General features: G+C 36.1%; 1 pseudogene; it reads left to right on the plus strand.

Annotated features, from left to right (window-relative positions):
• The first annotated feature begins 4844 nt into the window (after positions 1-4844).
• On the plus strand, positions 4845-105439 carry LOC127671747 (vomeronasal type-2 receptor 116-like; annotated as a pseudogene).
• Positions 105440-144179: the final 38740 nt, after the last annotated feature.

Raw genomic sequence — 144179 nt, forward strand, 5'->3', positions numbered from 1 at the left:
TATTTCATTAAGGGGATCATTTTTATACTCATTAAAGACATTGGTCATCCTCATGAGGTGATATTTTAGGTCTGAATCTTGTTCGTCATGTGTGCTTGGGTATCCAGGGTAGGAGAACAGTGATATGATAATGCCAAATAACATTGACTTCTGTTGGTTATGCTCTTGCATTTTTCTTTCACCACCTGGTCATTTCTGATATTAACTTGCCTGGGCCCGCAGACTGGACCAGGACACTTTTCAGCCAGGCAGTGCTGTTTCTGCTTAGGTCTGGCCTTCTGTAGCCATGCTTAGTGCAACCATCATGCATCCCCATGCCTCTGATTAGTGCAGACCTCTTGAAAGCCAGGTTTAATTTGGGGTCTGTGGTAGACATATTGATCTGCCATGGTTTCAATTGAAGGTGCAACTGTAAGGACAACATGGCTCATGAAGAGCTTCATAGATACCACAGGTTCTGGTCTCTGGGGGGGGGGTGTACAAAATGGCGTGGGTATTCAGGAGAAGTCTGAACTATGCTTGTAGATATGGAAGACCACCTGTTAGACAGGTAGCATGTTAGATATGGGAGGTACACCCTGCTTCCTTAAGTTCAGACTGTAGAAGTCCTTCAGTGGTAAAATTTTATAGAATATTGAAATTCTTTTTGGCATTCCATGTTAGTATGGTTCGGTATATAGGGCAATGAAGCATGGAATAAAATATAGGACACTGTATTATAAGCTGAGTTTTATGATTTAAATGTTCTAAGGGTACAACTTGGAAGAATTGTCATCTGCAAGATTGCACGGCTATGTATTTTAAGTGTTCTGAAGTAATATTTCATGTCAATTATGATGCATTATGTTAAAAATCCTATTTATAAGTAGCTATATCTAGTTTCATTAGATTAAATTGAAGTTTGTACATAAATCATGGTAATTATAATATACTGAGATGTTCTTTTTAGTGAAGAAAGTGAAGTTAGGTTTATTGGTGCCTGAATGTACAATGGACATCACATTCCCTTTCAAATATCTGTGGTTAATCAATAAGATATTCGCTATTGAATATCCCATTTGTAAAGATGAAGTCTTTCCATCCATGTATACTGATGAGTGCAAATACTTAAAACTTATTCAATGCTTTAAATAAATCATATTTCTGTGCCATATCAAACCTTGTTTCAAGTGATTGAAGAATGAAAGATTAGTTTGTATTAATTGGAGACAAACAGAACAAGAAGGTTTTATGAATAAATTATATCAAACATTTAATGAAAATACAACACCAATATTTTGAACATTATTCTATGAAATGGACATGGGATAGAGGCTATCTCATGTTCCACATAGCACAACATGGAATCAGATATCTGATTCCTTCCTTTCCAATTTGTATCCCTTTGACCTCCTTATGTTGTCTAATTGCTCTAGCTAGGACTTCAAGAACTATATTGAAAAGATATGGAGAGAGGAGGCAGCCTTGTCTAGTCCCTGATTTTAGTGGGATTGCTTCAAGTTTCTCTCCATTTAGTTTGATGCTGGCTACCGGTTTGCTGTATATTGCATTTACTATCTTTAGATATAGGCCTTGAATTCCTGTTCTTTCCAAGACTTTTAGCATGAAAGGATGCTGAATTTTGTCAAATGACTTTTCAGCATCTAATTAAATGATCATGTGGTTTTTTTCTTTGAGTTTGTTTATGTAGTGGATTGCATTGATGGATTTCCTTATATTGAACCATCCCTGCATCCCTGGAATGAAGCCCACTTGATCCTGGTGGATGATCATTTTGATGTGTTCTTGGATTCGGTGGGCAAGAATTTTGAGTATTTTTCATCGATATTCACAAGGGAAATTGGCCTGAAATTCTCTTTCTTAGTTGGATCTTTGTGTGGTTTTGGTATCAGCGTAATTGTAGCTTCATAGAAGGAGTTGGGTAGTGTTCCTTCTGTTTCTATTTGGTGGAATAGTTTGAAGAGTATTGGTGTTAAGTCTTCTTTGAAGGTCTGATAGAATTCTGCACTGAAGTCATCTGGTCCTGTGCTTTTTTTGGTTGGAAGGCTTTCTATGATGCCTTCTATTTCTTTAGGGGTTATGGGTCTGTTTAGATGATCTATTTGATCCTTGTTTAATTTTGGTATTTGGTATCTGTCTAAGAAGTTGTCCATTTCCTCCAGATTCTCCAGTTGTGTTGAGTACAGGCTTTTGTAGTAGGATCTGATGATTTTTTGAATTTCCTTAGTTTCTGTTGTAATATCTCCCTTTTCATTTCTAATTTTGTTAATTTGGATACTTTCTCTGTGCCCTTTGGTTAGTCTGGCTAAGGGTTTATCTATCTTGTTGATTTTATCAAAGAACCAGCTCCTGGTTTTTTTTAATTCTTTTTATGGTTCTCTTGGTTTCTACTTGATTGATTTCAGCTGTGAGTTTGATGATTTCCTGTCTTCTTCTCCTCCTGGGTGAATTAGCTTCCTTTTGTTCCAGGGCTTCCAGTTGTTCAGTTAATCTTCTAGTGCATGCTGTCTCGAATTTCTTTTTGGAGGCACTCAAAGCTATGAATTTTCCCCTTAGCACTGCTTTCATTGTGTCCCATAGATTTGTCTATGTTGTGCCTTCAATTTCGTTAAATTATAAAAAAATATTTGATTTCTTTCTTTATTTCTTCCTTTACCAAGTTATCATTGAGTAGAGTATTGTTCAGTTTCCATGTATATGTGGGTTTTCTGTTGTTTTTATCGTTATTAAATACCACTTTTACTCCATAGTGATCTGATAGGAGGCATGGGATTATTTCAATCTTCTTATATTTGTTGAGGTCTGTCTTGTGACCAACTATATGATCGATTTTGGAGAAGGTACCATGAGGTACTGAGGAAAAGGTATATTCTTTTGCATTGGGATGAAAAGTTCTATATATATCTGTTAAATCCAATTGGATTCCAAAAGAAATGAATGAACGATAAACTGAACAGAAGCTAAGAAATATTTTGTGAGACATAGAAGAACATTTTATTTTACATGCACATACAGCACTGTAGGGTATATCATAAAATTGCAATGCAAAGGTATAACTTAAAGGAAAAAGAAAAAACAACAAAGTCTCCCTTGATAATCAGGAAGGATACAGTTGTGTTTGGTGTGCCTTCTTTACACCATGCCAATAATATGGGCTTAAGGCAGAAAGAAATAAGAATCAAGAAATTATTTGTTTTCCAAGTATATGGAAGATTTCTCCGTAGAAAACAAGATGGAGTCTCACAAGTCAGTCTTGGCAAAAGCAAATTCAAGTTTATTGAAGGACCTTTAAGTTTGACCTGTAGCCTGGCTATAATGAGCATGATATGGATACTTTCAAATGCTCATGTGCACCCATTTACTTCCAAAAGACTGCCACAGGCCAGGATGCCATTTCCATAGTAGTCACAGAGTAGAGCCATCCTCCACACACATTCCCAATTCATTTGACATGGTATTACGAACCAATATACAACAGGTATAGAATATCACAATATCAAGGCTCACAATTTTCAGAATCTTCAGGTCTGCAAAAGTACTGAAAAATATTCAAATTGACAAAGTCATAATTCAACCAAACTATGAAACAAAATTTTATTCATACTAACTAAGATGGCACACTCAACTTCATAGCAAGATTTTATTATAAGCCTATGACATAGCAACCATTCAAAAATGGAGATAAAGATTCCACTTAATTCAGTGTGTATAGTATGGGCTTAAAATACTGTACTTCAAAAAATATAAATCAAATTCAATGCTCAATCTGTGTCATTCATTGCAATAAAATCAAGTTATATAAATTAGCGTAACAGAAATACATCTGTGTTGTTGCAATGTCATCCATGACAGGACTGTTTCAAAATAAACACCAAGTAGCCATGGATGAAAAATATAAGGTATATACTAACATTAGCAAGACAATTCTCTCTCAGACATGACATGTCAATTTTTTTCATTTCTTTGAGAAAAATGTATGAAATTGCTCTCAAGCTTCTTAATGAGGTGTGAATAGACATCAACAATGAAATGTTTCATCAAATGACACTGACTGCCAGGAAATGATTATCAGCCAAGACATCAGCATAATAATTCAGTGAATGTCTGCACAAGTACTGATATTGAACAGGATGGGTATGGAATTTTTATAATCCAGGCAGTTTTAGATTTAGAATAATGACATGCTGTCCAGATAATAGGAAACACAATAAGTTTGAAGATATTTTGTAAAAACCAGTAGCATACAATAGTATATAAACAACAGAGAGAACGTTCAATTCCTGGTCCAATATTTTATGTGAGCTTGCACTTCCCTACACTAGACAGTGGAAGACATAATGTCCCATGATTCTCATAAAAGTGTGAATGATATGGAACTTTAATGACCTTCTAAATTCTTGTCTATGGAAGTTCTGTTGAAATTTATTGTGTTCGTACATATGGCTGTTGACATATATTCTGGAACAAGCTGTCCTTGGGAATTATGCCATGCATATGAATGAAATCATAGCACCTGAGGATGGACAAAATGATCTCCAAAACATGTTTTCAGAAATACGAATGACATCATGGCACCTGAGGATGGAGTACGTGATCTCCAAAACATGTTTTCAGAAATGTTTTGATCAAAAGTTTTCGGACCTCAGATGTAGAAATTGAGGCCAGATTTTACTCAGTGTATCCAGGGAGAATGACATAGGATGAATGGAAAGCTACAGTGAATATAATTAAGTGGATCTCCAGACAGCAGCAGCCTTAAAACAGACAATTAGTTGTAAATGTCTGTGTGATGTTTGTCTGCATAAGAAACGTATTTCACAACTGCTCCATCAGAGAGCCTAGACATGAAGAAGCTGTGTGCTTTCACTACTTAATTTTTACTCCTGAAGTTTTCTCTCATTTTGTGCTGTTTGACAGAACCCATTTGCTTTTAGAGGATAAAGAATATTGAACAGAATGATGTAGGTTTGAAAAATGATTGTGGTTTTTACCTTTGGACAATCGAGGGACATATTGAAGAGAATTTATATAATAAAATTATTGATTTTAGGTAAGTCATTAACTTTATTTACTGCAACAATGTGTTAAATTAGAAACATTTAACTGTGTACAAAAACTGTGTGGTTCTGTCCTGTTCCTCCCCCTATAACTTTAGAAACTGCTGAAAATTAACTATTACACCAAAAATTATTTAACAGTTTCAAATGTGTCATTTCTTAGTTTAGCTTTAATATATTGTGCTCCATTCTCAATGATGGAAAATGAGTATTGATTCTCTCTTTTGAGTTTTTGTTGATAGCATATATTGAAAGCTGTTTCTTCATCTGCCATGAATTCACAATTCCTTTCCTTTTTAAGAGTTCATTTTGAAGAGACTGCATCAGTGCCTATATTAAATTGCCTGCCAGTGATTCCTCTAGGTGCATACATATAAATGCCTTCATAAATGGTTATCTAACTTGGGTCTCTAACAGTTGGGCATATATTATTTCATTGAAATATTTGTGTATGTGTTGCTCTACTATACATGCTTATAAGTACAACATTATATACATATTTGTGAAAATACATATACTTTGCATTATAAAATAGTTCTTAAATGAGGCCCTCATTCATGAGGCTTATTTAAAGAAATTTATTTAAAAATTTAGCATGTCTCTTAGTGTAATCTTTACTGCAAATGAAATTTTAAGTTTCAACTATCTCCCTTAATCATCACTATGCCTTGTTTTAGAATACCAGCAAGATGTTTTGAGTTTTATCTGGTAATGTTTTTTGCTACTGAGGAGATCAACGAGAATCCTTACCTTTTACCCAATATGACTTTGATGTTCACCATCACTGTTGGTTCTATTCAAGATACATTGGGACTTCTGGATAGTCTATATTCACAACCAAACAATAGCATGTATTTTACTAATTACGTCTGTGCAAACTATAAACTTTGTGATGTACAGTTTACTGGACCATCATGGAAAACATCTGCTAAACTGGCATTTCATTCTTGGTCACCAAATGTAAGAATGTGTTACCCTGAATGAGTCAACAACATTAAATTCCATTTAAAAATGTCAACAAGAAAACATTGACAGCATGCATTTATGAGTGTCCTACTTCTCTCTCTTTCTCTCTCTCTCTCTCTCTCTCTCTCTCTCTCTCTCTCTCTATATATATATATATATATATATATATATATATATATATATATATCTGTGTCACACACACATACTGCATGTATAAATATAGTGATATATATCACTATATATATATATATATATATATATATATATATATATATCACTGGACATTTATTTATACACACACACACACACACACTAAGGAATTAAACAATCAAATCACATATGTACTGGATAAACAGGCAAAAACTGTGTTCAAGGAAATTGAGACTTGTCAGAAATAGTTTAGAGTCTAAAAGAAAGAAAATATATGCTATTTATAATATAATCACACTATCCTCAATAGGAGATTGGAATGGTAAAGAACATTATTTATATATAATTCCAAATATACTAATAATCATATTCTTCATGTGGATGTATCATCCTCTCATCTAAACTCTACGTTTTCTTTGGACCATTTAGTCCTAACCTAAGTGACCATGACCAGTTTCCTGATGTCCATCAGATAGCCAGCAAAGACACACATTTACTCCATGGCATGGTCTCCATGATGCTTCATTTCAGATGGACTTGGATAGGACTGGTCATGTCAGATGATGACCAGGGCATTCAGTTCTTTCAGATATAATAGAAGAAATGCAAATGTATGGGATCTGTTTAGCTTTTGTGAATGTGAGCCCAGAAACCATGCAGATATACATGACAAAGGCTCTTATATGTGATAAACTATGACATCTTCAGAAAAGGTTGTTATCATTTATGGTGAAAGGAACTCCACTTTAGAAGTCAGCTTTAGAAGATGGGAATATTTAGGTGCTCAGAGAATCTGGATCACAACTTCGCAATGGGATGTTATCACAAATAAAAAGAAATTCAACCTGGATTTCTTCCATGGGACTGTCACTTTTGCACACCACAGCGGTGAGATGCCTAAATTTAGGAATTTTGTGCAAACTATGGACACTGACAAATACCCAGTAAACATTTCTGAGTCTATGCTGGTGTGGAATTATTTTAATTGTTCAATCCCTAAGAACAGAAAGAAAATGGAACATTTTAAATTCAACAACACATTGGAATGGACAGCACTGCACAAATATGACATGGCCCTGAAAGAAGAAGATTACAATTTGTACAATGCTGTGTATGCTGTGGCCCACACCTAGCATGAACTCATTCTTCAACAAGTAGAGTCTCAAAATCCAGAAGAATTCAAAGGAATATTTACTGACTGTGAGAAGGTCAAGTTTCTGACATTTCATTATGCTTAGATATATCAATTTGATCTTTTAAATGGACCCAGAGACACACATGTACATTTGTTATGAATTAGTCTCTCAGTGGAAAGATTTTTACACTGCAAAACTCCCTAATTGTTTTTTCACATGGATGAATATCATGCACAAGGGAAACATTTGATAGGAAACAATATTTTTTTATGATATTCCTGAGTTTCGTGAAAACATGTCTCAACATTTCATCAAACAATTTCAAAAGTTAAAAAAGGAGCTGATAGTTTTAATATAAAAGCTTTAAGTAATGACTAGACTAGAATAATTTTCTAAAGAGTACATTTTCAAGAATCAGTACATGTGCTGTAACTAATAGTTACTCATTTAAATTAACAATGATTAACAAAATCACAAATGATTAAGACTATATATGTTATTAAGTTTCATTTTATCTCATATTTTTTATTGTCTATAAATGAGAGACCGAAAGACATTCTTTATTTTCACACACATTCAGAATTCCCCTTCATTTGTACACATGTGGCTACATTTACAAAAATGTATATTTTTGACTAACATGAACACGTGCACACACACCATGTTACTTGATATATGCTAATCATTTTTCTAGCACATTCTACCATCAAACATGGAATATTATATAAATTTGTAGTATCGATGGAGGATATTTTATTTTACTACACGAGAATACTTCAATATAGCTCTTTGTTAACGTCCTTAAGGAATTAGCGGAAATTCTCAATTTTGCTTTTCCTGTGTGATACCCATATGTAAGCATCTAATGGTGCATCTCATTTAGATGTCTTCCGTGCTGAAGACCAGGGTGTTTACTAACCCTGTTGAAGAACTGGCGAATCATAGGGAAAATCAGTGTGCAGAATATGATAATTTCATCATTTGGAATTTTCCACAAGGCTTTGGATTTAAAGTGAAATTAGGAAGCTATTTTCCTTGCTTCCCACAGATGCAACAACTTCACATATATGAAGATTTGGAGTGGACAACAGGAGGAACTCCAGTGCGTATACCACAAATTTTAAATGTTTTCAAGATATCTATATTTTTAAATATGAGGCACTGAAATAATATTTCTGTGGTTAGGATCAATTGCTACTCTTTCAGAAGGCCATGCTCACCAAAATCTGGTACCTCTCAACTCCATGTAAATCTCATCATAGCAATCAAAGGCCTCTGAATTCCATGTTCAGTTGCACCCATAGGCCTATTCACCACACACTACAGGTGTGTGTGTGTGTGTGTGTGTGTGTGTATAAAATGAAAAATTTTAACTATATGTATAACATGGAATTTTCTTATTTTGTGAGAACATATTTATAGCCTAATTAAGCATTGCATGTGTTCATTAACAGAAATCTTTCTCTAGATTCAAGGTATATATACACATATATGTATATGTATATATATATATATATATATATATATATATATATATATATATATATATAATTGGTTATTTTATTTACTTACACTTCACATGTTATCCCACTATGCCACTTACTAGAGTCCCTTCTTCTGTGGGGGATTGACTTATCTGGCATCACTGGGAGGAGAGCCCCTTGGTCCTGAGAAGGCTCAATGCCCCACTATAGGGAAATGCTAGAGTGATGAGGCAGGAGGCTCATAAATGCAGGGGAAGGGGTTAAGGAATAAGAGATTCAAGTTTTTTTTTAAACTTCATTAATTTTAAGACAGTCTTAAACAACACTTCCTATTCATCAAACTACTTTTGCTTGACTTACCCTACCTTCTTTCTCCATACACCTCAGTATTCTGATTTTTTTATTTGTAAATCATGGGAGAAAACTGATTCATCCTTTTGGATGAATCAGTTTAGGAAGGAAATGTTTTTAATTGCTATATCCTGAAAGTTAAATATATAATATTACATGATGTAGAAAATACTGTGTGACTTCAGGGAAATACAAAATATTAATGTGCCTGAAATTGTTAAGAAATATTGGTTAACAGAGGAATATTTACAGCCTTATCTGTTAATGTCCCATATATCAATTTATGGGTCATTATACATATTATGTATAAATGAACTACACAAACACAAACACACACATGTACACACTCTTTCTCTTATAAACACACATATTATATATTATTTATATATTGTCTCAGGTTCCCTCCTGCTTGTGTAGTGTGCCATGTACTGCTGGATTTAGGAAAATTCATCAGAACGAGACAGCAGACTGTTGCTTTGATTGTGTTCAGTGCCCAAAAAATGAGGTTTCCAATGAAACATGTACATGCTTGCATGCAGAAAGAAATGCTGATTTTGAATCGTTCTCTTTTCAAACTATAACTATTATATGGCCTACATGGAAAATGAAGTTCTACAATCTCCGTTTTTCAGAATTTAATCAATTACATAATGTGAACTTCTTTTGGACCTAGCAAGTAACTTGCAGTATCTTCCACAAACAATCCATTTCTCTCACAATATGTTGGTTGCTGATTTTATACTATGCAGAAAACTTTTAGGAGGACATGCAGTGTGCCAGTTTTTAAAGACAAAACTATGAGCATAGAGCTTCAAGAATGAAAATATTCCTTTAGAGGCTGGGCAGTGTTGGCACACGTTTGTAATCCCAGCACTCTGGGAATCAGAGGCAGGCAGATTTCAGAGTTCGAGGCCAGCCTGGTTTACTGAGTGAGTCCTAGGACAGCCAGGGCTACACAGAGAAACCCTGTGTCTGAAAAACCAAATCCAAAAAACCAAATCCAAAAAACCAAAAAAAAAAAAAAAAAAAAAAAAAAGAAAGAAAGAAAAAGAAAATATTCCTTTAGGCAATCATTACTTGCAAGAGTAATTGTATGTTCTTGTTCCTAGGTAGAGATACAGACATATGGCACAACCCAAAAAGCAAAGTACCTAATGCATTTTATCAACTGAGATCAATAATTTTATGTGCACACTACCCTTGTCTGTGAATAGTGATTTTATGGTTTGAAGAATTGAAAAATCTGAGATCACGCATATTATTATTTATCATATTTTTATTATATTTTGTTTAATGTATAATTTTTTCAATTCCATTCCTTATCATGGTGTTTTGTTTCAACACAAAACGCAGGTAAATACAGAGCAATATTAAGTGAGTGGTCCCTGCAGCAAGAAGGAATAGATGAGATTTTCAATACCAAATTATTTTTTGATATATCATCTGAATACTACAAATACACAATTATTAACTAAATAATTATTATATCTTATGAGGTTTTATTGTTGTTTTTTGCCATCAGATATGGAACAATGTGTGAGGTGTCCAGATGATAAGTATGCCAACTTGGAGCAAACCCACTGCCTCCAAAGAGCTATGTCATTTCTGGCTTATGAAGATCCATTGTGGATAGCTCTATGCTCCACAAATCTGTTCTTCTCAGCCATCACAATTCTAGTACTCTTCACTTTTGTGAAGTACAAGGATACGCCTATTGTGAAGGCAAATAGTCTCATTCTCAGCTACATCCTGCTCATCTCACTAGTCTTCTGTTTTCTCTGCTCATTGCTCTTTTTTGGACATCCCAACCAGGCCACCTGCATCCTGCAGCAGACCACATTTGGAGTATTTTTCACAGTGGCTGTTTCTGCAGTGTTGGCCAAAACATTAACTGTGGTCAAGGCTTTCAAGCTCACTACTCCAGGGAGAAGGATGAGAGGGATGCTGACATGGGGGGCACCTAACTTGGTCATTCCCATTTGTACCCTGATCCAACTTGTTCTCTGTGGCATCTGGTTGGCAACATCTCCTCCCTTTATTGACAGAGATATACAATCTGAGCATGGGAAGATTGTCATTATTTGCAACAAAGGCTCAGTCATTGCCGTCCATGTCGTCCTAGGATATTTGGGTTCCTTGGCTCTGGGAAGCTTCACTGTGGCTTTCCTGGCTAGGAACCTTCCTGACAGATTCAATGAAGCCAAGTTCCTAACTTTCATCATGCTGGTGTTCTGCAGTGTCTGGGTAACTTTCCTCCCTGTCACCATAGCACCAGGGGGAAGATCATGGTGGTTATGGAGATCTTCTCCATCTTGGCTTCTAGTGCAGGGTTACTAGTTGTATCTTTGTCCCCAAATGTTATGTTATTTTAGTTAGACCAGATTCAAATATTACACATAAGTACAAAAGTAAATTGCTTCATTGAAACTTTCATAGAATGAAAATGTTAGATGATACTCAACAGATTTTTTTCTTTGTATTAATCAAAGTAGAATTTAATCAGTTAAAAAATTAAGTAATAAACAAATTTGAACTTGCAAATAGGACAGCACTGGTCACTGTGATACCAGTTAACGAAGTATGGTGGAACATGGTTTCATTCATAAGTACTCAATCCTGAAGATATTGAGAACTAGGAATGTCTATTGAGGAGTGATTCCCATTGTTTTTACCTGTGGTTTTGGATGTAAGCAATGTAATTAATTAAGCATTAATATAAGGTGACGGTACTGACTGTGAACTCTAGATATTCTTGGAGTTATACGTAAGAAGACTGCAGAGAACAATGACATGAAGCCAGTAATCAACACTATTCCACATGCATTCATCGAATGCCTACATACAATTTCATGTCTTGGCTACATTCAATATACTGTGACCCAGGTACATGAGAAAATAAACAATTTTTGCACATGTTTCTTTTCAATCATGGTGTTTGTACAGCAACAGCATCTAAGACATCACCTAAATGGTAAATTGCCTCCATTGAGATTTAGAATATCATAGATTCCTGATGCAATAAATGACACTTATCTGAAAAGAAAAAGAAGAGTGAATGTTAGTAGATTGTAAAGCACAGTGACACTATTGCATGTGAGAGCACAGAATCGCTGGACTTTGGAATAGCTTTACAATGAACTAGGAAGATATTAAGAATATCAAATAACCTACAATGAAGGGAACATTTTATGAAGAGGACAATGAGATTCAGGTTGGGGTTGCAATATTATTCTCTGTAAATTCATGGGAAAAGACACAATTTTATTATGAAATGAAAGTGCTTCATTAAGTGAGAAAATCCACTAATGAAAATGTCTCACACAAAACCTTTACCACAATAAGGTCATTGAATTTGATGGACACATAAATCACTCTAGATGAAGGGTGTCATCATACATTTTATAAAAGTACGAGTACTGAAGATTACATCCAATTAATATTACACACACAAACATGCATATACAAACACATCCACATTATTATCTCTTTACATCAGGTGATAAAGGTCAGTATCATTTTTCTCCTAACGTACTGTTTGCTGCATTATCTTTTAAATATTATTTAGTAGTTTATTTTTGACATTGTCATTTAATTTCTTTTTGTTTACATTTCCTGTCTCCAAAACACTCTTTGTACCACTCCCTGCACTCCTAAACGCACATGGCCTCTTATCTCATTTATTCTTCCTGAATGCGTATATTTTTGCATACACATTTTTATTTTGAACTATAAATTCAAGAGAATGTAAAATTGCATTTATTTCTTGTTCTGATAAAGTCACATAACACTAAATTCACTCTTAATAACATTCTGCTATACATAAATATCAGGGTCTTGATGACCCAACATCAGAGAGCTTTCCTTCTGTAGATGATAGAAACAAATACAAATACAAATACCCTCAGACAGACAATTTTTAGAATGTGAAAGAATTTGGAACATACATTCACAAATGAGATGACTCCATAAACTCCCTTCCTCAGGACTCAGTAAACACTGTGGAAGGATTGGTAGTAGTGTTATCCATGCCAGAGGGGATGGAGAACACCCACCATGGAAAACAGGACTTCTAAAACAAGAAAGAGAGATGCACATATGAAATTACAGAGAATGTGGCAGCATGCACAGGGCCTGTATGGTTCTGTTCAAAATAGGGTCTCAGTATTGAGAGGGGAATGGAACTGCACCCCCATTCCAATTTAGTTGATAGTAATTTACAAAAATAAATATTAATTGTTTTTATAATATAAAATGCTTTACGAAATGAAAGATGACACTATACATTAGCATCTACCCCAAGAAGTTGTTGGGGATACCATCCTATATGTAGAAACCATTTTTCCAGAAACATGATGGCCACCAGATAAATGAAAAAAAAATGAGACATTAAAATTCATGTCCAAATTATCAATGATTAAACAAACTTGCTTTCCTGTATGATTTAGAAGAATTCCTTTTGTGATTGTAAATTTTTGTTTAGGATTGGACTACCAAAATCACATTTAAAAGGAAAAAAAATAATTGTCACAGAAAATGTGGCCATGCTTAATTGAAGAAGCAAAACACACATGTGAAATTTTATCCCTACAGACTCCTGATGCTTCCCTCTAAGTAGTCAGCAATCAGTCTGACATTAAAATAGCTGTTACTAGGGAGAATAAAATCTCATCATATAATACAGTATTATTGAAGTGCTATCACAGGGATGATTTTTCTCAAATGCCATCTTTTGCTTTCTTTAAGTCTGCAGCTTATTTGGTCTTATTTAACATTTTAGTTGGTATTGCGATGCAACACTCTTGCATTTACCACAGATGCCTTGTCTTTGCCATTTTTTTCTATTTTCTCTCAGTTACCATTACTTTACCTGCTTGTTCTGTTGCAGTCATCAGAAAGATATTATTTTAATATAATGGAGAAATGGAGACAATTATTATTTTATCATTATTATTTTATTATTTTTATTATTTAATTATTATTTTATTCTCTTTTTATTATTGTCATTTTAATTATTATCATTATTTTACTATTATTGTCATTTAAATTATTAGTTTATTAATGTCATTTTAATTGTTATTATTTTTACTTATTATTATTGCCATTTTAATTATTTTTCATTTAAATTATTATTATATTATTTTATTATTACTTTTATTATTATTAATTATTGGCATTTAAATTATGATATTATTATTTTCACTTGAATTATTATTATTATATTATCATTATTTACTACTGTTGGCTTATTATTATCATTATATTTTTCCTTTTTATTAACCATTTTTTAAGTTTACATCTCATATGATCACCTACTTCCCTCTTTCCCCTTCACACACTCCCCATCCCATCCCCCTCACGTCTGTCTCCACCCACCCACCCACACCTGCCTCACTGGTCTAGCACTACCCTACACTGGGGCATTGAGCCCCACAAGACCTAGGCCTCCTCTCCCACTGATGCCAGATAAGGCCATCCTCTGCTACATATGCAGCTGGAGCCCTGGGTCCCTCCCTGTGCACTCTTTGGTTAGTGGTTTAGTCCCTGGATGCTCTGTCTGGTCTGGTTAGTTGATATTGCTCATCCTATTGTGTTGCAATCCGCTTCAGCTCCTTCAGTCCTTCCCCTGACTCTTCTGCCTGCTTAGTGTACTATTCATCCATGGGGTGTTTTTGAGGCAGTTCTCTATCAAATAAATGCTACTTACTGTCACTATCGCTAAGCTTGGTAAGTCCTTTACATCACAAATTCTACTCTTCTACATCTCAGTTTAATATGGCAGTGCTCCCCAATATACTGTCATTTTAACAGTTCTACAAAATTAACTGCAGGAGGAACTTACTCCTACATGGTCAGTGCTGAGGGCAGAACTTGTATAAGAATCAAGGGAAACTAGGGCAGTCCATGTTTGTCATCCTGCCCATGACATTTCTCAAAGCAAGTCCCTGGTTCAAATGTTTGGAGCAGATTCCGCCCTGGTAGTGAAGTTATTCAGAGGTTACCACCTGATGTACCAAATAAGGAGCACCACAAGGAAACTCAGAGGTGGCCACATCTGGCTACTTATGACTGATGCTTCTCATACAGCCCTAGGGAAGACCCACAACTACATCTCCAGTGCTCATCCACATTCTCCTCATTATGGGCAGAGACCTGTGCTCAACATGTCTCAAAACCAGAACTTACTTGAGGTTACCACACAGCACCGAAGAGCAGCACTCAAAGCAGGACACAGAAAATCATTCAGGCCTGTTACTCCAAAACAAACTTCATCATGACACCAGGAAGAACCCTCCTCTTAGTCTGACTGGCAGGTCTGCCTGGTGTCCTTGACTGGCCAGTGAGTCTTACCCCTCCTCAAGGTTAGAGTATGCTTCCAGTGCTGGGCCAGACCTTTCATATATTTCAGGTCAGGTTTGCAAGTCCATAGAATTTGTTTCTGTCCTCCAAGATCCCCATCCGTCTGTACTCCCACACAGCACTGGAGGACACACCATTGCATCTGAGGGTGTTCAGCTGCTTTCCACTCCTCCCCTTTGTGGGCATGGATCATGCTTTCATCATGACCTGTCTTCATAGCTTGCTTGAGAATTCCCTACAGCAAATCCCCTTCTTCTTCCTAAAATCAAGGAGGATAACCTGTTACTTGACTTGCATGGGTTATATAAAGCTGGCACATCAGTGGAATGATTCCTAGGCTATTAAAATTAAAGAGGGATTTTAGGAATCACGTGTTTTGAAATGCAAGTTCATACAAGTCCTTTCCATGATATGATAGGCATGAAACAACTCCGGGAGAAAACCAGGAAACAGATGACATTGTGGAACACTATTGCTAATCAGCACATCTTTCTCAATGGCAAGATGGGGAAAAATTACACAGTAGTGTTAGCACAGATTCTCTAGATCAACAGATCTCAAAGAGTGGGTGAATTTTTATGTGTATGTAGAAATAAGATTTATTAAAATGTCCCAAAGACAGTTGTCCTCTTCTTCAAATAATGGCTGTCTGTCAAGGGAAACTTAAAATTCTAGGACTTATCTTCTGGGGAAAAGGAGCTGCAATTCTCCTGAGCTCAGCATGAAAACAGAATACAAAACTCCTATTTCCTAAAGTTGCTCTTTAAAGTTAATATCTTGGGCACCTTTCCCCTTGTGGGTCAGATTGATACCTCTACTGCACCTGAGGAATGGGCTATGCAAGCTATTCACCTTGATTACAGGAAGAGGAAGGCTGTGCTGTGAAGAAAGCACAGGTCTGAATTTAGGTCCTGTAAGGTGCAGGGTCATTGCTCACAAGGGGAGGAGCTTAGTAGCCTGAGCTGGAAGAGTGGGCCTTCCCCAAGGCCTGGGTGGTGTGAGAGTCCTCTTGCAAGGAAGGAACAAATGCTAAGGGATTGAAAACCACTCCTATGTTCTGGAAAAAAGTTTGGCCCTGAACTAGAAGCACACTTTAACCTTGAAGAGTGGTAAGGCTTACTGGCCAATCCAGACCTCCAGGAAGACTTGTCATTCAAAGAAAGAGGCGGGATATTCCGCGTACCTTTCTTCAAGTTCCCTGTGGCTGTGCAAGCCAGGATAGTTCATTATATCCTGCTCTGAGCGCTGCTGTTCAATGCTGTGCTGTGTGGGGACCTCAGAGAAGCTCTGAAATCAAGAAATGGTAAGCACAAGATATCTGCCCACAGTGGGGAGGTAGCTGAGCAGTGGGTGCTGGGGTGGAGGGGCCTACCAGGGTTGGGTGGGAAATATCAGCTAGATGTATTTGTGAGGTTTCTAGTGGTGCTTCTTACGTGCTAAATCAGTCAGTGACCTCTAAATATCTTCCCTATCAAGGGTGAATCTTCCAAAATCATTTGGACCATTGGTTTGCTTTTAGAAATATCATGGCTGCTTTCTTTTTATTCTGCAGCACGTTACCAAAACATTTTGTGTTTTACACTATACACTGATAGGGCTGATATGAATCTTATAGGTCTATTTTAACATGTGACTGGTGTTTGTTTTCTTTTGTTTTGTTTGCACTATTCCTATTTCTTTACATGTATAGTGTTTGAATATTGCATGGCATGGGGACTTTTTTTTTTTTGTTTCAATCTATTTGATATTTTGGATGCTTCGTGTACCTTAATAGGAATCTTTGTCTTTAGTTTAGAAATTATTCATTTATAATTTCATTAAAACTATTTTCTTGACCTTTGAGCTGATATTCTTCTTCTATTACAGTCAATTGTAGTATTTGCTTTTGGTTTGTTGCAGTGTTCCTAGTTATTTAGTGCCAGGAAACTTTTAGACTCCAAGTAATTTTTGACCAATAAGTACAGTTATTCTATTTATCTTCCTTTCCCTGTTCGGTGTGTGAATCTTGCCTTTGTAGTGGTCAATGTGCAGGCAATTTCAATGGCCTGCACTCCAAAACTTAGCACCAGCTTAAATCATTACCTGCCTCCATCAACTGCTGTTGTCAGATGTGCTTTATATACATGGAGCACTAGCTTCAGCTGCTCTCTATATTTGTTCCCTGTTTCTGTTCTCTACACACACAACCTGTATAGTCTTTCTCTACTCTCATCACACTCTTTCTGCTCCCTGTGTGTGTTCCAGTCTGCAGGTCCTCTTGTGTACCTCTATCCCTTCCCAAGTTCTCACTCCTGTCCTTTCCACAAAACATCCTCTATTGTACCAGATCTCTTGCATGCTTTAATTTTTGAGGATCTGCTGTGACAGGATACCTTGGATTACTTGGTGACATATTTCCCTGACTTATCTTCATCATGCTCCAATGCTGATGTATAAGTACCTGGGTTTGTGGTGATAATAGGTCTAGATACTGATCTCTGGGTTTGTCTTGTTTGGGTGGTAATTTTATTCCTGAATTACTGTTGCTGTCTGAATTTTCACTGGATATTGGCTATGTGTCGCCCCTTTTACTTACCTGTTTTGTGGATATGTTCAAAACAGAATGCTTGCTCATGTTGAAAGCTGGAAGAAATGACAGGCAGGAAGATACGATCTTAGCAATCCACCAGGAGACATAGTTAGGGAAGAGGGTAAGCTGTCGCTGGTGTTTGTACAGTGCTAGGGACAACTTTGTAAAATGCATGTGAGATAAATAGTGTGGCAAATTTTATGGAAAGCCTTCTGTGTCTCGTGGCAGGCATGACATGTGGTTGAGCAAGAAGTGTACATTCCTGTGTACTAGAAGAGAAAAGTGTATCCTGTACCGTTGTATGTCAGAAAGATATTACTTGCTTTCTGATTTTAAAAGTTTGACCTTCTATATATTGCCTTGAGTGTCAGAAGACACTTTAGACATTTGAGCTGTATAGGCACTCCTGCAGACTATTAGGATCACTGTAGACTGAATACAGGATGAACATAGGCCTATAGTATCCAAGGTCAGAATGAAGTTGATTGGGTCCCCTGGGTATCCCCACAACGTGGGGATTCACGTTTCTGCTGGGTTAAGTGCATCCTCTCACACTGAGGCCAGGCAATGTAGTCTACTTAAAGTAACAGATACCAAAGGTAGGCAGCAGCATTAGGGACAGACCCTGTCCTAGGTGTTGGAGGATCCTCATGAAGACTAATCTGAAATTCTGGTAGCTATGTGCTAGGGGTCTTAGTCCAGCCTGTGTCTGCTATTTGCTTGGTGGCCCAGTCTCTCTGTCTCCCCATGGCTAACGATTTCTTGAATCTGCTAGACTACATGTGGAGTTCCTACCACCTTCAAGGCCTTCTATCCTTCCCCAACCATTCCTTAAGTGTCTCCAAGGTCCATCCCTTGTTTCACTGTGGTTCTCTGCATCTATTTCAGTCAGCTGCTGGGTGAAGCCTCTCATTGGACACTTATGAAAGTCTCCTGTCTGGGAGCATAACATTGTATCCATAATAATGTTAAAGATTGGAGATTGCCCATAAGGTGTGTCTCCAGTTGGGCGAGTTTTCATTGGGCATTCCCTCATTCTGTGCTCCAGGTGTGCCCCTGCTTTTCTTTTAGATGGGACAAATTTTGTTCTGTGTGTCTACTGTGCTGTAATTGAAACTGATCCTTCAGGTTTCTTCTCATGTTCCATACAGTCAATATTTGAAATCTGTCCCTAAATCACATAAGATGCTTTAGCCCCATTTGCATTTAATGTTAATCAATTTTAGAAGCCTGGTGGTTTAATTTTTTATTTAGTTCCTTTGTTTTTGTTTTCAAGATAAAATATCTCTGTGAAATCCTTCCTGTCCTGATACTCGGTATAGGAACGACATAAGCCACCTGACACGGTTTTGTACAATAGGAATATGCTTTTGTGCAACTTTTAATCCTCATGTTTCACTTTGAAATTTGGACAAATAGATAGGTTATATTCTATTTCTCAAGTTGATATATGTTCATTACATCAATACTACCTGAGGCTTCAGAGTCCTTGGATTCCAGGTGTATGATGTACTCCCTCATACTTGTGATTGTTCTGAAATGTTTGAATAGAGAGTATTTTGCTTATGTGTATGAATATGAATATCATATATCTCTTCTTTACTGTTGTCATAAGGTGGCGTCAGAACTCTTGATCTTGAAGTAATGAATAGATGTTGGTCCCTATGCTTATGTGAGAAATTGATGAACACAATGTGGAAGACAGCTAGAGCTTTCCACTGCTGAGCTCTCTCTCCGGCCCTACATTGCTTATCTATGACCAACATTTATATTACTATATTTTCATCTGTACATTTGTAACTGTTTAAGCATTCATTCCCTTTTAGCAAAAATTTATTAATGTTATAGTTTAAACTGTTGCACTTCATGTTTCTACAAGATGAATACAGATATGAAGTAAATGTATAATACTTTGTGGTAAATTTTAGTAAATAACTGTGACTTCTCTATATTTTGGTTTCCTTGGTTGATTTTTGTAGGGGTTGAGGATCTTAATATATAACATTTGCTCCCCTAGAACGCGTTACTTAGGCCATGTCAGCATCCAGCTTTATGACATATACCCGCATGCACCTCTGTGATCGAAGAAATGGGCAAATATACCCAGTTTGCCCATCACTTTTGTACTTAGTATTTGTTCATACAATTTTCAGATGTGTGAGCAGTATTTTGGAAGTTTTCCATGCATTTCTCTCTCAATTGGCATTTCTCTGCATGGCTATATACTATTCAAAGTGTTCAAAAGCAACACAGATGAATCTTATAATTGATGTTCCTTCTAAAACGACAGAGTGATTGTAAATTCTGAGTCATAATAAAAGTGGAGCAAGTACCAATTTTGTTTTATTTTGTTTTGTTTTTTTATTTTTCAAGACAGGGTTTCTCTGTATAGCCCTGGCTCTCCTGGAACTTACTCTGTAGACCAGGCTGGCCTCGAACTCAGGAATCCACCTGCCTCTGCCTCCCAAGTGCTGAGATTACAGGTGTGTGCCACCACCGCCTGGCGCAAGTGCCAAAATTATATGAATATATGTTCGAGGAAGCATGTATTTCCTTTACATTGACGTTAATATCATGCTTTGTGTTGTACACATGTATGGGATATTTAGGATGCAGTGACTTTGGATGATGTGCATGTGAACTTCACTGAGGAAGAGTGGAATTTGCTGGATCATTCTCAGAAGAATCTCTACAAAGATTCTTTGATGAAATGATGTTGGAAACATACTTGAACCTCAATGCTATAAGTAAGACTGTTACTTTTTTCTAAAGGTAACAAATGATTATTGGTTATTGATGATCTTCTATTATTTTAATTGTGAATAATGAAGATTGAGCTGAATATTCAGTTTCACTAAATTTTCACCTTAAATTTAATGGTGAATTCACAGTGCCATGAATTTTTCCTAATTTTCAATTGTATATCATTCATTTTCTGTTACTGTGTTTTAGGCTATAACTGGGAAGACAATCATCTTGAAGAACATTTTCACAGAAGTAGCAGACATGAAAGTAATATTCGTGTGGAAGCTGATACAAACTTACCTCTGAGGTATTTTTTGTATCATTTGGAATCTCCAATGAAAAGCAAGAGTGTGAAATAACAATCCTTTAAGTGTAGTTGTGATTATAATATTCTTACAAAAGCATCTACCTCAAGATCCGATATCTGATTTGTGTATCCATTTGATAAGTAGCTGCGTCAGAGCTGTGCTGTGGACCTGCCAATCTGTATAGTCTCATAGTACTTAGATATTGCATACTGAATAGTGATAAATTTATATCCTAAACATTCAAGTAAGCAAAGAGTCCCTAGTAAAAGTGGTGATACTCATATTCTTGTAGAAATATGGTTAAGTTTTGTGAGATGTCATTTTATGAGAATCAAGAATGTTGTTGTGGAGAAACATTAATATATATTGCACATGTTATGAACAAAAATTCAAACAGTGTTAAAGCAATGTGTAAATCTTGCATTTGTCATTCTTTTTTGAAAAATTAGGTATATTATGTGTCCCAAATGATAAAAACTATATGAGCATAGCGATATTGAAAGAAGCAACATAAAATTTTTGTTCTTAAACAATGAGAATATATGTAGTATTCTGTCTTTGATAGACATTTGCAATTAATTGGTTTTCTACATTTATGGTGAATATCTCCAAACTAATAGTGTAGAAAAACTTAATGGGTACTAGGAATTTGGAAATAGTTCTGTGTGTCATGGTCCACAGTCAAATGTGTTATAACTCACACTACAGTTAAAATTATGAAAGCAGTCAGTGTTATAAAGATAAGAGTTGTTCAAACTTTCTTCAGATAGCTGAAATACATCATATAAAAATCCCACATAAAAAGAATTTGTTATAAGTATGAGCCATATAATTCACATTGATTACATGATTGATCAGAGTAATGAATGTGGTACAGATTTCACATTTTCTAATTATCTTTGCAGGCATGCAAGAAGTCATAGTGGAGAGAAACCCTATGAATGTAATCAATGTGGGAAAGCATTTGTGCAGCACAGTACTTTCCAATACCATAAAATAACAAATACTAGAGAGAAACTTTATGAATATAATCAATGTGGTAAAGCCTTTTCGTATCACAGAAATCTCCAAAGTCATAAAAGAACACACACTGGAGAGAAACCTTATGAATGTAATCAATGTGGTAAAGCCTTTGCAAGACCCAGTCATCTCCAAATTTATAAAAGAACACATACTGGAGAGAAACCATATGAATGTAATCAATGTGGTAAAGCCTTTGCAGGTCACAGTGTTCTCCAAAGACATAAACGGACACATACTGGAGAAAAACCTTATGAATGTAACGAATGTGGTAAAGCCTTTACAAGAGCCAGTCATCTCCAAATTCATAAAAGAACACATACTGGAGAGAAACCTTATGAATGTTATCAATGTGGTAAAGCCTTTTCAACACCCAGTAATCTCCAATATCATAAAAGAACACATACTGGAGAGAAACCATATGAATGTAGTCAATGTGGTAAAGCCTTTGCAGGTCACAGTGTTCTCAAAAGACATAAAACAGACACATACTGGAGAGAAACCTTACGAATGTAATCAATGTTTTAAAGCCTTTTCATGTCAAAGTAATCTCCAAAGACATAAAAGAACCCATACTTGAGAGAAATCTTACGAATGTAATCAATATGGTAAAACCATTGCAACACACAATCCTCTCCACTCTGATCAAAGAGCACATACCAGACAGAAATCTTATTAGTGTAATAAATGTGGTAAAGTATATTCAAAAGGGAGAAGTCTTCAAATTTTCTGTGCTGGAAAGAAACCTACTGAATATAATCATGAATTAAGTGAGAATCCAGCACATATCATCCTAATATGATAGACATATGTGCTTGGGACTATTTCCACTCTGGAGATGGTTCTCTTGATGCCTTGTCAAAGAAGGTTGCTGCCTTTTACCCTTGTCTGAAGAGTTTCCTTGAGGTTATATGAAAGAGATTTACATTAATTGCCTTGACAATGTAAGTCATGAAAATCACCACATAGAATTTGCCCTTACAGTTTTTAACAAGCATAGTAAACTAAGAAATGAAAAATTCAAAGCATAAGTTTTAAAATGCAAGGTATCATCAGGAAGTTGGAGAAAGCTAAATCCTGTGATCAAGGACATTCAATGGTGTTAAAGAAATAGTTGCATTAAGGCAAGATTCCATCCAGCTAAACATATGGATTTGCAGTTGTATGAATGTGAACTGTATCATGTTGGTAATTATTATTGCCTGGTTATTGTTTTCATGTGGAGATATGAAGATACACGTATGTGTCAAACTGAGAAGGGGTAGAGCCGGATTGCTATTCTGGGTTTTCAATTTAAGATCAAAATGGAAGAGCTTAGGTCCAGGCATGGTGTTGCATGACTTTTATCACAGAGTTCAGGAGATAGATTCCTGGAGATCTCTGAACTCAAGGTTAATGTACTGAGCACTTTCTAGGACTGCCAAGCTTAGGCAGTGCAGTTTTTGAAAAATAGAATGTGGGTGATAATGTAATGGAAGTGGCCATGTTTCAGCCACATCAAATAGCAGAACTCAGCAGCTTTGTCTATGTGGCTCTGTATTTAGAGGCAAGAATAGAAGGGAATAGTGAGACAATTAATGCTGGATAGCTGTATTTCAAGAATTAGAGGAGATGGAGAAGAAATCAGCATCACTGAGGTTAAATCTTCTGGATAGTGTTTTCTGAGTGAAAAATAGGGTGTGTTTTAGAGATAGTCAAGTTTGGACCTACTAGTGCAGCTGCACTTGTTCATGTATAAGAATCACACAAGAGGTACTGACTTTGAATTCATGAAGTTGTTATGCAGAGCAGCTGAGTCTTGGAATCATTGAGCGATAATAGGGAGCCTGTAAGTTAAGCATATTTGCAGCAGGAGAACCCTGCACCCTGAAGATGCAAGTACCAAGGGATGACAGCAACAACAGCAGGAGCAGAAGAGTGGTGTCAAACAGACCCAAGAGTGATAGAGAGGGCAGAGCTGGAAGAGTGACCCAGTCTCTTTAGAGGACCAGAGATGATCATGTGTGGATCCCAGACATTGAAACAAGAAGCTGTGATATTGAAATTACCTTGGAGTCAGAGACCAAGATTTTGAGATGTTAGAACTGTGTGTTACCTTCTCAGGAAAACTGCTTTAAGGGAATAAAACCACTCAAAGTGAAACAATTGTGCTTCAGTAAACAATACAGAAAGGTGTTGTAGTTGAGAAGAATGCTTTGACATCAGACCTGGACTTGCAGTGTTTAGAGATTGTTCGGCTGGCTTTTGATCTTTTTTAGGTACAGGATTTCCTCACAATGACATTTAGAAATGGTAAAGTGTATCCTGTTTATATGATGACATATTATATGGTTTTTGTTTTTGAAAATAATATGTGATTACTATTACATTATTGGATTAATCTCAGAAAAGACTTTGAACTTTGGACTCTTAATGTTCTTGAGACTGCTATAGAGGATGGTGACTTTTGAAGTAGGAGCTCACAGATTCTGCATGTTTAAGTGATCCCTCTACACTCGTGTGTTTTAACAATCATACGGGGGCCAGGCAGTGGAATGTGGTAGTTTAAATATGCTAAGGTAAGTGAGTGGCATTATGAGATTTTTGTGGCCTTGTTGGAGGAAGTGCATCACTGTGGGGTGGGCTTTGAAATTCCTACCAGTAATGAAGAGATTCCCCCATATTAGATCCCTGGAAGACAGTCTCTTCCTAGCTGCTGCTGGATAAAGATGCAGAACTCTCAGCTTCTTTTACAGCATCAAGACTGTCTGCATTCCTGCTATGATGAAAATGGAATAAACCTCTCAAACTATAAGCCAGCCCCAATTAAACTTTTGCTTTTATAGGAGTTGCCTTTTTCATGATGACTTTTCATAGCAATGGACACGATAAGACAGAAATATCGTGTGTTCTTTTAATGTGGTCAAGACTTTGCACTATTCCGTAGTCTTCATTTTCATGAAAGAATATGTGTTAGAGAGAAACATTATGGATGTGTTCAGTATAATGAAGCCTTTGTGCACCTCTATAGTCTTCATCATTATGAAACTATTAATACTGGAGAGAAATTCGATGCAATTTAGCAATGTGGTCAAGCCTTTACATTATGGGAACCACTGAGTTCCAACACAATTCAAACATCAGGACAATGCAAATGATAAGAAGCCTTTGTAGTCAAATCGTTACTGATTAATGCTTCCTTGAATATATTAAGAAGCTTATCTGTATCACCCCATTCTGTCCCCACCCCAAGCCAGAATCTGATATATATTTTAAACCTTAAAACCACAGACATTCTTGCTAAGTTACAGCTATATTTCCCACAAATCTGGATTTTCCTCTGTTGTTACTCTACATGAAATGATACAGAAGGTGGGTTTTATGGTTTAGCCTATCACAACTATTGGTTCTTTTAAAGTTAGGAACAGGCATTTTATTTTGAGGAATAAAACAGGGAAAGCAGAATTATGATTAGGAACAGTCATTATGTTTCAGGGAATAAAAAAAATCATGAAAGCTTGCCAGATATTGTTAAGTATGCAGGTTCACTATATCCTGGGACTTGAACTTAGTTTCAATTTATGATTAAATGTACATCAGCAACAAAAAGGCAGTCCTTAGAGCAAGTTTTTTTCCCCTTGTTCCCAACATTTGTATATCATAGTCATCTTTGAATATGTAATATAACACATACTGAAGAGAAATCTTATAAATATAATAATGTGATACAACATTTTCGCAACTGTTATCTATGAATGCACAAAAATACTTCACAGACAGAATGATATGAATATGCCATTTGGTAAAGAAAGCCTTTGCACGTAGTAAACTCTTTAACATGCAATTAATATATTAAATCATTTGTATATCACTGTAGTCTTTGAGAACATTCAAGAATACTAAAAGTAATCTGTGACTAAAAAGCAGTTCTCAGCCAACACACCTTTATTGAGTTACTCAATGTTATATATTATGTAGAAAAAATGTAACAAGAGTCACCAATCAATTCAAATTTTATGATATCTCTATATTTTATTTGCACTTGCAAACTCATTTTTACCTACAAAGGCCACTATTTTTTTTTTAATTATTTTTTAGTTAATCATGTATCCAACAACATTGCTAACAGTGTTGATCAGCTCTAGGAACTGCTTTTGTGAAGTGTTGGTTCACTTATGCAAACTATCAAATGATTTGCCAAGAAAGATAATTTTACTTCCTCATTTCTAATTTATATTACCTTCTTCTCCTTCAGTTTTATTGGTCTTGCTAAACTTTAACATACTATATTGAATAAATAGTTATAGAGATAATGGACGGTGGTCCATGCCTAGTTTGGGAATTAGTGGAATTAATTTTAATTTCTCTTGAGTTAATTTAATGTTGTCTATAGGCTTGCCTTCAAGTGACATTTTAATGTTTAGGCATGTCCCTTGTATTCTACAATTTTATCATAAAGTGGTCTTGAATATAGTCAGAGAATTTTATGTCATCTCAGAAGATGATCAATTCTTGGCTTTTCTTGCACATTAATTCCATTATGTTGAACCATCACTGTATTTCTAGAATAAAGCCTTCCTCATTGATAATGGTGGACCATCTTTTGATGTGTTTTTATTTGTTTTATTTATTAAGTATTTTTTTGCATCTGTTGTTTTAAGTAATCTTGCTCTGCAATTCTCTTTTATTGCTCAGTTTTTACTGACTAGATATATGAGTAATCATGTGTTCAGAAAATAAATTGGCTAATATTTCTTTTGTTTGTATATTGTTGAAAACACTGAGAAGTATTGTTGTTAAATTCTCTTTGAAAGTCTGGTAGAACTGTACTCTAATACTCACAGCCATGGGCTCATATTGGTGGGATATTTTTAATGAATTCTGTTTTCCTTCATTTTTATGTTTGTTTAGGTTGGTTTTCCCTAGTTTAATTTTGGTATGTGGAATCTATTGAGAAAATTATCCATTTCTTTTAGAATTTACAAGTTGGTGGAGTGCACCCTTTTTAAAACTGTGTCTTTACCTTTCTCTGGATTTCTTCATTGCCTGTTATTTAATCCCCAATTTCATTTTAGAGTTCATAAATTTGTATATTCTTTATCTTTTAATAAGGGTTTGTTTATCTTGTCTAATAAAAGGCTCAAAAGATCAATTTCATGTTTCATTAATTCTTTGTATTGTTCTCTTTCTATTTCATTGATTTCAGCTCCCAACATTAAAATTGCTTCTGTCTCTTCCTTGTTTTCTTTGCTCCCTCACTTCTTTTTGTTGTAGTCTTTAAAACATGCTGTTAAATTGCCCACATGAAAGCTCTCCAATTTTTTCATGTAGGCATTTTCTGCTGTGAACTTTTTCTTAGCTCCACTTTCCTTTTCTTTGTTTTCCATACATTTGTTCATGTTGCATATTCATTTCCATTGAACTCTAGAAAGTCTCTGATTTCTTCCTTTTTTCTGTGTAGACCATTTCTCTCAATCATTAGTTTGTAGTCAGTTAGCTGCCCTCCCTCATCCCTTACAACACTGAGACATCAACAGGTTTTTGGCCCAGATCATATATTTTGTCTCATCAGAGACTCTGGGGTCTCCTGGTTCTGTTGCAATCAAGGACATGAGGAACCCAATTTCTAGGGGCCACCCACTGGGCTGCCTTGTTGCTCTCTGGGATGGAGTTTATTCCTTTCTCATCAGAAGGCTCCTCTCCTTATAAATGGCTCCATATGAGAGGTAGCAATGGCATACCAGCCATCTGTCTTGACCCTGGGGAAAAGAAAACCTTACCACAGTGAGGAGGGCATGCCTATGTCTTTGAGTCCACAGGAACCAGACACATCAGAACTGGAAGTGACCATTTGATGAACAGGAAGTGGCCGTTCCACATCTGGGAGTGGCAGTGATGTGACAGGAAATGACAGGTCCTATCCAGAAGTGACTGCACATCACAGGAAGTGACTCACTTTAAGAGAAAGTACACATTCAATGCATGGAAGTGACTGTCACTTTCACAGCAAGTGGCCATACACCACAGGAAGGGGCTTTAATGGCTTTAATGTCCTTTATTTGCTCTAATGACTTTTTCAGAGTTGCCAGTTCAGCTTTCTGGGCTGACATTCCTGCCAGATGTGGCTCTGCCCATGTGATCTCCATATTTGTCACCACTGATGCCCCAGCATAGCTCTGTCCATCCTGAATGAGTTGGTTGCCATTGGTGCACCCCGTTACTGCTGCATCTATCTGAGCAGTCATACAGAGGCCCAGCAAGTGAGGTCAGGCTCCATCAGCAGGGAACCTGAGGAGTTATCCTGGAGGCATTCAAGGAAAGAGACTGGTAATGAGTCATTCTGCCAAATCTTTAACCAGGAGGTTATTGCTGCACTGAAGTGTAAACAGGGTGGGGGCTAGCGTCTGCCAATTGGTGACACATTGGCCATTGACTAATGCCAGAACCCCTCGTATGAGTATTCATTCCACCAGGTCTACAAAGGTCACCTGATGTTGGCAGAGTAAGGATTTTTTTCTTCGAGACAGGGTTTCTCTGTTTAGCCCTTCCTGTCCAGGAACTCACTCTGTAGATCAGGCTGGCCTCAAACTCAGAAATCCACCTGCCTCTGTCTCCCAGAGTGCTGGGATTACAGGTGTGCACACCACCACCCTGCTTTTTATGTGTGTGTAGGTTTAAAAATTCAGATTTTTTCAAGGCATCTAAGACATCCTGCATTTTTGTATTTTTTTTATAGCCACTGGGAATTAATTTATAAACTGATGAAAAGACTATCTGTAGGTTTTAGCAAGACAGAATGTGGAACATTACAACAAAAGCTGGTGGGTTTCCATTTTACTTTTAGGGTAACCCTGATCTTGTGGTGGGGTCACTTTTGATTCTTAGGTCCCCCTTATCTCCTTTATTGAGGCTGTCCTTTTTAGGCATCACTTATGGTCTTCTGATTTGGCCTTGGCTGCCAACAGGGTCTTTCCCAGATCTCCAGTCTGTTGCTTCTGTCCTCTCATCTGTGTCTCCTCTGCAGTCTTACCGCCATTAAATACTCTCTTTGCCAATGTTCTTCAATCTCTTAGACAACTCTTTCCTAACTATTCCATCCTCTGTGGCTGTGTCTTCATAGCTGGTGTTCCCTGATTAACAAAAGCTCAAGCAACTGCTGCCTTTGCTTCTGGTGATTCAGTGTTCATGGGTGTGTATTGTCAAAAATGTCTCCATGACCCTGTCTCAAAAAGCTGTAAGGCTTTTATTTTCTCTCCGCCTTATATTATACACTCTGGACAAATTTGTGAGCCATCTTGTGGCCAGCTGGAGACCTGCCAGCAGAGATGGACGGTGGACAAAAGGCCTGCTCTAACCTTCAATTGTGTTATAATCCCAGTCTGGGTGAGTTAGGGCAAAGCAAGCATATTGGGGCCATTAACCAGCTCATATACCAAACCCAGACACTATTGTGGATGCCAACAAGTGCCTGCTGACAGGAGCCTGATATAGCCATCTCCATGATAATCTCTGCCAGTGCCTGACAAACACAGAAGGGGATGCTTTCACCCAGCCATTCAACTGAGCACCGGGTCCCCAATGGAGGAGCTAGAGAAAGGACCCTAAGAAATGAAGGGGTCTGCAGTCCTATAGGAGGAACAACAATATGAACCAACGAGTACCCCCAGAGCTCCCAGGGACTAAACCACCAACCGAAGAGTACACATGGAGGGACCCATGGGTCCAGCCACATGGGTAGCAGAGGATGGCCTGGTCGGACATCCATGAGAGGAGAGGCCTTTGGACCCATGAAGTCTCATTACCCCAGAGTAGGGGAATACCAGGTCAGGGAAACAGGAGTGGGTGTGTTAGTGAGCATAGGGAGGGGGGAGGGAATAGAGGGATTTCAGAGGGAAAATTAGGAAAGGGGACAACATTTGAAATGTGAATAAAATATAAATATAAACATATGAATATATAATATATAAATATATCAATAAATATAAAAAATTTAAAAAAAAATTTAAAAAGCACTTGGGAAGCAGAGGCAGGTAGATTTCTGAGTTTGAGGCAAGTCTGATCTACAGAATGAGTTCCAAGACAGCCAGGACTACACAGAGAAACCCTGTCTCAAAAAAAAAAAGCAAAAAAAAAAAAAAAAAAAAAAACAAATGTAAATAAGAAAATATCTAATAAAAAATTCTTTAAATAAAACACAACATTAACTCTCATTGTGACCACCTTGAATGGATAAAGGTCAATTCACAAGTATCTTAATCACTGCTGTGGCTTTGATAAAATACTCTGTCAGGAGAACAGGTTTATTCCAGCTCACAGTTCACAGTAAAGTCATTCATGGTGGAGAATGCCACTCTGAAGTTTGAAGCAGCTGCTCACTCACATCAGGTGTGTAAATAATCAGGACACCAAGAGCAATGAACGCCTGCTGCTGCTCAGCCCCTTTCCACACACTGCCCGGGATCCCAGCCAGGGAATGGTGCCGCCCACAGTGGGTGGGTCTTCCCACACCAGTTAAGATAACCAAGGCAGTCCCTTACAGCCACGCCCCGAGGAACCTCCCCCTTGTTAGGATTCTGTATAAGCTCCACCCCACAGTTACCTGGCAACAGTCAGGTATGCCCCTCCCCAACGTTACCTGGCAACATCCAGGTAGGTCAGGCACACTATAAAAGGGGCTGCTTACCCCTACCCCACTCTTATTCTCTCACGCTCAGCTTCTCTCTTGCCCCTTCTTGGGGTCCCCTCCCTTTCTCTCCCCTCCCCCCCTCTCTTCACATGGTCATGGCCAGCCTCTGCTTCTCTACTCTCTCCCTCTCTCTGCCTTTCTCTGCCTCTAATACCCACTTAACTCCCCTCTCCATGCCCTGAATAAACTCTATTCTGTACTATACCGTCTTGTGTCTGGTAACCTCAGGAGCAAGGGATGCCATAGCATGGACCTGCCGAGGCACCCCATTCCCCCCACACCACTGTTAGAACATATTCTGTAACCTCTTTCTCTTTTTATGATCACAACACCCCTGGCCACTCTCATCTTATCAAGTAGACAATTGAGTTTAACCATCATGATGGCTTTGAAGCTCGGTCTATTTATCTAGACACTGGGGTCCTCTGCCTTGCCTTTCGAGAGTATATGAAATCATTTTCTCATAAAGTAATAGATTTTTATATTTAAAAATATTTTAAATTTCAAAAATCTACTTATTGGAATTTGTACATGTACTAGCTTTCCCACCAGATCTTAAATGTTTTGGGGGACTGTGCCTGACCAAATAGATATTCAAAATTTAAGGGGCTGGGTGGGTACAAACCAGGGCTAGAGACTTCTACATATTCTGCTCCTTGTTTCCCTCTAATTTCCCTCCTTATGAGGGGTAATATTTTTCTTTATTACTGTAATTAATAAGGCTGCCCAGTGGCTTTGTTCCACATAAATCAAATCTCTTCATAAACTTTACCTCATTTTCTCCCCTTGATCTGGGAGGGGCAAATTGCTAGTTAGCCTAGGATGGCCCCTCCCACTCCACAGATGAGAACAAGGGCAAAGACTCAAGAACTGACTCGTGGGTGGAGGGAGCACCGGGTGGCAGCCTGCCAGGGAAGTGTGGCTCCCTAAGGATTGTGTGGGGGACTTGGATTTCCCAGATGCCATTTCCACCATGAGCAGAAATGGTCTCAACCTCCACTCATTCCCCCAAAGTGACCCCTACTGTTGACTTTGTCCCATCTCTCTATAGGGTTGTCTATGTTGTGTTTTGTAAAAGAAAGTCAAGGATGTGTTTGGTGTAGGTGGTGCAGTATGGTGTGGGTGAAGGGGGTGCCTCTGTGGACCATGCTGACACACCACTTCCTCCTGAAGTACAGGCCACAGAATGAAATAGCATAGAATAGAGTTTATGTAGGGCATGGGGAGGGGAGTTTTGGGAGTAGAGACAGAGAAAGGCAGAGAGAGAGAGAGAGAGAGAGAGAGAGAGAGAGAGAGAGAGAGAGAGAGAGGGAGAGAAAGAGAGGAAGAAGAGAGAGGCAGAGGAGGAAGAGGAGGGAGGCTGGTCATGCACACATGGAGGGGGGGAGAGGGGAAGAGGGAAAGGGAGCAAGAGCAGGAGAAGAAAAGAGAGCAAGCAGCCACTATTAGAGTGAGTTGCCATACCAGGCTGTTGCCAGGTCAATGTGAGGCAGAGCCTAGACAAAATGCCAACAGCCAGGACTACAGGGCCTCTTATAACTGAAGAAGGGCAGCCTGGGGCCTGGCTGTGTGGCAAGCTAATGCAGAGTCTACACACCAAATTGTAGTGAGTCTTCCTTGCAGAAAACTGTGGTTCACGCTGCCTAACGTTCATGATCCTGACGTCCTGCCTGATCCTTGATGGCCTCAGAACTAGGAATCTCACAACGTATGACCCTGCTCAGTCCACATCTCTGTTACCGAGCTGAAAGGGTTTCCTGGAAGGAATTGCCTCTGTGGTTTGAGGCTTTGTATAAAGTATCCTTGAGAACCGCATCCAAAAGCGAATTCAGGGAACATGAATACCCTAAATCAAAATGTATGGAAAAACATAATTCCTGTCTACCAGTAGGGCTTTCTTAAATATTAATTAAATGGGAATCTAAGGTCAACATTTTAGCTCCTGGTTCACAGTCAATATTCAAAAATATTTGTTAGGACTATAGAGGTGACTGATTTTTTGAGACAGAGTCTATGTGGCTCTGGTTGTCCTCATTATGTAGAGCATAGATGAACAAGGAAACTCCTATAAAAGCACCGTTTTCTCCTTCAGCATCTCCTATACTGAGAAGCAATCCCTGGGGTTATTCTTATTCATGGTAGACTTCCTTATCTTCCTATATCTTCCTTGGTGTCATTCTTGTTGATGAAACTGTATCTATTCCTTTCATTGTACCATTTTTTACTGTTTCCAAAACCTTTTTTGTGAAGAAGACCTAATTCTGGCTGGAGGGTGCCACTCTCAGGAATCCACTACCCACACAGCTGCTTGTGGAGCCTGACTTGGTGGTAGAGGCTCTGTGGGTGATGGTGGTTGAAGCAGAGTAGCTGCTGGGACTTACTAATCATGATTGAGGTAGTGGTGACTTGGACAGGTGACAAGGGCTCGGGATCCTTCCATGGAGTGATGGTGAATAGATTGGCAGTGGTCATGAGGCTCTTAGGCCTCTCTAGTTCTTTACTTCTTAAACAATCAAAAAGGGATTTAGTCCCATGAAATAGTTATTACAGCTAATCAGATGGTGATTGGTTACGCATGTAACTTTGCTGACATGCTCGCACCAGTAAGCACATCTTATGAGCCCAGTTGTTGCAGTTTGCAGAGTCACAGCTGTATGAAATCAGTAATTACTTTTCTTCTTTGGTAGCATAAGAAATACCTTCTAGCATCATGAAAACTAGTCAGTAAAGATCAAGCTTTGAGGTATGTACCAGACTGATCTCCTTGTGTTCTGTGCCATAATTTTATTTTTTTAAATGATGACTTAAATTTTTTGGTATTTGGCAGTATATGCAAGGCATCATATCTTTCATAATTGTAAATTTTAGTAAGTCTACAATGTAGGGATTAGATGAAGAACAGAGATCCATGGGAGTTTATGTAGTAGTCAGGATCAAAAGGCATCAAAAAGCTACAAACCCAGGAAAGACTGATACTGTTACTAGGATCTTTTGGGAAATCCAGGTGAAGACAGTAGCTTGCTTCAATCTCCCTGCTTCCACTTTGGTTCAATCTTGAGCAACTTATTTAACCTCTCCAAACTTTGATTCCTCACTGCATTCAAATTTGCTCTTGCTTTTCATATCTACGTGGATTTTTTTCCAGATTTCTACTTTATTTGTATTCTTTCTTCCACTTTTAAGGGGTGAAACATCTAAACAAACAAAAACCCAAACTAAACTAAAACAAACCAAAACAAAAACCCAAAACCAGCACCACCACCCAAAACAAAAGAAATGAATGAAAGAATTAGATCAATCTCAATGACTGTTATAGGAAACTTAATCATTCTACTCAGACAGCAGAATATTTTTGTACAAATTCTAGTGATTCTTTGAAGCTAACCCACTCTAGGAAATTACCGAGGAATTAAAAGAGAATAGTAATGAGTTGAGTCTCATTTCTGTTTTGGGCAAACAATCCATAACTATTATGCTTTAGAGAGAAACATGAATCAAGTCTAAAGAATCTCCCCCTTAATTGTATGGAGAATAAAGTGATAGTGTATACTTGCTCCTGTCTCTACCTTACTGTGAAACTAACTTCTACACACAGTATATATAGCTGTATCTACCCTTGTCTTACTGACAATATTCCTCTTCCCCTTTCTCTGCCTACATCTTCATATTCTGAGAAATCTACTCAGAAAATGACCACACACCCTGTATCCATAATTATGAATATATTCTGATATATTTACTTATTCCTTGCTGACTTGCCTTCTTCAATATTTTTGACTTTACAGTGTATTCCACTCCTATATTTCTCTAGGTGATACATCCTGGAGCTCTGGCTAGATGCCTCACATCTACCATGGTCTCCAGATCCCATGAAGACTAGGGGGAGAAAGTAAAATTTCCATATTTGAAAACTGAGTGACAGCAAGTTCAAAATCACACCAATAATGACTCCAAAACAATTTCAAAACAATTGGAAATAATAATTTTCAGTGTTGAGAGTTGAACCCAGAGCTTCAAACATGTGAGCAGGTGTTCTAATACCACTCACCCCAGTATGCACATCATCTCACATGAGGAACTTTCTCCCAATGTACAATTTTTTAAAATAGATCCCTCCTCACTTAAGCAAAGTTGACTGCATCGTCTCTACACTTTGCAAGTATAGACCAGGATAGGATTATCCAAAATCAAGATTTCATTAGAAATTCAATCTTCCAGGACCTAGGATGGTGCTGAGCCCATAAATCATGTTAATCACATGCTTGTTGAATATATAACATCTGTGATGCGCAAATTTTGTTTCAAAGAATTAAGCATAAATTATCCCCCATATTCAAAACTGTGTAATCAAGAAATGAGTCAATAATTAGGGAAGTTTTATAGCTATTATGTGACAGGGACTGATTCAGGGGCAGTGAAGTATAGGTTTTACCTATGGAGCATGGACTGACTAGAAATCCATCAGTGGGAGGGACAAGACCAGACATATTTCCAGAGGAGTAGAGCAGGTGGTTGTTGTGCAAAAGTGCCTTAGTGGTTTGTTCTCTCTTCCCTCCATCTGTCTGTCTCTGGATGTCTTTCTGTCTCTGTCTGTGATTATGTCTTTCTGTCTCTGTCTCTCTATCTCTGTCTCTCTGTTTCTATCACTCATTATGTCTCTCTGTCTGTGTTACTCACTATGTCTCTCTGTTTCTGTCTCTCTCTGTGTGTCTCTCTGTCTCTCTGTTTCTGTCTCTCTTTGTCTCTCTGTCTCATTATGTCTTTCTCTCTCTGTCTCTATCTGTGTCTCTCTCTATATCTCTCTGTTTCTGTCTCTGTCTCTGTCTCTGTCTCTCTCTCTCTCTCTCTCTCTCTCTCTCTCTCTCTTTCTCTCTCTCTCATAATAGATTAAGTTTTTCATAAAAAAGTCAATCAGATTACTGAGTTCAGGATCAGCCTGGCACAGAGCAAGTTCTGTAGAACTTATAATTTCTAGAAAGGGAACACACAGCTTGCTTATCATTTGTGTTTAACAGAGGCAAGCAGATTTCTAAATTACTTTGTTAAGTTTAAGGGAAATAAGTAATTGTTGTCTCCTAAGTAGCAAGGGCCTAGGTTCACAGGATTCTGATTTATAGGATAATCAAAAAGACAGCAGAAGTTATTTACTGCATTTATAAATAAAATAAGTGACTGAGCCTATGAACTGCAAGAAAAACTATCAAGGTAAAGTTTTCAGAATAGCAAGAGAGAACTGCTTCAAGAACTGTCACAGGCAGTACATATAGAAAAAGAGAGCTGCCTGGAGATCTTCAGCGAAAACTGATCAGAAATAAAGATGATTGAACAAAGAGAAAGCTGGTTGTAAAGCTGTTTTTGAGCAGAACATAGACCACCAGCTTGCACCACAATTCAAGTCATGTGTTTTTCCACCATCAGACACCTCTTCCTTAGAAACTCTCTCCAAGCTAAGAATATTCCTTGACAACTGATACATGGAGTGGCACTGACTTACTGCTACTGGATGTAAGCAAGAGAATAAAAAGTGGAAGAAGAAATCTAAGGGGTCTTCAGAACACAGTTCCTGGCAAACCAAGGTTATTTGAAGATCAACATCTGGAGAATCAGGGTGGAATATTTTGTCCTCTTTTTGAGCTGACCCGGACAAAGAAAGGGCACACTAGAAACTTTTTGAGACTAGGCTTACGATACACCACCAAAGAACTAGTATATTGAGTAGGTCTCCATGTCTATATTAGTACCTGGAAGGAGCATGAGCCTGGCTGTGACTTATTCATAAATCCTCAGCACAATGTGTGGTTGCTTTGGGTAATACTATTTGATGAACACGTTAATCTGGCATCTTCTACTGGAACCTGTGCAGATATAGAATAGCTTCATATCAGACTTTCCCAGACTGAAATGTCCTTATTACACAGTGTGGAGTCTAGTTTATCAGGTAGCTAAACATTGCCAATCTTGAGAGCAGTCTTTAAGCCATCCTCTATGATGGCCAATCTATGGATGGACAAATTCCAAGCTAAATGCCTTTATTCAATCTCCCCTGTAATTTTGGAGAAGATGAATGGGATTCCGGAGCTACAACTCATCGTTAGAGTATTTGGATAGCATATACAATGCCGCAGGATCAATCCTGTCTTAAGAGCCTTCAGAAAAGAAGTGTTCCATAGAGAATTTATTTCACTCTAAACCACAGTCTTCTCACAGGACCTACATGGATTTCCAACAAATGTATATATGAATGTGTATATGTAGATGTCTGCATGTATATATGTATGTATATGCACACACACACACACACACACACACACACACACACACACATATATATATATATATATATATATATATATATATATATATATATATATATATGAATACATAGATATATTTTTATGAAGATAGATTAAGAGCTTATAAAATTCCTTGGATAAAATGATAAGGTAAAAGGATGGTTCACTTTTAAGAACACATCCAGACCACAAGAATAAATGAAGACCTAGTAATGGGAAAAATAAGCCATGAGAGCTCTTATCCCAAGATCATAAAAAATACGTATACTCATCTTTCCAAAAGAAGGAAGCATCTCCAGTTCTCCCTGACTGACAAAGGCAATGGGAAAATAACAAATATTTGTGTAGAGGATCAATATTCTCAAGATAAAACAGGAGACCTAAGGGGAGGATACTCTATATTCTTGTTCCATAAAAATCAGATGTGTGAACCCTGTCTGAATCCAGAGCTGAGATATATGTACATATATTTTTTTATTATTGTGACCCATGAGTCTGAGAAGACAATACTGGGAGAGATAACAGTCTCTTTCACGTTTAGCAAAACTTAGTCCAAATGCCACAGGGTTATATGTTAGGGATGAGGCAGAAGACATAAAATAAGGGGTATAGAATCTGCCATCAACAAACAAAGGCAGAATAACCATTCCACCATTGGTGGTCTCCCTGATAGGCACTTACCTGCAGAAACATTTCTTCTTGAGATTCTTGTGGTTCTGTGAGGCTTCATTATTCTCAATCTCTAATCTCTGCAGGTGTGATATTACCTGCTCATGAACTAACTTTAGCTTCTCACATGTTCGTATGGTAGGACATGTCTCTAGGAGTGTAGAATCCCATGAACACTGGCCTAACACATCACATCAGCACAGAGTGATCCTCAAAGATCACATGCCATGGTGTGATATCCTGGATCCTGTGTACTGTCAAATCATGGTGATTATAAAACATGCTATTCTGACACTAGGCAGAAAAAGGCTATGTATACAACTGTAGGACTCTCAGGTTGCATGTAGTCACTAAGTAGGATTGGGAATGCAGTCAATCCCAATAAGTTCTCAGGAGCAAAGTCAGTTAGAAATGGCAAGATATTTTGGGGATGGGAACTAAGAATAAGACAACTTATAAATAGCTAAGGGTTTCCAAAGTGTACCAAAGTGCTCTCGTCCTTGGAGAAGCATTTATGGACATGAGATTGGACACTTTCCATGCAAATCTTCAATTTTTCACTATATATTTCTACCCCATTTTTCAAATTATTCCACAATATTTTTATTCCTACCATTTTATCTGTATAAGTTTCCATGAAAATTGTCAAAATTTGATGTGTTTCTCTATATATTTCTACCAATTTATCTGAAATATTTTCCATGTATCATCAATTTTATCAGAAAATATTTGTAATTCCTTCGATTAAATTGGAAATATTTTTAGTCAACCTGTTTATCTATATTAATTCATGAAAATCTTCAATTTAAACATTTTTCTACATATTTCTTCAATTTTATCAGAAATACTTTCCATGGAAATGTGCAGTTTTATCAGAAAATGTTGATAACTCACTCTTAATTATTTTACAAGTGTTTTTGCTGGCTTTCAGTGAGATGGAAAGCCAGTTTCCTATGGCCTCTCTCTCATTTCTCTCATTTCTCATTTTCTCTCACTCTCAGGTAGACTCCCCCTCCATCTTGCAGACATAAATATGGCTGAGCTCTCAAGGGACTAATTGAAAGTCCTGAGAGCAGTGGGTTTTGTTACATCACTGGTGACATCACAGGGAATGCCTACAGCTCTCCAGGATACACTAGAACATTCAAAGAAGGGATAGTTTATGTCATGGGGAACAGGCTTTGCCTTCCTGTTAATGCTCTCCCTCTACTGAACAGAAGCTGAGGAGCCCATCCCGGGAGACTCTCCTGGGACACAAATGCTGATCACCTCCCTTTCAAAAGTCAGAAGTTTCAGACACTGAGATTTGTCAGTGTCAGAACAATGGGAAAGTGGTGGGCTTTATTTCCAAATGTGTTAACTGTAGAGGACTGGGACAGGATGGAGAGAAGAGCCAGACCATCAAGTTGGCAGCAGAAGACTTGAGATGTCCATTTTCTTCCTAGGCTTTGGCCACATGAACTTGTTAGAAGGCAGTTTCAGGGACACCTTCAGCAAGTGGAGATTCAGGACGGGAGGGACATTCAAAATGTTTTAAAATTGAAGATTTTCATGGAAAATAATACAGATAAAATGGTAGACATATTAAACATTTCTAAACTAATTGAAGTGTTAAGTAGAAATCTTTTCTGATAAAACTGTACATTTTCATCAAAAATAATTCTGATACAATTGAAGAAATACATAGAAAAATGTGTTAAAATTGAAGATTTTCCTGGAAAATTATAGGAAAACATGGAGGATTTAGGAAACCTTTTTAACTAAATAACGATGTAAGTAGAAATATTTTCTGATAAAATTGAATATTTACATGGAAAATATTTTGGAGAATATTGAATAAATATATAGAAAAAATATGTTAAAATAGAATTAGTTGGTAAATAAAATGGTAAAATAGAAAACATAGAAAATATGTCTTAATTAATTGACCAAGCACAAAGAAGCATATTCTAATGAAATTGAAGTGTTTTTGTTGTTGTTGTTTTTGGCTGTTGTTGTTGTTGTTGTTGTTGTTTTTTGGATTTGCTTTTTTTCCGAGACAGGATTTCTCTGTATAGCCTTGGCTGTCCTGGAGCTCACTCTGTAGACCAGGCTGGACTCGAAATCAGAAATCCACCTGCCTCTGCATCTGAGAGTGCTGGGATTACAGGCCTGCGCCACCACCACCCAGCCAGAAATTGAAGTTTTGATGGAAAATATATCTGATAAAATTGAAGAAACATATAGAAAAAATGTTAAAATTAAAGAATTCATGGAATATAATACAGAAAAAATGGTAGAGAAAATTAAATATTTCTAAAATCACAGTGTTAAGAAGAAACAATTTTGGATAAAATTCATGATTTACATGGATAGTATTTTTGATAAAATTGAGGAAATATATAGAAAAGACATCTTAAAATTGAATAATTTGTTGGAAAAAAAGGTAAAATAGTAAACATAGTAAATATATCTTTACTAATTCACCAAGCAGATAGAAAAATTCCTGATAAAAATGTAGATTTTGAAGGAATATATTACTGATAAAATTGAAGAAATATAAAGTAAAATATTTAGATAGAATAATTTCATGAAAAATAATACCGATAAAATGGTTGACATAAAAAATTGTAATATATTTAAAAAGGAAATGGAAACATTTTTGATAAATTTGAAAATTATCATTTATAAGTAATTATTTTTTACTAAATTGAAAAAATATATAAAAATGTTAAAATAGAAGAAATTGTTAGAAAATAATACAGATAAAAAGCTAATATTGAAGAATTACTTTTATTAAATGACCAAGCATAGAAATATTTTCTGATAACTTTGAAGATTTTGATGGAAAATATGTTTGAATAAATTTTAAAAATATAGAAAATGTGTTAAAGTAAATTTTCATAGAAAATAATACAGATAAAATGGTAGAAATAGAAAAAAATTCAGGCTGGAGAAATGGCTCAGTGGTTAAGAACACTGATTGCTGTTCCAAAGGTCCGGAGTTCAAATCCCAGTAACCACAGATGGTGGCTCACAACCATCTGTAACAAGACTTCCTCTTCTGGAGTTCTGAAGACAGCTACGGTGTACTTATATATAATAATAAATAAGATCTTAAAGAACAGAAAAAAATCTAAATTAATTAAACAGTTAAGTAGAGACATTTTCTGATGAAATTGAAGATTTTGTTTGGAAATATTTCCAATAAATTTGAAGAAAATATATACCAAAAAGTGCTAGGATTGAAGAATTTCAAGGAAAATTATACAGATAATACAGTAGACATATTGACCATTTCTAAACTAATTAAAGTGGTAAATAAAAACATTTTCTGATAAAATTGAAGATTTTCATGGAAAATATTGATAACATTAAAGAAACTTATTGAAGCAGGCATTAAAATTGTAGAATTTGTTAGAAAACAATAGTCGTAAAATAGTAAGAACACAAAATAGCTTTTCTATTTAACCAAGCATATGGAAACATTCTATTAATTAGTATTTAATGGAAAATGTTTCTTTTTAAAATTATTTTATTAGGTATATTCTTCATTTACATTTTAAATGATTTCACCTTTCCTCTTTCCCCTTCCCTGAAAATCCCATAACCCATCTCCCCTCCCCCACTTCCCCAATCAACTCTCTCCTGCTTCCTTGTAGTAGATACTGAGGCATCAATACTTTCCAGGACCAGGGGCCTCCCCTTCCTTTGATGTTCAACATCTGGAGAAATCTAAAAAAAGTGTTAAAAAAGAAGATTTTCATAGAAGATTATACAGATAAAATGATAAACATAGAAAACATTTTGAAATTACTTAAAAAGTTTAGTAAAAATACTTTCAGAAAACAATTGAAGATTTTGTTGCAACATATTTTTGATAAATTTGAAAAGTGTTAAGATTGAAGATGTTCATGGAAAATATTACAACTAAAATGATAGAGTGAAAATTTTTCTGAATTAATTAAAGAATTTAGTAGAAATATTTTCTGAAAAATTGAAGAATTTGATTGAAAATATTTCTAATAAATTTGAGAAGTGTTAAGATTAAAGATTTTCATTGAAAATAATAAAGAAAAAATGGTTGATATGTTAATCATTTCTAAACGAATTAAAATGGTAAGTATAAATATTTTGTGATATAATTTAAGGTATTCATGGAAAATATCATTGATAAAGTTGAATAAATATATAGAAAAGGTGTTAAAATTATAGAATTTCTTAGAAAACAATAATGGTAAAATGGTAAACATACAAAATATATCATTGCTAATTGATAAAGCAAGTAGAAAAATGGTCTAAAATATTGAAGATATTGATGGAAAATGTTTCTGGTAAAATTGAAGAACTATAGAAAAATTTATTAAAATTGAAGATTTTTTCATTGAAAATAATACTGATAAAAATGGTGGACATAGAAAACATGTCTAAGCTATTTAAATAATTAAGTAGAAACATTTTTAATAAAATCAAATATTTACATTGAATATATTTCTGACAAAATTGAGGATTTATAGAAAATTCGTTGAAATGATGATTTTCCTGGAAAAATACAGATAAAATAATATAGAAAATATTTCTAAGCTAATTAAAGAGTTAAGTAGAAACATTTCCTGACAGAAATTGAAGATATACTTCAAATATTTTCAAGAAAAAATTAAGATATATACAAATGTGCTCATATTTAATATTTTAATGGAGTATATATTAAAATTAGGAGAAATACATAGGAAAGAGAGTTAAAATTGAAGTTGTTGGAAAATAATAATGGTAAAATAGTAAACATAAAAAATATATCTTTGCTTATTGACCAAGCACATAAAATGTATTCTAAGAAAATGGAAGGTTTTGATGGAAAATATTTCTAATAAAATTGAAGTATAGAAAAAAGCATTAAAAATTAAGAATTAAATGAAAATAATACAGAAAAAATTAAAGACATATTAATATGTCTAAACTAATTGAATTGTTAAAGACAAATACTTTATGATAAATTTGAAGATTTACATGGTATTTCTGAACTGGAGAAATATATATAAAAATGTATTAAATTTGAAGATTCTTACGGAAAATAATAGTTGCAAACAAAAATTGTAAACATAGAAAATATTTCTTTACTAACTGAACAATCACATAGAAAATATTTCTGATAAGACTGGAGATTTTGATGGAAAATATTTCTGATAAAATACAGCAAATATATAGAAAAGGTGTTCAAATTGAAGATTTCCATGCAAAGTAATACAGATAACAGGGTAGACATAGAAAGTAATGCTTCACTACTTAAAGAGTTAATTAGAAATATAATCTCATAAAATTGAAGATTTTCAAGGAGAATATTGCTGTTAAGATTGTGGAAATATATGGAATTTTGTTAAAAATGAAGATGTTTTTGGAAAATAATAATGATAAAATAGAAAAGATTAAAAAATGTATCTTTACTAATTTACCAAATACATAAAAAATTTCTAATAACGTACCTGGATTTGATGGAAAATATTTTTGATAAAATTAAAGAAATATTAAGAATATTGTTAAGATGGAAGATTTTCATGTAATACCATACAGATAAAATGGTTGACATATCAAACATTTCTGACCAAATTGAAGTGGGAAATAGAAATATTTTCTGATAAAATTGATACTTTACATGAATATATTTCTGAAAAAAATGAAGAAAGATAAAAATTAATGTAAATTTGAAGAATTTGATGGAAAATAATGGTTAAATGGTAAACAGAAAATATTTCTTTACTAATTGACAAAGCAAAGAGAAAATTTTGTGAAAACATTAGAGATTTGGATGGAAAATATTTGTGATAAAACTGAATACTTAGATACATTATTAAAATTGAAGCTTTTCATGTAAAATAATACAGATAAAATTTTAGACATAAAAATAATTTCTAAAATAATGATAAGGAAATAGGAACTTTTTCTGATAAAACTGAATTTTTTCATGTGAAATATTTATGATGATTTCGAAGATATATATATAGAAATATTTTTAAATTGAAGAACTTGTTGGAAAATAATAATGCTTACATAGTAATAATACAAAATATATTTATTTAGTTTAGAAATATGTCCTAAGTCTATCATTTTATCTTTATTATTTTCCATGATAGTTTTCAATTTTGACACTTTTTCTATTTAAAGTCCACTATCATCTTTACAAGGTTGGATAATAGTCATTTTTCTATATTTTAGGCTATCTCTGGCTTGCTGAATCAGTGTAGGCCTTCTTTGGAGGTATTATGCATACATGTCTTTTGCTGATTGTGTTATTTCAAGGCTTTCCTGAAAATTTTGGTCCATAAAATTTCTTATTGTAGTGGGTGTTGGGAGGGCATGCACCTTGTTGATCCTGGTGTGGCAGTCACCTGATGGATAGCCTTAGTTTGTTTTTTTTTTCAGACCTCCAGTTATTTATGTTTCAGATGAAGGTGTGTGGAGAGGAGGCAGAAGAATGGAGATCTTCCAGGGCTTTCAGACTGCTGAGTGAAACTTGGCTTGGTGCAGGGGGCTCAGAGATCAGGGAAGATGGGCAGGGCAAGGGAAGCTTACCTGTGTGTGGCTGGAGTCTGATGAATGTGCAGAAGAGACTTGTGATGACTTTATTGTTTCTGATTTTATTTTCAGTCTTAGTCTCTTTTGTTCCATTCCATCCCCTACTAAATTGTATTTTCTTCCATTACTTCAAGTGATTTATTTATTCCTTTATAAATGTTTTTCTCTGGCTTTCTGTATTTCATTAAAGGGATCAATTTTATCCTCAATGAAGATATTTGTCATTCTCATGAGGAGCCATTTTAGGTGTGAATCTTGTTCTTCATGTGTGCTTGGGTATCCAGGTTAGGAGAACTGTGTTCTGATAGTGCCAAATTACATTGACTTCTGTTGGTTATGTTCTTGAAATTTTCTTTCACCACCTGGTCATTTCGGTTATTATCTTGCCTGGACCTACAGACTGGACCAGGCCACATTGGAGACAGGCCATGATGTCAAAGGTTATATCGGGCCTTCCTTGGCTGTGCTTAGTGCAACCATCATGCATCCCAATGGCTCTGATTAGTGCAGACCTCTCGAAAGGCATGTTGGATTTGGGATCTGGGGTAGACATATTGATCTGCCATTGTTTCAATTGAAGGTGTAGACTGTAAGGACAATATGGCTCATGAAGAGCTTCATAGATACCACAGGTCCTGGTCTGTGGGGTGGTCCAAAATGGTGTGGGTATTCAGCAAAAGGTCTGACCTATGTTTGTAGATATGGAAAACCACCTATTAGACAGGTAGCCCACTAGATATGGGAGGTACACCCTGCTTTCCTAAGTTCAGACTGTAGAAGTCCTTCAGGTGTAAAATTTATATAGATTATTGAAATTATTTTTTTGGTATCCCATGTTTGTATGGTTCAGTATATGTGGCAATGAAGCTTGGAATGAAATATAGGACACTGTATTATAAGCAGAGGTTTAGAATTTAAAGGTTATAAGTGTACAACTTGGAAGAATCATCATCAGCAAGACTGAATGGCTATGTATTTTAAGTGTTACTGTGTTAAAATCCTTTTTATAATTAAGCTATATTTAGTTTCATTAGATTAAGTTGAAGTTTCTACATCAGTCAGAGCAATTATACTTGACCGAGATGTTCTTTGTAATAAAGAAATTGAAGTTATGTTTATCAGTGCATGGATAATCAATGGGTATCACATTGGCTTTCAAATATCTGTGGATAATAAATAAAATTTTTGCTCTTTCATGTCTCATTTATAAAAGATGAAGTCTTTCCATCCATGTAGAGTGATGATTGCAGATACTCAAAACTACTTCAATACTTTAAAAAGTCACCTTTCTGTGCCATATCGAACCTTATTTCAAGTGACTGAAGAAACCAAAATCAGTATCTGATTAATGAAAAACAAACAAGAAAATAAGGTTCTACTAATAAATGATATCCAACATTTAATTTAAACACAACACTAATACTTCAAAAATTATTCTATGAAATGAAAATGGAATTGAGGCTATCTCATGTTCCACATAGCACAACATAGAATTAGATATCTGATGGCAACATGAAATACAGGGACAGCAAACTGAACAGAAGCTATGTAATATTATTTGTGAAACATGGAAGAGCATTTTATTTTATATACTCATACAGTACTGTGGGGAATATTTTAGGATTGCAAACCAACAGTATAACTTTAACAAAAAAGAAAAAAAAAAAAGAAGACTACCTTGAAAATCAGGAAGGATACAGTGGTGTGTGGTGTGCCTTCTTTCCACTATGTCAAGTAAATAACATGAGATTAGGCAGAAATAAAAGCTATTTCAAGAAATACCATTTGTGTTCCAAGGACACAGGGGATTTCTCTGTAGAAAAGAACATGGAGTCTCACCTCTCAATTCTGGTAAAAGCAAATTCATGTTTGTTGAAGGATCTTTGTCTTTGACCTGTAGCCTGCCTATAATGAGCATGGTATGACTCCAAGTCATGTGCACCAAACAACTTCCAAAAGACTGGCACAGCTCAGGATGGCATTTCCATAGTAGTCACAATGGAGTGAAGAGTCAGTCTCCACACACATTCCCAGTTCACTTGACATGGCATTACCACCGAGTATAGCAGTATAGAATATCACAGTTTCAACTCTCTTTGAAATTGTTCTCAAACTTCTTAATAAGGTGTCAACAAACATCAACAAAGAAATGTTGTATCAAATTTCCCAATCTACAGGTCTGCAAAAGTACTGAAAAATATTCAAATTGACAAATTCATAATTCGACCGAAGAATGAAACAAACTTTTATGCACAGTAGCTTATATGGTACAATGAAATCTATAGCAAGATTTTATTATAAGCCAGTGACACAGCAACCATTCCAAAAAAGGAGATAAAGATTCCCTTTCATTCTCTGTGTGTATTATGTGCCCAAAATAATTAGTTGAAACAAATATTAATCAAATTAAATGCTAAATTTGTGTCACTCATTGTAATCTAACCAAGTTGCATAAATTAGCATAACAGACATACATTTGTGTTGTTGCAGTGTAATCCAAAGCAGGACTGTTTTGAAGCAAATACCAACTAGACATGAATGAAAAGTATAAGGTATATACTAACATTAGCAATACAATTCTCTCTCAGAAATGGCTTGTGAATTCTTTAATTTCTTTGAGAAAAATGTATGACATTGTTCTCAAACTTCTTAATGAGTTGTGAAAAAACATCAACAAATTAATGTTTCATCAAATGACACTGACTGCCAGAGACTGATTATCATGCAAGAGATCAGCATAATAACTCAGTGAATGTCTGCACAGCTACTGATATTGGACAGGATGTGTGTTGAATAACATATTCCCCAGATGACAGGAAACACAGGAAGTTTGAAGATATTTTGTAAAGCATGACTAGCATATGATAGTATATGAACAACAGAGAGAATGTTCAACTCCTGGCTCAATGTTTCATGTGAGACTGTGCTTCCCTACACTAGACAATGGAAGATATAATGTCCCATGATTCTTCTCAGAGTGTGAATGCTATAGACTTTTATGACCTTCTAAAATCTGGTCTATGGAAGTTCTGGTGAAATCGATTGTGTTTATACATAAGGCTGTTGACACATATTCTGGCCCAAGCTGCCCAGCAGAAGATTGTCCTTGGGAATTATTCCATGCATATGAATGAAATCATAGCAGCTGAGTATGAAGTAAATGATCTCCAAAACATGTTTGCAGAAATATAAATGAAATCATGGCACCTGAGGATGGAGAACATGATCTTCAAAGTATGTTTTCAGAAATATTTTGATCAAAAGTTTTCAGACCTCAGATGAAGAGCTTGAGGCCATAATTTTTCTCAAGGTATCCAGGGAGCATGACATAGGATGAATGGACAGGAATTGCAAATAAGATTATGTGGATCTCCAGACAGCAGCAGCCTTAAAACAGACACTTTGTTGTAAATGTATGTGTGATGTTTGTCTTCATAAGAAACGGATTTCACAACTGCTCCATCTGAGAGCCTAGCACACATGAAGAAGCTGTGTGCTTTCACTATTTCATTTTTGTTCCTGAAATTTTCTTTCATCCTTTGCTGTTTGACAGAACCCACTTGCTTTTGGAGGATAAAGAATAGTGAAGATAATGATGGAGATTTGAGAAGTGACTGTACGTTTTTCCTAAGGAAAATGGAGGTAATTGGAGAAAATTTTTATCATGAAGTTATTGATTTTAGGTAAGTCATTGACTTTTCTGCCTGCATCAAAGTTATGCATCAGAAATCTTTAGCTATGTACACAAGCTGTTGTTTCTGTCCTGCTGCTCCCACTATAACTTTAGAAACCACTGAAATTTAATAATAACATCAATCACTCTTTTAATAGATTCAAATGTGTCATGGTTTAGTTTAGATTTAATACATTGGGCTCCAGATCACAGTTCTGGACAATGAGACAGTCTGGAATCTCTCTTTTGAGTCATTATCAATATCATATATCAAAAGATGTCTTTTCATCTGCCTTGATTTCACAATTTCCACTTTTGTCCAGAGCCCAATATGAAAAACTGCATCGCAGCCTATATTCAATTGTCTGCCAATGATTTCTGTGTGAGCATGCATCAAAGTGCCTTCATAAAATGGTATCTAGAGGGAGCTGCGGAAGGAGAGAAGCCCCACGGCCATATTTGCTGCCTGCCAGGACAGAAAAGGATCACTAGGTTCTGTATCACCTTGAGCTTTAGATTTCTGGTGGTGCAAACCGCCAGGGGTCTGCCTGCACTCAGGAACTGAGCACATAGGCTGGTTTTTCTGCCAGCCCGCCGGGCTCGAGGGCCGTGTCCTGCCCAGGGAGCTGTGGAAGGAGAGAAGCCCCAAGACCATACTCACTGCTTGCCAGGACAGAAAAAGATCACTAGGTACTGTATCACCCTGAGCTTTAGATTTCTGGTGGTGCAAACTGCCAGGGGTCTGCCTGCAATCAGGAACTGAGCACATAGGCGGTTCATCTGCAAGCCAGTCCTTCGCAGGACCTGTGCCCTATGTGAGAATCTACAGAGAGAGTGACCCCCATCACAACATCTTTGCTCCATAATAGAACAGACAGAGAACACCTGGTTGACCTTGACAACCTAAATATAACATTTCTTGAGGCAAGACTGAGAAGGGCTCGGCTCCAAAGGCACAAAACAGGAAGGTAGCATATCAGTAATCTATGCCAGAGGAAACCCAGTCATCCAGTGTTGCAGAGATAACCTTAAAGATCCCCAGTAGGTTGAAGCACCAGCCAGTGACAATAAGACCATCTAACACCTGGGAGAACTAGATGGCTAAAGGCAAATGTAGGAACTTTACTAACAGAAACCAAGGCATTATGGCAGCATCTGAACCCAATTCTCCAACATTAGCAAGGCCTGGATACCCCAACACACCAGAAAAACAAGATTTGGATTTAAAATCACTGGTCATGATGCTGGTACAGGAACACATGAAGGACATACTTAAAAAAATTCAGGATAAAATGGATCAAAAATTAGAAGCCCTTACAAGGGAAACACGAAAATCATTGAAAGAAATTCAGGAGAATACAAAAGTCAATAAGGAAGAAACACAAAAATCACGTAAAGTAAATCAGGAGAACTTTGATCAACAGGTAGAAGTCACAAAAGAGGAAACACAAAAATCTCTTAAAGTATTAGAGGAAAACACAAACAAGCAAATGATAGAACTGAGCAAAAACCTCCAGGATATAAAAACAGAAGTAGAAACAACTAAGAAAGCACAAATGGAGACAACTTTGGAAATAGAAAACCTTGGGAAGAAATCAGGGACCATAGATGCAAATATCAACAACAGAATACAAGAGATAGAAGAAAGAATCTCAGATGCCAAAGATACCATAGAAACCATGGAATCAACAGTTAAAGAAAATGCAAAATGCAAAAAGCTTGTAACCCAAAATATCCAGGAAATCCAGGACACAATGAAAAAGCCAAATCTAAGGATTATAGGCATTGATGAGAGTGAAGATTTACAACTTAAAGGGCCAGCAAATATCTTCAACAAAATTATGGAAGTAAACTTCCCTAACCTAAAGAGAGAGATGGCCATGAATATACAAGAAGCCTATAGAACTCCAAACAGACTGGACCAGAACAGAAATACCTCTTGTCACATAATAATCAAAACCACAAATGTACTAAATAAAGAAAGAATATTTAGGGCAGTAAGAGAAAAAGGGCAAGTAACATATAAAGGAAGACCTATCAGAATTACACCAGATTTCTCACCAGAGTCCATGAAAGCTAGAGGATCCTGGGCGGAGCTCATGCAGACTCTAAGAGAACACAAATGCCAGTCGAGACTACTATAACCAGCAAAACTCTCAATTACTATAGATGGAGAAACCAAGATATTCCATGACAAAACCAAATTTACACAATATCTTTCTACAAACCCAGCCCTACAAAGGATAATAGGGGGAAAACACCATTACAATGAGGAAAACTATACCCTGGAAAGAGCAGGATATTAAGCTTCTTTCATCAAACCCAAAGAAGATAACCACACAAGTATAAAATTAAAATCAAAAATGTTAGGAAGCAATAAGCACTACTCCTTGATATCTCTTAATATCAATGGAATCAATTCCCCAATAAAAAGACATAGACTAACAGACTGGTTATGTAAACAGGACCCTACATTTTGCTGCATACAGGAAACACACCTCAGTGTCAAAGACAAAAACTACCTTAGAGTAAAAAGCTGGAAGACAATTCTACAAGCAAATGGTCCCAGGAAACAAGCCGGAGTTGCCATTCTAATTTCAGATAAAATTGACTTTCAACCTAATGTCATCAAAAGAGACATGGAAGGTCACTCCTTGCTAGTCAAAGAAAAAATCAAACAAGAAGAATTCTCAATCCTGAACATTTATGCCCCAAATACAAGGGTGCCCTCATTCATAAAAGAAACTTTACTAAAGCTCAAAGTACACATTGCACCTAACACAATAATTGTGGGTGACTTCAACACTCCACTCTCACCAATGGACTGATCAGGAAAACAGAAACAAAACAGGGAGACAGTGAAACTAATTGAAGCTTTGAACAAACAAACTTAAAGAACAAAACCACATGGTCATTTCATTGGATGCTGAAAAAGCATTTGACAAAATTCAGCATCCTTTCATGCTTAAAGTCTTGGAGAGAACAGGAATTCAAGGCCCATACCTAAACATAGTAAAAGCAATATACAGCAAACTGGTAGCCAGCATCAAACTAAATGAAGAGAAACTTGAAGCAATCCCACTGAAATCAGGGACCAGACAAGGCTGCCCTCTTTCTCCTTATCTTTTCAATATTGTAGTTGATGTACTAGCTCGGGCAATTCGACAACATAAGGAGGTCAAAGGGATACAAATTGGAAAGGAAGAAGTCAAACTATCATTATTTGCAGACGACATGATAGTCTACCTAAGTGACCCAAAAAACTACACTAGAGAGCTCCTACAGCTGATAAACTACTTCAGCAAAGTGGCAGGTTATAAAATCAACTCGAACACATTGGAGTTAACAGATATATATATAACTTTTCATGCCAAAGCAAAAGAATATACGTTTTTCTCAGCACCTCATGGTACCTTCTCCAAAATAAATCATATAGTTGGTCACAAGACAAACCTCAACAAATAAAAGATGATTGAAATAATCCCATGCCTCCTATCAGATCTCTATGGAGTAAAAGTGGTCTTTAATAAAAATAAAAACAACAGAAAGCCCACATACACATGACAACTGAACAATACTCTACTAAATGATACCTTGGTCAAGAAAGAAATAAAGAAAGAAATCAAAGATTTCTTAGAATTTAATGAAAATGAAGGCACAACATACAAAAATCTATGGGACACAATGAAAGCAGTGCTAAGAGGAAAACTCATAGCTTTGAGGGCCTCCAAAAAGAAATTCGAGAGAGCATACACTAGAAGATTAACGGAACAACTGAAAGCCCTGGAACAAGAAGAAGCTAATTCACCCAGGAGGAAAAGACAGGAAATCATCAAACTCAGGGCTGAAATCAATCAAGTAGAAACCAAGAGAACCATACAAAGAATCAACAAAACCAAACGCTGGTTCTTTGAGAAAAATCAGCAAGATAGATAGATAAACCCTTAGCCAGACTAACCAAAGTGCACAGAGAAAGTATCCAAATTAACAAAATTAGAAATGAAAACGGAGATATTACAACAGAAACCGAGGAAATTCAAAAAATCATCAGATCCTACTACAAAAACCTATACTCAACACAACTGGAAAATCTGGAGGAAATGGACATTTTCTTAGACAGATACAAATTACCAAAATTAAACCAGGATCAAATAGACCATCTAAACAGACTTATAACCCCTAAAGAAATAGAAGGGGTCATAGATAGGCTTCCGACCAAAAAAAGCACAGGACCAGATGGATTCAGTGCAGAATTCTATCAGACCTTCAAAGAAGACTTAACACCAATACTCTTCAAACTTTTCCACCAAATAGAAACAGAAGGAACACTACCCAACTCCTTCTTCGAAGCCACTATTACGCTGACACCAAAACCACACAAAGATCCAACTAAGAAAGAGAATTTCAGGCCCTTATGAATATCGATGCAAAATTCTTGCCCAACGAATCCAAGAACACATAAAAATGAACATCCACCATGATCAAGTAGGCTTCATCCCAGGGATGCAGGCATGGTTCAATATAAGGAAATCCATAAGTGCTATCCACTAAATAAACAAACATAAAGAAAAAAAACCACATGATCATTTCATTCGATGCTGAAAGAGCACTTGACAAAATTCAGCATCATTTCATGCTAAAAGTCTTGGAAAGGACAGGAATTCAAGGCCCATATCTAAACATAGTGAAAGCAATATACAGCAAGCTGGTAGCCAACATCAAACTAAATGGAGAGAAACTTGAAGCAATCCCACTAAAATCAGGGACTAGACAAGGCTGACCCCTCTCTCCATATCTTTTCAATAAAGTTCTTGAAGTCCTAGCTAGAGCAATTAAACAACATAAGGAAGTCAAATGGATACAAATTGGAAAGGAAGAAGTCAAACTATCACTATTTGCAGATGATATGATCGTATACTTAAGTGACCCTAAAAAGTCTACTAGAGAACTCCTACAGCTGATAAACAACTTCAGCAAAATGGCTGGCTACAAAATCAATGCAAGCATATCAGTAGCCTTTATATATTCAAAGGATAAGCAGACTGAGAAAGAAATTAGGGAAATGACCCCCTTCAAAATAGCTACAAACAGCATAAAGTATCTTGGGGTGACTCTAACCAAACAAGTGAAAGACCTATATGACAAGAACTTCAGATCTCTGAAGAAGGAAAATGAAGAAGATCTCAGAAAATGGAAAAATCTTCCATGCTTGTGGATTGGCAGGATTAATATATTTAAAATGGCCATCTTGCCAAAGGCAAACTACAGATTCATTGCTATCCCCATAAAAATCCCAATCCAGTTCTTCATAGAGCTAGAGAGAACAATTCTCAAATTCATCTGAAATAACAAAAACCCCAGGATAGCTAAAACTATTCTCGACAGTAAAAGAACTTCAGGGAGATTCAGTATCCCAGACTTTAAACTTTACTACAGAGTAATAGGAATAAAAACTGCATGGTATTGGTACAATATCAGGCAAGCAGATCAATGGAATAGGATTGAAGACCCAGAAATTAACCAACACACCTATGGTCACTTGGTCTTCGACAAAGGAGCTGAAAGCATCAGGTGGAATAAAAGAGTCTATTCAACAAATGGTGCTGGTTCAATTGGAGGTCAGCATGCAGAAGAATGCACATTGATCCATTCTTACCTCCTTGTACCAAGCTCAACTCCAAACGGCTCAAGGACCTCCACATAAAACCTGACACACTGCATGGTATTGGTACAGTGACAGGCAGGAGGATCAATGGAACAGGATTGAAGATCCAGAAATGAACCCACACACCTATGGCCACTTGATCCTCGACAAAGAGGCTGAAAACATCCAATGGAAAAAAGATAGCCTTTTCAACAAATGGTGCTGGTTCAACTGGAGGTCAGCATGCAGAAGAATGCGAATTGATCCATCCTTGTCTCCTTGTACTAAGCTCAAATCCAAATGGATCAAGGACCTCCACATAAAGCCAGACACTCTGAAGCTAATAGAAAAGAAACTGGGGAAGACCCTTGAGGACATCGGTACAGGGAGAAAGTTTCTGAACAGAACACCAATAGCGTATGCTCTAAGAGCAAGAATTGACAAATGGGACCTCATAAGGTTACAGAGTTTCTGTAAGGCAAAGGACACCGTCAAGAGGACAGATCGGCAACCAAAAAATTGGGAAAAGATCTTCACCAATCCTACATCAGATAGAGGGCTAATATCCAATATATATAAAGAACTCAAGAAGTTAGACTCCAGAAAACCGAACAACCCTATTAAAAAATGGGGTACAGAGTTAAACAAAGAATTCTCACCTGAAGAACTTCGGATGGCGGAGAAGCATCTTAAAAAATGCTCCACTTCATTAGTCATTAGGGAAATGCAAATCAAAACAACCCTAAGATTTCATCTTACACCAGTCAGAATGGCTAAGATTAAAAATTCAGGAGACAGCAGGTGTTGGAGAGGGTGCGGAGAAAGAGGAACACTCCTCCACTGCTGGTGGGGTTGCAAATTGGTACAACCACTCTGGAAAGCAGTCTGGCGGTTCCTCCGAAAACTGGGCACCTCACTTCCAGAAGATCCTGCTATACCACTCCTGGGCATATACCCAGAGGATTCCCCACCATGTAATAAGGATACATGCTCTACTATGTTCATAGCAGCCCTATTTATAATTGCCAGATGCTGGAAAGAACCCAGGTATCCCTCAACAGAAGAGTGGATACAAAAAAATGTGGTATATCTACACAATGGAGTACTATTCAGCCATTAGAAACAATGAATTCATGAAATTCTTAGGCAAATGGATGGAGCTAGAGAACATCATACTAAGTGAGGTAACCCAGACTCAAAAGGTGAATCATGGTATGCACTCACTAATAAGTGGTTATTAACCTAGAAAACTGGAATACCCAAAACATAATCCACACATCAAATGAGATACAAGAAGAAAGCAGGAGTGGTCCCTGGTTCTGGAAAGACTCAGTGAAACAGTATTTGGCAAAACCAGAACGGGGAACTGGGAAGGGGTGGGAGGGAGGACAGGGGAAGAGAAGGGGGCTTACGGGACTTTCGGGGAGTGGGGGGGGGCTAGAAAAGGGGAAATCATTTGAAATGTAAATAAATTATATCAAATAAAAAAAAAGACAAAAAAAAATAAATAAATTACAAATTAAAAAAAAAAAAAAAAAAAAAAAAAACCTGACACACTGAAACTAATTGAAAAGAAACTGGGGAAGACCCTGGAGGACATGGGCACAGGGGAAAATTCCTGAATAGAACACCAATAGCTTATGCTCTAAGATCACGAATTGACAAATGGGACCTCATAAAACTACAAACTTTCTGTAAGGCAAAGGGCACCGTCAAAAGGACAAAATGTCAACCAACAGACTGGAAAAGGATCTTTACCAACCCTAAATCCGACAGAGGGCTAATATCTAATATATACAAAGAACTCAAGAAAGTAGAACACAGAGAACCAAATAACCCCATTAAAAAGTGGGGTACGGAGCTAAACAAAGAATTTTCACATGAATAACTTCGGAGAGCTGATATGTTCAACATCATTAATCATTAGGGAAATGCAAATAAAAACAACCCTGAGATTTCACCTCACACCATTCAGAATGGCTAAGGTAAAAAACTCAGGAGACAGCAGGTGTTGGCGAGGATGTGGAGAAAGAGGAACACCCCTCCACTGATGGTGGGATTGCAAGATGGTGCAATCACTCTGGAAATCAGTCTGGCGATTCTTCAGAAAACTGGGCATGTCACTTCCTGAGGACCCTGCTATACCACTCCTGGCCATAAATCCAGAGGATTCTTCAGGATGCAATAAGGATACATGCTCCACTATGTTCATAGCAGCCCTATTTGTAGTAGCCAGAAACTGGAAAGAACCTAGGTGTACTTCAACGGAGGAATGGATACAAAAAATGTGGTATATTTATACAATGGAGTACTATTCAGCCATTAGAAAAAATGAATTCATGAAATTCTTAGAGAAATGGATGGAGCTGGAGAACATCATACTAAGTGATGTAACCCAGTCTCAAAAGATCAATCATGGTAAGCACTCACTGATAAGTGGATATTAGCCTAGAAACTTTGAATACCCAGGACATAATCCAAAAATTAAATGATGTCCAAAAAGAATGGAGGAGTGGCCCCTGATTCTGGAAAGACTCAGTGCAATAGTATAGGGGAATTCCAGAACAGGGAAGTTGGAAAGGGTGGATGGAAGAACAGGGGCAGAAGAGGACTTATGGGATTTGTGGGGAGTGGGGACCCAGAAAAGTGGAAATCATTTGAAATGTAAATAAAAAATATATCAATAAAAATGGTATCTAATTTTGGCAACATTATCCAACATTTGGGAATACATTAATTAATTCAAATATTTGTGTGTATTGATATATGATACTCAATTATATATATATATATATATATATATATATATATATATATATATATATATATATATATATATATAACACATAATATATATATATATTTGTGAATAAAAATATATTTTGCTTTATAAAATAGTCTTTACATGAGCACCTCCTTCAATTATGGATTTGATACTGAATGTGGAATAAGACTACCAGGCTTCATATTCTGTTGCCAGAATAATCTTTTCAGTCAAGTGTACAAATGCCCAGGCACAGATTAGGCTTATTTTAAATATCGAATTTCTGGTCAATATTTCTATTAACTTTTGAATAAATAAACATCAGAGAAAATCAAAGAGATTAAATATACTTCTTCTGGCATAAGAAGCTGTTCTCAATATCTGAGATCCCAAGTGTGAGATGTTATCATATGTCCCTGCAGATCTTGAGGGAAGATGTGTTGAGATATCTTATCTTTTAGCTAATTAATATATTTGTGACTTCTTTCTTTCATGAGCCAAGTTTTCCTGTGCTTTTCTGTCTCTGACTTTCATCCCATCTCTTATTCAATGTTCATATCTTTGGGTTTTAAATAATATATTTTCCAGTTGGTAGCAACAGTACACGGTACACATTGCTAGTGATGGTTAATTCACATTATTCTTCTGTGTTACATTAGCATGAATTTCATTTCTGAAATATTCTATATTTTCCCACACCTCATTGGAAAAGTAGTGGAAATTATAATTGGTGGCAATTTTAAAAGCCATAATAAATTTTGCAATTACAAATATATGAACTGTGTCAATATAATTTTCAGGAGTAGAAAGAAAATCATAGGTCAAATCTCTGAATTGAAAAATGCATATTTCAGCAAAAGAGAATGTTTGGTGTTTCTACTCCTGATTAGAGGTAATAGCTAATAGCAACAGATTAATTGCCAATTGTGCTGAATCATTTCATATGGAGAGAAGATCTCTATACTCAAATATAATTTACAGGATATCAAAGGATTAGGAAGACTGAGGTGTTAAAAGAAATCTGAAAACTTTTTACAAAATTGGCATATTCACAGCATACTAAGAGGTAACATTAAATCAACTTGCAAAAGAGTTATATGGTACTTTTTATCAATGTGTATATTTTGAAATAGATAAATAAAATTAAATGTATCTTAAAATAATTATCCTGCTTGATGATATTACAGTTGAAAATAGGAAAAGCCTGTCCTACAAACTTCATGAAACTTTTGATAATTTTCTCACTGTACATGAAGTTAACATTTCCTTTATGTTTAAATTCAAAGAGGTTTTGCTATTTGAAAAAGTATTCTTACTGATAAAATAATTTCTCTTCTAGAAACACTGATAACCGTTCTTGGGTAAGTTGATTTTTTAGAGAACGTACTCCGATATATAATGTGTTTGAATACTGTCACACTATGTCAGGTTACTTTTAAATATAATTTTTAATGATTCACTTTTTAATATTTGGTGCTTTTATACTATACTTAATTCACAAAGAATATTTTGAATGGTGAAACAATTTAGTACCCGTCATAAGACATAGTATGCTCAGTTATAGATATTATTAAATGTGTATTAATGGTACTTTTAGGATATGAGCATATATGAATATAAAAGTTGAACAAAATTTCAGTGTATTATTAGATTCTCATATATTCAATATTATTAAGATGTTTGATGCATAGTTTGCATTTAAATAATAAAACATAAGGAGAAAGTATTATGTATTTCATATGTGGTTTAAGTCATACTGTTTATGTATATGGGAAATTAAAATTCCAAGCATATTTTATAGCAGTCTTACTCAATAGAACAGATATCTAGTTCAAGGATGGCATTTAGAGATAAAATGCTTTTTATTGATTTTGGTGAATACAAAATTTATCATATCATTGTACAAAAAGACTGTGAATTCTTGAATTGTGTTCAGCTCCAAAGATATATGAAACTTATTTCAAGACATTTAGACAGGAATTTATCATGTCTCAATTAAAAACTTTACTGCAACTGAAACTTTATGTTTCAAGCATTTCCCTTTATCATGACCCTGCCTTGTTTTAGAATACTATCAAGAAGATATGAGTTTTTCTTATAGTACTTTTTGCTACTGATGAGATCAACAAGAACCCTTTTTTTTTAATCCAACAAGACTTTGATATTCTCCATCATTGTTGGTCTGGGTCAAGATACATTGTGAGTTCTCAATATATTATATTCACAACAAAACAATAATGTGAATTTACTTAATTATATATGTAGAAAATATCAAATTTGTGATATAAACCTTATAGGACCATCATGGAAAACATTCCGAAATCTGGCATTTCGTTCTAGGACAGCAAAAGTACGAATGTGTGAAAATGAATAAGTTAACAATATTAAATTCCATTTATAGGTGCCTACAAAAAACATGGACAGCATGCATTTATGATTGTGATACTACCACTACTATTACTACTACTACTACTACTGCTACTACTACACACACACTCATATATATATATATATGTGTGTGTGTGTGTGTGTGTGTGTGTGTGTGTGTGTGTGAATTAAATCAGATGTTTTAGGAAAACAGGAAATTCAGACTTGTCAGGAATAGTATAGAATCTAATAGAAATAATATATGATATTTACATATAATCTTAATGTCCTATATAGGAGTTCTGAAAAGTGAGTGGTGTTACTTGTATATAATTCCAAAGAGTCTAATAATCATATTCCTCATGTGAATGTTTCATCCTCTCTTCAACGTCCTTTAGGTTTTCTTTGAACCATTTAATCCTAACCTAAGTGACCCTGACCAGTTTCCCTATGCCCATCAGATAGCCAACGAGTACATACATTTGTCCAATATCATGGTCTCTTTGATGCTTCATTTTAGATGGACTTGGATAGGAATGGTTATCTCAGCTGATGACCAGGGCATTCAGTTTCTCTCAGATTTAAGAGAAGAAATGCAAAGGTGTGAGATCTGCTTAGCTTTTTGAATGAGAACCCAGAAGTCATGCATATATACCTGAAAAAGTCTTTGATACATGATAAACAAAATATGACATCTTCAACAAAAGTTGTTATCATTTATGGTGAAATGAACTCTACTTTAGGAGTCAGCTTTAGAAGATAGGTGTATTTAGGTACTCATAAAATCTGGATTGCAACTTCACAATGGTATGTTATCACAAATAAAAAGGAATTAAGCCTTTATTTCTTCCATGGGACTGTCACTATTGTACACCATATAGGGGAGACTGCTAAATTTAGGCATTTCATACAAACAATAAATATGGCCAAATACCCAGAAAATTTATTTCTGAGTCTATAATGGCGTGGAATTATTTTAATTGTTCAATCTCTAAGAAAAGCAGTAAAATGGATAATTTTACATTCTATAACAAGTTGTAATGGACAGTACTGCACAAATATGACATATTCCTGAGTGAAGAAGTTTACAATTTGTATAATGCTGTTTATGTTGTGGCTCGCAACTACCATGAACTCATTCTTCAACAAGTAGAGTATCAGAACATAGCAGAACAAATTGTTCACTGACTGTCAAGGTAATGTTTCTTACATTTCATTATGCTTAGATTTATCAATGTTATCTTTCAAATGAACACAAAGGAAAGACTACACATTTTAAATAGATTATTCTCTCAGTGGATATATTTCTACACTGCAAAACTCCTTTATTAATCTTTTACATGGAGGAATATATTGCACAGTGATATCATTTAATAGGATAAAATACATTTTTGTGATAGCAGTGAGTTTTTTGAAAACCTGTCTCCACATTTCCACAAGTGAGTTCAAAATGTAAAGTAGGAGCCAAAAGTTTTATGATAAAAGCCTTAAGTGATGCCTAGAGTATACTAATTTTCTAAGGAATATTTTCTCACAAATAAGGACATGTGCTGTAACTAATAATAACTCAATTAACTTAACAATTATTTACAAAACCATAAATGATTAGGATTGTGTATTTTATTAAGTTTATGTTTATCTCATATATGTATACTGTCTATACATGAAAGACCTTCAGATATTCTTTATTTTCACACACATTCCAAATTTCCCTTCATATGCACATACATGACTTCATTTATTAAAAATATTTTTGTCAAGCAAGTGCATATACACATGCACACACACACACTAACACACCATATTAACTTGTAATCCTGTAGTCATCTTTTCTAGCAAGTTTTAGCATTGAATGTTAATATTAAGTGTATTAAATTTTAATCATTCATGAGGCATATTTTATTTTACTACATGCAATTACTTTAAAAAACTGTTTTCTGAAAGTCATTGAAATTTTAGGGGAAATTGTCAAATTTTCATTCCCTTTATTCATATAAATATGTAAGCATCTAATATTGCATCTCATTTAGATGGCTTCTTTGCTGAAAACTAGGGTATTTACTAACCCTGTTGGGGAACTTGTGAACATGAACCATAGGAAAACTCATTGTGCAGAGTATGACATTTTCATCATTTGGAATTTTCGAAAAAGCCTTGGATTAAAAGTGAAAATAGGAAGCTATTTCCCTTGTTTTCCACAGATCCAACAAATTCATATACCTGAACACTTGGAGTGGGCCATGGGAGGAACATTGGTGGGTCCAATTTTTTTATTTGTTTTCAGTATATCTAAATTTTAAAATATGAGGCAATGAAGTAATACCTCTGTAGTTAAGATCAGTTGCTACTCTTGCAAAATACCATTCTCAGTTACAAGCACCAAAATTTGGTAACTCTCTATTTCATGTAAATCTCGTCTTTGTGATCAAAGGCCTCTTGATTCCATGTGCAATTGCACCCACATGCCTATTCACTCCACACTTAAGATATATTTATTACATTTATATATACATACACATACACGTACACGTATACATACACATACACGTACACGTACATCATATGCATATGCATATACATATACATATTAAAATTTTATAGCTTTATATAAGCCACAGAATTTGCAGATTCTGTGTTTATATTTAGCATTTAATTAAGTAAGCCATATATTCATTAAGAAAAACTTTTCTCTAGATTTAAAGTTTTCCTTTTCTAATATAATATTTATAATTTATAATATATACTATTTATATTTGTATTGGATAATTTCTTTATTTACATTTCAAATGTTATCCCCTTTCCAGGTCTAAACTTCTGCAGCCTCCTATGTTATTGCCCATCCCTCTGCCTCTAAGAAGAGGCATCTCCACCCATCAACACACTTCCAACTTCCTGCCCTGGATTTTCTCTACACTGCAGCATTGAACCTGCTCAGGCTCAAGGACTGCTCCTCACATTGACCTCAAATAAGGCCATCCTCTGCTATATATGCTGCTGGCACATGGGTACCTACATATGTAGTATTTGTTTTTGGGAGTGTGGCCAGTTGGCATTTTTCTTCCCCCATGGGGCTGCAAACCCCACAGCTCCTTCAGTCCTTTATCAATTTCCTCCATCAGGGACCCTAGACTCATTCTAATGGTTGGCTGTGAACTTCTGCCTCTGTGTTTGTCAAGCTCTGGCAGTGCTTCTCAGGAGACAGCTGTATCAAGCTCCTTTCAGGAAGCAGTTCCATGAATCTACAACAGTGTCTGGGTTTGGCAATTGTACATGGGATGGATTCCCAGGTTTGTCAGTCTCTTGATAGTGTTTTCCATCAGTCTCTGCACCACACACACTTTGTCTACACATGTACTCATGTGCATATTTTGTTCCCCCTTATAAGAAGTACTGAAAAGCCACACTTTGATCTTGCTTCTTCTTCAGGTTCACATGGTCTGTGAATTGTAACTTGGGTATTCTGAACTTTTGGGCTAATATCCAGCTATCAATAAGTGCATATTGTACGTGCTAATTTGTGACTGGGTTACATCATTCAGGATATTTTCTAATTCCATGTGTTTGCCTGTGAGTTTCATGAACTCATTGGTTTTTTTTGAATGGATTGTTTTTAATAACTGAATAGTACTCAATTGTGTAAATGTATCACATTTTATGTATCCATTCCTCTGTTAAGGGACATCTGGGTTCTTCCCAGCTTCTTTCCATTATAATTAAGGCTGCTATAAACATAGTGGAGCATGTGTCCTTATTACATGTTGAAGCATCTTCAGAGTATATGCCTAGCACTGGTGTAGCTCCTCGGATAGTGCTATGACCATTTTTTTTTTAGGAACTACCAAACTGATTTCCAGAGTTTTACCAGCTTGCTCTCCCACCTTATGTGTTGGAATGTTCCCTTTTGTCTAAATCCTTGCCAGCATTTACTGTCACCCAAGTTTTTCAACTTAACCATTCTGAATGATTTGAGGTGGAATCTCAATGTTGTTTTGATTTGTATTTACCTGATGACTAAGGATGTTGAACATTTCTTTACATCTTTCTGAGCCATCCAGTATTCCTCAGTTGAGAATTCTTTGTTTTGGTCTGTACCCCATTTTTAGTAGGGTTATTTGATTCTCTGTAATCTAACTTCTTGAGTTATTTATATATAGTGGATATTAGATCTCTATCAGATGCTGGAAAGATAAAGATCTTTTCCCAATCTGTTAATTGCAGTTGTGTTCTACTGACCATATCTCTTGGCTTACAGAATCTTTGTAATTCAATGAGGTCCAATTTGTCAATTCTTGATCTTAGAGCATAAACTATTGGTGGAGAATTTCTCTTTGTAGGTCTATGAAGAATTGATTTGGGATTTAGATGGGGATTGTATTGAATCTGTAGATTGCTTTCAGCATGATGGCCATTTTTTACTAATTCTGCCAAGCCAAAAGCATAGGAGATCTTTCCATCTTCTGAGGTCTTCTATTTCTTTCTTCAGAGACTTGAAGTTCTTATCATAAAGATCTTTCACTTGTTTGGTTAGAGTCACCCCAAGATACTTTAATTTTTTGTGACTATAAGGAAGGGTACCATTTCCCTAATTTCTTTTCAGCCCATTTATTCTTTGAGTATATGAAGTCTAATGATTTCTTTGCATGGATTTTATGTCCAGCTTCTTTGCTGAAGAAGTTTTCCTGGTTAGGAGTTCTTTGGTGAAATTTTTGGAGTCGCTTATACTATCATATCATCTGCAAACAGTGATATTTTTACATCTTCCTTTGTATCTGTTGAGCTCCTTTTTTGCTACTTATTCTGTCTAGAACGTCCAGTATTATATTGATTAGATAGGGAAATTGTGGGCAGCCATGTCCCTAATTTTAGTGGGTTTTATACAAGTTTCAATCCATTTATTTTGATGTTGACTACTGATTTGATTTATATTGCATTCATTATGCTTTGGTCTGGGCCTTGAATTCATGATATTTCCAAGACATTTAACATGAAGTTTATCAAATGGTTTTTTTTTCAGCATTTAGTAATTTGATGATGATTTTTCTTTGGGTTTGTTTATGCAGTTTGATGGTTTTCTTTATATTGAACCATCCCTGCATCTCTGGTATGAAGACTACTTGATGGCGATTGATCAATTTGATGTATTTTTGGATTTGCTTTGTAAGAATTTTATTGAATAATTTTGCATTGATATTTATATGGAATATTAATCTGAAATTCTCTTTCTTTGTTGGGTGTTTCCATAGTTTGGTATTAGTGTAACAGATTTCATCAAATGGAATGGGTAGTGTTCCTTCTATTTTGTTTGTACTATTTTGTTTGTTCTATTTTGTGTAATAATTTGAAGTGCATTTGTATTAGATATTCTTTGCAAACCTGATAGAATTCTTCACTAAACCCATCTTGTCCTGGGATTTTCTTTTCTGTTTGGGACAATTTTAATAACTTATTCTATTCCTTTAGGGGTTGCTGGACAGTTTAGATGGTTTATCTGACCCTGATTTAATTTTGGTATTTGGTATCTGTCTAGAAAATTATTCATTTCATCGATATTTTTCAGCTGTCTTAAGTATAGGGTTTTGTAGTACAATCTGATAATTTTTTGAATTTCTTCATTTTCTTTTTATCTCCTTTTTCATTTCTGAATCTGTTAATTTCGATATTGTCTCTGTACCCTCTGGTTAGTCTGGCTAACGGTTTATCTCTCTTAATGATTTTCTCAAAGAACAAATGTCTAGTTTTGTTGATTCTTTGTATAGATCATTTGGATTGTACTAGGTTTATTTCAGTCCTGAGTTTTATTATTTCCTGACACCTACTCCTATTGGGTGTATTGGCTTCTTTGTATTCTAGAGCTGTCTTGTGTGTTATCAAGCTGCTAGTGTATGCTCTCTCCAGTTTGTTTTTGGAGCTACTCAGAGCTATGGATTTTCCTCTAACCACTGATTTTATGGCAGACAGAAAGTTTTGGTTTGTTTTGCCATCAAATTCTTTAAATTCTGAAAAGTCTTTAAGTTCTTTCTTTACTTCTTCCCTGACCAAGTTATCATTTAGTGGCCCATTATTGAGCTTCCAGTAGTATGTGGGCTTCTTGTTGTTTTGTTGTTTTTGTTGTTGTTGTTGATGATGATGGTTTTTTTTTTTTTTATGTTTTTGCTGTTGTTGTTATGGAAGACCTGCAATAGTCTCTGGTGATTGGTTAGGAAGCATGCGATTATTTAAATCTTCTTATGTCTTTTGAGGGTTGTTATGTGACCATATGTATGGTCAATTTTCGAGAAGGTAAAATGAGGTGCTGAGAATAAAGTAAATTCTTTTGTTTTAGGATGAAATATTAAATAGATATCAGTTAAATTCATGTAGACCATAAGGTCTGTTAGTTTCATCGAGTTTCTGTTTCCATGATCTGCCCATTGTTGAGAGTGGGGTGTTGAAATCTCTCACAATTATTGTGTGAGGTGCAATGTGCACTTTGAGATTTAGTAAAGTTTGTTTTATGATCATGGATGCCCTTGGATGTGAAGCATAGATGTTCACAATCTACAGTTATTCTTGGTAGAATTTTTCTTTGATGAGTATGAAGTGTCCCACCTAATCGTTTTTTTAAAATAACTTTTGGTGGAAAGTTGGTTTTATCAGATATTAGAATGGCTACTCCAGCTTTTATTTTTGGGACCATTTGCCTGGAATTTTTTTCCTGCTTTTTACTCTGAGGTAGTTTCTGTCTTTTTCATGGAAGTACATTTCCTGTATGCAGCTCTTTACTCTGAGGTATTTTCTGTCTTTTTCATGGAAGTACATTTCCTGTATGCAAAAAAATATTGAGTCCTGTTTATATATACAGTCCATTAGTTGGTGGATTTTGGTTTGGGAATTGAGTCCATTCATATTAGGAGATATTAAGGAAAAGTGATTCTTGCTTCCTGTGTTTGTTGTTGTTGTTATAGGTGTAAATATATATGCGTTGCTATCTCATTTGGGTTTGTTGAAAGAATATTGCTTTCTTGTTTTTTCTAAGGTGTAATTTCTCTTTTTGTGTTAGAGTTTTCCATTTTAATTCTTGGTCGGTCTTGATTTTTGGAAAGATATTTTGTAAATTTGGTTTTGTCATGGAATATCTTGGTTTCTCCATCTACAGTAATTGAGAATTTTGCTGGGTAAAGTAGCCACAGCTTGCATTTGTGTTCTCTTAGGTCTGTATAACATCTGCAGAGGATTTTCTGGCTTTTGTCATCTCTGGTGAGAAGTCTGGTGTACTTGTGACGGGTCTGCCTTTATATGTTACTTGAATTTTTCCCCTTATTGCTTTAACATTCTTTTTGTTTTGTGAATTTAATGTTTTGAATATTATCAACTGTAGGAATTTCTTTTCTGGTCAAGTCACTTGGCATTCTATAGGCTTATTGTATGTTTATATGCATCTCTATTTTAGAGAGTTGGTAAGTTTTATTCTATAAATATTTTGAAAGTATTTATTGGCCCTTTAATTTGGGAATCTTTGTTCTCTTCTGTAATAATCCTTAATTCACAGGTTGGGAACTCTCTTTCCATCCTGGATTTCCTGGATGTTTTGATTTAGGAGCTTTTTACATTTTGCATTTTCTTTGACTGTTGTGTCAATGTGGTGTCTTCTGCACCTGAGATTCTCTCTTCTATCTCTCATGTTCTTTGCTACCTAAACTCATTCCTAGGTTTTCTATTTTCAATGTTATCTTTCTCTTTATGATTTTTCGATTGTTGTGTTTCCATTTTTGACACTGGATCATTTTGTTTAATTCCTTCCTCTCTTGGGTTTTGTTTTTCTCTATTTTGTTAGTGGAATTTTTATTTCCTGTTTAAAGGCTTCTTCCTCTTTTCCTGTGTTCTCCTGTATTTCTTTAGGTAATTATTAATGTCCTCCTTAAAGTCCTCTACCATCATCATGAGGTGTGATTTTAAATCATCTTCTTGATTTTCTATTTTGTTGGAGTATCCAGGGCTTTCTGTGGTGGAATAATTTGGTTTTGATGATGCCAAGTTGCCTTGGTTACTGCTGCTCATGTTCCTGACCCTTTTTTAGCATCGCTGGAGTTAGGTGGTCTTCCTGCAAACCTGTGTGTCAGTATTCATGGGAGAAGAGTACTCCCCAGGAGGAATTTTGGTATGGACAGTTGTGGCACAGGGTCAGTTCTAGGGTGCAGAGGGAAAACTAGGTGTATCCTGCCCCAGACTTCTCCTCAAGCTCTGTGTTCTCAGGGCCCTGTACAGGTCCCTTGGAGGAGAAGTGATAGTCTTAACTGTGCTCACAGGCATGTCAGCACTCTTAGGAGCCCAGCGCTCTCCCAGAGGTTTCTAGATATGGAGAGCTGTAGCACAGGATTAGCTCTTGGAGCTGATGCACAGGATCAGCCAATTTATATTTTTATTGGTTTTTTATTTGATTATATTTAAAATTTTATTGCCCTTTTCCAGTTTCCCTCCTCTGTGTAGGATTGCCTTATCTGGTATCAGTGAGTAGGGAGGTCCTTGGTCCTGTAGAGCTTGATTCTCTAACATAGAAGAATGCTATTGTGTTGTAGCAGGTGTGTCTGTGTGTGTTTCAGAGCACCCTCATAAAAGCATGGGTAAGAGGGAAGAGCTGTGGGTTCAATATTTCTTTTAAACTTTGTTAAACGTCATTAAATTTTATGTGAGTCTTATATTATATACCTTTTTCATATTAATCAAATACTTCTTGATTTATCCTAACTTCTATCTCCATACAACTAAATGTGCTAATTATTTTATTTATAAATGATAGGAGCAAACCTGATGCCACATAAACATCCATTTCAATTAATCAGTTTAGCAAAGTAAATTCTTGAATTTTTACAATCTCAATGTTATATATATAATATGAAGTGATGTAGTAAATATTGTGTGATATTTATTGCAATGAAGAATAATAAAAAATGGCAATATACCTGAATTTGTTAGCTAATGGTGTTTATCAGAGGAATATTTATAGTGGTATCTGTTAATGTCCCATATATCAATGCTTGGGTTATTATACACGAGGTATATACAATAACTTCACACACATACACACACAAAAACACACATTATATAATATTTATGGATTGCCTCAGGTTCCCTCCTCCATGTTTAGGATGCCATGTACTGCTGGATTTAGGAAAATTCATCAGAAAGAAACAGCAAACTTCTGCTTTGATTGTGTTCAGTGCCGAGAAATTGATGTTTCCAATGAAACAGGTACATGCTTTCATGCAGAAAAAAATTGGTAAAGTTGAATACCTTGTCTTTCCAGACTAAAAATATGATATGGCCTAAATGGAAACTGAAGACGTAAAATCTCTGCGTTTCAGGACTTAATCAGTTAAATTTTATCAACTTTTTTTGGACACAGAAAATAATCTGAAATATCTTCAACAGGTAACACACCTCTCCCAACATGATGATTATGGATTTTATATTATAGTGAAAATGTTTAGGGCAACTTATATGTGTAACAATTTTTAAACAAAAATTCTAGGCATAATCTAACCATATGTTTATTCCTCTTTGATTCTTTGTACAAAGAGAGTTGACTACATAACCAGTCCACAAGCTTCCCCTCCATCACCCAGCTTAGTCCCTGACAAAGACAAAGTTTCTCAGGGTAACAGATTTATGATGAAATATATTTTAAGAACTTTTGTGGTTTAAAGGATAAAGTATTTATGTCAAATAACTAGAAAAAGAGTGAAGATTTCAAGAATGAAAAAAGAGATTGAGCAATGCTTATCATCCATCACAGCCTAGCTAAGAAAAGAGTGATGAATGTGCATATCCACAACCTTCATAGCTTTGAAGGAACAGATGTGAAGAAAACGATTTTACCACAATAAAAGGGACACTAATATGTCTATGAGACATACAGCTTAAAAATTTTAAAATATTTATTTATGCAAACAACATTTGCATGATGAACTGTAAGTTCTGGTTCCTCTGTGTAGATATATACAAAGAACATAACTTTCAAAGCAAATAAATTACATAATGTATTTCATCAACTGACATCAATAATTATGTCTGCACATTACCCTTCTTTGTGAGTAATAAAACGATTGTTTGAGGAATTAAATAAGCTGAGATTCTGCATATAATTTTTCATCATATTTTTTGTTTAATAAATACATTTTACTGTTCCATTCCCTATGAGGATGTTTTGTTCCATCCCAAAATAAAGGTTAAGAGAGAGGATTTTTAGATCATTGGTCCCTACAGCAATAAGTTATGGATTAGATCCTCAATACCAAAAAAGTCAGAAAGAGTCAGAAGCAGATATTTGCACCTAACCAATGGAAAGAAGCAGATGACCACTGTGGTTGAATTTGGAGGAAACAGGAAGAAGCTGAGGAGAAGGCCAAATCTATAGGAAGACCAGAAGTCTCAGTTAACCTGGATCCCTGTGATCGATCAGAAATTGAGCCACCCCTCAGCCTGCATACACCAGCTGATATGAGGCCCACAATCCTATACAGCAGAGGACTGTTCGGTCTGAAGTCAGTCTCAGAAGATGTGCCTAATCATCAAGAGACTTGGGGCCCCTGTGTGTGGGCAGGTCTGTTGGGGTGGTAGTTGGTTGGGGACATCCTCTTGTTGATGCATAAAGTAAGAATGTGGAACATGAGGAGCATTAAAAACTGGACTCTAAAAAGAGATTAAAGAATACATTTAAAAAGAAGAAGAAGAAGAAGAAGAAGAAGAAGAAGAAGAAGAAGAAGAAGAAGAAGAAGAAGAAGAAGAAGAAGAAGAAGAAGAAAAAAAAAAAAAGAAGAAGAAGAAGAAGAAGAAGAAGAAGAAGAAGAAGAAGAAGAAGAAGAAGAAGAAGAAGAAGAAGAAGAAGAAGAAGAAGAAGAAGAAGAAGAAGAAGAAGAAGAAGAGAGTCCACTGCACTCAGTTTGGATATTATGGGGAAAAGCATAAGGTAGTTCCAAAAATTACAAATTAAATACAATTCTCCATTTGTGTCACTCATCGTAATCTAACCAAGTTACATATATTAGTATAACAGATATATGTCTGTGTTGTTGCAATTTAATTGAAGACTGTACTATTTCAAAACAAATACCAAGTAGACATAAATGGAAAATAGAATTTATATACCAATATTAGCAAGAAAATTCTCTCTCAGAAATGACACCTAAATTATATCATTCCTTTGAGTAAAACGTATGAAATTCTTCTCAATCATCAATCAGCAATGTTTCCTCAAATGTCACTGACAGCCAGGGACTGATTTTCAGGCAAGCAATCAGCATTTTAAATCAATTGTCTGCATAGGTACTGACATTGAACAGGATGGGTTTTCATTCTGTATTATTCCAGGCATTATTGGATTTAGAAGAATTACATGTTCTCAAGGTAACAAGAATCACAGGAATTTTGCAGAGATTTTGTAAACATGACTAGCATACAATAGTATATGAACATTAGAGAGCATGCCCAACTCAAGACTCAGTGTTACATGTGAGTCTTATCTTTATTCCACTAGACAATGGAAGCTATAATGTCCTATGATTAAAGTCAACTTCTGAATGATATACAGCATTTATTGTTTTCTTAAATTTTGTCTTACTATGGAGATTCTGATGAAATCTACTGTGTTCATACATATCGTCTGGTCCAAGCCGTCCAGTAGAAGATTGTCCTTGGGATTTATGCCATGCATATGAATGAAATCATTGCACAAGAGGGTGGATAACATGATCTCCAAAACATGTTTTTGTAAATGTTTTGATCAAAAGGTTTCATCCCTGAGAAGTAGAGCTTGAGGCCAGAAAATTCTCAATGTATCCAGGGACCATAACATAGGATGAATGGAAAGGAACTGTGAATATAATTAAGTGGATTTCTAGACATCAGTAGCCTGAAAATAGACACATACATTTAAATGTACGTGTGTGATGTTTGTCTGCATAAGGAACATATTTCACAACTGCTCTATCTTTGATCATCGAAGATATAAAGAAGCTGTGTGCTTTCATTATTTCCCTTTTGCTCCTGGCATTTTCTCTCATCTTGTGCTATTTGATTGAACCCATTTGCTTTTGGATGATAAAGAATAATGAAGATATTTGTGGCAATTTGAGAAGTGACTGTGTTTTTTTTTCCTTTTTACAACAGATGAACCAGTTGAAGAAAATTTTTTATAATAAAATTATTGTTCTGTGTTAGGTCAATAGAAATTTTATTTCTGATGTATTCTGTATTATCTCACACATTGAAAAATACAGGAAATCCCCATTGTTGACAATTTTATAAGTCATATTAAGGTTTAATATGACAAATATATACAATTTTTCAATACACTTTTCAGGTTTTGAAAGAAAAGTTAGTTCCAAACTCTCAATTGAAAAATGCAATTTTCAGCATATGAGCATGTTTCGTGATGTACTCCTGATGAGAGGTAATTGATAATATTTAAAACTGAATTGCCAACAGTGCTGGGGTAAATGAACAAATTTCAAATGGAGATAAGACCTATGTGCTCAAAGATCACTTAAAGGATATCAGTGAATTAGAAAGACTGAGCTATTAAGGGAATATGATGAATTTTTACAAAATTGACATAGTAACAACAAACTGAAATGTAATATTAAATTGATGTGTAAAAGAGCCTAAATATTCTAGTTATGTGAAATATTGTATCATTTTTTATATTTTACCAATGATAAACAAATTTTAAAGGAAATATATCTTAAAATAATGACTCTGCTTGTTGAATATTAATAGGTGTAAATGTTAAAATCATGTTCTACAAACACCATGGAAAAATATTGATAATTTTTCTTTCTGTGCTAGAAATTTGCATTTGTTTATATAATCGATAAGACTGATGGATTTCCATATATGGCACCTTTCCTGCATCCCTGTGATGAAGCTTCATTGATCATGATGTATGATCATACTGATGTGTTCTTGTATACAGTTTGTGAGACTTTTATTGAGTAATTTTGCCTCAGTTTTCATAAGAGAAGTTGATCAGAAGTTATCTTTCTTTGTTGGGTCTTTGTGTGCTCCAGATAACAGAGTAACTGTGGTTTCATAGAATGAATTAGGTAGTGTTCCTTATGTTTCCATTTTGTGGAATTGTTTGGAGATTATTGGTATTAGGTCTTTTTTGAAGGATTGATAGAACTCTATACTAATCCCATCTAGTTCTGGGCTATGTTTTGTTGGAGGAATATTAATGACTGGACTATTTCTATTCTTTTAGGGGTTATGGGACTTTTTAGATGGTTTATCTGATCCTGATTTAAGTTGTCAACTTCATATCTGTTTACAAAATTGACCATTTCATCCAGATTTTCCAGTTTCCTTGTGTATATGCTTTTATAGTAGGATCTGATGATATTTTTTTTGAATTCTATAGATTCTGTTGTTTTATTTCCCTTTTCATTTCTTATTTTGATTTGGATACTGTATTTGTGCCCTCTGCTTAGTTTGTTTAAGTACATATCTATCTTGTTGATTTTCTCCAAGAACCAGCTTCAGCTTGGTTGTTTCTTTGTATAATTCTTGTTTCTATTTCTTTGATTTTACCCCTGAGTTTGATTACTTCCTTACATCTACTGCTCTTGTGTATATTTGCTTCATTTTGTTCTAGAGATTCCATGTGTGTTGTCAAGCTGCTAGTGTATGATCTCTCCAGGTTCTTTTTGGAGGCACTCAGTGCTATGCATTGCCCTCTTAGCAATGCTTTCATTGTGTCCAATAATTTTGGGTATGTTGTGGTTTCATTTTCAATACATTTTAAAATATCTTTCATTTCATTCTTTATTTCTTCCTTGACCAAGTAGTCATTGCAGAGAATGTTCTTCAGCTTCCATACATATGTGGGATTTCAAATATTTCTGTTGTTTTGAAGACCAACTTTAGTCCATGGAGATCTGGTAGGAGGTATGGGATTATTTTAATCTCCTTACATTCTTGAGGTCTGTTCTATAACCGATTATATGGTCAATTTTTGAGAAGGTAGCATGCAGTGCTGAGAAGATGGTACGGTCTTTTTCTTCAGGATAAAATATTCCATATTTATTTGTTAAACTCATTTGGTTCATTTTTTTCAATTAGTTTCACTGTGTCTGTTTATTTTGTGTTCCTATGATCTGTCCATTGATGAGAGTAGGATTTTGAAGTATCCTACTATTGTTTTATGATGAGCAATAGCCTTGGTTTCTGTTGCTAGTGTTCTTGAACCTGCCTCTTGCCATCTGTTAATCTCTGTTAGTTGGTCTTGCTGCCTCTGGCTGGAGTCCATCCTGTGTGCCTGTAAGCCTCTGTCAGCACTCCTTAAACATCAGCTCTCCCCTGGCAGGTCACATTTACAGAGGTTTGGGGGAAATTCTTAGCTCCCCCGTGCACATGGTATCTGGCAGGGCTATGTCCTAGCTTCTCTGACAATCCTAAGTGCTCCGGGCCAGACTTGTTTGGACAGCCACTTGAGAAAAATGGGGATCTCACCTACAAGTTCAGAAAACAGAGCACTCCCTGGAGACCAGCTCTCTCCTTATTGTACCAGTGGGTAGAAGGCTGTGGGACTGCCCCAGCTCCCAGGTGCAGATAGCAACTGGAAGGTTATTTGATTTTCAAAATACTTGGTGATATTAATATGTTTGATGTATAAAATGCATTTAAATAATAAAATATCTGTAATGTGTTATGTTGTTCATATGTGGTTTAAGTAATGATTTTTTTATCTGTGGAATGATAACTTCAAGGTTATTTTGTAGCAATCTTACTCAATAAGACTGAAATCTAGTTCAGGAATAGCATTCAGAGAACAAATAATCTTTATTGATTTTCATAACTACAGAATTTTTCTTACAGTGCCCTAAGTTTATGAATTCTTAAATTGTATAATACTCTAAGAATGTTTTATTTATGAGACTTATTTTAAGACATTAAGACCTACATTTAGAATGTCTCATATGACAAATTTTACTGTAATTGAAATTTTATGTTTTAAACATTACCTTTAACATTATTATGCCTTGTTTCAGAATACCTGCAAGAAACTATGAGTTTTTTCTGGTAATGTTTTTTTGCTACTGATGAGATAAACAAAAATTCTTATCTTTTACCCAACATGATTTTGATATTTGCTACCATTCTTGGCCAGTGTGAAGATACATTAGGAGTTCTTGACATAATACATTCACAATTAATAACAATCCATGGTTATAATTTTATTAATTATATCTGTAGAAAACAGTCTTTTGGTGATATAGAACTTACAGGACCATCATGGAAAATGTCCCTAAAACTAGCAAGTGATTCTAGCACACCAAAGGTAAGAATGTGTGACACTCATACTTTTAATTCTATTTACATGTGCCTCAAATAAAAATTGGGCAGCTGCTTTGTGCTATGTGCTACACACTCACAGACACACATGCAGACAAACACACACACACACACACACACACACAAACTATAATATGTATAATACAAATTAAATAACCAGATCATAGATATACTGTGAAACAGGCAAAATTGTTTTCTAGGATATTAGGACTTGTCAGAAATATTCCAGAATCTGATAGGAATAACATATCTTATTTCTAGTATAATCTCACTATCTTTAATAGGAGTTCTGAAAGGGGAGTAGTGTTACTTGTTTATGAGTTCATACAGTTTAACAATTACAGACCTCATGTGAATGTTTCATCCTCTCTTCTAAATGCTTTAGATTTTCTCAAGACCATTTAATCGTAACCTGAGTGACCATTACCAGTTTCCATATGTCCATCACATAGCCACAAATGACACACATTTGTGCCATGGCATATTCACCTTGATGCTTCAATTTATATGGACTTGGATAGGTGTGGTCATCTCAGATGAAGACCATGGCATTCAGTTTCTCTCAGATTTAAGAGAAGAAATGCAAAGGCATGAGATCGTTTTAGCTTTTTTGAATGTAAGTCCAGAAACCATGCAGATATACATGACAAAGGCTATGATATATGATAAACAAATTATGACATCATCCGCAAAGGTTGTTATTATTCATGGTGAAATGAACTCTCCTTTAGAAGTCAGCTTTAGAAGGGACTAAATAGATGTGAATATTTAGGTGCTCAGAGAATCTGGATGATAACTTCCCAATGGGATGTTATCACAAATAAAAATAATTCAGCTTTGATTTCGTGCATGGGACTGTCACATTTGTACACAACAGAGGTGGGATTGCTAAATTTAGGAATTTTATTCAAACAATGGACACCGACAAATACCCAGTAAATATTTCTGAGTCTGTACTGGGGTGGAATTATTTTAATTGCTCAATATATAAGAACAGCAATAAAATGGAACATTTTAAATTCAACAACACATTGGAATGGACAGCACTACACAAATATGACATGGCCCTGAGTGAAGAAGGTTACAATATGTATAATGCTGTGTATGCTGTTGTCCACACCTACCCTGAACTAATTGTTAAACAAGTAGAGTCTCAGAAACCAGCAGAAACCAAAGGAATATTTAAAGACTGTCAGCAGATGAAGTTTCTTACATTTAAGTTTGCTTAGATATATCACTATGATCTTTTAAATAACACTGAGAAACATTTGAACATTTCTGAGAGATTATTTTCTCAGTGGAAAGATTTCTACGCTACAAAACTCCCTAATTAATCTTTTATATGAATGAATATCATGCACAATGTAAACATTTAATAGGAAAAATATTTTTAATATTATCAATGAGTTTTTGTGAAATCATGTCTCAAAGTTTCACCATTGTGTTCAAAAGTTAAAATAAGATGCTAGGGATTTATGATTAAAGCCTTAAGTGATGACTAGACTAGAACTTTTTCCTAAAGAGTAATTTCTCAAGAATCAGAACATGTGCTGTAACAAATACTTATTCATTTAAATTAACAATAATTTACAAACCACAAATGATTAAGACTGTACATTTTATTAAGTTTCTGTTGATCTCACATATGTTTACTATCTATACATGAAAGACTAATAGCACTTCTTTATTTTTACACGCATTCAGAATTCCTCTTTATTTGCTCATTCATGGCTACATTTAAAAAAAATATTTTGACTAACCTGAACACATGCAAACTCTCACTCACATTCACACCCACACCATGTTACATTTTTTCTCACATTTTACCATTGAACATTAATATGAAATATATGACTTTTTAGTTATCAATGTGTTGTACTGTATTTTACTATATGGATTATTTCAATGCAGCTCTCTTTTGTGAAAGTCATTAAGAAATTAACTGAAATTCTCAATTTTGCCTTCCCTGTATTGATACACATATGTAAGCATCTAATGATAGATCTCATTTGGTGTCTTCCTTGCTGAAGACCAAGGTATTTACTAACCCTGTTGGAGAACTGGTGAATATGAATCATAGGGAAAATCAGTGTGCAGAATATGACATTTTCATCATTTGGAATTTTCCACAAGGCTTTGGATTAAAAGTAAAAATAGGAAGCTATTTTCCTTGCTTCCCACAGATGCAACAACTTCATATATCTGAAGATGTGGAGTGGGCCACAGGAGGAACTTCAGTATGTATACCACAAATTTTAGTTGTTTTCAAGATATCTATATTTTTAAATATGAGACAAGACACTGAAATAATATCTCTGTGGTTAAAACCAATTGCTACTCTTGCAACACACCATGCTCAGTTACAAGCAGCAAAATCTGGTTCCTCTCATCTCCATGTAAATCTCATCATAAAGATCAAAAGCTTCTGGATTCCATGTTCAGTTGCACCCATATGCCTATTGACTACACACTATAAGAATATATTTATTAATATATATATATATATATATATAATGAAAAATTTGAAACTATATGTGTACCATGGAGTTTTCTAATTATGTAACAACATATTTATAGCCTAATTAAAATTAACATGTTTTTGGTAACAGAAATCCTTCTCCAGATTCAAGGTTTCCTAATATATATATATATATATATATATATATATATATATATATATATATATATATATATAATTGGTTATTTTATTTAGTTACATTTCACATGTTTTCCTACTTCTTGGTGTCCACTCTTCTGTAGGGGATTGACTTATCTGGCATCAGTGGGAAGGGAGCCCCTTGCTCCTGTGCAGGCTCCATGTCCCAGGACAGGGGTATGCTAGAGTGATGAGGCAGGGGTCTCATACAAGCAGGAAAAGGGTGGGAGGGATAGGATAATCTAGTTTTTGTTTCATTAATTTTAGGACAGTCTTATATAATATATTTTGTTGATATTAATCAAAGAACTCTTTCTTGATTTAAAGTACTTTCTTTCTCCATAGTCCTCAGTATTCTGAATTTTTTATTTATGAATCATGAGAAAAAACTGATACCACATAAGCATTTCTTTTGGATTTATCGGTATAGGAAGTTAAAGTTTTAAATTGCTACATCCTTAAAGTTACATATATAAAATTACATGATGTAGAAAATATTGTATGACCATCGGTTACTGCAGTGAAATACAAAATAATAATGTGCATGAAATAGTTAAGAAATACTGGTTATCAGAGGAATATTTAAAGCCTTATCTTTTAATGTCTCTTATATAAATCTATGGGTCATTATACATATTATGTATAAATGAACTTCTCTCTCTCTCTCTCTCTCTCTCTCTCTCTCTCTCTTTCTCTCTCTTTCTCTCTTTCTCATATTATATAATATTTATATATTATCTCAGGTTCCCTCCTCCTTGTGTAGTGTGCCATGTACTGCTGGATTTAGGAAAATTCATCAGAAAGAAACAGCAGACTGCTGCTTTGATTGTTTTCAGTGCCCAGAATATGAGGTCTCCAATGAAACAGGTACATGCTTGTATGTAGACAGAAATGCTGATTTTGAATCCTACTCTTTCCAAACTAGAACAATGTTATGGCCTACATGGAAACTAAAGTTCTAAATCTGCATGTTTCAGAACTTAATCAGTTAAATAATGTCACCTTTTTTGGACCTAGCAAATAACTTGCAGTATCTTCTACAAGCAATACATTGTTCTCTTAATATGATATTTACTGATGTTATATTATGCAGAAAACATTTAGGAGGACAGAAATGTATACCAGTTTTTAAAGAAAAACCATGAGGTAAAGAGTGTCAAGAAGGAAAATATTCCTTTAGGCTAACTACTTGCATGAGGAATTGCATGCTCTGGTTTCTATAGGAGATACAGACAAATGGCACAACACAAAAGGCAAACAAAGTATGTAATGCATTTTATCAACTAAGATCAATAACTATATCTGCACACTACCCTTGTCTGTGTATACTGCTTTCATGGTTTGAAGAAATAAAAAAATTGAGAGCATGCATATTACTATTTATTGTATCTTCTTTCTTTTTTATTTAATGCATAAATTTTCCATTCCTTTCTCTATTATGGTGTTTCACCACAAAACACAGGTTTATAGAAAGCAATTTTAATTCAGTAGTCCCTGCAGCAAGAAGGAATGGATGAAATGCTCAATACCAAATTATGTATTGATATATCATTTGAATAATAAAAATACCTAGTCATTAAATAATTATGATACTATATTAGGGTTTTTTTGCCAGCAGATATGGAACAATATGTGAGGTGTCCAGATCATAAGTATACCAACTTAGAGCAAACCCACTGCCTCCATAGAGCTGTGGCATTTCTGGCTTTTAAAGATGAATTGGGATTTGCTCGAGGCCCCATTGCTCTGTCCTTCTCGGCCATCACAATTCTAGTACTCTTCACTATTGTGAAATACAAGGATATGCCTATTGTGAAGGCCAATAACCGCTTTCTCAGCTACATCCTGCTCATTTCTCTAGTGTTCTGTTTTCTTTGCTCACCGCTCTTCATTTGACATCCCAACCAGGCCACCTGCATCCTGCAGCAGACCACGTTTGGAGTGTTTTTCACAGTGGCTATTTCTACAGTGCTGGCCAAAATAATAACTGTGGTCATGGCTTTCAAGCTCACTACTCCAAGAATAAGAATGAGAGGGATGCTGACATCGGGTGCACCTAACTTGGTCATTCCCATTTGTGCCATAATCCAAGTTGTTCTCTGTGGTATCTAGTTGGTAACATATCTTCTCTTTATTGACAGAGATATACAATCTGAACATGGGAAGAATGTCATTATTTGTAACAAATTCTCAGTCACTGCCTTCCATGTTGTCCTGGGATTCTTGGGTTCTTTGGCTCTGGGGAGCTTCACTGTGGCTTTCCTGGCTAGGAACCTTCCTGATAAATTCAATGAAGCTAAGTTCCTAACTTTCAGCATTCTGGTGTTCTGCAGTGTCTGGATCACCTTCCTCCCTGTCTACCATAGCACCAGGGGGAAGATCATGGTGGGTGTGGAGGTCTTCTCCATCTTGGCTGTTAGCGCAGGGTTGCTAGGGTGTATCTTTGTCCCAAAGTGTTATGTTATTTTAGTTAGACCAGATTCAAATTTTGTACAGAAGTGCAAAGCCAAATTGCTACATTGAAACTTTCATAGTAGGAAAATGTTAGATGATACACAACTTATTTTTTCTTTGTCTTAACAAATGTAGTACTTGATCATAGAAAAAATTTAAGGAATTAACAAATTAGAACTTACATATAGGACAGTACTATTCATTGTGATAGAAATGAATAAAGTTTGGTGGAAAATGGGTTCATAAATAAGTACACGATCCTGAAGAAATTGAGACTAAGGAATCTCAATTGAGGAATGGCTCCCATCAGGTTGACCTGTGTTTTTGTGCGTAAGCCATGTACTTAATAAATGATTAATATAAGGTGATGATAGTGACAGTGGATGGTAGCCACACTAGGTGAATTTTTCTTGGAGTTATTAAAAAGGGGCTGCAGACAACATGGGCAAGAAGTCAGTAAGCCACATTATTCCACATGATTTCATGGGGTGCTTGCATCCAATTTCATGCCTTGGCTACATTCAGTTTTCTGTGACCAAGGTACATAAAGAATAAACAGTTTTTGCAAATGTTTCTCTTGTGTTTTGTGTTTTGTTTTGTTTTGTTTTTTTAGAGCAACAGAATTAACGATATCACGTAAATGTTAAAATGCCTCTGTTGGGATTTGGGATATCATAGATTTCTGATGCAATAAAAAGCACTTATTTGAAAAGAGAAACAAGACAGAATTTTAGCAGAGTGTGAAGCACATGGACAGTGTTGCATATGACAGCATATGCATAAAAGCACTGGGCTTTGGAGGAGCTTTAAAATGCACTAGCAATATCTTAAGAATATCAATTAACCGAAAAGGTAAGGAATGTTTTAAGAAAAGTTCAATGAAGTTCTTATTGTGCTCTGTACATTTATGTAAATAGACACAATTTCATTATGAAATGAAAGTGTTTCATTAAGTGAGTAAAAACACTAATGGAAATGTCCCCCACAAGACCTTTACCACATTAAGGTGCCTCTGGCATTATATGTAGCAGAGGAAGACCTTTGGCATCAATGGGAGAAGAGGCCCTTGGTCCCATCAAATCTCAATGCCCAAGTGTAGGAGAAGGCCAGGGAAAGGTGGCAGGAGTGGGTGTGTAGGGGCACACACCCTCATAGAAAGAGGAACAGGTGTGGGGTACAGTGTTTCTGTGGGGAAATTAGGAAAAAGGATAGCATTTGAAATGTAAATACATAAAATATCCAATTAAAAATGATACCACTAGGATACAGGCATTTCTCTAATAGAGCCAACCACCTATCACAGATAATGAATCAAAATAGACACTGCATACTTTTGACAACCTCTGTGTTGTTTACTTTATTCAGTGGTGTAAATTGACTGGTCTATAGGCCATGTTCTTCCTCTGCATGACTTTTTACCCTTTTCCTTTATTTTAGCCTTCCGGCCTCTCAAATCCCTCCTGCAGATGCAGTCACATGGCAGCTGATACTTAATCCTATTTATCTCAGATCTCCCAGCAGTGCCTTCCATCATTTAAGATCCAATTGTTCTTGAGCAAGAGATGTGAATGACTCATACAAGGAACAATAAGGCTTTGACCTTTTTGCACAGGCCTGCTCAGAAAACCTCATGCCTGTTGCACAACAAATAGGAAGGTTGGGGTTGCTGTGGATGCTAAAATCAGTCAGAGTTATTAGAAGTCATCCACCTTCTCTATGAAAAGGACAAGCCTAACTATTAATTCGTGACATATTTTGAAAATCTGGGCCTTTCTATTTGACTGAAATGTTAGGACAAAATCTTTAAGTCATCCATGTGTAACATATAATAAAACCTCTGAGCAGTCTGTCGATCAATAGAGCTGATTAAAACATAAACTAAGATTGGAATGAGGCAGTATGATTGCATTGTCCCCACAGACATAGACTTTTAAACAAGTCTCACCTTAACAGCAATTAATTGACCTAGCATATGTGGCTACTTAAGAGGAATTGTACTGTTGTGATTATATTACACTAAAGTCACCTTGCAGACAGAGAACAGCTGAGTGGAGGTTTTCTGAATCCAGTAGTACTTTTGTGAAATTTTCATTTACTCAACAATATCTGCTGAACTTCTAGCACAAGCCAGCACTGTGCTAGAAAAGACTGCTGGGTAAAAACAATGGGCCTTGCCCTCACTTTTTTCTTTTTCCTTTTTAAATATTTGCTTTATTAACATGTCAAAAAGTATCCCCTTTATGAGTAAGTTACCCCTCTGAAAGCGCCCTATCCCATCCCTCACCCCCTGATTAACCCCCTCCCCCCAGTTTCCTGACTTGCATGAGGTCCTATTTCTCAATTCTTGGACTTTGAGTATAACCTATTGGTGATCTGTTCAGGAAAATTTCCCCTGTGACCATGTGCTTCAGGTTCTTTCCCACTTTCTCTTCTATTTGTTTCAGTGAATAAGTGGATATTAGCACAAAAGTTCAGAATACCCTTGATACAATTGACAGACCACATGAAGCTCAATGAGAAGGAAGATCAAAGTGTGGATTCTTTGGTTCTTTTGAGAAAATGTCAAGATTCACACAGGAGTAAATATGGAGATAAATTAGAGAAGAGATTGAAGGAAAGGTCATCCAGATGTGGTCCCACATGTGGATTCATCCCATATACAATCACCCTGGAATTATTGAGGATGCCAAGAAATGCTTGCTGAAAGGAACCTGATAATATTGTCTCCTGACAGGCCCTGCCAGAGCCTTCAAATACAGAGGCAGATACCCTCATCCAACCACTCATCTGAACATGAGGTCCCCAAATGGAGGTGTTAGAGAAAGGACTGAAGGAGCTGAAGGGTTTTGCAACCTCATAGGAAGAACAACAACATCCACCAACCAGAGCTCCCTGGGACTAAGCCATCAACCAAGGAGTGCACATGGCTGCATATGTAGCAGAGGATTTCCTTGTCAGGCATCAATGGTAGGAGAGGTCTTTGGTCCTATGAAGGGTTGATAGATAGCACAGTGTAGCAGAATTGAGGATGGTGAGGTGGGAGTGTGGTAGGTGAAGGAAGACCCTCATAGAAGCTGGGGGAGGGAAGATGGGAAAGGGGTTTTTGAGAGGGGGAAACCAGGAAAGGGTTTAACATTTGAAATATAAATAAAACATTCAGTAAAAAAGGAAATAAACCCACATACTTTTAAAAATTTATTATTATTATGAATAGATATTTTATGTCTAATTCTTCACTCTCAAGGCCACCTTAGTTATTCAGGTGTGCTGTCATACTCCTGTAACTTCAGAATGCACAGGCAAAAATCATTCCTTGTAAATAATGGGCACACAGAGCTATATAGTGAATTCTCAGACAGCTAGGGCTGCTCAGAGGGTTGTGTCTATTGTGTGGATGACATGGCTTACTCCATGGATACACACTTAATGATGCAATCCATATCAAACTATAGTCATACTGCCATGTTTATTTTTACCCTGAAAACATATACTCTATATCCCACATTCATTATTGGCACTGTAGACTCATCTATGAGAAATACAGTCACCTTACTCTTCAGGTACTAAGGAAATAAATATATTCACAAGACAGTATAAAAGAAATCCAGAAATGCACATCATTTTGATAAATTTTTCTTATTATAGCATCAGTGATAACCACACAACAAAGATAATGACTTCTAAGTCATGTAAGGAAAGAACTTTTTATAGATGGTGGCTTTGATACGATTCTTTTGCTGTTTGTGATGTTCATGTATATTTTTATTTTTATTTTATATGTAAGAGTGGTTCTTTTATGGTTAAATTATTTTATCCCTACCATTTTTCTATGGCCATCTTGCAATAAGTTCCCTCAGCTGCCAAAAGAGGTTATCAGATCCTCTATTATCAGGTTGTCCTTGTTTAACACCATCCTCCAAGAGAACAACAAATGCTCTTTTGAGCTATTACTCTAAATTCCACACTAGGCCTTTGTCTTCAGCAGTTTTCCTGCTCTAATTGAACTGTATCATTCCCACTTAAATGGAGATACCTCTTCAGTAGTGAAGATAAAGGTAAGTGAGGTTTGTATCCTAATTATCTTAGGTTATGGCACATTTATGCAGGGCTCTATTGTCCCCAATGATCTCTGTGGTTTCAAAATAACAGCCCAGAATCACTTACTTTAGCATCAGTTTTGGAGGAGATTGCTCACCTCTACTTTAGAATGGCAACATAGATTAAGCACATCTATAAAGTACAAAATTGATATTATCCTCCTTGAGGCTGGAGTATTATAATCAATCCTTCTTGAAAACCAGAAAAAAATATTCATCTAAAAATGTTGGGAGGAAGATCCAGTGTAGCCACAGTGTATGGATCTAAAGTCTAGACTGCAGGCTTCTGTGGGAAAGCACGTCTGTCCAACCCTGGAAAATTAGAGGGCCAGTTAAAGACTCCCTTTTGCCAAGGAAGGTCTCAGAGAATATTGAGGAAGTATATCGTCTAGCTGACAACTGACTACTTACAAAGTGGGCTATAGGGCTTTGACTGGCAGGCCTTGTTAGAGACAAAATGACATGGTTTCTGCCTTTGGAATAGAATCAGCAGGCATGGGCCTCCAGGAGTGTTGATAGTTGATGTGGGTATAAAACTCCTTTATATAATAATGCACATATTTTATATTATTCCTTTGAAGAATGTCCTTCTTGTTAATGTTAAGGACTCCCTGAAAATCAGAGCTAGCTGGAGTCCAGAAGCAAGGCATGGCTAATTTCTCAGCAAATAATAAAGTCTGGGAATTTCTGTACAGCCATTTGGGGTATGGAAAATCCTTTAAAAATAGGATGTGGAAAATAGATAATTTCTCAACTATGTGAAAATATAAGGATGTAGTATGATGTATAACTGGATTCACAAAACTAAAGTAACAAAATCAGCTGAACTGTGTGCCAACTTCTCTGAATCATACTAAAAAAGGAAATAAAGAGATTTAGTTTTTGTTTTTCTTGAAATGGTCGTCATATTACTGAGTTCAAGATCAGCCTGACACAGAACAAGGTTATGCCCAGGTGTTGTACAAGTTGTAATTTCTAGAAAGGGTACCCATGACTTGCTTATCATTTGTGCTTAACAGAGTCAAGCAGATCTCAAAATCATTTTGCAAAGTTAAAGTGAAATCCATTACTGTTATCTCCTGTTTCTTTTGACCTCACTCTCATTTTTCTAAGATCCCCATTCTCATGCTCGAGTAGACTCCTTCATCTTGTAGACATAAATATGGGTGAACTCTCCAGGGACTAATTGAAAACCCTGAGAGCAGTGGGTGTTGTGACATCATGGGTGACATCACAGGGGTTACCTAGAACTCTCCAGGATACACTAGAATGTTCAGACAAGGGTTTGTCTATGTCATGGGGAACAGGCTTTGCCTTCATGTTAATGCTCTCCCCCTACTGAACAGAAGCTGAGGAGCCCATCCCCAGGAGACTCTCCTGGGATACAAATGTTGATCACCTCACTTTCAAAAGTCAGAGGTCTCAGCCACTGAGATTTGTCAGTGTCAGAACAATGGGAAAGTGGTGTGCTTTGTTTCCAAATACGTTAACTGTGGAGAACTGGGATAGGATGGGGGGGACGAGACAGTCCATCAAGTAGGTAACAGAAGACTTCAGATATTCACTTTCTTCCTAGTGTTTGGCCGCATGAACTTGTTAGAAGGCAGTTCCAGGGACACCTTCAGCATGTGGAGATTAAGGACGGGAGTGACGTTCTCAGGATGGTCTTGCTTGGAGATGATGCCTGTGGACAGGGATCAGTAAAACAAGATGACTCAGATCTGTTATTCTGAGAGACAATAACACAGGTATATGTATTCTATTATCTGTAAGTCAGTCTGTGAGAGACCCATCTCATCAGGCACTCCACTACAGTTTTGTATCCCAACTTGTCAACAAATGTCCAAATTCTCTGTTTCTTAAACAGCCCTTGTCTGTTGCTCACCAAGTTCCAACCTATTCTATAACTAATTTTACCACAGTATATCACACCCGACTGCCTCCAAGTGTGGTCTAAATGTCACAAATCTAAAAACACCCCATGACTCTATGCAGATCACAGGTCCTATTATCAAGGAGATAAGTGTTTTCTGGAGAGAGATAATGACCACAAAGCCTGAGCATGGACAGTGATCTCTAGCTTGGTCCCTAGAGTCCTTCCTTGCATGGGAAGGATATAGCTGTGAAGCCTTAAATGGCCGTATAGTTATAAATTTTATATTCTCATGGAAAAAGACAATTTTTGCCCTGAATATTAAGAATCCTTATTACAATCTCAAATATAATCCAGAATTAGCTCACCTGTGATCCTAATCTGGGTGCTCAAAGATACAAGTTTCTGACCTGAATCTTGGTGAGGAGATTTTAAAGCATAGTGTCTGTGAATTCCAGAAGATTAAGACAAGGAGATCTCCAAGTTCAAGATCATCTGGGATTAAAGTCACAGTAGCACATTGCTTTAGTAGTCTCTGCTAGAAACTGACAGCCTTAATTAAATCTGGGCTAAGTCTCCTGCTGGAGACTGACAGCCTTTAATCTGGGCCACGCCCCATGCTGTAGACTGACAGCCTTAAATCTGGGTGACACCCTCTCCTGGAGACCTACATGAGGACATTGGAAGGATGCAGACACTCCCTTCTGCCTGCTAGCCTCATGGGACTGAGCGACTGCTAGATCTTTGGACGTGCATTTAGAGCTACCGCTGACCATGGTTGGGGAGGTGGACTGCAGACTGTGAGTCCTCGAGAAACTCCCTAAATATATAGAGACCACCCATATGTTCTGTGGCTCAGAAGAATCCTGACTAATAAAAGCATTGTGATGGGACAGTGGGGAATTGTGATGAGACAGTGGGGCACTGTGCTGGGACAGAGGGGCACTCTGATAGGAGAGTGGGACATTGTGATGGGAGAGTGGGACATTGTGATGGGACACTGGGACATTGTGATAGGACAAAATACCAGAATGCCAACAGAGAACACAACACATGCATTCACAAGTGTGTGATGTTTCCAAGCGATGAAGACCCCTTGGGTATGGCTCTTGCCTTAATAGCCTTCTGTTTCTCTGCATTCTCAGCTGTGGTACTCTGTGTCTTTGTCAAGCACCATTACACTCCTATAGTGAAGGCCAAAAACAGAATCCTCAGCTACCTATTATTCATATCACTCATGTTCTGTTTTCTGTGCTCCTATTTCTTCATTGGCCATCCTAACAGAGTGACCTGTATCTTACAGAAAATCACATTTGGAATTGTGTTCACTGTGGCTGTTTCCACAGTTCTCACCAAAACAATCACTTTGGTTCTGGCATTCAAAGTCACAGACCCTGGAAGAAGGTTGAGAAACTTCATAGTATCTGGGACATCCAACTACATTATCCTCATATGTTCTCTATTCCAATGTATTCTGTGTGCAATATGGCTAGCAGTTTCTCCTCCCTTCGATGATATTGAAAATTCTGAGCATGGCCACATCACCATTGTTTGCAACAAGGGCTCAGTTACTGCATTCTACTGTGTCCTGGGATACTCTGCCTGGCCCTTGGAAGCTTCACTGTTGATTTCTTTGCAAAGAATCTGCCTGACACATTCAATGAAGCCAAGTAATTGACCTTCACATGCTAGTGTTCTGCAGTGTCTAGGTCACCTTCCTCCCTCTCTACCATAGCACCAAGGGCAAGGTCATGGTTGCTGTGGAGATCGTCTCCATCTTGACATCCAGTGCAGGGATGCTTGGATGCATCTTTGTATCCAAGGTCTACATCATTTTAATAAGACCAGACAGAAATTCTATCCAAAAGGTCAGGGAGAAATCATATTTATGAAGAAATCGTTAAGGATTTCTGCCAAACGTCGGCACATATCTATCAATTCTTGGATTACAGTGCATGTATATAGTTTTGAAATCACTCTCACTGGCTCCTCTAGTGATGACTAGAAGTATCATATCTGCCGATCTTGTGAACTTCTCCATAAAATCTTAATTCATTCACTTGCTTTGTTTATTCCGGAAGAAATAAAATTCTCAAATCAAATTAAAAATGTATTCATCATTTTGCTTTTGTGGACATTTCTCCTCTGGTAACTTCCAATAAAATTTGATAAGATAGCTTAATCTATAACCTTGTACAGAATCTGAGTTCCAGAACAGACATGGCTACAAATAGAAACCATCTATCAAGTCAAACAAATGAACTAAATAATTTGCAAAGATGAAATAAGATCATATGTTCTTATTTCCTGTAGGAGCACATATATGGCAGAGTACTGCCAGTTTTCACCTATTCTTCAATATATTGTCAGGTATTCTGAGGTAAAAATGTTCTTTTTCTCCTCTCAAATACAAAGACACTATATCCAACAATGTGTAGAGGCTGTCGAACCCAGTGGTTGAATTACGGAATAGTTTAATAAGCTGAGGAGGAGGGTGACCCATAGAAAGACCCACAGTCTCAACTACCCCGGACAACCAAGATCTCTCAAACACTGTGCCACTAACTGATATGAGGCCCTCAACACATATATGGTATAGGACAGCCTGGTTTGGCCTCAGTGGGAGAAGACACATCTAAGCCCCTGAGAAACGTGACTCCCCAGGGACTGGGAAGGTCTGGAAATTGGGAGGTGTGGATATCCTCCTGGAGATGGGGGAGGAGGTATGGGAAGAGGAAGAGTGAGGGGGAAGATGGTGAGGGGCATACCTACTTAAGTGTAAAAAATAAAGATTAAAAAATTTTAAAAAATAAAATAAAGACTTTATATATAATATATATTTATATTATATATTATAGTATATTATATATACTATATTATATATAGTATCATGTATAATATATTACATTATATATGATATATAATATATAATATATAGTATATATTATATAGTATATTACATTATATATGATATATACTTATAACTTAGTTATGAAAGCAATTGGTAAAACTACTGATACAGGCATGTAGCTAATTTTTCTCAGAGTCTGACCTTGGTATGGAGTTCTGACTGAGGTCCTTGACTCAAAAAATTCTGGAAGGATAAAATGGGAGCCAGATACTTTGACTGCTGCTTCCAAGAAAATGGCATTTCCAGAAAGACAACTGAGTGTTTGTGCCTGAACTAAATCCATAGCAATCACAAATTGTCTGCCAATAATGGGATACAGAACGGGTTTATAATGCATCAACACTAATAAGAACTATTCCTTTGCTAAGTAAGTCTTCATAAAAATGTGATCATTAACAATGTCCCTTTAAGGAACACATTCTTCATTAATATCCTCATTGTATTCATTGAAAATTCTTAGAAGATGTAATTTCACAAAGAAAATATTTATTTTCAAACTGAAGTTTAAGAGTTTCTATGCAAATTTATTATAATAACTGATCTCTAAAATTACATTTATATTCCATTCCAATCTTGAATTTTAATAATAGTTGCTTATTCCTTTTTATATTTAAGTATGTGAACCACTGGAGAATGAAAATGGCAAAAGGTCAACAGGACAGTACTACTTGGATGCTGGAAATCAAGGTTCAAGTTCTCTCTCAGAGTAATGAAGAGGACAAATTATTACTTGTAACATTAAAAATTGCTAAGGAAATGATCAAAAACTTTATTCATGATCTAGGCACCCCGATTTCAAAAATTCACATTACTTTATATCTATGAATTTGATAATTTTGACTCATGATGTATAGAATATGTGTGTTTGTGTGGTTGTGTGTATGTGTGTGTGTGTGTGTGTGTGTGTGTGTGTGTGTGTGTGTGTGTGTGTGTGTTAGGGGGACATGCTAGTCCTGATCCGGTTACACAGCACAGCCAATGACTTGTGTCTCATATTTCTGAGCTGACTTAACTATATCAGAGTGCATTCCACATAGCTCTACAGGAGAATTCTGTCATGGGCAATTCAATATTCACTGGCTCAAGCTAACCTATACAAATTGTACACCCCTGCAATCTGGTTTGTTCTCCTTTAAGTACATGAATTAATACATGCAGGGAAATGACATGGTCACTCACCATGCTTCTACCAGGGCTTTCATCAGGCTGCCCCCTACAGCTGGCTCCCTTAAAATTTAATCTGCTCTGTAGCTATTGTTTATTCTGTTCCACTGTGCAGTGGAAATAGTATCCTGTTACTCAGGGTCTCCTGTGAAGGCCGAAGCCATGCTTCACATGTAAATCCTTCTCCTGTTGCAGCAAAGGACAGTTTACTGCGTGACTCTAATAAGTAATTTTAAAACTCTGTTGTGGTTAAGATTTTAACTAAATAATTTAGGAAGTTTAATCAAGAGGAAAACAATGGCCATGTCCCTAGGGAGCAACAGACTGACAGCTAGGGGATCTGGGTCAACATAGCTTTCCTTGGAAACATTTTTGTAAAAGGCGGAAGACACAACTGGCTTAGAATTAATAAGCTTTTCCAGGGATAAATGACTCTACATACAATTAAAGATTATTTTTAAAATATTTTTAATGACAAAATGAATTCAACTCTGGCTAATGTTCTTTTAGGTTCAGGACCCATGTTATATTTTGGGCAATTTAAATAGAGACAGGAGACTGAAATTCTAAGCAGTTAGGTAGATGAGAGATTTATATAGCAAAGGTATTCCTAAAATTATTTCTTAAGTACACAAGTGCCCTAATTCAAAGGGTCATTCTTCAGTGACTGGGTTCAATGATGATCTCAGAGGATGAAAAAGAGAAAAACTAGAAAATAGAATTTATTAAAGTGGGATGGAGAGATGACTTAGAGGTTAAGAGAGTCAACTTCTCTTCCAGAGGTCCTGAGTCCAATTCTCAGCAACTACATGGTGGCTCACAAACATCTGTAATAGGATATGAGGCCCTCGTCTGGTCTATCTATCTATCTATCTATCTATCTATCTATCATTCTATACTATTTATATTTATATTTACATTTACATTTATATACAATGTAATATAATATTTTTATTATGTACCATAATAAAATTTTTAAAAGAAAAAAGAATGTATCAAAATTGTGGTAGGGGATCTTACAGAAGCCATGTCTTATGCTAAGTAAAAGTCTTTAGAATAGCATCTTGTGAACTACTTACAGAAGGAAATTGGAAAGAAATTGGAGACTTCTATGAAACCAGCATAAAATATATACAATAGGACAAACTTGGGGGAGAGTCTCATAAGCAATGCTGTACTAGGAGAATAGACTATAGCTCAAGAACATTACTGACCAAGCCTACTGTGGCATTAGGACTGATAAATTCAGCCCCATATGGTGGAAAGAGTTGGGTTCTGAGGATATAACATGTCCTGAAGGACCTGGACCCAGACATTACCAGCTCTCCCTAGCATATTCCTAGCTTTAGAAAAGGAACTCTATTTTATTATCAATATATTGTAGCCTCAGGAAAAGCTCCCAAGGCCCAGGCCCCAGGCTGTTATTGGCTCTACCAAGTATGTTTCTGCATTTGAAAATGAGGTATGTCATTCTTCATGCATGAGGGCCTCATGGAAAGACATGCTGCATAAGGCTAGCCGTCCGTAAAAAAGTGTCTCTCTCTCTCTCTCTCTCTCTCTCTCTCTCTCTCTCTCTCTCTCTCTCTCTCTCTCTCTCTCTCTCTCCTCAAACCCCTCTCAAATGTATTTTTGACTTACATTATAAATGTTGCCCAACTATCCTATTCCACCTCCCAGCACTATTTACCTCATTCCCCCTCCCCTTTTACTTTGAGAGGGTGCTGCACCACCCCTCCTCCACTCCTGCTATCCATGCACCCAGATCCACCTCACATCTGCCTTTCTCCTTAATGGAATCAAGTCTCTACAGGATTAGGTGTATATCCTCCCTCTGAGTACAGACAATGCAGTCCTCTGCTATATATGTTCCTGGAAACATGCACCATTCCATATATGCTATTTGTTGGATTGCTTAGTCTCTGTGAGCTCCCAGGGATCTGGGTCACTAGATACTGTTGGTCTTCTTACAGGATTGGCATCATTCAGAGCCTCTTCAATCCTTTTCCTAACTCATCCCCTAACTCTGACCTGAGTCCAATGATTGGCTGTAAGTATTTGTATCTGTCTCAGTTGTTGTTAGAGCCTTTCAGAAGACAGTCATGCTCAACTCCTGACTGCAAGTACATAGGTGTTTTTCCCTCTCAAATGGCTGTCAGCTAGTGTAGTCTTTCCAATGAGGCAGATCTATGCTTTTCCCAATTAGAAAATGGGCACTTGAGGCACACCAGGCCTTAATGTTAGATATGATGTTGTAATGACCCATGGAAATGCTTATTACAGTCCTGATTTTTGCTATGAGGATGTGGTAAGCAAATGGACATTTGTGTTGTGCATTACAGTTGCCTCACCTGTTATGGTTTGGAGCCATATATCTCAACAAACCTGGTGAACAAATAACTAAATCCTAGCATCCTTGTTTCTAGCCGGCCTACTTAGCACACTACTCATCTGTGTGGTGTTTTTGAGGCAGTCTCTATCAAATAAATGCTACTTACTATCACTATTTCCTAAGCTTGGAAATCATTTACATTACAAATTCTACTCTTCTACATCACAGGCTAATATGGCAGTGCTCCCTAATATAAGAGATGCCTTTTAACAGCTCTACAAAATTAAGTGCATGTGGATCTTACACATAAATAGTAAATGCTGAGGGAAGAACTTGTATAAGAATCAAGAGAAACTAGGGCTGTCCAAGTTTGGCATCCTGCCCATGACATTTGTACAACCAAGCCCCTGGACCAAATGTTTTGAGCAGATTCAGCCCTGGTAGTGAAGTTATTCAGAGGTCACCACCTGATGTACCAAATGAGGAGCACCACAAGGGACCTCACAGTTGGCCACATCTGGCTACATCTGACTAATTCTTCCCATCCAGTACCAGGGAGGATCCACCACCCCAGCTCCATTGTTCATCACATTCTCCTCATGATAAGAAGAGACTCTGTGTGCAACATGTCTCAAATACAGAACTTACTTGTGGTCACCACACAGCACCCAAGAGCAACACACAGAGAACCATTCAAGCCTGTTAAGCCAAAACAAACTTTATCATAGCACCAGGAAGAACCCTCCTCTTAGTCTGACTGGCAGGTATGCCTGGTGTTCTTGATTGGCCGGTGAGTCTTACCCGTCCTCAAGGTTAAAAGCTGCTTTCAGTCCTGTGCCAGATCTTTCATATATCTCAGTTCAGGACTGCACTCCTATAGCATTTGTACCTGCCCTCCAAGAACCTCATCCATCTGCACTCCCACCCAGCACTGGAGGAGAATACACCATTGCAACTGAGGGTGTTCTGCTGCTTGCCCCTCCCTTTTGTGGGCAGTAATCCTGCACTCATCATGACCTGACTTCATAGCCTTCTTGAGAATTCTTAACAGCACATCGCCTTCTTCTTCAAATCAAAGTGGATAATCTGTTATTTGAATTGCAGTGGACGTATAAAGATGACTCATCAGTAGAAGGAGCCCAGTTAAGAGCCCAGGATCTTAACATTAAAGAGGAATTGTAGGAAACACGTGTTTGTTATATGATTTCATACAGTTCCCTTCTACTAGATGATATGTATGAATAAATCCTGGGAGGAAACCAATGACAAACACGGTGAAGCACTGTTAATAGTCAGCACATCTTTCTCAATGGCAAGGTGGGGGAAAAAGTGCACAGTTATGTTAACACAGGTTCCATAGATCAACATATCTCATAAAAGAGTGAATGTTTTTGTTTATGAAGAAAGCAGTTTTATTATAATGTCTCAGAGACAGTTGTCCTCTTCTTTCAATAATGGCTGTCTGCCAAAGGAAACTTCAAAATCAAGGACTTATCTTCTGGTGAAAGGGAGCTGTATTTCCCTGAGCCCAGCATGAAGTCAGAAAACAAAATTTTTGTTTCCTAAAGTCACTCTTTAAAGTTAGTAGCTGGGGTACCCTTCCCCTTGTGTGTCAGATTGATACCTCCACTGCACCTGAGGTATGCAGTATGGAAGATAATCACTTTGATCACAGGAAGAGGAAGGCAATTGCTGTGAAGAAATCTCAGGCAAGGACTGAATTTCAGTCCTCTTAAGTGCAGGGTCATAGCTAACAAGGGGTAGAGAAGGCAGCTGAATAGCCTGAGCTGGATTAGTGGGTTCTCCCCTAGGCCTGGGTGGTGTGAAAGGCAGGCACAAATGCTAAGTGAGTTCAAAGGACTCCTAAGATCTGGAAAAAGTTTGGCCCTGGAATAGAAGTGCACTTTAACCTTGAGGAGTTGTGAGGCTTACTGGTTAATCAAGACCTCCAGACAGACCTGCCATTCAAAGAAAGAGGCGGGATCTTCCGGGTACCTTTCTGCAAGTACTCTGTGGCTGCGCAGGCCAGAATACTTCATTGTTTCCTGCTCTGAAATCTGCTTTTCTGTGCTGTGCTGTAAGACTCTGAACTGTGCTGTGTTGTGAGGCTCAGGGAAGCTCTGAAATCGAGACATGGTAAGCACAGGATATCTGCCCACAGTGGGGAGGAAGAAGTGGCTGAGGAGTGCATGCTTCAGTAGAGGGCCCTATCAGGGGTTCGATGGGAAACATCATCTAGATGTGACAACATTTGAGGTTTCTAATGGCGCTTCTTACTTGTTAAACAAGCAAGTGACCTCTGAATAACTTCTCCATCATGGCTGGTTTGGCTGTAGAAACATCATGGCTGCTTTTTTTCTTTATTATGCAGCACGTGCCCAAAACATTTTGTGTTATACACTACACATTGAGAGGGCAGGTATGAATCTAATAGCTCTATTTTAACCTGTGACTAGTTTTTCTTTTCTTTGTTTTTACAGTTTTTATATTTCTTTACATATATAGTGTTTTGAATATTATGTGGCAAGGGGACTTTTTTTGTTCCAATCTATTTGGTATTTTGGATGCTTCTTGTACTTTAAAGGAATCTTTTTCTTTATTTTAGAAATTATTCATTTAAGATTTTATTAAAACTATTTTCTTGTCCTTTAAGTTGATATTCTACTTCTACTACAATCAATTGTAGTCTTTCTTTTTGGTATGTTGCAGTGCTCCTGGTTATTTAGTGCCAAGAAACTTTTAGACTCCAAATAATTTTTGACCAATAAGTATAGTTATTCTATTTATCTTCCTTTCCCTGTTCGGTGTGTGTACCTTGCCTCTGTACTTGTCCATGTGCTAGCAATTTCATTGGCCTGCGCTCAGGGACATAGCACCTGCTTAAATCATTACCTGCCTCCATCAAGTGCTGCTGTTGTCAGGTGTGCTTTATATACATGTAGCACTAGCTTCAGCTGCTCTCTCTATTTCTTCCCTGATTCTGTTCTTTACACACGCCCCTCTAATGTCTTTTTCTACTCTCATCATGTTCCCTCTGCTCCCTATATCTGTTCCAGTCTGCATGTCCTCTTGTATACCTCTATCTCTTCCCCAGGTTCTCACTCCTGTCCTTTACACAAAAGAACCTTTTTGTATCATATCTCTTGTATGTTTTAATTTTTGAGGACCTGCTGTAACAGTATACAGAGGATTTCTTGGTGACATATTTTTCTGGCTTATCTTTGTTATATTCCTGTGCTGATATCTAGGTGTCAATGTTTGTGTTGATAATAGGTCTAGATACTGGTCTCTGGGTTTGTCTTGTTAGAATGGTAATTTTCTTCCTGAATTGTTATTTGCTGTCTGAATTTCCAGAGAATATCGGCTGTTTGTTGGCCCTTTTACTGACCTGTTTGGTGTGTATTTTCAACAGGGAATGTTTATTAATGTTGAAACCTGGAAGAAGTGGCAGGCAGGAAGATATGATCTTAGCAGTCCACCAGGAGACATAGTCAGGAGAGAGTTTAAGCTGCCTCTGGTTTCTGTACAGTGCTGGGGAAGCTGTACAAACTGCGTGTGGGATAAAAAATAATTAGGAAAGCCTACATTTTCTCCTGGAAGGCATGGCATGTGATTGAAAAAGGAGTGCCCATTCCTGTCTACTGGAAGAGGAAGGGGTATTCTGTACCAGTATATGTTGGAAAGATATGACTTACTTTCTGATTTTAAATGTTTTGACTTTCAAGATATTGCCTTATGTGTCAAAACACACTTTAGACATTTGAACCATGTTGGATCTTCAGCAGACTATGAGGATTACTGTAGACTGAATGCATTTTCATCAAAGGATAAACATGAGCCTATAGTATCCAGGGTCAGAATGGAGTTGATTGGGTCCCCTGGGTATCCCCACACAGTGGGGCTTCAATTTTCTGCTGGGTTAAGTGCATCCTCTCCCACTGAGGCCAGACATTGGAGTCCAGTTAAAGCAACAGATACCAAAGACATGCAACAGCTTTAGGGACAGCCATTGCTCGAGTTGTTGGAGGACCCTCATGAAGACTAAACTGAACTTCTGCTACTAATATGCCGGGGAATTTAAACCAGCCCGTATCTGCTATTTGGTTGGTGGCTCAGTCTCTCAGTGTCACAAATGCTAAAGGTTTGTTGAGTCTGCTAGACTACCTGTGGAGTTCCTACCCTCTTCAGGGCCTTCAGTACCTCCGAAACTCTTTGTTAGGAATCTGCACGGTCCATCACATATTTCACTGTGGTTCTCTGCATCCTTTTCAGTCAACTGCTGAGTGAAGATTCTCATTGGATGCTTATGCAAGGCTCCTTTCTGGGAGCATAACAGAGTATCCTTAATAAGGTTATGGATTAGACCTTGCACGTAAACTGTGTCTCCAGTTGGGTGAGTTTTCTTTGGGTATTAACAATGAAATTCAGTTTCTGCTACAGGTGAGTCCATGCTTTTTTAGGAAAGGACAGATTTTGTTCATTGTGTCTACTGCATTTGGTTGACACTGATCCTTCAGCTTTCTTATCATGCTCTCAAAAAATCACAATTTGGATTCTGTCCCTAAAGCACAGAAGATGATGTAGACACATTTGTTATTCAATGCTAAGATATTTTGCAAGCCTGGTGGTTTAATATTTTTAATTTTATTCCTTTGTTTTTGAAGGATGCTGAATTTTGTCAAATGTTTTTCAGGATTTAATTAAATGACCATGTGTTTTTTTTTTCCTTTAAGTTTGATTATGTAGTGGATTACATTGATGGATTTCTGTACATTGAAACATCTCAGCATCCCTCGGATGAAGTATCCTTGATCACCATGAATGATTGTTTTGATGTGTTCTTGGATTCACTTGCCAAGAATTTTATTAAGTATTTTTACACTGATATTCACAAGAGAAATTGTTCTGAAGTTCTCTTACTTTGTTGAATTTTTGTGTGGTTTTGTAATCAGCAAAATTGTGGCTTCATAGAAGGAATTGGGTAGTGTTTCTTCTGTTTCTATTTTGTGGATAAATTCAAGAGCATTGATATGAGGTCTTCATTGAAGGTCTGATAGAATTCTGCACTAAGACCATCTAGTCGCATGCCTTTTTTGGTTAGGAGAATTTCAATTGCTACTTTTATTTCTTTAGGGTTATGAGATCATTTATCTGATCCTTATTTAACTTTGGTATTTGGTATTTGTCTAGAAAATTGCTCATTTCATCCAGATTTTCAAATTGTGTTGAGCTTTTGTAGTGGGATCTGATGAATTTTGAATTTCCTCAGTTTCTGTTGTTATATTTCCCTTTTTATTTCTAATTTTTTAATTTGCATACTATGTCTGTGCCATCTGGTTAGCCTCGAAGAACCAGCTCCTAGATTTCTTGATTCTTTATATAGTACTTTTCTTTCTAATTGGTTGATTTTAGCACTGAGTTTGATTATTTCCTGCCTTCTCCTCCTCTTGGGTGTATTAGCTTCTTTTTGTTTTAATGTCTTCAGGTGTTCTGTTAATCTGCTAGTGCATTTTCTCTCAAGCTTCTTTTTGATGGCACTCGGAGCTATGAATTTTCCTCTTAGCACTACTTTCATTGTGTCTTATAAATTTTGGTACTCTGTGCCTTTATTTTCATTAAATTCTAAAACGTCTTTGACTTTTTTCCTTTTTTCTTCTTTGACCAAGTCATCATTTAGTAGAGTATTATTCAGCTTCTATGTGTATGTGGGCTTTGTGTTGCTTTTGTTGCTATTAAAGACAGGCCTTAATCCATAGTGATCAGATATGGGGCAGGGCGTTAATTCAAACTTCTTATATCTGTCGAGGTCTGTCTTGTGACCAATTATATGGTCAATTTTGGAGAAAGTACCATGAGGTGCTGAGAAGAAGGTATATTCTTTTGATTTGGGATGAAATGTTCTATAAATATTTGTTAAATCCATTTAGTCAGTAACTTCTGTTAGTTTCACTGTGTGTCTGTTTCATTTGTATTTTGTTGATATGTCCATTGATGAGTGTGAGGTGTTGAAGTCCCACAAAATTATTGTGTGAGGTCCACTGTGTGCTTTGAACGTAAGCAGGCCCATGAGTGGAATGATGGCCAGGATTTTAACATTAAATAGTGATTTTTGGAAACACATGCTTTGCTTTGCAGCTTCAAACAATTCCCTTCCACCAGATGATAGGTATGAAACAACCTCGGGAGGAAACCAGGAAACAGATGACAAACACTGAGGAGCACTATTGTTTGTCAGCACATCATCCTCACTGGCAAGGTGGAGAAAAAACAGTTGTGTTAGTTGAGTGCATATATGTCTTTTTGTGCTTGAATGTTTACATGTGAGTGTCAACATGGAATATTTATTTGTGTGTAAATAAGTTTATATCTATATTTTATGTGCTACTCAGAAAAAATGTGATCCTCTCTGTATTATTGTGTGTGTGTGTGTGTGTGTATGTGTATGTGTATGTATGTGTGTTGCATATCTGTGCATAATTATGTAGTTTTGTCTGTGTTTGGTAGTCTTTACTGAGAGAACTGAAATTCTTGGAATATTATGATAATTGCATTTATCCAATTGCTTGTATTTAAATTTCCCTCATTCTTTAAATGAAGTTTCCTTTTCCATGGAACCAGAACACAATTTATGACTTGAAGTAATGGTGTATACATTATAGTGCAATGCTTATCTTTAGATAAACTCCTTCCTGAGAAAGACCCACTTCATTAATCCTCATGGGGACAAAGTGATTATGAAAGAGAAAGTAGTACTGAAGGAAGACTATGACATTTTTCAGTTTTGGAATCTCTCTCAATGCCTTGGAGTTAAGATGAAGATAGGAACTTTCAAGCCATATTTTCCACATTGTCGACACCTTTATTTATATGGAGACATGATTGAGTTGGCCACAGGAAATAGAAAGGTGGGTGTATATGAATTTACTGATTTAAAATACACAATGGTAAACACTGGCAAGTGAATTCACTGCATCATATTGAATTGAAATATTTTATCACATCAGGAAACAATTTCTAGGCTCCTGAATTGTGCTTCTTTTTTACTTTTTTGACATATTTTTACTAATTTTTTAAAGATTTCATCTATGCATAAAATATAACTTTTTCATATCAGAACTATTTTCTGAAATTTAATGAATACAAATCAATTTTTCACCACTAATTGATATTCTTTCCTTTGAATTAAGCAAAATTAAACCTCTTTAAGAGATATTGATAAGTGTGACACTAAAATTACATTTATGAAACACAAAATTCATAGCTGCTATCCCTTGGCACAATACTCAAAAATATGTTCCCATATAGTAAAAGGATACATACCAAGTTCACTAATGAACAAAATTACAGAAATTAATATTCACAACTTTTTAATTATTCATAGCTTTTAAAATTTATTCATTACTTTTTAATTCATTTGAAGAACCCCTTCACACTTTTAAGCAAGTTGAACAAAAGGACAAAGGAACATATTTAAAGCTCTGGAAGAAGAGACAAATTAGTGGCTTTTAAAATACATCAAATAAATCAATAACAGCAACCAGATAAAAGTAACAAATAATTTTCAGTTTTAATTGAACATTTTAATTAATACTCTCTAAATTAAATCAAAGAAAACAAGGCTCATTTATTTTTAAGATATTCATTGGTGGCCTGCACAGGGTAGGGAGACACATGCACATACAGGAGGAGAACTTTTCTTTATAAAAGTTGTGGCAAACAAATTAATGTGTAATAAGTGGGAAAAGGGTAATTAAAGAACAATACCTTTGATGGATATGTATGGAATAATTCTTGAGAAAAAAGCTAACAAAAGAACACAACACACAACAGAAAGATTATTCTCTGAGAACAGGGCAATATTTTTGCAATTGTGATGTTTTTATTTATTGAAAAAACCTTGTACTTCTTATATAATATATCATAAAAACAGTTTTATTGCCTTCTATTGTAATGTGACCAATCCTTAAATTTTCTTGTAAATATATTGGAGTTAAAACTCCTACTTCCTTCCCAACTGCCTCTCCCATCACAGCCACTTTCTGTCCCTTATTGAAAAATAACAGGATTCTATCGGAGAATAATATAAATCAAGATTAAACAAAACCTAAGACATTACATTAGGAAAATTTTTTCATAACGCATTATGGTATCTAAACATATGAAATGGAACTAGGTGAAAGAATCAGAAAATCCTACTTCATGTTTTGCACGAATAGTAGTGATTGAAGCAACAAATGAGTGACAATTATTCCCATTTCAGTACTAACAATACTTCATTTTTTAACTATAATTAAAACTCTAATTTCTATAATCTGGAAATATTAATGCCAGTTTTTTTTTATGCCACATGTGCATGCGAGTAAGTATAGTATGAAGCACATATAATCTATTCCTGGTGAACTGCAAAATGAAATCTTTGGACAAAATGATATTCTATGTCAATTGTAATTCTACTTTAAAAAACTGGAATAGACTGCCCTTATAAATAGCAGCCCAAACCAAAATATCTGGTAGCCAAATACTGTTGGTATCTTCTTCTATCACTGATTCATCATTCACAAATGTAAAGTACAGTGGGTGAATTTTTTTGCCCTACTGGGAAATTAATCTTATATAAACTGAATCTCCTCAGGCATTGGGAATTTAACTGTGAAAATAAAATCACATTGACATTTGTGCCCAAATATGACAAAATCATTGATTCTTCTTGACTATTCATTCTATTGTAGACAGGTTTCTGGGATGAGGTTAATTGACACTCTTGCTTTCAAATATATCAGAATTAGTGCTCCTCCACAACTACTGATACTACTGTATTACTCTTTCATTTCCCTACTTTGGATTTTGTCAACTCTACTTTCAGTCAGAAAATTATTATATTTTGGAGTTGTGCTTCTTATAACATATATAAGGAAGCACTACTTTACCATAAGTGTGAGTTATGTGACAAACTGTATAGACATATAAAGAATCATTTATCACAGTGCACATTAATATTTTATATGAAGTTACTGTAAGTAAATAGCAAGAATATATATTCAGAGGTTTATTATTTTTACCTTTTTGCCTTGAATGGGGCCTAGTGTGTAATAGGGCTTAGAAAACTTTGCAATCACATTCCTAACATTCAATTGCTATAATTCTTGAAGGAGGCTAGAGATATTTAAAAAACCCTAGTATTTATTATCAGTGTTCATTTTCAAGTTTTATATCCTACCTCTTTTATTATTTCTCACATTTAAAACATCAGTGCATAACCTACTCCAGGTAATGTAGAAATGGAGATTTATATGTTGACATTCATTCTTTCTCCAGGCATTCAGAGCTCTTATTCTGAAATTTCAGTGCCTGAAGAATCCCACAGTTTTTATCAGGCCATGTTAACCATTGTTTGATGCTTGTGATCCCCTTCCCTATCAAACTTTTCCTCTTCCAGTTCATATCTTATTAGAAGTGTGCTCTAAAAATGACATTGAGCTTCATTACAAACATCTATCTTAATTGTGAGGAAATGAACACATTAAGATTGATGTTTAAACAAGATAGTTGTAAAAATAATATTTTCTATCAGTATTCATGATGTAAAATCACAGTGACAATTTTGCATAAGCATGATAGTGGTAACCTGCCACTTTGCCAAAACTGTTTTATCGGTTTTAGATGTTCTCTGGTAGAATTTTGGGGTCAGTGAAGTATACAATCATACCACCTGCAAATAATGATATTTTTATTTCTTCCTTTCCAATTATTATCCCTTTGACCTCTTTTTGTTTTCTCATTTCTCTGGCAAGGACTTTGAATACGATATTCAATAGAATGGATTAGAGAGAGTGGGCAGCCTTATCTAGTCCCTGATTTCAATGGAATTGCTTTGAGTTTCCCTCAGTTTAGTTTGATGCTGGCCACTGATTTGCTGTATATTGCTTTTAGGGTGTTGGATTTTGCCAAATGCTTATTCAGAATGTAATGAGATGATCATGTGCTTTTTTCCTTTGAGTTTTGTTTTTTAAACTGGATTATGTTGATGAATTTCCTTATATTGAACTGTCTCTAAATCCCTGGGATAAAGCCTACTTGATCATGATGGACAATTATTTTGTTGTATTCTTCAATTTTGTTTGCAAGAATTTTGATTATTATTTTTGCATTTATACTCGTAAGGAAATTTGGTTTGAAATGTTCCTTCTTTGAGGGTCTTTGTGTGGTTTAGGTATCAGTGTAATGTCAGATTCATAAAACGAATTGGTTAGTATTCCTTCTGATTGTATTTTGTAGAATAGTGTGTAGTGTACTGGTATTAAGTCTTCTTTGATGGTCTGATATAACTCTGGGCTAAACCCATCTGTTCCTAGGCTTTTCTTGGTGGAGAGACTATTGATGACTGCTTCTATTGAAATCTTAATGTGCTAATATAAAACATAAAATAAATAACTAAAGTCACTGTCAGTATGTGTCTAATTTTTTCTCAGATGCCATTCTCTGTGTGCAGTACAGACTGTCGTCCTGGATTCAGAAGATTCTGGAAGGAGGGAATGGCAGCATGTTGTTTTATTTGCAACCCTTGCCCTGAAAGTGAAATTTCTAATGACACAAGTGAGTGTTTGCTGTGCTGAGAAATGTTGCAAATATGTTATTCTCTTGTACCACACTGGAATGATGAAGTCAATAGAAAGGCAAATACAAATATAAAATATATTACATTTGCAGCTTATTAGCTGTAGATTAAAAAATCATTAACAATATTCTGTCCAAAACAAACAATAAAATATACCTTGTGTCTTAAACTAGATATTGACTCATAGCACATTCGTTATAGATTACATTTTCACAAAGAAATACTTTAGAAAATAAAATTATGATTTGAGGGGTTTCTCCCGCAAGTTTTTCATAATAATTAATCTATTGTAAAACTACATGCATATTATATTTTTGTCACAATTTTTTGAAAGAATTAAATTCTCAAATTTTATGAATATAACTGTCATACATATAATGTGTACAACATATACACATTATAGACCATAAAGAACCAAATATAATATCAAATCTACTGGATTATGTCATGATACTGCAAGGTACAAAATCCACATTCTCTGTTAGATTAATATGGAAGATGAAAGTATTTGAAAATTTATGAGAAACTGCTAATATGTAGTATTCAGAAAGCCATGTTCAAAGCCATATGTCATATGAATGCAGAAAGTAAAGCTTTGACCCATGATGTAATATATAAGATGAGAATTATATTTATATTACATACACCAACCTGTATTACCATAATTATTTAGGGTTCATAAAATACAAAATGTTTATGGTTAGCTTGTCAGCTATTTTGCCTTTCATTCTATATAGTATAGTAAAGTTCTTGAAAGATATATCATGTTTTTGAGATAGTTCAAAAATTATATCATTTGTGGCTAAGGCTTACAATCTGATTTATACCAAGGTGCATGTAGCAGAACCAAGCAACATACACAGAAGGTGTATTTTGAAGCCTTGCACTTCAACATACACTATGCCCCAAAATATTTTCTCAAAGCTTACTGATACTCTTTTAGATGTAAAAAACAAATAAGAATTGATTAATATTTGTATCAATAAATCCCACAAAGATTCCATAAAATATTTTAATATATTAACTGTGAATATCTCAGGGATTGGTAACACATGTGCACATATGCTCAAATAATCACCCTGTAGTTGCATTTACACGCACTTTTGAGACATCTGACACAGGTGCAGGGATTTGAACTCAGGATCTCTGGTAGAGCAAAATTATCTATCAAAACCTAATCCAATATTTCAGCTTTTAGGACACTTATCAAACAATAACTCTCCATAAATACATTGGTCTAGAATAGAATATTGAAAAACAGGGAAGCTAATTAGAATTCTATGAAATGGCATGAAAATGAAGTGCAATTACTAACACAACACAGTTCATATTGTAATGATGGGAATTACAACTTAGGAATGGGGTACTATTGCTTAATACAAATCATCTAAGTTGCCCCTTTTTCTCCGGGACTCCTCTGATATATTTCTCATTCCATTTGTCAATACTGATTTCATCCTTGAATGCATTCACAGACACTTAGTAAAATAGAAATGGAGATGAGGCAAGCGTGAAAGTGTTCAACAATGCAAATGAAGAAAGAATCAAGGTGAAGCATTTCTTAGTACAAAGTATCTGCAAAGATTTTTGCTTCCTTCAGTGGTAATATTAATGTATCTCATGAAAAATAATCAGAACATGTGTTTACTTATTGACAGATGAGGATACATCTGATGACTTACTTTTTTAATGTTTTCTGATTTTCAAAGAATGATATTACATTACCTTACAATTTCCAACTTCTTATGACTTCAGACAGGAATCACTTAAATCCAATAATACAATTGTTACATTTACATGAACATATACATATTAACACATAAACATAGACATAGCATATCTATTCAGTTTAATGTTCTTTCTATGTCAATGAGTTTGAAATAGTGAATCCTCAACTACATATTACAGGTCTTGCACCAATAGAAGTCAGAATCTCAATGTGTCATAGATAATGAATTCTAAATACAGTCAATAATCTCTGGAAACAGTAAGTGTAGAGCTTTGTATTTATAAAATATACCCAAACACATGATAGTTTAAAACATATCTTCTCTGAATTCAATGACTGATATCAAAATGAAAACAGAAAAATGGTTTAGGAAATCTATACTTTCTTATAAAATTATAAATTATATAATCAACAAAGTTAAAAGATAAAGAAAGAATTGCTTGGATATATTTTCCCTCAAATCTTTATGAACATTATGAATTGAAAGCAATACTGTGTATTAATCTCTTTCAAATTACATTCTTAGCTTCGAAGGCTGCATTGCAAGGCTTCTTTCAACAACCTTACTTGAAAAACATTGTCAATAAATTTTCTACAGCAGAACTAACTAAAATTTTTATTTGAACATCAGATATGGACCAGTGTGTGAATTGTCCAGAATACCAGTATGCGAACACAGAACAGAGCAAATGCATTCAGAAAGGTATGAACTTTCTAAGCTGTGAAGACCCATTGGGGATGGCTCTGGCCTTAATAGCCTTTTGTTTCTCTGTATTCACAGCTGTGGTACTCTGTGTTTTTGTCAAGCACCATGACACTCCTATTGTGAAGGCCAATAACAGATTCCTCAGCTACCTATTACTCATGTCGCTCATGTTCTGTTTTCTGTGCTCCTTTTTTTTCATTGGCCATCCTAACAGAACAACCTGTATCTTACAGCAAATCACATTTGGAATTTTATTCACAGTGGCTCTTTCTACAGTTCTGGCCAAAACAATCACTGTAGTCCTGGCTTTAAAAGTCACAGACCCAGGAAGAACGTTAAGGAATGTTCTGGTGTCAGGTGCACCCAACTACATTATCCACATATGTCCCATGCTCCAATGTATTCTGTGTGCAACATGGCTAGCAGTTTCTCCTCCCTTTGTTGATATTGATGAACTCTTTGTGTGTGCAACAAGGGCTCAGTTACTTCATTCTACTGTGTCCTGGGATATTTGGCCTGACTGGCCCTTGGCAGCTTCACTGTGGCTTTCTTGGCAAAGAATTTGCCTGACACATTAAATGAAGGCAGGTACTTAACTTTCAGCATGCTGGTGTTCTAGAGTGTCTGGATCACCTTCCTCCCTGTCTACCAAAGCACCAAGGGCAAGGTCATGGTTGTTATGTAGATATTCTCAATTATAACATCCAATGCAGGAATGCTTGGATCCATCTTTCTAACCAAGATCTACATCACTTTAATAAGACCAGACAGAAATCCTATCCAAAAGGTCAGGGAGAAATCATATTTTTGAATAAATAATTCAGGAATTCTGTCAAACGTGGACACATATCTATCAATTATTGGATTACAGTGCATGTATCTAGTTTTGAAATCACTCTTACTGGCTCCTCTACTGATGACTAGAAGTATCATATTTGCCAATCTTCTGTACATTCTTCATAAAATCTTTACCCATTCCCTTGTGTTGTTTACTCTGAAAGAAATAAAATTCTCAAATTCTTATTAAAAATTTATTCATCATATTGCTTTTGTGGATATTTCTCCCCTGGAATCTTGCAAGAAAGTTTGATAAGAGAGTTGTATCTATGACCTTGTATAGAAAGTGAGTAACAGAACAGACATAGCTACAAATAGAAACCATGTATCAAATCAAACAAACAAATTAACTAAATAATCTACAAAGATTAAATCAGATCGCAATTTCTTATTTTCAGGAGGAGCACATATATGACAGAGTACTACCTGTTTTTTCACCTATTATTCAATATATTGGCCAGTAGTCTGAGGCAGAAAATTTATTTTTCTGCTCATAAGTACAAAATATTATATCCAACAATGAGTAGAAGCTGTGGAACCCAGTGGTTGAATTATGGAATAGCTGGAATAGGCTGATGAAAAGGGTGACCCATAGGAAGACCAACAATCTCAACTACCCCAGACAACCAAGATCTCTCACACACTATGCCATGAACCAGGCAGCATAAACTAGTTGACATGAGGCCCTCACATATGTTATAGGACTGCCTGGTATGGCCTCAGTGGGAGAAGACACTTTGACCCCCTGAGAATTGGTAAAATCCATGAATTGGGATGGTCAGAGAGTTATGAGTTGTAGATATCCTCTTGGATATGGGAGACGAGGTGTGGGAAGAGGAAGAGTCAGGGATCAAAAAAGAAGTGGGGATAACAACATAAGTTAAAATAATAAATACTGAAGAATTAAAATATACAGAATAAAATAAAGAAGATTGTAGATATGTGAACATGTTATTATAATGTATGTATGGAAGGGATTGGTAAAACTACTGATATAGTCATGTAGCTAATTTTTCACAGAGTCTACTCTTGTTGTGCTCTTCTGACTGGGGTCCTTGACTCAGAAAATTCTGGAAGGATTGAATGGGAGCCAGATGCTTCCTAGAAAATGACATTTCCAAAAATAAAATTGAGTGTTTGTGGCTGTACTAAATCCATCATATTCATCAATTCTCCTCCTATAATGGGGTTCAGAAAAGTTCTAAAATGCATCAGCACTAACAAGAACTATCTCTTTCCTAAGTAATCTTCATGGAAATATGATCATTGACAATGTTACTTTAAGGAACACATTTTTCCAGATTGTATTCATTGAAAATTCACGGAACATGTCATTTCACAAAGAAAAAAATATATTCAAACTGGTTTAAGGGAATTCTACACAAATTTATTATAATAACTGCTCTCCTCTAAAAATCATATTTATATTATATTTAATCTAGAAGATAGATTAAAATTTATCTTGAATTTTAATAATATGCACTTATTATTTTTTATATTTAATTATGTGTCCCTATGCTTTCTGGTCACCATGTAAGTGCAAGAGCCAGTGGAGAACAGAAAATGGCAAAAAGTCAACTGGACTGTACAAGCTGGATGCTGAAAATCAAGGTTCAAGGTCTCTGTCAGATTAAAGAAGAGGACAAATGATTATTTGTAACATTTAAAAAATTGCAAGGAAACGATCAAAGACTTTATTCTTGATTTAGACACGCCCATTTCAAAAATTCACATGATTTTATATCTATGAATTTGTGGATAATTTTTGACGCATGATGTCTAGAATATAAGGAATCTTGTATTTTACATTTTTATATACACTCAGTTTATTGTGATGCAATATAATGAGTTAAAAGGTTATTGTACACTTAGACACAGTTATTCAAATTTTGGTTTCAAAAAACCAATATTACTCAATAGATTATTTGTTCAGTGCTTGCTACATATAAATGGGAGACTGGTAGATTTAGCTTTTAAGCACTTATAAGGAAATCACTGCCTTTAAAGGACATTTGTGGCCTCTATGATATCAATGGAGATAAATCCCCTAAAACTAAATATGACTTAATGAGTTAATCCACAGTACTATTTAATAAAATGAGACAGCCTAACCTTAGAAGGTGTGTTCTGAAATACATATATTCTCCCCTCATACTAAAAATTATTATACAAAGTATTATAAAATTATTTCTAATAAAACAAATATGAACCAATCTTACTTAGAACAACATATGCAATAAAAGTTAAATCATATTTATTATTTTACTTATATATATGTGGGTGCAGTAGGGACACAAGTGCTTGCCTGTGAATACAACTTCAGCTGAAAGTAAAAGGCCTCCAGTGACCCTAGAGTTAAATACAGAGACAGCTGTGAAAACCTAACATGGATAGAAAAACAGAACTCAAAAATTCAACATGGCCAGTTCATTCTCTTCACTGTTGACCCAAATTCCCAGGCTTACAACAATATTAACTAATAATTGCTTTTCATAATTGCATTGTTATAGATAAAATTAAATGAAATCCTGGAAGCACATCATCACTCTCTGAAATTATTCCAAAATTCAGTAAAATTGCAATGATGTTTCTTTTATTATTTCTTTTTAAAAATTGTTTAAACATTTTATTTAATCTATATTTACATTCTATATGTTATCTCCGTCCTGGCCCACTGTCTACTTTTCCACATCACATACCTACTCCCCCGTCCGCATGATGTTGGCTCCTCCCTTCACACTTAGTAGCCAACCAGACCTCCCCATTCTCTGGGGCCTCTAGTCTCTTGAGTACTATCTGCATTTTCTGTTACTGAGTCAGACCAGCCAGACCTCTGAAGTATACTTACTGGGGACCTCATCAGCTGGTGTATACTACTTTTTTGTGGACCCCATATCTGAGAAATTTTGGGTTTTCAGATTACTTGAGAATTCTGGTCCTACTACAGGATCAGCTTTCTCCTCAGCTTCTTCCAGCTTTTCCCTAATTCAAACACCGGAGTCAGCAGATTCTTTTCGTTGGTTGGGTGTAAATATCTGCATCTGACTCTTTCAGCTTCTTGCTGGGTCTTTTGGAACATTTCTTAAACTTGTTGCAGAGATGACTACATGTGCAGAATTAGGTTAGATTCCTAAACACATACATTCTGTTTTACCACTCTTGCTTGCTTGTTGTTGATTTTTCTTGAAAGGGTAATTTATCAATATCTTCACTATTCTGTAATAAAATTTGGGTCTCACAGAGATGAGAATTTGTGAATGAAAAAGTAGATAACTGATCCTATAGTCAGTGGAATCAGGATGTAGTGTTTTCTAATGCAAAAATGGAGTGGGTGGATGGGTGGGTGGAGAAGCACCTATGAGGAGGTTGGGGAGTGAAATGGGTGCTTTCTGAGGGGTAACCCGGAAGGGGAATAATATATGAAATGTGAATAAACAAAATAATCAATAAAAAGGAAAGAATAAATGGAACAGACTTTTCTAAATTTAGTGATAGGGTTACTGCTAGTATTAAAACTACTCAAGAGTTCTGTGTCCCTGCTGACAGATGAGGATGTAGGTGAGTACATATTATTTCTAAATAATATATGGGTGCACCATTTGCTGTTGCCCACTACTGGAAAGCCATGTTCAAGTGTGCCTACTCCAGGAATTTTCATATCACTGTTCCATGACTCACTGTGCCTTGCCCAGGACCACATCTTTCTTACTGGTTTACAGAGAGATAAAAAAAAATCAGTTACTTTTGGCCTCTCTCTCACTTCTCTAAGCTCCCCATTGTCACTCTCAAGTAGACTCCTCCTCCATCTTGCAGACATAAATATTGGTGAACTCTCAGGGTACTAATTGAAAGCCCTAAGAGAAGTGGGTGTTCTCAAATTACTGGTGACATCACAGGGGATGCCTAGAGCTCTCCAGGATACACTAAAATGTTCAGACAAGGAATTGTGTGTCATGGGGAACAGGCTTTGCCTTCCTGTTAATGCTCTCCCACTACTGAACAGAAGCTGAAGAGCCCATCCTAGGAGACTCTCCTTGGACACAAATGTTGATCACCTCCCTTTCAAAAGCCAGAGATCTCAGTCACTGAGATTTGTCAGTATCAGAACAATGGGAAAGTGGTGTGCTATATTTCCAAATGTGTTAACTGTGGAGAACTGAGACAGGATTGAGAGAAGAACCAGTCCATCAAGTTGGCAGCAGAAGACTTGAGATGTCCACTTTCTTCCTAGACTTTGGCCACATGAACTTGTTAGAAGACAGTTCCAGGGACAACTTCAGCATGTGGACATTTAAGACGGAAGGGATGTTCTCAGGACAGTCTTGCTTGGAGATGATGCCCGTGGACAGGGATCAGGAAAACAAGCTCATTCCTCTGCCCACCCTCCTCAGAAAAAAATTAGATCATGATACTCAAAACTTCAAGTGAGCTATGAAATCTTATGACACTCCTGCTATACCACAAAGATAGCCCCTTCCTCCAAATGTAAAGCCGAGAATTCCTGTCCTCATGGGTACATTTGATGAGACTGTGCCCAGCCCACCAATAGTTCCTCTTCCTGATACTCTTCTACCAGTTCCTCTTCAGCCTCCAGAACACTTTATAAACTGTCCATTTAATCTTCATCTCCCTCCACTGGGATGTGTTCACAGAGACCCAGACTGGCTCAGAGATATTATTACATGTCCTAATTCACCAAGCACTCCTCCCACTACACCCTCTCCACTGATAGCATGCAATGCCACTTGCTCAGTTACAGTCACCACAATCTAGCTCATCCTCCCGTACCTCCTGTACCAGCAAAGTAGAATTCAGGCCCTCACTTATCAAAGTTGTCACCAAAGACTTAAAAACAGGAGCTTTCCCACCTGACACTGTACAGACTGCCTCTGTTTGAAAATGCAGAAACCCTTCAATGTCCTTGGCCACATGTAGTCATTGACGCTGGAAGAGTATTTGCAATAGTTTTAAGTTTATTAAAAATACATACTGTTTTAGTACTTTTTTTTTACAGAAATGCTACTGGTTACATAAGCTTTTAAGAACTGGTAAAATTGTCAGATGACAATGGTGCACACCTCCAATCCCAGCATTGGCAATGCACATGCAGTTGGGTGTCAGGGTCTGAGGTCTTCAGAGCAAGTTCCAGGACATCCAGGGATAAACAGAAAAACTTGTTTCAAAAAGTCAAAACACAAACCAAAAAAAAAAAAAAAGGAAAAGAAAAGAAAGTAAGAAAGAAAGTAAGAAAAAATTTTGAAATTGTAAAATGCAAAAGCTCTTTACTGTAGCCCTCAGGTGATCAGTAGCATTGCCTGATCAGCGCCTCTGTGCTGCCCAAAGGACAGTATAAAGAATCTGTATTGCACTGTAGACTGCTAAATTAAGCTCAGAATGATTTCTGACTGTACTGAGGAGGGCTAGAGATCATGGGAGTTCTCAAGTCAGAGTGATGTCTATTTTAGGGCAGTGAATTTATGCAGATCTACAAGAAGTGTGATGCTGTTCCTTGTTTTTAACTCTGTGAACATCTTCTAGCTTTGAACTTCATTTGGTTTTTACATCTAGGATAATTATGAATAATGCCCACTGGTCTTAAACTCTTTGAGAACTTGTCTAAAATGTCAGTATTTGCTGCTGAAGACAAACACAGAAAATAGGATGAAATAATAGAATTCACTGGGTCACAGCCTGCAGTACGTCAACAGGGTTCCCAGACCATCTAGGAGAAGGTGAAGACAAGATACAGAAAGGACGGACAGCAAGACAGTATTCTGATCAAGCTGTCAAATTTTATTTTTTACACAAGGCAATTTAAAGGGAAGAAAGCAGGATGTAGGGAGGGGTGAAGGGGAAAAGTCATTGTATTCAGGGAACAATCATAGTGGGCTAGCATCATTTCTCAGTAATAACTTGGCATGATTATTCGATCATGAGGAGGTAAGGTGCAAAGGAGTTGCTATGGTAACCTAACCACAGGTGAGCTTTGTTTGTTCTAGCCCACTCAGGTGAGCTCTGCATGTACTGACCATCTAGCTTACTTGGCTCATCTTTAAGCTAGTACATTTTCTTCTAAAAGCAGCCTAGAGAAAGCAGGCTAGAAATGGCTGAAAGGAGGGGGTTTTGAAATTTAAGTGAGAATGGCTCCTGGCACACTTCTTATTATTTTGTTAAATTATGAACAATTCTACATAACTTGATTATATGAAGTCACATATTTCAATATGATGTGCCTTTTTTTTGCAGTGAATGATGTCTTTAGCCTATTTATTTGCCTATTGTTTGGGGAAGCAAAATTAATATACCATGTATGTACAGTTTATATTGTATATAGGTGAAGATAATGCTAATAACATATATAAATGTAAGTGACGTGAAACCTATAATACAATCTGCTATTTTACTAATTTCTAAGTCTGAAACTAATGTTTCTTATGGCATAAGAACCAAGTGGTATCTGTCTTGTCTTCAAACCTATTAAGTGTCTTTAATCTTGTGTTAACTGAAATTTATAAAACGTTTTTCCAGATTAGTAATATTTAAACAGAAAATGCTTTCAAGGCTTTATTATATTTTTTAATAAGACAGGATAAAACGTAGCCATTTGGATACTCTTGATCAAAGTGATCAAGGTATGCTATGCTGATGGCACACTTGCAGCCATTGTAAAGTAGCCCAAAGCCAAGTTGTTTATCTATAGGTCTGTGTCCTTTTACCTTCGTTGTATCAGAGTTCATGACAAGACTAATAAATCACTTCTATCATAATTTGTTAAAAAAATCAATATAATACCTTTTCTATATATTTCTTCAATTTTATCATATATATTTTTCATGTAAATCTTCAATTTTATCACAAAATGTTTATAATTGCAGTTTCAATTAATTTAGTAAGGATTTTTATGCCTATCATTTCATCTGTATAATTTTGCATGATCTTCGATTTTATCACTTTCTTCCATATAATTCTTGTATTCTATCAGAAATATTTTCCATGTAAATCTTCAATTTCATCAGGGAATGTTTATAATTCCTTTTTCAATTAATTTAATATGTTTTTATGCTTATCATTTTATCTGTATACTTTTCCATGAAAATTGTCAATTTTAACATATTTTTCTATATATTTCCTCTATTTTATCAGAAATATATTCCATGTAAATCTTCCTTTTTATTATAAAATATCTCTTTTTTATTGAATAACAGCTTCATGTGTATTTCCAATGCTAAAACCTTTCCAGGTTTCTCCCCTCCTGGAAAACTCCCAACCCCTCCTCCCACCCCCTGCTTCCAAGTATATGCCTCTGTACCTGATCCACCCCTACCTCCCCCCAACCTCGATTTCTCTTTGTTGTGACATCTATTAAGCCTTCACCTGACAAAGAACCTCTCCTCCCACTGATGCCCAACAAGGCCCTCTGCCACATTTTTGGCTGGACCTCTGTGTACCCCTTGATTGATGGTTTAGTACCTAAAAGACCTGGGGCGTCAGGGTGGCCAAAATCATTGTTCTTCCCATGGGGCTGTAAAGCCCTTTACCTATTCCAGACCGCACTCCAACTCCTCCATTGGGGACCCCACACCCAGACCAATGGTTGACTGCTAGCATCTTTCTCTGTATGTGTAAGGTTCCGGCAGTGTCCCTCCAGAGACAAGCATGGCATGCTCCTTTCAGTATGCACTTCTTGTTGTCCATCCTTCATTTTTCAAGTTATTTAGCAATATTTTCACATGTACCATATTATGTGTATAATTTTCAAGGAAAATTGTGAATTTTAACGTGTTTTTCTATATATCTTTTCAATGTTATCACAGATATTTTACATGTAAATCTCTAATTTTATGAGTAAATATTAATAATTACACTTTGAATTAACTTAAATATATTAGAGGTCTACCATTTTATCTGTATAGTTTTCCAAGTAAATTGTCAGTTTTAAAGTTGTTTTCAATATGTTTCTTCAATTTTATCAGAAATATTTTCTATGTATCTTCACTTTTATCAGGAAATGTTTATACTTCCTTTTTCAATTGCATTATAAATTTTTATTATGTCTACAATTTTATCTATATAATTGGCATGCAAATAATCAATTTCAATTTGTTTTCTATATATTTCTTCAATTTTAAAATTTCAGATCATTTAATCATCTACAGGGGCTAAATGTTGCATATTTGTCACCAACAAGGACACATTCTAAGCTATCATTTGGAAAGACAGGTAAGATGATGTCTCCAAACCACATAGTTATTATTTTCCTCCAATACCAAATATCCCAACATAGATAAGGTATCCTCCTTAGCCTGAAACCTTAGGGAGGAGGAAACTCCCTCTTTGGTTAAGAAAGACGTTTCCAATTGAAAGGGAGCATTTTCTCTGGAATCCAGAGATTTCTGTATTTCTTGATTATGTGGATCAGGGAATCAGTGAACATGGATGTGTGTAAACATGGCTGTGATTATATGTATGCATGTGTAATGTCATGGATCAATGTGTGTCTGTGTTGGTCTCTGTTGTAGAGATTTAGACATATATATCTACTTCCTGTACCATATTGATCTTATTTATGGGAATTGATTATTCTAAAGATTCAAAAAAATATTTTGAACCCCTATGAGAATTTCTAAAAATATCATGGTCCAAATATTCTGAGACTGCTGAGAATCAGTGTTGTCTTTTTCTTTTTTTCTATATTTTTTGTTTAAATTCCAAATGATTTTCCATTTCCTGGTTCCCTCCTCCACATAAGTCCCATAAGCCCTCTTCCCTCTGCCCATTCATCAGTCTAAGCCCTCGCACTTCTCTGTTCTGGTATTCCCCTACAATGCTATATCAAGCCTCTCCAGGAGAAGGGCCTTCTCCTTCCTTCTTCTTGGGAATCATATGATATGTGAGTTGTGTCTTGGGTATTAAGAGTTCCTGGGCTAATATCCACTTATCAGTGATTGCATTCCATGTGTGTTCTTTTGAGAATGTGTTACCTCACTTAGGATGGTATTTTTCTGTTACAACCTTTTGCCTAAAAATTTCATGAATTAATTGCTTTTAATTTTTGGGTAGTATTCCATTGTGTAAATATACCACATTTTCTGTATCGATTCCTCCATTGAGGAATATCTGGGTTCTTTCCAGATTCTGGATATTATAAATAAGGCTGCTATGAACATAGTGGAACATGTGTCCTTATCGCATGCTGGGGAATCCTCTTTGTATATGCCCAGGAGTGTTCTTGAAGGGTCCTGCGGAAGTGTCATGCCCAGTTTTCTGAGGAATCGCCAGACTGATTTCCAGAGTGGTTGTACCATCTTGCAATCCCACCAGCAGTGGATCAGTGATCCTCTTTTTCCACATCCTCACCAACACCGGCTGTCTCCTAAGCATTTAATCTTAGCCATTCTGACTGGTGTGAGGTGAAATCTCAGGGTTGTTTTGATTTGAATTTCCTTAATGACTAATGATGTTGAACATTTCTTAAGGTGCTTCTCAGCCACTCAAAATTCTTCAGGTGAAAATTCTTTGTTTAGCTCTGTACCCCATTTTAATAGGGTTATTTGGTTCTCTGGGGTCTAACTTCTTGAGTTTTTTGAATATATTGGATATTAACCTTCTTTTAGATGTAGAGTTGGTGAACATCTTTTCCCAATTTGTTGGTTGTCATTTTGTTCTTTTGACAGTGTCCTTTGCCATACAGAAACATTGTAAGTTTATGAGATCTCATTTGTCAATTCTTGATCTTAGAACACAAGTTCTTAGTGTTCTGTTCAGGAACTTTTCCTCTGCGTACATGTCCTCAAGGGTCTTCCCCAGTTTCTTTTCTAGTAGTTTTAGTGTGGTTTTACGGGGAGGTTCTTGATCCACTTTGATTTGAGCTTAGTACAAGGAGATAAGAATGGATCAATTCACATTCTTCTGCATGCTGACCTCCAATTGAACCAGAACCATTTGTTGAAAAGGCTATCTTTTTTTCCACTGGATGTTTTCCACTTGTTTAAGGAGGTGTTAGACCCATTGCTTTGACTAAGACTGTTGACAAAGTAAATATGTTTCTCTTCTCTGGCAGCTATTATGATTTTTAAATTTGCTAGTCTAAAGATGATCCACACAGACAGCATCAGCAGAAAGACTCATTAAAATGTTGGTCACCCTCGAACCTGGGGTGAAGTTAACAAATCTATTTTCTTCAGAAATTTACATGACAGCATATGAAATTGCATAAAAATGGCAATGTGGAAGAACTTGCTGTGATACCATTCTTGTTTCCCTAGATGAAAACAGAAGATCTAAATTTCACAAAGCTCCAATCATTGGTGCTGTCTGGTTTCTGTGTGGTGCCCACTTCTCATTAGCCCATTTCTACTTAAATTTGTCCTTTGTTTTGAAGGGTACAAAATTGTTTCATTCACTATTCTTATTTTTCTATAATTATATAATTACAACCATTATCTTTATCTCACTGAGGAACATCCAATTTACCCTTGCTTGATTTATTCACTCTATTAAAATTTTGGCAGTTCAATAGTCTAAACCTGAGATAGCCTTAAATCTGAATTGAAATCAGATAAAAAATAGATATTTTAAAGTGTTTATGAGACAAACCAGGAGGCCTAAACCATACAAAAATGTATAGATAATACTCAAGAAAGATGAGAGTTATTATTCAATATTAATTCTTTTCTTCATATATTATATAATAATTATTGTAAACCCCTTCTTTTTGTGACTAGAAAACTACATATATACAGTTTTGTCAACTTTTTTGGTCTTTTTTGACATTAATCGTTTTTACATAGGCTTGAGAAAATGTATAAACTTGTATATCTTAAACTAAAGAAAATCACCCTTCCTGGTTATCTGTCATTCATCATTTCAATCCCTTTTTCACTACTCTTTTTATTTACCTAATCATCTTTCTACAGTTCTCATCATTTGTCTTTCATTATGCTCTCTATTCTTTTCCTATCCTTCCTCTCTTTCGTTTCTAACACCGGTTTGCTGTTCCCTCTATCCCCCTTTCCTTCCTTCCTTCCTATTTTCCTTCCTTCCCTCCTTCCTTCATTTCTTTGTTACCTCTTCATTCCACATTTCTTTTCTTTTACTTGACAGATAATATTTATTTTGTAGAAATGCATCTCAACTATGATTATAAGACATTCTGAGCACTTTATTATGGTATGCACATTAGGCAACACTTATAGCTAGTAGTTTTTTACCATCATATTGCAGAAGCCTGTAACTATTCTCAGGATGAAATTATAAGAAACTGTGATCTCCATGAAGGGATATAATACTGTTTAAAAACATTGAAAACTGGAGAGTTTCATGTATCTATGTTTTCTGTTCTTTTCATCTTGCCTTAATAAAACACACCCTGCATGTGTTTGTTTATTGGTGAATTATTTTTAACATTGAAGTACTTCACTGAGCCTTGGTCTTGATGTTTTCAGAAGTTCCCAAGATCAAGGGTGCAAAACCACCAAGCTATCCTTTTCCAGGTATAAGCAGTCCTCCATGATTAAAATTTTCCGAATTTTAGGGGGGAAGAGTGGGTTCCTCATGGGATAATTTTAATATAAATGGGGGCTAAAATGTAAAGGTTCCATGATATTGAGGGAGATTGTATGCTCTTTTTAACTAAGAGAGGAAGCCAATCTGTAAAAGGTAAAGAATTGCTGGAAGGGAGAGTCTTAGAGGTAGTAGATGCAGGAAAGCATATTTCCCATTTGTCCTCTCAAAGTTTAAGCAAGAAACAATGAATTTTATATTGTTGAGACTACATAGAGACACAACCCTCAAATGGATTGCAGTGCAGATTGACCCAGGTTATAATGAGGGATCACTGAAGAGAGATTTCTAATCTGTTTGGGAGAGTTGTCTATTCTCAAGTAAGACCAAAAAGACTATTAGATTGCTAAGATATGCACAGCACTAGGATAGAAAATTGAATTTCATCATATCCTTCTGGATCATTTTTTCTTGAACACCCTGCCTAAGATCACTGTGAACTAATTCCTTGTTTCTGTCAATGCATTTATTCGCTCCTTCTGTCTATCTTTTGCTGGTTTCCCAAAAGTGTTCTCTGTCTTTATCTTGGAATGTAATCCAAACAGCTAATCATCACTCAATACCATCCTACATTTCCCTCTCTTTGGGTTGATGACTTAATATAGTTCAGATCAAGGAAGTGTGTAATAGGAAGCACACTGAAATTGTGGAAAAGGCCCTTGAAATTCAAATGATGGGAAATAAAAACTATAAATCAAGTCAAGTGATTTCTCCATCAATATAACTCATATGAGAGTGTTGGAATAGAAATATTCTTTCAAAGTTTAAATATAAATTTCTACTGTACATCAAATATGTGACTGAAAAACAACTATTCTCTAGATATACCTGATTTTAAAATTTTCCTTCACATGATAGTAATAATGAAATCCATACATTGATAAGGAAAAATGGTACTTGGTCTTCATATGGGTCCCCAAGCATCTGGAATATTTCTTGTTCTTGAATCTGTTGCCTTCCTGTTGATCACACTTCCATAAGTGGCTCACCTTATCTGGCCTCAGTAAGATAGTTGTCCTGTGACTTGAGTACCAGATCTTACATTGTTTGGAAGGTATATATAATATTATAAACTATCTGATTTGAACTACAGATTTCCATTCCTCATTACCTTTTTTCTTCCTTTCATAATAACATTCTTCTGCTAATATTTATTTTTAATATATACTTTATTTTTGGAAGATCTGTGATTTTCTTTTGTTTCTTCCCCCACTTTTTAACTTTATTTATTTATTTTTTTACACTCCATATTTTATTCCCCACTCCTATCCACCTTCTGACTGTTCCACATTCCACACCACCTCCTGATGACAAACACCTTGGGGCTTCCAGTCACTTTAGAGTTAGTTGCAACATGTCATTACCCGGCTATACCCTGCTGTGTGTGTGTGTTTGTTTGTGTGTGTGTGTGTGTGTGTGTGTGTGTGTGTGCATGTGTTGAGGGCCTCAAAGCAGCTGGTGTTTTCTGTGGTGCCTATTCTGTGGTGCAGTGTTTCAGGGATCACAGGGGTCCAGATTTATTGAGAGTGCTGGTCTCCTTATGGGGTCGCCCTTCTCCTCAGCTTCTTTCAGCCTTACCTATTTCAACAGCAGGGATCAGCTGCTTCTGTCCATTGGTCGGGTTCAAATTTTTGGATGTGACTCTTTCAGCTGCTTGTCGGGTCTTCTGAAGTGCGGTCATACTTGATCCCTTTTTGTGAGTGCTCCATAGCCTTAGAAATAGTGTCAGGCCTTGGGACCTCACTTTGAGCTGGATCCTACTCTGAGCCTGTCACTGGATCTTCATTTCCTCAAAATTCTTTTCATTTCCATCCCTGTAATACTTTCAGACAGGAACACTTATGGGCCAGAGTTGTGACTGTTGTATGGGGACCCTCTCCCTCATTTGATGCCTTATCTTCCTGCTATAGTTGGGCTCTATAAGTTCCCTCTCTTTACTGTCAGCAATTTCATCTAAGGTCTCTCCCTTTGTGTCCTGAGAATCTCTCATCTCAAAAGTTTGTGGTGCATTCTGGAGGGTCCCACCAACCTCCAACCACTTGAAGTTGCCTGTGTCCCTTCATTCTACTGGCTCTCAGGGCTTCAGTCCTTTTCCCTCACAAGAGGGAAGATCTTTCCCAAACAAGATCAGGCCACTCCCCCCAACTCCCCTGCTGTGGCCACTTTATTTCTCAGGCCCCTCCATCATTCCCCACATGTGACTGCTTTTTTCTCCCACTGATGTAAGACTGAGATTGGGCCCTTCAGCTTGTTGGCCTTTTTGAGTTCTGTAGACTCAAAAAATCATGTAGCCTTTTATTACCTTTATTACATGCTTATCTGTGCATTTTCTATATTTCTTTCAGTGAGTTATTGATATCCTCCTTAAAGGGCTCTATTCTTTTCATGAAATAGGGTTTTAGGACAGATTTCTAACTTTCAGATGTGTTTTATTCGGGGCTTGCTATGGTGGGAGAATTGGTTTTCCTTGATGCCAATATATTTTGGCTTCTGTTGCTATGGTCTTAATTTGCCTTTTACCATCTGGATGTCTTTGGTGTTTGTTGGTCTGGATGAGTGTCTGGAATCTGATTCTTTTGACCCTGGGTTGCTTCACTTCTCCTGGTAGGCCTGCAGCCATGACTGTAGAAGACCACCTGTGGGACTAACCAACTGGGAGCTCTTCACCAGGACAGAGATCTACTGATCTGTTTCCTTGGCTGCAGTAGATCTCCTTGGAGGCCTTCATACTCTTGTGTCTTTACTGGAACAGTCAAACTGTAGTCTAACTGCTCTGGGAGCAGCTGATCCTCAATTCTCTGAGTGCAGTTGATCCTCAACTGCTCTGAGAGCATTGAGTCCTCTAGGATTGGTTAGAATATGGCGCCTTCATGGTAGTTAACTAGCTAGGAGTCTGCCCCAGAAGAAAGGAAAAGATGGGGCGGCGGCGGCGGTGGCAGCAGTGGCTGGTTTAGCTGAAGGGCCATCAGCGGTGGAACCAAGGCGACACAGGGTCCAGTTAGGCCCTTCGCCCACGACCACTGACCTTCGCTGACCAGCCGGGCGGCAAGCAGCTGCAGTTCTGCGGAGCCTTTCGCTGCACGGAAGCCACTTCAGAATTCGGCTTCCCGCCAGTCAGGAGAGACTCACCTCCATCTTGATTTCGGACTCCACAGATCGGACAGACTGAGGAACACAAACATAATCCGAGGCCAACACCGCAGGGGTCTGAGCCCGACGGGCGTTGGCCTGCACCCAGGCCCTGGGCTGTTCGGGTGGCCATCGGGGTGCCAACCCAGCCAGGAGGTTTTTTTTCCCTGGCCAGCTCACGCGCAGCCATTTTGCCTACAGGACCCAGAGTGCTCGGGAGGGCAGAGACGGCTAACAAGCATAGCCTGAGGCTAACAAAACGGGGGTCTAGGCCCCAAAAGGCACAGGACTGACCCCAAGAACTGGGCGGCGTGGTGGGCCATCTGTGTGTCAACCCGCCCAGGAGGTTGATAGCACAACAGACTCTCCCGGTGCTTTCGGGGAGCACGGACGTGCACGCCGGCCATCCGGGTCACCTGGCGGACCCAATTAACAGTCATAGCCCTAGGGGAACTTTGCTCGGACCTTGGCCTCCCAGGCTTTTGCCTGGACTCAGGGCCTGGGCGACCAGGCTAACCTTGTGTGCGCCAGCCCGGTTGGGGAATCGGCTGCCCAGCGGAGTGAGCAGAACACAGGGGAGGTTACAGCAGCATACACCTTCGGCGCTCCCTGGGGGTGCACACGGGCTCCATCTGGTCCACAGACACAATCTGGGGCAAGGCCTCAGGCAGAAGCCCTCAGCTCAACTCTCTCCGCTTCAGATCAGCCTGGGCGGCCGCACCACATCTCCAGGTCCCTCAAGAGGCTAGCAGGGGCTTCCGGGCGGCCAGCTGGGAGAAGTCTGTGTGCTCCGGTAAATCCTGCGGGCCCCAGCGGGAGCCTTCAGGTGCCTGCTTCGGGATCTGAACAGCCTGGACAGCAGCACCCTGTCTACAGGCAGTGCAGGGTGTAAGCTGTGCACCAGAGGCCAACAGGGAAGGGGCAGCTTGCACTGGTGAGTCCTACACTGACAAGACCAAGTAACACCAGTGAGAGCTAGATGGCAAAAGGCAAACGCAGGAACGTCACTAACAGAAATCAAGGCAATATGGCAACATCTGAGCCCAATTCTCCTCTACCAGCATGTCCTGGATACCCCATCACACCAGTAAAACAAGATTTGGATCTAAAATCACTGGTCATGATGCTGGTACAGGAACACATGAAGGATATACTTAAAGAAATTCAGGAGAAAATGGATCAAAAGTTAGAAGCCCTTGCAAGGGAAACACAAAAATCATTGAAAGAAATCCAAGAGAATACAAAAGCCAACAAGGAGGAAATGCAAAAAACACTTAAAGAAATACAGGAGAACTTTGGTCAACAGGCTGAGGTCATGAAAGACGAAACACAAAAATCTCTTAAAGAAAAACAGGAGAACTTTGGTCAACAGGCTGAGGTCATGAAAGAGAAAACACAAAAATCTCTTAAAGAATTACAGGAAAGCACAAACAAGCAAGTGAAGGAGCTAAGCAAAACCATCCAGGATCTAAAATCAGAAGTAGAAACAACTAAGAAAACTCAAAAGGAGACAACTTTGGAGATAGAAAGCCTTGGGAAGAAATCAGGGGACAGAGATGCAAATATCAACAACAGAATACAAGAAATAGAAGAAAGACTCTCAGATGCTGAAGATTCCATAGAAACCATGGACTCAACAGTTAAAGAAAATGCAAAATGCAAAAAGCTTGTAACCCAAAATATCCAGGAAATCCAGGACACAATCAGAAGACCAAACCTAAGGATTATAGGCATAGATGAGAGTGAAGATTTACAACTTAAAGGGCCAGCAAATATCTTCAATAAAATTATGGAAGAAAACTTCCCTAACCTAAAGAGAGAGATGCCTATGAATATACAAGAAGCCTACAGAACTCCAAACAGACTGGAACAGAACAGAAATACTTCCCGTCACATAATAATCAAAACACCAAATGTTCTAAACAAAGAAAGAATATTAAAGGCAGTAAGAGAAAAAGGCCAAGTAACATATAAAGGAAGACCTATCAGAATCACAGCAGACTTTTCACCTGAGACTATGAAGGCTAGAAGGTCCTGGGCAGAACTCATGCAGACTCTAAGAGAACAGAAATGCCAACCAAAACTACTATATCCAACAAAACTCTCAATCACCATAGATGGAGAAACTAAGATATTTCATGACAAAACCAAGTTTACCCAATATCTATCCACAAACCCAGACCTAAAAAGGATAATAGGAGGACAACACCAATACAAGGAGGGAAACTTCACCCTGGAAAAAGCAAGATAGTAACCTTTCATCAAACCCAAAAGAAGTTAAGAAATCAAATTTAAAAAATAACGTCAAAAATGATAGGAAGTAACAATCAATATTCCTTAATATCTCTTAACATCAATGGACTTAATGCCCCAATAAAAAGACACAGACTAACTGAATGGATACGTAAACAGGACCCTACATTTTGCTGCATACAGGAAACACACCTCAGGGTCAAAGACAAACACTACCTTAGAGTAAAAGGCTGGAAGACAATTTTACAAGCAAATGGTCTCAGGAAACAATCTGGAGTAGCCATTTTAATATCAGATAAAATTGACTTTCAACCCAAAGTCATCAAAAGAGACTCTGAGGGACACTTCTTACTGGTCAAAGGAAAAATACAACAAGAAGAACTCTCAATCCTGAACATCTATGCTCCAAATGCAAGGGCACCCTCTTTCATAAAAGAAACTTTATTAAAACTCAAAGCACACATTGCACCTATCACAATAATTGTGGGTGACTTCAACACTGCACTTTCCTCAATGGACCGATCAGGAAAACAGAAACTAAACAAGGACACAATGAAACTAATTGAAGCTCTGGGCCAATTAGATTTAACAGATATATATATATATATATAGAACATTCTACCCTAAAACAAAAGAATATACCTTTTTTTCAGCACCTCATGGTACCTTCTCCAAAATCGACCATATAATTGGTCACAAGACAGACCTCAACAAATATAAGAAGATAGAACCAACCCCATGCCTCCTATCTGATCACTATGGAGTAAAAGTGGTCTTCAATAGCAACAGAAACAATAGAAAACCCACATACACGTGGAAATTGAACAATACTCTACTCAATGATACCTTGGTCAAGGAAGAAATAAAGAAAGAAATCAAACACTTTTTAGAACACAGTGAAAATGAAAACACAACATACCCAAATATATGGGAAACAATGAAAGCAGTGCTAAGAGGAAAACTCATAGCCCCGAGTGCCTCCAAAAAGAAAATGGAGAGAGCATACATTACCAGCTTAATGACACACCTGAAAGCCCTAGAACAAAAAGAAGCTATTTCACCCAGGAGGAGTAGAAGGCAGGAAATCATCAAACTCAGGGCCGAAATCAATCAAGTAGAAACAAAGAGAACCATATAAAAAATCAACAAAACCAGGAGCTGGTTCATTGAGAAAATCAACAAGATAGATAAACCCTTAGCCAGACTGACCAAAGGGCACAGAGAAAGTATCCAAATTAACAAACTTAGAAATGAAAAGGGAGATATAACAAAGGAAACTGAGGAAATCCAAAAAATCATCAGATCCTACTACAAGAGCCTGTACTCAACACAACTGGAGAATCTGGAGGAAATGGACAATTTCCTTGACAGATACCAAATACCAAAATTAAATCAGGACCAACTAGACCATCTAAACAGTCCCATAAAGCCTAAAGAAATAGAAGGAGTCATAGAAAGTCTTCAAACCAAAAAAAGCACAGGACCAGATGGTTTCAGTGCAGAATTCTACCAGACCTTCAAAGAAGAATTAACACCAATACTCTTCAAACTATTCCACAAAATAGAAACAGAAGGAACACTACCCAATTCCTTCTACGAAGCCACAATTACGCTGATACCAAAGCCACACAAAGATCCAACAAAGAAAGAGAACTTCAGACCAATTTCCCTTATGAACATCGATGCAAAAATACTCAATAAAATTCTTGCCAACTGAATCCAAGGACACATCAAAACAATCATCCACCATGATCAAGTAGGCTTTATCCCGGGAATGCTGTGTTGGTTCAATATACGGAAATCCATCAATACAATCCACTACATAAACAAACTCAAAGAACAAAACCACATGGTCATTTCATTGGATGCTGAAAAAGCATTTGACAAAATTCAGCATCCTTTCATGCTTAAAGTCTTGGAGAGAACAGGAATTCAAGACCCATACCTAAACATAGTAAAAGCAATATACAGCAAACCGGTAGCCAGCATCAAACTAAATGGAGAGAAACTTGAAGCAATCCCACTGAAATCAGGGACCAGACAAGGCTGCCCCCTTTCTCCTTATCTTTTCAACATTGTACTTGAGGTACTAGCTCGGGCAATTCAACAACATAAAGAGATCAAAGGGATACAAATTGGAAAGGAGGAAGTCAAACTATCATTATTTGCAGACGACATGATCGTCTACCTAAGTGACCAAAAAAACTCCACTAGAGAGCTCCTACAGCTGATAAACAACTTCAGCAAAGTGGCAGGTTATAAAATCAACTCAAGCGAATCAGTGGCCTTCCTATACTCAATGGATAAGCAGGCTGAGAAAGAAATTAGGGAAATGACCCCCTTCACAATAGCCACAAACAGTATAAAGTATCTTGGGGTGACTCTTACCAAACATGTGAAAGATCTGTATGACAAGAACTTCAAGACTCTGAAGAAGGAAATGGAAGAAGACCTCAAGAAATGGGAAAACCTCCCATGCTCATGGATCGGTAGAATCAATATAGTTAAAATGGCCATTTTGCCAAAAGCAATATACAGATTCAATGCAATACCCATTAAAATCCCAACTCAATTCTTCACAGAGTTAGAAAGAGCAATTATCAAATTCATCTGGAACAACAAAAAACCCAGGATAGTTAAAACTATTCTCAGCAACAAAAGAAAATCTGGGGGAATCAGTATCCCTGACCTCAAGCAATACTACAGAGCAATAGTGTTAAAAACTGCATGGTATTGGTACAGTGACAGGCAGGAGGATCAATGGAACAGGATTGAAGATCCAGAAATGAACCCACACACCTATGGCTACTTGATCCTCGACAAAGAGGCTGAAAACATCCAATGGAAAAAAGATAGCCTTTTCAACAAATGGTGCTGGTTCAACTGGAGGTCAGCATGCAGAAGAATGGGAATTGATTCATCCTTGTCTCCTTGTACTAAGCTCAAATCCAAATGGATCAAGGACCTCCACATAAAGCCAGACACTCTGAGGCTAATAGAAAAGAAACTGGGGAAGACCCTTGAGGACATCGGTACAGGGAGAAAGTTTCTGAACAGAACACCAATAGTGTATGCTCTAAGAGCAAGAATTGACAAATGGGACCTCATAAGGTTACAGAGTTTCTGTAAGGCAAAGGACACCATCAAGAGGACAGATCGGCAACCAACAAATTGGGAAAACATCTTCACCAATCCTACATCAGATAGAGGGCTAATATCCAATATATATAAAGAACTCAAGAAGTTAGACTCCAGAAAACCGAACAACCCTATTAAAAAATGGGGTACAGAGTTAAACAAAGAATTCTCACCTGAAGAGCTTCGGATGGCAGAGAAGCATCTTAAAAATGCTCAACTTCATTAGTCATTAGGGAAATGCAAATCAAAACAACCCTAAGATTTCATCTTACACCAGTCAGAATGGCTAAGATTAAAAATTCAGGAGACAGCAGGTGTTGGAGAGGGTGTGGAGAAAGAGGAACACTCCTCCACTGCTAGTGGTGTTGCAAATTGGTACAACCACTCTGGAAAGCAGTCTGGCGGTTCCTCCAAAAACTGGGCACCTCACTTCCAAAAGATCCTGCTATACCACTCCTGGGCATATACCCAGAGGATTCCCCACCATGTAATAAGGATACATGCTCTACTATGTTCATAGCAGCCCTATTTATAATTGCCAGATGTTGGAAAGAACCCAGGTATCCCTCAACAGAAGAGTGGATGCAAAAAATGTGGTATATCTACACAATTGAGTACTATTCAGCCATTAGAAACAATGAATTCATGAAATTCTTAGGCAAATGGATGGAGCTAGAGAACATCATACTAAGTGAGGTAACCCAGACTCAAAAGGTGAATCATGGTATGCACTCACTAATAAGTGGTTATTAATCTAGAAAACTGGAATACCCAAAACATAATCCACACATCAAATGAGATACAAGAAGAAAGGAGGAGTGGTCCCTGGTTCTGGAAAGACTCAATGAAACAGTATTCGGCAAAACCAGAACGGGGAACTGGGAAGGGGTGGGAGGGAGGACAGGGGAAGAGAAGGGGGCTTACGGGACTTTTGGGGAGTGGGGGGCTAGAAAAGGGGAAATCATTTGAAATGTAAATAAATTATATCGAATAAAAAAATTAAAAAAAAACTCAGGAGACACCAGGTGTTGGTGAGGATGTGGAGAAAGAAACACTCCTCCACTGCTGGTTGGGTTGCAAATTGGTTCAACCACTCTGGGAATCAGTCTGGCGGTTCCTCTGAAAACTGGGCACGTCACTTCCGGAGGATCCTGCTATTCCACTCCTGGGCATATACCTAGAGGATTCTCCAGCATGTAATAAGGATATATGCTCCACTATGTTCATAACAGCCCTATTTATAATAGCCAGAAGCTGGAAAGAACCCAGGTATCCCTCAACAGAAAAATGGATGCAAAAAATGGAGTACTATTCAGCCATTAGAAACAATGAATTCATGAAATTCTTAGGCAAATGGATGGAGCTGGAGAACATCATACTAAGTGAGGTAACCCAGTCTTAAAAGATCAATCATGGTATGCACTCACTAATAAGTGGATATTAGCCTGGAAAACTGGAATACCCAAAACATAATCTACACATCATATGAGGTACAAGAAGAACGGAGGAGTGGTCCCTGGTTCTGGAATGACTCAGTGTAGCAGTATAAGGCAAAACCAGAACAGGGAAGTGGGAAGGGGTGGGTGATAGAACAGGGTGGAGGGAAGGGGCTTATGTGACTTTCGGGGAGTGGGGGACCAGAAAAGGGGAAATCATTTGAAATGTAAATAAAAAATATATCGAATAAAAAAAAAAGAAAGAAAGGAAAAGATGGAAGAGGTGGAAAGGATAGAAAGGGAGTGGTATTCGGGAAGGCAGGAGTTTTGGTGGCTGATAGTTCCCAAGTCCTCCAAGCTCCCAGAAGCAACTATGGGTCTCCAGCAGGGGGCGCAGTTTTCACCCTACTCAAGTGCAGGGGTTCCTCTGGTATGGGTCAGGATTTAGAGTCTTCAATGCAGCATACCAGGTAACAATCTGTCCCAGCAGAAAGGACATATACTTTACTTTTTATAAAATGTAATTTTACAATTCCTAATTCCTCTCCACTGTACACTAACTCTGATATATTCCTTTGCATTCTTCTGAATTCTGTAGCAGTAGTATAATTCTGTTTTAAACATTTATTGATGCTTTTAAATTGTACATCACATACCCCAATTTCACTTGCTTCCCTATTCCCTCATACCAATCCTCCATATTTGCAATGCACCCCAGATAATCTTATTGTAGAAGCTGTAGTGTGTTCTATGTCACAGTGTGCCTCACAGTGTACCGTATGTCCACATTTCACATTGTAATGAATCATTCATCTGTTCAGAAATCTCTGACTTCTGCTACACTATTAGAATATTTGTTCAGTCTGTAATGGCTTGGGTGCTCTGACACAGTTCCTGCCGCTGGAGAATCCCCAGGCCATTGATATCCATGATTCCCATGTGAGATCCTTGTTGTGGTTGCCTTATAGCTGATCATCTAACTCTTATATATTACTTTAAGTCTTTTTTCTAGGGAATATATTCCTTATACCATTACTCAGAACTAATCAGGCCATAATAAACAGATGCTCTTCTCAGGAATGAGTTATGGAGTTGGTCATGAGACTGTCGAGGACAAGATTCAGACTTTCCACTTGCCTTAAAGGGATGGGAAATAATCTAGACAGCATAACCACAAATGCAATAAAGGCCTAATGATCTTTTGTAAAAAATAGTTCATTGCCAGACCTGTCCTTATATTTGGAGTCATGAGAAATATGTACTCTATGGTCCAATGACAATTGCATTAAATTAGCCAGCGTGAACTTGGGAATATCAAGGATAAAGAGTCAAAGTGTTCTTAAGAAGAAAATGTATGAGTAAGAAAAGAAGAAATCTATAGAAACAAAGTAAATGATAGATAGGTTTATTTTATAGGAGATTTAACTAGTATTTGAAGAAGAATAAATGAGATTATGGAAATGCTAGAATGAGGAAACAAAGATTGGAAAATTAAAAGATGACATAGAAGCATGAAAAAAGTTAGTACTTTGTTTTTCTAACTACTTGAAGAAATGGAGAGGATAATGTGTACAGAGCTATTAGAGAGAGCTAACTACTTTACTTGCATACATGGTTAAATTTGTGAGATTATTTTTTGGTCTTTCAAGACAGGGTTTCTCTGAAACTCAAGCCCTGGCTGTCCTGGAACTTACTCTGTAGAAGAGGCTAGCCTTCCTCTGCCTCCCAACTCTTGCACCACCACTGCCCAGATAAGAAAATGTCTTAAACCTAGTAGTGTATGGTCTTTCTGTACTTACATGAAAATAGATACTAAAGACTGCATTGTGCTGTACCAGGAAAATAGAGCAGGAGATTCCAGCTATCCATGATGAACAGGCTGTGTAAAAACTGTAAGGATGTGCTTAGGCTTCATATTTACTTTCTGCTCTAAGGAAGCAGAAGTTGGGACTATTGATGCACAACTTAAAATTTATACACATTTAAGAATTTGCAAAAATAATAACAATGATCTCAGCCTTGATGGTGTAATTAAAATAATAAAATACTAGGTTTAGTCTCTCTGGTCAAAAAGAAGAAGGAAGAATGATGAGAATCCTCAGTTAACAGAAAGAATACCTGAACTTACATCTTGCAGCTATTATTGACAGGGTTATTATTGAATCCACATCTGACCCAGTCCCACCTTTCTGAGAACCCTCTTCACACTGAGGCTGGACCTTGGCAAATATTTGAACCTCAGTGGTACTCTTCTTCTATATCCTGATGTTTCCTTCTCTCAGTAAGTCCTCTAGCTTTGGATATGCAGGACTTTCCCCTTAATCCACTACAGCAGTTCATTGAAGTGGTAGATAATGTGATGGGTCAGTTCAAAGCCCTGGTTATGGGACTGGGAGGTTTGTCTGTGCACCAGCTTTTTCTTCCCCATACCAATAGGGCAAGTTCTCCAACAATGCCCCAGCTAGCTCATCCAAGGCAACAGATGGAAAGAGAAAAGCCCAATCTGTTCACATGCCCTCCTGAATGGCTCACATGTACACCCAGTGTTGGGTTCAGCTATAATGTACTTCCCAGATTATTTTCAGGGCCACTCTCCTGAGTGTTGCAGCAGCAAAATGACTGAGTCTGCTCTGCCAATCTCACGCCCTCAGGAGCTGGCTCATTCAACCTGACTATAACCTGGACCAGCTTTACTTTGCTGACCAGGCAAGATTCAAAGACTACACACTCAAGTGTTGCAAATGGTGAAATGTTGTGCCAGCTCTCCTAAACTCATGACCATTGGGCAAGCATTTTTGGGTACTTGTATTCTGTACAATTGGGTTTTATATATTCAGGCAATATCTCTTCTTTCTGGGATCACTGTCAAGGTAAAAGACGAGTTATACTCTCATAATAAAACGTAACTAGTTTAGCATTAACAAAGAATATCAACATTTGAAAGGATGGTTTTCAATAAGAAATACAATTTAAAATAAAAACATATTTCAGGTATAGAATTATAAACTATAAAATAGATATAAGAGTAATTTATCTAAGTTGCCAAATATGATAGATTAAATGCTATAAGTACATATAACACCTAACAATTTACATAATTATCATAATTATGTTCAACATATATATAACAGTAAAAGCCTTTTTTAATTAGACAAAACGAGGATTTATGGATATGTGTATTATGTTATTGGGTTCCCCAGAATTATTTGCACAAGAATGCCCATGTTTCCATGTGTCCCCATTGTGGAACTCTTCCCCATGTTGGTTCTCTGTTTGGTAAATAAAGTTGCCAGCAGTCAGTGGCTGTGCTGAGATGACAGAAATGTGACTTCAGAATTCCCATGTGAAGGACCAAGGGGAGAAGAAGAAGCAGATCTGCCATGTTGGGAGAGGAGAGATGCCATGCCTGCAAAGGTGCAGGACAGAGATTATAGCTGTCATATAAGGGCAGGGAGAGAGCATCCCCAAAAGTGCTGCATGACTAGGTCTGGGGAAGTGAAATTGAAATATAGAATTTAGCAAGTAATAATTTAGGAATATTGTGAAAGGGCTGTAGAGATTAGAAAGTGACAGTACCATTGAGCTGGTTAAGACATATCAAAATGTAAACTTTCTGTGTATGTTCATCTATCTTTCATTCAGGGTCCAAGAACATTGGGGTGGGCAGCAAGGAACACACTACTACTGGGATCAACTTGATTATTTAACTAGGGTCTTCTACGAACTTCCCCCACTTCCATAGATAATAAGAATGGAAGGGTGGGGTGAAGACATCTTTACTTCAACCACAACACCCCTCATCAGTCCTGTTCTCCAAACTGCTGAAGCTGTAGAAGAAGAGAAAAGATCTGCTGCTCTAATGCAGTTCTAAACCATGCTGCCCTGGTGGTATTAAGCCGATTTTGCACAGCCCTCAGACAACATGACTCAGAGCAGAAGCTCAAGCATGGGACTTCAGACTGGATTTGGGTGGGGAAAAACCTATTCTGCTGCAGGATCACAGACTTAGACATAATTCTCTATGCCAGCACAGACCAGGATATCACCATGGCATTAGTCACTGACTGTTCCTCATTATCAAGTAGTTTCCAGATCAGCATGTTTTCACTGGGCATACATCCTTCTTCTCTTTTACCTTCTTCATGTCTTTAATACTTACTTTTTCATCTTAGAAGAAGCTGAAGAACATAGGTATCTATGATCATCTTATAAGTTGTCTCAGGAGTTCTATACCTATCCTTGAAGTGTTACATACACAGGAGTTAACATGGGCATGATCTCCCCATGTTACCCTCAGAGGTGCCATATTGATGATCAACTCAGGCTTGCTAACCAACAATATACCATGGTGACTGAATAGAGCTATCCTGGGACTCACTGTCTGTGATACAAGGCAACGGGCTGGAGTAGGCTTAAGTATTGCCTGCTCCCTCCACTGAACACATAGCACAAGACTGGAAAATTTAAACAGCTAACTCCCTATACAGGCTCCAGAGTGGTTGTCATTTTGGGCTTTTACTCTGTCCTTGCTGATTGGTTCCAGGTGGAAATTTTCTCATTGTGTGCTTCTTATTCATTAACATTTTTAATATGATATTTTTATAAGTGCGTGTGCATGCACACACACATATGTATATATTTACACAATATATTCAGACATATATACACATATGTACATATTGGCATATATGTATATAATTATAATTCAGTATTTTGTTTCTCATGGAAGAATGCATGTACCTTCCCTAATATAAAAGGGGATACAGAATTCATAATAGCGGTTACTATAATTTACTGATGTAAGGGTACCTTCTGGATAGCTAAATCTCTGAAGAAAACTAAGACATAAGGTGGTTCTATAATATTTTATATATTTCATGATTTTAACTGAAGTTGATTAATGAACACCAGACATTTTACTTCATAAATGAGCATCATACCAATGTGATGCACAGATTAAATTGTGTCTAATCTATATAAAATTTAGCTATATTTTATTCAATAGTAGAAGTTTTGTTTCCCTGGTGGTTAACATAAGGTGAAGTTTCCTTAGTTGCAGGAAAGGCATCCACAAACTCAGAATATCTAGAGGTTATATTTACTTTATGACTGTATAAGAAGTTCATGACAACTGAATCATAATGAAACTATTTCATCTCTACAACATTTCCTCCAACCTGTATACCCTCGTTTCATTTCATATGTGTGTCCAATGTAACTTTTAAAATCCTGTTTCGGAATCTAATCTATGTTAAGGAATATGAGATTAAAAATTATTTTGAAATGGAGAGAGTACTTGCAGTTTTTTTGTGTGTCAACTTGACACAGTCTGGAGTTATCACAGAGAAAGGAGATTCAGTTGTTGAAGTGTCTCCATGAGATCCAGCTGCGGGGCATTTTTCTAATTAGTGATCAAGGGTGGGGGAGGGACCAGCCCCTTGTGTGTGGTGCCATCCCTGGACTGGTAGTCTTGGGTTCTATAAGAAAGCAAGCTGATCAAGCCAAGAGAAGCAAGCCAGTAAGGAATATTCATAGCCTCTGCATCAGCTCCTGATTCCTGACCTGCTTGAATTCCTGTTCTAACTTCCTTTAGTGATGAACAACTCTGTGGAAATGTAAGCTCAATAAACCCTTACCTCTCCAACTTGCTTCGTGGTCATGATATTTGCGCAGGAATAGAAACCCTGACCACGAAAAAAGCTCTCTGTCATATTGTATTCCATTTATCTTAACGTTTCTATGAACACCAAAACAACGTACAGGGAGATTATATCAAACTGACAAAAAAGATGTGTACATATTCTAATAAAACATATTTTATTATGTATATTATATGCATATGTTTCTTTAGAGAATCATAAATAAAACCATATCAATATTTAAACTGAGGGGAATACAAAACACAATTTTAGTTGGAAAAGCACTATGTATATACATATATGCATATTTTATATATGCATTTATTACATATTTTATAGTATGTGCTATGTAAATATGAATCAATTAACAACTCAGTACACAACATGTCCATTCTTAGCAAGTTATATATTAATAAATATAGGCTTTTATTTTTCTGCATTCTATACTGAGGTAATTTTCATTGTAAAGAAAGCTAGGAATTCTATGTAATGATTAATGGCACAGCAAGCACATGGAGAGATTCTACAGGATTTAAGAGCACTGACTTCTCTTCCAGAAAACACATATTTAGTCATTAACTTTCAACAGGCCCTTACAATCTTCTGTATCTCTATCCTCAGCCTCTTCAAGAACTGAATGCGTGGAAATGCCACAAAGCTTTTATAGTAGGGGTCTGAAACACTTTTAAAAGTAGCTGATAGTTGCAGGGCTATAAAGATGAAATTAGATAAAGACTGACGTTATGTCTATTGAAATTGATTTGTTTTCTAGACATTTTGGTAGATCAAAAATTAATAATACCACAGAGCAGAATATGATTCTGTAGATGGTCTTATAAGAAAAATTATAAATTTTAATACATTATATATTGAGGGGAAAATTAAGATTGTAATATATTTGTCTCAAATATGTTTGACTTTTGTACCTCTTCAAAAGGTGACATATCATAAAACATAGAAGTTAATTTTCATGGGTTCACAAAGGCAGATAATCCTTAGCATACCAAATTAATATTGCTTTTTGCAATTGTTATATCTTAAAATTGAAAAATGATAAATAATAGTTAATGTGGACTTGGGAGCTCTTCTAGTACCAGAATTATAATTTGTAATATGGATAAATTTATTTTAAAAAGCCACCAACTTTTAAACTATTTGCTTTGTGTATTAAATCTGTAGGTAAATTGAGAGCTTGAATAAGAGAAGCAACACACTGTGTCTGAGTATTCTAGGTGAGAGCATACCAGTCATAAATAGGAAGTGAAAATCCTAAAGAAGAGTGTTTAATTAGCAAAATTTTAGGAGAAATTACATGATTGTTGATGAATTAACCAAAATAATGAATGTATGAGGAATATTTATGTAAATTTATTATCATTCAACTTCCAAAATCATTCGGATAAAAATCATGATAGTATTCAGTAAACATGAATGTGGGGAAAGATTATGTTAATACTTTAAATAAAAGTAAACTGATGTGGGAATGCAGATGATCAGATGGTGATGCAACAATGAGGAATGGAAAAGTGTTTTATACATTTCTGCACTGGGTAAATAAAATATGAGTAATAGGTGGAATATAGTGCAGAAGGTAAATCTTCTGCAGCGCTAGCCCCTGACTGATACTCTACTAATTCCTTGACATGACAGACTCGGTGGTGCAATAGCAGCATTATCTTTATCATTGGAAACCAAAATTTTCTTATTGGAGTTATGCTCTATACTAAAGGAAATCTAAATTTCAGATACTGTAATCCTGGGAAATTGCTGATAACTTGAGAGATATTAGACTCTTGCTGAATGTATAAATCTAAATTTGAGTATGTTACTTCATCCATTTAATTTTCATGTTACAAAGATACTTATATTTGTTCCAAATTTTTTATCTGGACACATAATTTTCCATGTAAATATGAAGTAGCAGCTCATAATATGCGTGCCCCAGGCAATCAGAAAACTTGATTCAATTGAAATGTACATTAAGAGCAATGAGATTGTTTAGTGTGTAAACACTTTGGGTTCGTAGGCTTGACAATCTGATTTTTGATTCCTTGAACTCAGATAAAAATGGATATTAAAATATTTCATCTGTGAACTACACAAAACATCCTTGACATGTGCACACACATACAGATTACACACAATATCTGAACTAAACAACCCTATACAAACTTATGTACATGAAAAGGAATCCTGTTGTTAAATATTCTTTTTAATAATAACTACCATGCACAATAAGTAAATTTATTAAGAGCTTTTATGCCAGCAGAGGAAATTTATTTATTAAGTCATAGAGAAATCCAAAGGCACTAAACAGATAAAGGTAAAAAGGTTGAAGAAAATAACGCGATAAAAATTTGAACTTCACAGTAAAATAAACAGAAGTAGATGAGAAAGATGGGTCCAGTGTTTCTCTTGTGATTTTGATTCCATGGACAAGTATTTAGTAAGTAACATCAATCTTGTAACCCGTGTGGTATGATACATCAATGAAAATATAGTAAATGAAAATAAAGTCATCATATAGGTAGGCTTAAAATAATTTCAGGTAGTGATTTTGGTTTTACTAGAGTTTGAAAGTTCTTTGTTTTCTGCATTATAAAAAAAGATCCATGAAATATATTTTGATCATATGTCTCCAAATATAATATTTTTAATTAAAAGATTGATTTAACCTAAATCAGATTAAATTTTAATTGACAAGGAATTTAATTAAGTCTAAACTCACCAAATGAATATCTTCATTGAGGACAAGAGGCTGTGAAATAAAAGTAATACAAAGTAAAATATGGTTTATTTATTCAATAATTTTAATAAGAATTTTGTCTGATTTACAAATAGAAATTAATAATTGCCGTTTCCTTCTCTTATTCCAGATCATTTTTTTTCAAGAAACAAAGCACAGTAACTTACCAATTTTGAAGACATCTTGTATATTTTTAGTTGTAATTCCATACAGAGTGATCAGGTCCATATTGAAATTCCATAATTCTTTACTGAGACAGCATTCTTTTGCTCCATTTTGTATAAGAAATCAAAAGTGATAACAATTAGAAATCCGCCCAGTTTTAAAGAATAGTTTTCACTATATTTTACTGTGAAAACAAACGTAATTTGATTTTTAATTTTAGTATTTTGAATATTTTATCTTCAGTATTGGAAGCACATTCATTCCTGCATAACCCACTGAGATCATGAACCTCATTTTTTCTCAATGAACACACACACACACTATCACCACCACCATCACAACCACCACCATCAACAACAACAACACACACATGCACATGCAGACACATTTTTTAACCATTGATAACTTATTTTTTCAGTCCATTTATTGATGTTTGTTCTTTCCCTTCATAATGGTCAAAATACCAGGAGCCTCCTCTTTCATTAAAGCATTATTACAAAGCACTCTATTAGAGCTCTAATGGCATTTTATTTACTATATGTAGAGCTTTGTCTGTTTACAGTTTCTTAAAGTTTTCATCACATATTTTTATGGGTAATCTACATCACCACTCTGGGTACGCCAAGGTACTTTACAATTGACAATCTCATATTTGATTATCAGTTTGTATACTTTACAAGAAATTTTAGCACTGTTACATTTCCAACAAATGTAGTGACATTAAAATATTTGGTTTGCTTTCTGGAGAGTGGAGGCATTTTTTCATTTCTCTGCATTTCAGGTGATTAAACCCAGTAACTGATATATGTGGTGCTTAGCAGTTGGTCTTATGGACATTGGTGACTTAAAATGATATTACACATTATTTTAAAATATATTACCCAAAATAACACCCAAAATTTTGTTCTGTACTTGAAAATATTTCTATGAAATGCAGATGCTTGAAAACAAATGTTGAATATTTTCTTAATCTACAAATGTTTGTAAATGAACAAATTTAGGTATCATAAATACAAAATACTCCACTCAAGTTTCTAATGTTTCTATTTCCTTCAAAAAATTCAAGAGTACGATGACAGTGGAACTTGATGCAAAATGAACTGAAAACAAAATTTAACATAAGACTGAAAACAAACATTTGCTCTGGATTAGATAACATGAATGAATTTTGTCTTTTACATTTTTCTGGGCATACACATTTGTTTATGTCTGTAAAGTAATTACCCATCAAAAATAAAATAAAACATTTCAAAATGTATTGTAGTTTGTATACTAATTGTCCATCACATGACTTACCATCCTAGAAATAACAATACATTTGTGAGAATTAAGTAAAATTTAACACTTTTTATCTAATATTATATTTCTTTAAAATCTTGAAAATCACATATGTGTGAGACTCAATTCTACTTGAAATGTATGTTTTATGTCAGAAATAAAAGTTAACAAACACATATAACAGTAAATAATTTTATTAAAAGAATAATGTATATACAAGCTTATGCATTTTCTACACTTTTCGAAAAAGAGTCATACCCAACATGTATTGTTTTAACTTTGTACATATGATGTTTTAAATCAAAAAAAGAACTTGTATAAATGCCCAAGTAAACATATATGTATATGTTTCCTCCATTCACTACATTTCAGGTGATGTAATCCAAGCACTGTTTTTGTAGTTTTCATTAACCACTTGCTAAATTTTGGGCTAAGATAAACCCCAAACACTCAATTTGGTTTGTATTGTAAGGCAAAGCACTTAAGACAGTTGTATCTATATAAAAGCCATAATATTATTAGACACTAGAAAGCTCTCAAGTTTCAAAAAATGTCTATATAATTTATTGACAAAATTTCTCTAAACTTTATAATAAACTTTAGTATTTCATTTTCATAAAGTTTTTTAAAAGTGTTTTAGAAACCACTTACCTTTTTATTTTGGGGAGAATGTATAAATGTTCCCACTTTATTCATAATGTGTGGAGTATGATGGAATTTTAGATGAGAAACCAAAACTGTATAAAATGTTCATAAGCAAAATGAACATTTTATTACCTTTAGTTCCATCTTTTTGTGTATGAAGCCAGTTTTCTGGGAGAGTAGAAAAAGTCATTATGACACTATCACAATCCTGCAATAAAAGGATCTCCACCCTGGTTTATGTTCCAGGATGTATGATACTCTGAAACAAGGATACACAAGTAAACTTCTACTGCACTCATTAACTTTCTCTAAAATATTTTGTTAAAACTACCATTAAAGGGGGCTAGAGAGATGGTTCAGTGGTTAGAACTGACTTCTCTTACAGAGATACTGAGTTCAATTCCCAGCAACCACAGGGTGAATCAAAACCATCTATAATGGGATCTGATGCCCTCTTCTGGTATGTACTCATGAAAATAAAATTAATAAATCTCTAAAAATACTACCTTTAAAATTTCTATGAGTATGAATTAAATGTACTTTTTACATTTTTATCATCTGAATATGTAAGACACTCATTTGATGAGCTGAAAGTTAGAACACCAACTTTTTGAAGCAGAAATGTATACAGTTGTCATCCATACCTGTGCCTACATACAAAATAACATCATTCAATTTGTAGTAGTCAATACGTCACATACACTACTTGCTTAAAATACACAAATCATTTATGTTAAACTGTGTATATACCACAAAGCAATGTACTAATATGCTCATGCATGTTCCTCATGTTGTCCATTTCTGCACACATGCACTGAGATTATTTGAGATTATTTGTAGTATAGGAATATTGGTAATGTACTTAACTACACAATAGACATAACACCTAGATGAGACAAAAGAATTTACTCATAAATTGGTACCTGCCTATAGAGTGTTTGGGAAAGGCCACTACAAACATCATGATGTGTACTGTAATTCTGTATATGGGATGTATATGCTCTCACTATCTCAGTCACTTTGTCCTAATATATAACTTTACCACTATTAGAAAATTGTTCCATTTTTCAAAATCAACTTTGATGATATAAAAATAAAATTCTGTGTTCTACCGTGTTATTATTTGATATAGACACAGTCGTTATATCTACAAACATAGAGTAATTTATATGGAATACCTGAATTCATGATCAAAATTACATGCTGACATAGGTTTACTAATTTTCATATATTGAAATTACAACTGAATATGCTGTATTTTATATTTAATTATGTATATATAAACTTAAAATACAGCATTTATATATATATATATATATATATATATATATATATATATATATATATATATATATATATATATGATAGTCTAAAATACAAATTGGGAAAAGATCTTCACCAACCAAACATCAGATAGAGGGCTAATATCCAATATATATAAAGAACTCAAGAAGTTAGACTCCAGAAAACCAAATAACCCTATTAAAAATTGGAGTACAGAGTTAAACAAAGAATTTTCACCTGAAGAACTTTGGATGGCAGAGAAGCATCTAAAAAAATGCTCAACTTCATTAGTCATTAGGGAAATGCAAATCAAAACAACCCTGAGAATTCACCTTACATGAGTCAGAATGGCTAAGATTAAAAATTCAGGAGACAGCAGATGTTGTCGAGGATGTGGAGAAAGAGGAACACTCCTCCACTGCTGGTGGGGTTGCAAATTGCTACAACCACTCTGGAAATCAGTCTGGCGGTTCCACCGAAAACTGGGCACCTCACTTCCAGAAGATCCTGATATACTGGGCATATACCCAGAAGATTCCCCAACATGTAATAAGGATACATGTTCCACTATGTTCATAGCAGCCCTATTTATAATAGCCAGAAGCTGGAAAGAACCCAGGTAGCCCTCAACAGAAGAGTGGATGCAAAAAATGTGGTATATATACACAATGGAATACTATTCAGCCATTAGAAACACTGATTTCATGACATTCTTAGGCAAATGGATGGAGCTGGAGAATATCATACTAAGTGAGGTAACCCAGACTCAAAAGATGAATCATGGTATGCATTCACTAATAAGTGGATATTAACCTAGAAAACCGGAATACCCAAAACATAATCCACACATCAAATGAGGTACAAGAAGAACGGAGAAGTAGCCCCTTGTTCTGGAAAGACTCAGTGAAGCAGTATAGGGCAAAACCAGAACAGGGAAGTGGGAAGGGTTGGCTGGGAATACAGGGGGAGGGAAGGGGGCTGAGGGGACTTTCTGGGAGTGAAGAAAATAGTCTAAAATACAACATATATTATATAAATTATTAAAATAAAATATATATAGATATATGTACAAAATATGACATACTTTATATAAAAAGTTCCTGTGGTAATACAGGTGTCTTAGGTGATTTGTAGGAGTATATTCACAAAAAAATAACTACTACAAATTTAAATATGTAAATTAAATTTCACCAGAAATACTTTTACACTTGTAATTATATTTTCTCGTAACATTATTAAAATCCCAATAGGAAAATCCAGTTTACCACGAGTCATAACATTCCTGAAAATGTTAATAACACATAATCTAATATCAAAAGTTTAGAGATAATACTTTCCAAATCTCATTCTTTTCCCATTATGTTATACTACTTCAGTGAATTTCAAGAGATAAACAAAGAATTTAACAATATTTAGCTTCATATCAGTTGTTATTTCCTGGTCAGTGTTGTGTAAATATTGTAATGGTAAACCATCTCTTATCACTGAGTTATTTTCACATACTGTTAAGGATATGCTAGTAACTATACTTTAATATTTTAGTTTTTTTGTGACTGAATATCTTTACCTTACCTGATAAGGAAGATGATGCACACTTCAGTGTCATTGTTGTAATACAGAATATGATGTACATTAATTCTTAATGAACCATTTTCTCCTATTAACTTTAAATCATTAGCTGCTAAGTAGAGCATGTGAAATTCACCTGAAAACTGAAATATATATATATACTTTGAAAACTCAGTCAAATATTGTACTTTTATTTTTAATGCCAGTAAAAATGTTTTAGCAGTTGTTCTTATATTAGGTAATTTTAAGAGATTGAATTATAAGTGATGATATTTCCAAATGCTAAAATTCTCAAGAAATGAAACAGTGATTAATTTCTGTGCATAAACTGGACTACGTTAAATCTGAAAACATATACATTTTAAATAATAGTTTGGATATGAGCAACCAAAAACAGACGGCACGGAGGTGTTTTGTATCATTTAGGTATTGGATGGAAAAAAATCTTAGACTACACAGGTAAAGGTTTTCTGAATAGAACATGAAAAAATATAAATAAACCTAAGAACTGACATATGGCATCAACTAAACCAAATATTGTTTACACAAATGAAAACCTAATACAGAGAAAAGTAAGGCTAATTAAAGAGAGAAAACTATACAGACACGCTCACCAAAAGGGCAAGTATCTAATATTTGCAATTAAGTAAAATATTTAAGTATTAAAAGCACAAACAAAATCAGATAAATTATAGCCTAATATGCTGGGCAGTAAGTTTGAGGAAATTTGGAGTTAAATGTAGTCATATATTAATTTAAAAGCCTTAAATTTTGCTCAATTCTCACAAATATACTCTTATTTCCAGGATAGTAAGTCATGTGATTACCACTAAAATGAGTTATAAAAGTTAACTGAAACTTAAAGAGTGTGCAGTGCAGTTCCTACATTTGTTAAACAATATTTTGACTGACATAATTCAGGGCATTGAGCTATTTTGTATTTCTAATCGCAATATATATTCATTAAAATATCTGATTTATGATGATGGACATAGTTGTGATAGCTATACCCATAATGATATACATGACAAATCACAACCATGATATATATGGATATGGCATCATAAAATGTTTTTGTGATGCATGCTGTCAGCTGAATAATTCAATCACACAATCACTTCATAATGTTTTCCTGATTTTTTTATGAACTATTATCACTTATAATGTACGACTCCGTGTATTCCATTTCTTTGGGCAGTTTTCCTTCCTCCTGTCTTTTTAAATATCCAAGTTCTGGCTAGAAAGTCTATTGGGCAAAGTTTAAACACTTGCCAAATATACAGGAACATGAATAGATAGATTGCTTCCTTGATGAAACAAAGAAACATTAATATATATTCAAGGAACTGTATAAAGATCTTAATTACCCCTATACTCTAGCATGTACAATATAAAGGTCACCCAAGTGAATGGCTCCTTTGTAATTGTAAACTCTCAGTCAGCAGGTTTAGACAAAGAGAAGATTTGTAATATATTAGGCAGTGAACATGGAAAAATTTCTACAAATATATGCTCAAACAAAAAATAATGTCATCATGGGGATTGCCAATGATACAAATTTGCCCAGACTTATTTCATATTTATCAGTATTTGTGTAGATAGTAACATTTATTAACTGCATTTTCCAGTGCAACATGTGGGTACCAAATTGTACATAGAATATTGCCTCATTTGAATGAATTTATTTTAAAACACATTTTATATTTTTGAAATCTACAGTTGAGTTTTCAGGAAATCCAATATCACAGACTGATACAGAGGAGCATCTGCTGTTTTACGCTGAATGAAAGAGATATTCTGACTTATAATTCATTTTTTAGAGGACATGTTTAATCCATACTGATTTGAATAATCCATTATGCATGTAACACGTCCAATTGTGTTAAAAACTATAAATATACACTATCAATGTGCTTATATGTTTATACGGGGATGAGCTAGGGGATTTTCGGAGGGGAAACCAGCAAAAGCGAAAGCATTTGAAATGTAAATAAAGACAACATCTAATAAAAAAGAAAAAAACCTCAAGCAAAGTTAAAATCAGGAAATTTTAAAACTGTTTATTCTAATAGAAAAAATTACTGTGAATATAGCAACTATAGATATAGACAGATGGGTAAGTTCTACGATCAATTCAAATATCTTAAGCAGTGTTAACTCAGGAAAATATAGTTTAGCTAATGTTATATATATATATATATATATATACATGACAAAATAATTTTATTTGAAGAAACAATTGATGAAATCATGAAGCTTTGAGCATATTAACCTAAGTTAAAAAGAACATCCAGTCATTGTATTAGAAATGTACAATTTCAGACCAGGAAAGGTGTGGTTAGACAGTTTTGTGGCTATGAGAGATGACTTGTATTTAAACCAAAGCAGATGTGTACCTAAAATTGATAAACCATTCTATGTTTTTACAAAACAGTGTACTGAGAAATGATATTGCTTACTGCTTTTGGTGTGCATATATATTGGTAATACTCACATAAACATTATCACTCATGCAGATAAATACAAACACATTTATGAATATGTACACATTCTTAATAAATTTTTAAAAAATTAGTAATGTGTGTGTGTCCGCAAGTATGAAACAAAATATGGTTATCAAATTGGCTTAGGTAGCTGTCCCCAATGTGTAAAGAAAACTAATCAGACCATACCTCTGCTTCGTCCACTTCTGAAAGTGTTACCACTTCAGCATCAACAAAGCAAATTACACTAATTAACAACAGGATCTTCATTTTGCCACCTCTTCATGTGCAAGTACTTGAGAAAGTCTTTCTAGTTCAGTTGTTGTATGCTATATAAATCAATCTGCATATTTCCCCTTTCTGGAAACACTGCAGTGTGAAATATGGTTCATTGTGGAAGCTTTAGTGCTGTTTGGCAACATAGTCTGTTTGGCAGTTAGTCAACAACTTAGTCTGACATTGCTATATTTTTCTTATGACATTTCACTCATGGAAGGATAGGATAATGCTGATTGTGAACAAGCGCAGCAAAAATAAATAAATAACTTTAAATGAGCATATGAGACTATAATCATGTCTATTGCTATGTCATTTCATTGAGATTAAAGCTCAAATTGCACATTCTACATTTAAACTTTATGTTATGGTTGGTCTATAGGAAAATCATGAGGTGTAAGAAATGGCACATGGTTTTCTGCTTGATGAGTCCCCTGGCAATCTGATATTCAATTCAGATCTCCATTTCCACACTACCTCTCCACACACCACCATCAGACATGCAGAACCTCAACAATATAGGTTAACTTCTTTTCTAACACCCACCTTCACTGATCAATGAGTCCTCTGGGACACTCCCACTATTCCCGAAATCTGTGCTTTCTCTGGCCTATCTCCAGTCTCCTGATAACTCTCAACTACATTCATCAAAACAGTAAATCCTACACTATGCAGACCTTCTGATCTAGAACCATGGAGCCCAGAGGAACCCATTAAAGACCTGCCACACTGGGGTCTTCAAGATTACTACCACACCCCAATACCTACAAAAACAGGAACATCAAGGAATTGAAGTCCTCCAGGATGGCTAAAGGAACTTGAAAGTACCCAATCAACAAACTCCAGGGCAATATGACACCTTCAGTGCACAGCTATCCTACAACCAAAAGCCTTGGATATCCTAACACAACTGAAGCAGAAGATAGTGACTTTAAATTCGATCTTATAAAGGTGATAGAGGCCTTTAATAAGGACACGAACAAATACCTTAAAAATTATTCAAATAGGTAGAGCTCTTTAAAAAGGACACCCAACAGGATAAACAGATGCAAATATTACCAGTAGAACACAGGAGATGGAAGAGAGAAGTGCAATAAAATGATACAATAGA

This window comes from Apodemus sylvaticus, chromosome 21 (assembly GCF_947179515.1).
Source record: "Apodemus sylvaticus chromosome 21, mApoSyl1.1, whole genome shotgun sequence".
Taxonomy (NCBI): domain Eukaryota; kingdom Metazoa; phylum Chordata; class Mammalia; order Rodentia; family Muridae; genus Apodemus; species Apodemus sylvaticus.